The sequence below is a fragment of the Canis lupus genome, chromosome 34 (assembly GCF_011100685.1).
Source record: "Canis lupus familiaris isolate Mischka breed German Shepherd chromosome 34, alternate assembly UU_Cfam_GSD_1.0, whole genome shotgun sequence".
Taxonomy (NCBI): Eukaryota; Metazoa; Chordata; class Mammalia; order Carnivora; family Canidae; genus Canis; species Canis lupus.
In genome coordinates, this window is record NC_049255.1 from 19,837,730 (window position 1) to 19,978,802 (window position 141,073).

Genomic DNA, 141,073 nt, shown 5'->3' on the forward strand with positions numbered 1-141,073 from the left:
GAGAGGCTTTTCTTACCTGCAGCAGGGTGAGCTCTGACTTGAGATTTGTGTCACAATAGACTTGGAAGGGCTCAGAAGGCCTAAAAGAATGGTTTTTTAAAATATCTAGTGGGAAATATCATAGAGGGAGACAGAACATGAGAGACTCCTAACTCTTGGAAACGAACAAGGGGTAGTGGAAGGGGAGGTGGGCAGGGGGTTGGGGTGACTGGGTGACGGGCACTGAGGGGGCACTTGACAGGATGAGCACTGGGTGTTATACTATATGTTGGCAAATCGAACTCCAATAAAAAAATACAAAAAAATAAAAAAGAATAAAAGAATATCTTTTACAATATTATTATTCAGACATCAAGTCCTACTGTGAAAACAGGCTGGGGACATTCATTTCAATGGGTGTTTCATTTACCTGATGTTTGCTGAGCCCCAGATTGTTCTAGGCACTAGATCACAAAACTAAATAAATCCAATAAACAAATAATGAAATAACTATTGTATACACTGGCAGTTAGAGATAAACACTAAAAAGAAGATAAATGAAAGGTAAAGAAATAGAGGGAAATGGGGATGGCCCATGGAAAGCCACTGAGAGCCGGTGACAGGCAAAGAAAGACATGTATGAAGTAACAGAGCAAGCTATGTGAAGGTCCAGAGGAAGAGCATGGGGAAAGAAAGGAGCAGGGGCAGAAATGTTGAGGTGGATAAGAGTTTGGTGTGTTTGAAGCAGTGAGGAGGTGGGTGTGACAGGGGCGCAGAGGAGAAAGACGAGAGCAGCAGGAGGCGAGATGGAGACATTGGTAGGGCATTGTAGGTGTGGTAAGAAAACTGGACTTCCCTCTGAGAGGGGTGGGAATCCATTGGAGAGTTTGAGTGCTATCTATGATGTAATTTATATTTTGAAATTGTCTGTTTGCCTGCTGGGCAGAAAACTGATTCTAAGGGGATGAACATAGAAGCAAGGTGGTAAAACAGAAAACCACTACAAAAATCCCAGCCAGAAATGGTATAGCTTTGGACTGGGTGCAATGGTGGGGATTGTGAGAAGTGATCATATGCAAACTGTATTTTGATGACAGAGCCTCCAGGACATGTGGATGCAGAATGAGGGAGATAGGAGTTCAGGAAGACTCCTGGCTTGGGCTTAACTTGAAGTGGAGGAGTGGAGGTGAGAGTAGTGAGGGAAGGAACACCTCTCAAGTTCTACTGGGGTGCATTAACTTGGAGATGCTTATTGCACATCTAACTGATCAAGTCCATCTAACTGGATGTGATCATGCACATCTAACTGATCAGTGGACGGTATATAAGCCTTGGAGTGAGATTGAGGCTGGTGGTATCCATGTGGAATCATCATGGAAGAAATCGAACTGAGCAAGATTGCATAAGGAGTGAGAGTAGAAGAGAAGGCTGAGGCCTGGTCTCTGGGACACTCACCATTTAGACAGCTGGAAGAGGAGGGGGAGCCAGCAAAGGAAATAGCAGGAATGATCATTGTGGTGGAAGAGAAACCAAGAAAGTTTAGTTCTCAGAAGACTATTTTAAAAAATAATTAAAGGGGCGCCTGGGTGGCTCAGTCAGTTAAGCATCTGACTCTTGGTTTTGGCCAAGATCTTCATCTCAGGGTCATGAGATCCAGCCCTGCAGAGGGCTCCGTGCTCAGTGCAGAGTTGGCTTCAGATTTTTTCTCCTTCTCCCCCCTGCCCCTCCCTCTAGTGCTCACTCATATGCTCTCCCTCTCTCTCTCAAATAAATAAATCTTTAAAAAAAGTTAAAGAAGAAAAGTAATAAACTTCCCCCAAAAATGCTATTGAGAAGCCACATAAAATGAGAATTGAGAATTAACCACTGGCTTTTCCTGGTTGGAAGTTATTGAGGACCTTGGCAAGAATGATCTTAGTAGGGATGATGGGATGGAAGTTTGGTTGGGAAAGACTGCATTAAGAACAGGGAGGGGAGATGTAGAAATTGTGACTAAAGACGGTCAAGAAATTTTCAAGAAATGTAATCCATGCTCACAGGAAGCTGATCTTACTAAAGATTGATTAATATTTCAGGGGGCTTCTGTGCCTTTTGAGTTTATATCTGCCAACACTGAAGATAGACCTCCTCAAAAGATTTAAAAATGCCTCTGTGGTTTCCTGGGAGGAAATCACTGAAAAGTTTTAAAGGAATCTGTGTTGCATCAAAATGGCTTAAAGGTTAAATAAAAACACCAAACCCCCCAAGATTATGCACCGTTAGAAGATGGAGTACTAACCAGGTATACAGTATCATCCAGAGTGCTGGCTTGGCTCAAGGAGACTATACCAATGGCTGCGATTTTGTGCACAATCTCCTTTTTAAAACAAAAGTTACTAACCTTACAGATCCATTTTTCATTTTTTTATTTTTTTTATTTTTAAAATGATTTTATTTACTCATGAGAGACAGAAAGAGAGAGGCAGAGACACAGGCAGAGGGAGAAGCAGGCTCCATGCAAGGAGCCCGACGTGGGACTTGATCCCAGGATTCCAGGACCATGCCCTGAGCCAAAGGCAGACGCCACCCAGGTGTCCCATCTTTTCATTCTTAATTATTTTTTGACCACATTGTCTCACCTATTTGATGTAACTTTTTTCCTGTTTAATTATTGAATTATTTATTCTTAGAAACTGCTTTACTATGTTTTGGAATGAGGCTTAGCTGACCAGTGTAGTTATCGAAATGTTTGTAGATTTTCATCCAAATTGAATTCAGAGGGATGCCTGAGTGGCTCAGTCAGTTATGTGCTGGCTCTTGATCTTGGCTCAAGTTTGATCTCATTGTTGTGGGGTTGAGCCCTGTGTTAGGCTCTGTACTGGGAGTGGAGCCTACTTAAAAAAAAAAAAAAGAAAAAACAAAAAAACAAATGGCATTTCAGAAATAACTGACGTATAGAAAACATTATCCCACATCCTATGGATTCCAACATTATAAATAAGCTTCATATGAATGTTTATAGCTTCATGTTATAAAGCAATGAATAGACACTCCTTAATTACAGACTTTATTAGTCAGGTACTCCAGAGGAATAGAATATATGCACATTTATATATATATAAGATTTATTATAAGGAGTTGGATCGTACAGTTATGGAGGCCAGCAAGTCCCCCATCAGGGTGAGTTAGAAAGCTGGAGACCCAGGAGAGCCACTGGTGTTGTTCTGGACTGAAGACTAGTAGGTCCAAAATCCATGAAGGGTTAATGGATTTGAAGGTGGGAAAAAGCCTGTCCTAGTTTGAATGCTGTTTGGCAGGAAGAAGTTTCTCATTCAGGGGAGGGTCTGCCTTTTTTTCTTTCAGACCTTCAACTAATTGGATGAGGCCCACCGACATGAGGGAGAGCAGTCTGCTTTACTGAGTCTACTGATTTAAATGTTGGTGTCATCCAAAAGCACCTTCACAGAAATCTCCAGAATAATATTTGACCAAATATTTAGATATTCGGTTAATCATTGCAGTGAATTAACTGTTACTTAAATAATTAACAAAAAATTAACTGTCACATAAATAATGCCATTTTATCTTAGGGTGTTGAGGTTGAGGATGATGAAACTATTTAGTTGATGCAGGCTGTAATATATAAGTGGCCCTGGAAATGATGAAGGCTTTTGAATATTTGTGCCCAATTCCCTAAATAAATACAATAGGCTAAGGATTTCTTTCTTTTTTTAAAAAAATATTTTATTTATTTATTCAGCAGAGAGATATTATAAGCAGGGGGAACAGCACAGGGAGAGGGAGAAGCAGGCTCCCTGCTGAGCAGAGAGCCAGACATGGGGCTTGATCCCAGACCCAGGATCATGACCTGAGTCGAAGGCAGATGCTTAGCCAACTGAACCACCCAGGTGCCCCAGGCTAGGGATTTCTAAGTGCGTTGTTCAGTCATATGTGTAACTGCATCTAAAATCTGATCAGAGTGAGGATGACCTGGGATCTCACTCAAGGGCTGTGGCAGAGACTGCTGATTATCCCCTGCTGGTCTGTCTCCTGGTATACACTGTCCAGAGCCCTCAGTCAACTCTAGAGAATGAGAATGCTCTGGATGGATTCTGTGGTGGCGGATATACAAAAGTGCCAAGCCCTCAGCTGCCTCAGCCCATCCATCCCGCAGAATGCCAATGACAGGTGGATTCAGGACTGATATGGGAAAAAGTAGGCAAGGCAGGTGGCATCATTGGGTCCAAATTAGGGAGTTGGAGTAGCCTTACCTTATGCTACTCTTCTTTCTGGCCCTTTCCCTACCCCCTCTGGAGCATCCCTGATCCCAATCCATGGGGAATGTTGCTGAGGCTTTTTCACAGCTTGGCACTTGGCAAAGTATAGGATGTCCCCAGCCTCTTCTTCTACCTTGTACAGCCTTTTCCCCTCTCCTGACTTTTATTGTTTTGCATGCCCTCTCTTCCCAGCACTGTCTTGGTTTCATGCAGGGTATGAAACCCTGTTTAAAGTCCAAGAAACAGGGTCTGCATCCTGCATCCCAGTTCTGCCCAGTAGTGGCTGTGACATTGTCTGGTCACTCTACCTGTCAGGATGCCAGGTACGTCTAAGAAAACAATGAAGGAGTCAAAGGCATGGTGTGGGCATGGAGGTCAGATTCAGGAAGTGGATCCAGCTGCCTTCTCCAGCGTTGTCCTGAAGCAGACATAGCCTTGCTCCCACGTTGCTCTTGTAGTTTTGAGTGAAGCCTCTGCTTTCTCTGTTGGAGTCTTTGCATGTATGACATGTCTCTCCAGATTAATATTCATCGTGGCCTTTCAATGTCACCGTACTCCTGCTTCAGCCACCTTGAAGGATGATTATTCCTTCCCTCTATCACTCAGGGCCCTTTGTAACTTTTATACAGCTTCTGACTCAGATCAGACTGTTCCAAACATACCATCCAAGTTGGGTGAAAATGTATCCATTTTGATTTGAATTCCTTAGTGACAAATAAAAATCTTAATTTTATTTTCAAAGATAGAAAAATCTGGCTGGTCAAGTTACTGGAGGTCAGGAGCCTGTTCAACTGATTTCAAACAGAGCTCAGTGTGGAAATCATAGCAAATCAATAGCACGGAGCAGCGAAGCCCCTCTTGGGGTGCCATAGTAATGCGGTCCTCCTGTATTCTTTCAGAGGATGTGCAGAGGACTAGCTATGAGCTCTGCAAGGACCTCCCAGTGGAGAAGAACAAACAGAGTAATCCTCAGTCCAGAGCATTTCAGAGCACAGGGAGGGTAATGAGTAGGAGATAAGTCTACACTGCTTCCCTGGCCTGAGCTGGACGCTGTCCTGAGGGGCAGAGTCTCAGAGAACAGAGAGCTAGATGGTGAAGTGCAGGCCCGGGAGGTCAGTCACGGCCCCAGGGAAGCCTTCCTGGGTTTGTTTTGAACGTGTTGTTGAGGACGGTGCTTTTCAGGGCACCTCTCAGTGGCTCTCTAATGAAGACCCATAGGAGAGGCTTTGCTTAGGACTCGGCCTCGGCAGTGGTGCTGCACCTGAAAGTCTTGTTTGTTTTTGCTGTATAGACACTGAGAACCGTCTCCCTACTCTTTCCTTTTTCACATTGGGGGCTACCACTTTTGTGGCCACTCCCGTAACACGTGTAATAGGAGCACATGGGATTCATTTGTGCATGAACTCCAGCTTCGGATCCACCTTATTTATTTATTCACTTTTTAAAATATTTTATTTATTTATTCATGAGAGACACAGAGAGAGGGAGGCAGAGACATAGGCAGAGGGAGAAGCAGGCTCCCTGTGGGGAGCCCGGTGTGGGACTCGATTCCAGGACCCCGGGATCATGCCCTGAGCCAAAGGCAGATGCCACCTAGATACCCTCATGTGAAGAATTTTAATCAAGAAAGGATGCTGTACTTTATAAAATGCTTTTTCTGCATCTATTGAGAGGATCACATGGTTCTTGTCCTTTCTTTTATTAATGTCTTGTATCACGTTGACTGATTTGCAGATGTTGAACCACCCTTGCAGCCCAGGAATAAATCCCACTTGGTCATAGTGAATAGTCTTTTTATTTTTTTATTTTATTTATTTATTTATTTATTTATGATAGTCACAGAGAGAGAAAGAGAGAGAGGCAGAGACATAGGCAGAGGGAGAAGCAGGCTCCATGCACCGGGAGCCTGATGTGGGATTCGATCCCGGGTCTCCAGGATCGCGCCCTGGGCCAAAGGCAGGCGCCAAACCGCTGTGCCACCCAGGGATCCCGTGAATAGTCTTTTTAATGTACTGTTGGATCTATTGGCTAGTTTTTGGTGAGAATTTTGACATTCATGTTCATCACGGATCTTGGTCTGTAATTCTCCTTTTTGGTGGTGTTTTTGTCTGGTTTTGGGATCAAGGTAATACTGGCCTCCGAGAAAGAGTTTGGAAGTTTTCCTTCCATTTCTATTTTTTGAAATAGTTTCAGAAGAATAGGTATTACTTCTTCTTTAAACATTTGGCGAATTCCCCTGGGAAGCCATCTGGCCCTGGACTCTTGTTTGTTGGGAGATTTTTGATGACTGCTTCAATTCTCCTGCTGGTTATGGGTCTGTTCAGATTTTCTATTTTTTCCTGTTTCAGTTTTGGTAGTTTATACATTTCTAGGAATGCATCCATTTCTTTCAGATTGCCTAATTTGTTGGCATATAGTTGCTCATAATGTTCTTATATTTGCTTGTATTTCTTTGGTGTTGGTTGTGATCTCCTCTTTCATTCATGATTTTATTTATTTGGATCCTTTCTCTTTTCTTTTTGATAATCTGGCCAGCAGTTTATCAATCTTATTAATTCTTCCAAAGAACCAGCTCTTAGTTTTGTTGATCTGTTGTACTGTTCTTTTGGTTTCTATTTGTTGATTTCTGCACTAATCTTTATTATTTCTCTTCTCCTGCTGGGTTTAGGATTTATTTGCTGTTCTTTCTCCATCTCCTTTAGTTTATATATTTGAAACCTTTCTTGTTTCTTGAGAAAGGCTTGTATTGCTATATACTTCCCTCTCAGGGCTGCCTTTGCAGCATCCCAAAGGTTTTGAACAGTTGTGTTGTGACATTCATCTGTTTCCATGAATTTTTAACATTCTTCTTTAATTTCCTGGTTGATCCATTCATTCTTTAGTAGGATGTTCTCTAGTCTCCATGTATTTGAGTTTTATCCAAATTTCCTCTTTTGATTGAGTTCAAGTTTTAAAGCATTGTGATCTGAAAATATACAGGGAATGATCCCAGTCTTTTGGTACTGGTTGAGACCTGATTTGTGACCCAGTATGTGATCTGTTCTGGAGAACATTCCATGTACACTAGAGAAGAATGTACATTTTGTTGCTTTAGGATGGAATGCTCTGAATATATCTGTGAAGTCCATCTGGTCCAGTGTGTCATTCAAAGTCTTTGTTTCCTTGTTGATCTGCTTAGGTGATCTGTCCAGTGCAGTGAGTGGGGTGTTAAAGTCCCCTACTATTATTATATTATTATTGATGTGTTTCTTTAATTTCATTATTAATTGGTTTATATATTTGGCTGCTCCCATGTTAGGGGCATAACTATTTATAATTGTTAGATCTTGTTGGATAGACTCTTTAAATTTTTTTTTAATTTTTATTTATTTATGATAGTCACAGAGAGAGAGAGAGAGGCAGAGACACAGGCAGAGGGAGAAGCAGGCTCCATGCAGGGAGCCCGACGTGGGACTCGATCCCGGGTCTCCAGGATCGCGCCCTGGGCCAAAGGCAGGCGCCAAACCGCTGCGCCACCCAGGGATCCCGGATAGACTCTTTAATTATGATATAGTGTCCTTCCTCATCTCTTACTACAGTCTTTGGTTTAAAATCTAATTGGTCTGATACAAGGATTGCCACCCAGCTTTCTTTCGATGTCCATTAACGTGATAAATGGTTTTCCACTTTCTCACTTTAAATCTGGAGGCATCTTTGGGTCTAAAATGAGTCTCTTGCAGACAGCATATCGATGGGTCTTGCTTTTTTTAATCTATCCTGATACCCTGTTTCTTTTGATTGGGGCATTTAGCCTTTTTACGTTCAGAGTGACTATTGAAAGATATGAATTTATGGTGCCGGGGTGGTTTAGTTGGTTAAGTGGCCACCCTTGGCTCAGGTCATTATCCTTTGGTCCTAGATCAAGCCTCTTTCAGGCTCTCTGCTCAGAGGGGAGCCTGTTTCTCCCATTCCCTCTGCTGCTCCCCTTGCTTGTGCTCTCTCTTTCAAATAACTAAATAAAATCTTAAAAAAAGAGAAAGATATGAATTTAGTGCCATTGTGGTACCTATAAAGTCCCTGTTTCTATATATTGTCTCTGTTCCTTTCTGGTCTGTGTTACCTTTGGACTCTCTCTTTGCTTAAAGGATTCCCTTTAATATTTTTGGAAGGGCTAGTTTAGTGATCACAAATTCTTTTAGTTTCTGTTTGTCCTGGAAGCTTTTTATTCTTCCTTCTATTTTGAAAAACAGCCTTGCTGGATAAAGTATTCTTGGCTGCATATTTTTCTCATTTAGTACCCTGAATATATCATGTCAGTCCTTTATGGCCTGCTAGGTCTCTGTGGCTAGGTTTGCTGCCAGTTTAATATTTCTACTCTTTTTTTTTAGATTTTATTTATTTATTCATGAGAGACACAGAGACAGAGGCAGAGGAGCCTGATGCAAGACTCAATCTCAGGACCCTGGGATTATGACCTGAGTCAAAGGCAGATTCTCAACCACTGAATCACCCAGGTGTCTCTAATATTTCTATTAGAGGTTATGGACTTTGTACATTATGAACCTCCTTTCTCGAGCTGCTTTCAGGATTTTCTCTTTGTCCCTGAAATTTGCAAGTTTCACTATTATATGTTGAGGTGTTGACCTATTTTTATTGATTTTGAGGAGGGGTTCTCTGTACCTCCTGGATTGAATACCTTTTCCTTCCCCAGATTAAGGAAATTCTCCAGTATAATTTGCTCCAATATACCTTCTGCCCACCCCACCTTTCCTCTTCTTCTGGGAACCCAATTATTCTTTTTTTTTTTTTTTAAGATTTATTTATTTATTCATAGAGAGCGAGAGAGAGGCAGAGACACAGGCAGAGGGAGAAGCAGGCTCCATGCAGGAAGCCCGATGTGGGACTCGATCCCGGGTCTCCAGGATCACACCCCGGGCTGCAGACGGCGCTAAACCGCTGGCCACCAGGGCTGCCCCGAACCCAATTATTCTAATATTGTTTCATTTTATGGTATCACTTAACTCTTGAATTCTCCCCTCATGATCCGGTAGTTGTTCATCTCTCTTTTTCTCACTTCTTTATTCTCCATAATTTTTCCTGTATCACTAATTCTTTCTTCTGCTTCATTTATCCTTGCAATTAGAACCTCCATTTTCTATTGAATCTCATTAATAGCCTTTTTTTTTATTTTGACTTGATTAGATTTTAGTTTTTTTTATTTCTCCTAAAAGGGATTCTCTAGTGTCTTCTGTTCTTTTTTCAAGCCCAGCTAGTGTCTTCATAATTGTTAATCTGAGCTCTAGTTCTGACATTTTATTTATATCCATACTGATTAGGTTCGTGGCAGTCAGTACTGCCTCTTTTTCTCTTTTTTCGAGATGAGTTTTTCTGTATTGTTGTTTTGCAGAAAGTGGTCACTTTTCTATTTGTAGAATTGCGACTATTTTCTTAGAGCTTCTGTTGAGTTCGCAAGTATTCAGAATGATTTGATAGCTATCTAGCTGAATTCCTAGGACCAGACAAAACTAAGATCTCCTACTTCTCTGCCATCTTGGACTCCTCTGTCAGCTCAAGGTTTTAAAAGTAAATGTAGAACTTCCATATACAGTGGACCCTTAAGTGACATGGGTTTGAACTGTGTGGGTCCACTTACAGGCAGAATTTTTGTTTTTGATAAATAGAGCACAGTATTGTAAATATATTTTCTCTTCCTTATGATTTTCTTAATATATTCTTTTCTCTACCTTACTTTATTGTCAGGACACAGTGTATAGTACATGTAACATACCAAATATGTGTTAATTGACATGTTTAAGTTATTGGCAAGACTTCCAATCAACAGTAGGCTATTAGTAGTTAAGTTTTAGGGGAGTCAAAATTATATGCAAATTTTTGACCATGCAGACATTAGTGCCTCTATCCCTTGCATCATTCAAGTGCCTACTGTATTAATGTCATTCATCCTTACCAGTACCTTGTGAAGCAGGAACACTTATTCCTCTTGTCCCCACCCCAAATCAGCCAAATGAGGAAACAAGGCTTTGGAGGATACAAACCTCTCCAAAGTTATACTCCTAATAAGCAGTAGAACCTTGATTTCAGCCTTGTCTCTGATTCTAAGGTGCATGCTCTTAACCATTGTGTTTTGGCCACCCTGGTCTTAACCATTGGCCACTCTGTTGTTTCTCATTTCAAACTACACCTCCTAAAATATTGCTATCTAAGATAGCATCAGTCTACCCATCCCTGATATGACATCCCCCTACTACCTACCAAAATGTGCCAATAACACACAAAGGACACAACTGCCATAGCACTGGGAATTAAGGATGGTGATTCACCATTTGCCAGTGTCTGGGAAATATCCAATGGAGAGAGATGTGAAGGACTTAAAATGACAAACTTTTCACTTTGACCTCTGAAACGACAGTGAAGTGAGTCATAATGATGCCAGAGAGCAGGTTTGACACTCCTATATCCAATTCCTCTCTCCAGGCCACACAAACTTGCCATCTCTAAGTTACCACATCCATGACCACAGCAATTCTCTGAGGGAATCGGGAGGAGGTGGGGAGGAGGAAAATAGTGGAAGAGTTTGTGCTGTTTTTTCCTGGTACAAGATATAAAATCAGCCAGACAGAAAATCAAAGCCTAGAGGCAGTGCACTCCTGGGCTTGGTTTCCTGAGACAGCTCTGTCCTACTCCTCCCTCCTACACCTTGCTTGAGTAAAGGATAAGGAGAATTAGCAAGTCAACAGGTTTTGGGGGGAGGTACTTAGGAAAGCCAGCAAGGGATGGGTTTCCGTGTGGTTTGTGAGAAAAAAAAAGAAAAAGGTTTTAGAGAAATAGCTGTTATGATAGTGGGAAGTGAATGGTGGTGAGTTTGTTTTGTGTCACAAAATAATTCCCCATTTAGCACCTCTCAGAAAGATGTCAATGAAAATAGACATTAACTTTCAATGCCTTTCTTAACGGTGCATCTTTTTACTGTGGCTCTGTTTAATGAATGATTATAAGGTGATCCAAATTCGTCTCCTCTTCCCAAGCAGGCAGTGGAAGAAATGAAAGAGTCCTTCTTAGTCTGGGTGAGTCACCCCCTGATGCATGTCTATAGGGTAATCACCTCCATCCATGGTATGATCTGAATGGTGGGAATCCATGCCACCTGCCTGATGGAAGACATTGAACCTTCATGGATTTCTTTCAAATTTAAGCAATGAGGAAAACAAACCAAATTAAGCCAAAGGAAAATATAAGCCCAATCCTGATGGAATCTATAAAAAAAGCCACAGAAAAATCACAGTAATATTCTAAAGATGTAAAAAGAACATAAATTTATTTTTTAAAAAGATTTTATTTACTTATTTATTCATGAGAGACACAGAAAGAGGCAGAGACAGGCAGAGGGAGAAGCAGTCTCCCTGTGGTGGGAGCCCGATGTGGGACTCGAACCCAGGACCCCAGGATCACAACCCGAGCCAAAGGCAAATGCTCAACCACTGAGCCACCCAGGCATCCCAAGAGCATACATTTAAAAGAAGTTACTATAGGAATCAGAATCATGCTTTAGAAGAATGTGCTTTCCTTCTTTTCTCTCCAACTCTTGCTTTCTTCTTGTGGCTCCCTTGTCTCTCTCTTCAGTCCTTCACTGATCCATACTCTCTCCTCTTTCTTCCCCTCTGCTTTCCCTTCCTCCCTCTGCATCTTACTCTCCCTCTTTCCCCTTACCCTTCTCTGTTTATGTAGCCCCTGCTGAGGATGACATGGTGGACATCTTTAAATCTCTTCCCCTTGTTCTCTATCTCCTGTTATGGAGGGTCTGTTGGGTTCTGAAATTCTAGGTCCTCTTTGTCCTAGAGCCTTTTGGGGGAAAGCTCTTCCTGCAGCTCCTTTCTTGGCAGCATTTACTTGATGTTTTACATCAGATTCCCTTGGATTCATGCTCACCTGTTGAGGCTTGTTAAAGAAGGCAGGATGCACCAGGTGTGGGGCAGCAGTGACTCTGTGTTGAGTCTAAGGGTGCCTCAGATTGAGTTTCCTGGAAACAGGCTCAGAGATGGGAGAGCTGCAGGCAGAGTTTACTGGGAAGTGCTCTTGGAAGTTAACCCTGTTGGGAGGTGAGGAAGGCGAGATTGGATAGACAAGATACTGTTATACCATGTGGTTGCAAATGAGACTCAGCTGGTCCTAAGGGGAGCTCGGGAACTGAGATAGCCTTTCAGAGTTGTCACAAATCAAGCAAGGAGGGCAAGACTTTGGATCCTTGAATCAGGCAGTCATTGGCACTGGGGAGTCTACTGTGAAGGACAATTCCCAGTGAGCCATCAACATTTTTAATATCTTCAGCTGAGAGATGGGAGCATCCACAGAAAGCGGGAGAATCTGGGGTGGGAGGTCTAGAGTCATATCTGGGGATGTACCTATTATGGTTGTTTTAGGAGCACCTGGTGGCTCAGTTGATTAAGTGTCTGACTCTTGATCTCAGCTCAGGTCTTGGTCTCTTGAGTTCAAGCCCCACATTGGGTATGGGGCCTACTTAAAAAAAAAGGGGAGACATTTTAGAACCATCCCCTCAATACACTCCATTCTCTAGCCATAGTGACGAATAAGACAGAGGGTCAAACATGGATTTGTTTTTCATACAAGGTACAAAGTAATAATGACCAAAATAAAGAGGGATCAAGAAAAAGATTAAGAAGGGAGACATTATCCTCAGAGGAGGATCTGGGAAGTCTCTCCAGGGGTGCAGGTAGCTTTGAACTGGGCCTGGGAGAGACCAGATTTGATAGGTAGATGTGAGGTATAGGGCAGCAAGAATGTAGACAAAGAGAGTCATTAGGAAGTACAGTTCACCCTTGGACAGTAGGGGGGCTCAGGGTGCTGATCCCCTGCCCAGTCAAAAATTCATATATAACTTTTGACTCCTTCAGAACTTAGCTACTGATAGACTACCATTGGCCAGAAGCATTACTGATAACATAGTCAGTTAACACATATTTTGTATGTTATGTGTTTTATATACTGTATTCTTATGAGAAAGTAAACTAGAGAAGAGAAAATGTTATAAGAAAATCACAAGGAAGAGAAAATGCATTCTTATATTTATCAAAAAAATTTGTGGGGCGCCTGGATGGCCCAGTCAGTTAATCTCTTGATTTCAGCTCAGGTCACAGGGTCCTGAGATCAAGACCTGCATCAGGCTCCCTGCTTACTGGGATGTCTGCTCCAGATTCTCTCTCCTTCTCCCTCTGCCTTTCCCCTCCCACCCTATGTGTGCACACTTTCTCTCTCTCTCAAATAAATAAATCTTTAATTTTTAAAAAGATTTTATTTATTCATTGTGAGAGACACAGAGGGAGGCAGAGACATAGGGAGAGGGAGAAGCAGGCTCTCTGTGGGGAGCCCGATGAGGGACTCCATCCTGGGACCCCGGGATCACTCCCTGAGCTGAAGGCAGACGTTCAACCACTGAGCCACCCAGGCATCCCTCAAACAAATCTTTAAAAAATTTGGACGTAAGTGGACCTACACAGTTTGAACCTGTGTTGTTCAGGGGTCAGCTGTACTTTAAAGTCTGTGCAGGTCTTCAAGCCCCGGAGTATTGTGAATAAAGAAGTGCCAATTTCTCAAAGTAAAGGTCTTTTAAGGACTTGGGATAAAGCATAGAAGGGATAGAATGGAGTGGAAGGGAAGCCCAAGAGGCCTTTCCCCAGAGATGTTTTCATGAATTAATACCTCGAAGATGGCAGGAAGCTACAGATATGGAGGTGTTCCCTGGAGACCCTATAACTTTAGCATCCTGTGTTTAATGGAAGTTAGTCATAAAGCCATTTCTGAGGCTTGTGCCTTGAGATGAGGTTGGGAAAGCTCCGAGGATTGTAATAGCTGCTGCCTTTAAGTATCCAAAGAGTGTCATGAAGTGTGGGGTGGGGTGTAGCATTTATTTAATATGGACCCAGAAGGCAAACCTAAGGTCACTGTATGGATGAAACAGGAAACAAATGGCTCTCACCTCACTGAAACAAAGAGTTTTTTTTTTAGATATTTTATTTATTTATTAATGAGAGACACCAAGAGAGTGGGGGGGGGGCAGAGACACAGGCAGAGGGAGAAGCAGGCTCCATGCAGGGAGCCCGACGTGGGACTCGATCCTGGATCTCCAGGATCAGGCCCTGGGCTGAAGGCAGCGCTAAACAGCTGAGCCACCTGGGCTGCCCCTGAAACAAAGAGTTTAATGAAAGACATTGCTTTGTCAAAATCAAGCAGGTTAGGAAGTAGTCAGTTGACTGCAGGAGGAGGAATTCAAGCAGAAGCTGTAAATGCAGACAAGGTTGGAGAGAAGATTCTTTCTTTAGGACTCACAGTTGATCTAGATGATATAGATCATTTCAACTCAGAGGTGGTATCAGAAGGACTAACAGTTATTCAACATTTACTATTATATAACATAGTGGTTGAAAGAGCAGGCAAGGCCATCAGACTGCTCAGGTTCAAATCCCTCCTTTACTACCTGCTGGCTAAGTGACCCCCGGCAAGTTGTTAAATCATTTCAAAGGAATATTTGACTCACCCACCAAAGGCAGTGAAACAAAAGCCTACCTTATAGGGCTGATGTGAGGATAAAATGGAAGCCTTTAACAGGGTGCCTGCTTGGCCTATGGTAAGTGCCCAGCAAATGCTAGCAGTCCTTATAAATGCTGTGGTATGGAAATGTGGGTGGCTATAGAGAACCTAGAGACTCCGTGCCTGGGCCCCAGCATAGGTGAGTAAGCACACCAGGCTGAGTGAAATGGTGCCCTGTGAAGACAGGAGTAAGGCATTTTAGGTGGAAGAGGCATCAAGAACAAAGGAAGAGGTGGGGTTCCAGAGCCTGTTCTGAGTGAAGAGAGGCATCAGTCAGGTGGTTTGAGAAAGGGTAAGGTAGTGGGAACCAGGCTTGGTGAGTAAGATTGAGACCAGATCACGGGGGACCTTGAGTGCCACACTAAGCCATTAACCCAGTGGGGTGGCCTTAAAGTGTGAACACAGGGGTGGATTTCCACATTTATGCATCTTTCTTTTGTAGGCCCTGCTGGGTTTACTTGGAGTCAGAAAAAACTTGGAAGACACATTGCCTGGCAGAGATATAACCTAGAGCTGTCTGGACCAGGAGGTGGTTATTTTAGAGCTCTGGTCATTTAAAAATTTGAGAAGGATTCTAGATAATAATCAGTCTTAATTTATTTCAAAAATCTTTAGTAAGGAAAAATTATGGGCTCCTTGCATATGTTTCTGAGGCTCTAGGGGGGTTTTGGAGAGGGAAATCTTTACCAGAGATACGGTGTGTCATTAATTGGGGGCTCGTAAATTGTTGGGGCAGAGAAGAAGCCCAGACATGTGGTACAATTCTATCAATTTTAGGGACATAGAAATCTAAGACCAGAGAGGCCAAGTCACGTAGCAAGTCAGTGACAGAATGAAGATCTAACATTTCTTTTTTTTTTCTCTCACATTTCTCTTTTTTGTTCCCATTCTTTCTACACAGTTCTTGCTAACACTATTTCTCTCCTGTAGTTTTGGAGAGTTTCTGTATGTAGATATGTACTGAATATCATATTTACAACTAAGATGTGGATATATGTGTGGCACCGCATCATACCAGATGCCGATTGCTTTCATAAGCACGGGTCCCAGCTGTCTGAAATGCAGTTCAGTCAAAGAATGGCAAAGAATCTGCAGAAAATAGTAAAGGTTTCCCCTAAACTGAAAAGTCTATGGATGCCAAAGCCCTAAGACTAGCCAGGCATGGGTGGCTGCCATGTAAGAGGAAGTGTGGGTCACTATGACCCATGAGCTCACTCTGGTGCAGACTTGGCCAGTTCTGGGCTGCAGTGTTCATGCTCTTGGGCCTTCTGCATCTGTCCCCCAAGGGCATGCAGATAAGGCCCCTTGGCCTTCTACCTGGTGTGAAAGCCATCTCGCTTCTGGTGGGGCTTCTCTGGCTCCTGGAGCAGGGGCATTGCTCCTGGAAACTAAAAAATGTAGCTTCTGGTGGCAGTGCCCAGGAAGACCTCCCAGTGAGGTCATTTGGTAAAGACCATAGGGTTATTGGTCTCAACAGAAACATTATTTTATTAGAGAAAGCATTCTGCGATACAGAAGGATATATTATACTGGCCTCTTCATAGCAAGCTCAAGTTCTAAATTAAACTTAATTTGTGCCAATGGGGATTGCATCAGCTGGTTACATACACACATGGGCACATGCACACACACACACACAACTCGGGTGATTCTTACCTTCTGTGTTCTTGTTTTTCATCATGATGTTTATTGTAGCAACACCTGCAAAATACTTCTGGAGAATTCATTCCTGGTATTGGGTATATGCTTTGGTTCCGGGGCAAGGTTTATAAGCTTTTCTCAGCTTCACATACCTTCTGAGATAGCTCCCAATATGCCTCCAAGACTGGTTAAATCCGTTTACTTCTCTGAGTATTGATGCCTTAAATCAGAGGCAAGAATACAGACTTGAAGGATAAAAAGTTTAATGAATTTAAAAATCATTTCCTGTGTTAACATTCAGTGGCTCTGATTTAATTTCTGCCCTTCTTACTGTGTCCAGTACAAAACTAGTGCAGTGACAGCTCTCCAGCATTCTTCAGCTATGTAGTGGCCCCTAAGGAAACAGACCCTGACTCCAGACACTACCCAAAATGCCTCATTAAGAGCTTCCCTCCTCCAGCCAATGACCTCTATCTTACCTCTTCTCCTTCCAAGGATTCAGATTTCTTCTTCTTCTTTTTTTTTTTAAGATTTTATTATTTATTTGAGAGAGAGAGCGAGCACACAAGCAAGGGGAGTGGCGGCGGGGAAGGGGGAGCCTGATGGGGGCTTGATCCCTGGACTGGAGATAATTACCTGAGTGGAAGGCAGATAGATAACTGACTGAGCCCCCAAGTGCCCCAGGATTCAGATTTCTAGCTATAAATGTCTTTGGAACCACAAATGGCTATAGTCGCAGGGGACCTTAGTGTTGCCATCTACTCTAATGCTCCACTGAATAAAAGCACAAACTGAGGCCAAGAGATGTGACTTGTCCAAGGAAACAAAGCCATCCAGTAGCAAAACTTGGATATATATTTCTATATCTTGACTTTCAGTTCTGCGCTCTTTCCACCAAACCTGGGTACCTGTCATCAAATGATCATAGCTTCACAGGAGTGGCATGCGCAGAGATAGCTTTATGCACTATATCTTCTTTGGTACGATTTCAAGATGAATATCTTTTTTTGATGGAAGATTTTATTTATTTATTCATTAGAGACACAGAGAGAGAAGTAGAGACACCAGCAGACAGAGAAGCAGGCTCCCTTTGGGGAGCCCCGATGTGGGACTCCATCCCTGGACCCGGGATCATGACCTGAGCTGAAGGCAGATGCTCAAGCACTGAGCCACCCAGGTGCCCCTCAAGATGAATTTCTCTTCCAGCTTTAAAATATTGACACTGAGCATCAGGGATCTGTGGGCACTGCTGCTCCATTAAGTTCAGCAGCAGAGTGGCACCTGCAATAGTAACGGAGCCTGGCAGGTCAGTACTACTCACTTCTCTTCCTGGGGTTGGGGCCTCAGTAGGGCCACAGAAGCTTTGGTGGAAGGATGTGAATGTCATTTCTCAGAGTCTGGAATGGCCATATCGAGAGATGAGAAGGTAGAAAGACATTTATTTGGCAAATATTTTGTTCTAGATTCCATGCTAGGCAAAGCTGATCAAAGTTGGGGCTTTGGAGACTGTCATATGGACTCAAATCCCAGTTCTACTAATTATTAGCTGTTGAATTTTGGGCAAGTTATCTAACCTCTCTGCTTTAGCTTACATATTTGCAAAATGGAGCTGCTGCTGCTGTTAGGTACCTACAGAGGTTGTTATTAGGATGAAATAAATTAATATGTATAAAGCACTTAGGATAATGCCTGATACTTAGAGTAAGTGGTATATAATGATTGCTGTTTCTACGCAAATTAAAAATATATTTACATAAAATATCAACACTTATTTTGCCAGAATGAAATGATACACATTAAATATATTAGAATAGCTACTTATGAGAATATAAGAGAATTACAAAAGCGCATAAGAACAAAACCCAAGCAAGTGATTTCAGAGCCCTTGCTTTTATCACTACAGATATTGCTGCTTCCTCATTATCCCATTGTCAAGATAAATAAACTGAGGCTAAAATGAAGTACTTCAAGGCATCAAGCATTCATGCAGAATCAGGAGGAGCACTTGGAAGATGGTCTCCAGCACCAGATGGGAGATTTAGGCTTGCTTTTTCATCTGTACATTTCAGGATCTGCAGGCTTATCTGATTCATAAGTCACACTGAAGAGCCTGCTCAGATTCTTCTAGCCGCCCTAAGCTCCTGTGGAGAGCGTAGTCAGGAGATGTGTTTACCAAATGCAGGAGGCATCATCTCTGATACCTAGAATGCAGGACCATGAGCTTCATCAGTAAGTTTTATACAAATAGGTGGCAAGAGTGAAATTATAAAAGACTGAAAAAAACCTATAGTACCCCAAAGTAGAGGATTAGTTAAATAAATTATGCCCAACCAGATCAAAGAATATAGGCAGCCTATAAGATGGAATAATATTATTTTCCTAAAAAATATTAATTATATATTTTAACAATTTAAAAGCAGATTACAGTGGGGTATGTATGTGTGTATGTATATTATATATGTATATGTGTGTATACACAATACGCATGTACAGATTAGTGGCAGTCAGGGTGCATATATCATAGTACTGGTAATTACTTTGAGCATGGGTATTAGGAAGAGTATTACTTTTGCTCTATTTTATTTCTATTTTCCAATTTTTCTAAATAAACACGTATAGCTTTCTTTCTTTCTTTTTTTTTTTTTGGAAGATCTTATTTGTTTATTTGAGGAAGATAGCGAGAGAGAACATGAGTGAGGAGGAGGAGCAGAGGGAGAGGGAGAAGCAAACTTCCCGTGGAGCAGGGTCCTTCATCCCCGACCCTGTGATCATGGCCTGAGCTGAAGGCAGATGCTTAACCCACTGAGCCACCCAGGAACCCCAAACCTGTATGACTTTCATAAAGGAAAAATAATTTATTAAAAAGTAGCAGAAGAGGCATCTAGAATAAAGTCTGTTTTCCCCATGGATATTGCCCTCCTCTTCTGTAATCAAGTTGAAAATCCTCTTTTCTGCTCCTGCCAGGCTGATGCAACGGCTCCCACCTTGTGCACAGGTGGCTGTTCCGACAAGGTTGTCAAAGCACAGATCCCGTTGCATTCTGGTTATTGGGTACATATCCAGTTACAACCACCTGGCATAGAGCCTGGCACATGGGTATATTTGATATGAATGACTTAATGAATTAGTATGGACTCAATAGCTTGGATTTAGATACGAGCTCTGCCATTTATAAGCTAGATGAGTACCAGTCTCCCGATCTGTACGGAGACAATAACAATCATGGGTCAAAAGACTTCCAATAGTTTTTGTGAATGGCACAGTGCCAGTCACAAATCAGTGGGAGTGCAGAGAGTTTATTATTATTGCTGCATCTATTAACAGGTCCACATCTTCCCATCCCTTATGCCTCTTTGGCTCCCTAAGGCATCATGGTTACCATAGCAGCCAGATGCTGAAGATGCCTCCAGGGGCAGCAAGGTGAAGCTGAGCCAGCTCCTGGGTCCTCCTTCTGTGCGCCCTTCGCAGGCCAGAGTGAGATGGTCTGAAGCTCAGGCTTTTTTCAAGCCCCCCACCTGTCTCAGGTCATTTAGCCACAAACCCTGCCTCCACAGCCTCGGTTCAGGGCCCCGAAACACCCCTTTGGAGACTCCCTCCTCCCCGCACTCTGTCTCTTGGCGCCCTGCCTGGTTGCTGTGGAAACAGGTTCCACTGCGGACAAAGGAGGGAGCTGGGTCCTGCTTCCTCCTTGTCCTGTCGATGAGGATTTTTAGACCGTGGAGACTGCGCTGCCCTACCCTGCACCTGCCCTCTCTCCCTGTATTCTCGCTCAGGTGGAGCTTGCCCTCCCTCGCCACTGACGAGACCATGTGTAAAAGCGTGACAACAGGTGAATGGAAGAAAGTCTTCTATGAGAAGATGGAGGAGGCCAAGCCGGCCGACAGCTGGGACCTCATCATAGATCCCAACCTCAAACACAATGTCCTGGCCCCTGGCTGGAAGCAGTACCTGGAATTGCATGCCTCTGGCAGGTGAGTAGCCCAGTAAGAAGGGGCCCTGCAGGCAGCTCTGGGGCACCTTCCAAGAAAAGAAGTATGGAGAACCCAGGTGCTTAGGGTCAGTCTCATTGCTGGGCTGGCGTAGCCTGGGAGGCAGAGAAAGAGTCCTTACCTGGGAGATGGGACACCTGAGTTTGATTCCAGTTCTTCCGCTGAACTCCTGGGTAACTTTCCCTCTCTGAATCTTAGTTTCTGCTTCTGACAAAGAGGTGGGATATATTTATTAGTTGTAAACTCTGACATTTTACATCTTTTCAGATTTTAACAACTTAAAATGGTTGAAAACCAAGAGAAGGTGGGGCACTTAAGATCAATGGGGGTTGAATTCTGTGATCTGGTCCTGGGATAGTTCAATGTCAATCTATTTAATTCAGCCTGACTTAACATAAAGTACTAAACACATGAGGTGTGCTAGAAACTGGCTCTACTATTAGTGCCATAGAGCTTGAGCAATTCAGTTTCCTTCTTGAACCTCACTTATCCCATTTGCAAAAGGAGGGGTTGGTCTAGGTCCTTGCCTTGTGGGTCATGGACCAGCAGCATCGGCATCACCTAGAACTTGTGAAAGATGCAGAACCTCCAGCCCCATTCTAGACCTACAGAATCAGAACCTGCATTTCAGCCTGTCTCTCAGTGATTCGGATGTACAATATCTGAGATGATTTTCCAGCATTCTTGTCCGTGGGCCTGTTATGTAAAGACTTCCCTTTGGGACAGGAGATGGGGAGGCTCTGTGGTGCAGTGTGGGGGTCAGAAGCAAGGCCTTCCTTCCCGCCCTGGCTTGATCCATTCCATTCAGGAAACATCTGTTGGGCACCTGGTATGTGCTGGGTACTGGCTCTGACTCTAGCTGTGTGTACATGGATCATTTTCTCATTCTCTGTGTCTGAGAGTAAAAGAAAACATTCATTAGGTGACTTCCAAGGTCTCTCCAGTTCTGACATTCCCCAATGCAAGTTTTATAATCCAATCTCAGAGAGGGAAAATAGTCCTCAAAGGATGTAAGTAGAAGAGAAGAGAATGAGGACATGAAGCCCCTAACCTGGTTGATGGGAGGGGTACCAAGAGCTGGACATTTGCTGGCAGGGCCCACGAGCTTCTTGGAGACCTGGAAGGCTTGTGGCATCTCCAGTCACGTAGGTGACACGTGGTCCCCCGCTGACCTTAGTAACCCACTCTGGCCAGAGACTGCCTCCAATTCTAGGCCTTGGGAAGCATCAAGTCGGGCAGTGATTTGGAGGCTGAGAAGTACTAACAGTGTCATTTTTTTCTCCTGATTTGGGTCTATCCTGCTCACAGTCAGCGTTAGCAGGAAAGATGTGTGGATGGATGGCGCATTTCCCAAATGTTCGGGCCAACTGCGCTGTGAGACCTCAAGGAGGTCTGAGCAGGAAGGACTCATTTAGTGCCCCGCGAACATTTTGCAGATGGGGAAATATGCCCAGAGCCAAAGCCCTGAAGGCGAGGCCTGAGGGCACTGGGATGGAGGAAGCTGAGGCCTCTGCAGAGCCCAGGTGAGGTGGGTGCCAGGTGCACCTTGACGCGCCGGCTTGGTGCTAAGGCGCACGGCGGCCAGGCGCCCCGGGAGCGCTCAGGACGCCCGTAAGCACCCCGCCTTTCCGAGGCTGTTTGCACCATCTCCACCCGGTCCCTTCCTCTTGCCTCCGCCCCTCCCGCAGGTTCCACTGCTCCTGGTGCTGGCACACCTGGCAGTCGCCGCACGTGGTCATCCTCTTCCACATGTACCTGGACCGCGCGCAGCGGGCGGGCTCGGTGCGCATGCGCGTGTTCAAGCAGCTGTGCTACGAGTGCGGCACGGCGCGGCTGGACGAGTCGAGCATGCTGGAGGAGAACATCGAGGGCCTGGTGGACAACCTCATCACCAGCCTGCGCGAGCAGTGCTACGGGGAGCGCGGCGGCCAGTACCGCATCCACGTGGCCGGCCGCCAGGACACGCGGCGCCACCGCGGCGAGTTCTGCGAGGCCTGCCAGGAGGGCATCGTGCACTGGAAGCCCAGCGAGAAGCTGCTGGAAGAGGAGGCCTCCACCTACACCTTCTCCCGGGCGCCCAGCCCCGCCAAGCCGCAGGCCGAGGCCGGCTCTGGCTGCAACTTCTGCTCCATCCCCTGGTGCTTGTTCTGGGCCACGGTCTTGCTGCTGATCATCTACCTGCAGTTCTCCTTCCGCAGCGCCGTCTGAGAGCCCCGCGGGAACTCTTGGGGCCCACGGCCTGCGGGGGGGGGGGGGGCGGCCAGCTGGGAGGAGGGGGGCATGAGGGACCTGGGTTGGGAGTGGGGTTAAATTCTAGTGCGGTGCCGCCACTGACAACGTGGGGATCCTGGACAAAACACCCATCTTTACCGTCTGTAAAATTAAGGGTTTGGCTTGGATCGTTGGTCTTGCCAGTGAAAGCCAGGGCCCCGAAGGTCTGCATAGGTGCCTCAGCACTTTTGGATTTGGAAGGTAGGCTGAGTGAGCAGGTTTCCCATCCCGGCCGAAGGGCCCATTCCCAGCTCCTACTTCCTCCTCTTGCCTTAATCAGAACAGTTCCATCTTGGGGTTTCATTTAAGAGTTGTGGATGCAAATAGGTTCAACTGCTTTAAAAAAAAAAAATTGAAAACTACAGGGCTTGGTGATCGCAAAAAGCCTTTCCACAGGAATGAGCTCATTCTTGCTTTCTTGTTAACTCCCTACCCCTGCCCCTCATTAGCTCCCACATCTGAGGCTGCTGCGTTAAATTAGCCCGTGCCTAGTGTAGACGCCTCATCCACAGCTGGGCCTTCATGCACATAGCAGAGTTCCTTTTGGAGAGAGAGGTGGAGGCCCGAGGCTCTCCTTTTGCTGCTGGGTACACAGGGTCCCTTGCTTTTTTTTCCCAGATCCCCAGCTTCGAGCCGCCCTCTACTCAGGATGGATTCTGAGACCTGCCTTCACTCGGGGAGAAGTCCCATAGAGCTAGGCTTCCCATCCATTGCATATGAACTGACAGATAACTTAGGGGAAGTTTAGAAGGTAGAGTGTTAGATACAAAGCACAAAATCCTTATGAAACGAACAAATATATGATTCTCCATTATTATAATGAAGGGTCTGCAGAGTTCAGGGACCCAGCCTGCTTGATTCTTAGCTGTTCTGATGGCCACGATGTAGGGGCAGGAGCCTGGGCTCCTGGGCTCCTTGCTGAAACTCTACTTGAGACGTTTTCCCACACTGGCCATGCATAGGCTCTCTCTCATCAGCCATCTCCTGTCCACCTAGAACCACAGGGATGGGGTGTTGTTAGCAAGAGAGACAGCATTAAAGGCATGAAGTGCTTTGCCTCTAGGGAAGTGCATAGATATGTGGGAGAACCTTACATCAGTTTAGAATGGGATGCAGTCTGGTTTGGGATAGGAAGAGAGACTTTGATAGTAGGAGTATGGTTGGGGTATGGAGGGAGCCAGAAGGCAGGAGGTGGGATGCCATCCTGCACTTTCAAGGGTCCTCATTCACCTCACATCTGTTAATAATGACTCCTCCCACTCCCCCCACCACTCCCCTTTTTCATGGAACGTCACCACCATCTGTAGTGGTGGAGGGAGGAGGGTCACTTATATAAAGGTGGGATGCTTTAATAAAGACGAGATATCTTCAATCAGGCTTAGTGGTCATTAATGTGTGCTTGAGATTCACCACAGTGTCCCTGATGTGTTGGGCTGTTACACCCCCTGTATGTCCACTCCCTCTCTCCCCTTCCTGGGGCTCCCACATAAGGCTTTATCTAGCTTCACTTTTAAGGTCTGGGCCAATCACATCCACGGTCAGGAAGGATGCAGGCAGCCCTTGGTCAGTCATCTAGGGGACTCAGCCTAAGGCCAATCTTATCCCTGCCCTTGCTGCAATTCTAGCACTTGGCTGGTGACTTCCTTTACTTTATGCATGCAGTGCTCCTCCCTTTATCCAGGCCACATGTCCTGAACACCTTCTGTCTGGCAAATCCAGATTTGGGTGCTGGGATCCAGTGGGTTCTAAGGAGCAGACCCTGCCTCTCAGAGATATCTGCTTATTGCAGAACTTTTTGGCCTTGGCTGAGATTTAGAAATCCTGGGGAGCTTTTAGAGAAATACCAGTGCCCAGCCTCCACCTCAGACCAAGAGAATCAGAATTTCTGGGCGCGAGAAATTTGATGAATTTTGAATTTGAATAAGACTCTTGCGTGATCCAAGAAATTTGAGAATTTAAATTCGAATAAGACTCTTGCGTGATCCACCTGTGCTGTCTAGTATAATCCTTCTAGCTGAGGAACAGGTTTGCTTTCGCACTTAGTCTTGTTGTAATGAGCCCTGAGGTCTTCCTTGATGACCTGCCTTGGATTTTCTAGGGCTAGGATTCAGCTTCCCTCTTACTCCCTCTCCCTGTCCTGGGGACTTGACTGTCCTTCAAAACTCCCTATTCCTGCTTGTCCCCTGCTACAATGGCTTTGTTGTGCTCTGAGAATCTCCATTATTGAGCTCTGCCACCCTTGCCAGATGCTTATCAACTTTTGTTATAATTACTTGCCTTTGACTATATGCCCCCTCCACCACCACCTCTGCCCCAGCGTGTGGCCACAGTGTGTAAGCAAATTACCTTGGGTCCCATTGCCATCTAGTAACAGAGCAAGGAGTCAGACCCTCACCTAGTTTTAGGCCAGATCTCTTCCTCTGCTGTAGGAATATGTCTACAACCTACGGAGGCCTCCACTGTCTCCCATATTGTTCTTATACTTGCTACAGATAGGGGGATTCTAGGTTTGCTCACTAGCTTAACCCTCTCTTGGCAAAGACTTCTCTGGGACAGTCCTTCCTTTGCACATCTTGCCCCATGCCACATGATGAACTTGTTCAATGTGCCCTAGGTATTATAAGTAAACTTCTTGGAGACATTTCAGGATCCCAGAACTCTCCCACTGGAAGTTCTGGGGGCTGGTCTTGATGTTCAAGCCAAGAACAAAACTACAGGCCTTGACTTGTGGTTCCAGGGGCTGAAATCTTCCATGTGGGGTCAGCAGACAGTGCAGTCTTGATCATTTCCCTCAGACTCATTGGGAAAGGGCCAGCCCTGTGGAGGAATGCTTCTTGAAGGTCAGCAGCCCTGAGAACCAAGAAAATCATCAATTCAGGACAATTTCCTAACATACTGAGCCCATAGACTCAGAGCTGTAAGACAGATTTGATATAGGGCCTTTATGTCATAGGTAAGGAACTGAAGCCTAGAGAAAGAAGGAAACTTGACCAGCATTATATGACATGGAGTAGGGGAAGATGATGTAATTTGGGTTTAAGAAACATTTGAATCCTGATTCTTATACTTGGCAGCTCCCACATTCAGGGCATAAATATTCATGATTGTTAGGCCCTCTTGTTAGATATATCCTTTAAGTATGATATAGTGTCCCTCTTCATCTCTTACTACAGTCTTTGGGATAAACTTTAATTTATCTGATATAAGGATGGCTACTCCTGCTTTCTTTCAAGGACATTTGAATGGTAAATGGCTCTCCAACCTTTTATTTTCAGGGTGTAGGTGTCCTTACGTCTAAATGAGTCTCTTGTAGACAGCAAATAGATGGGTCTTGCTTTTTTATCCAGTCTGAAACCCTGCGCCTTTTGATGGGGTCATTAAGCCCATTCACATTCAGAGTTACTATTGAAAGATATGAATTTAGTGTCATGATACCTATTTAGTCCCTGTTTTTGTGGAATGTTTTCTTAGACTTCCTCTTTCTTTTACAGAGTCCCCCTTAATATTTCTTGCAGAGCTGGTTTGGTGGTCACATATTCTTTCAGTTTCTGCCTATATTTATCTCTCCTTCTATTCTGAATGAGATAAAGTATTCTTAGTTGCAGGTTCTTCTCATTTAGGACCCTGAATATATCCTGCCAGCCCTTTGAATCCTGATTCTTATGAGCACTATGGCCTTAGGAATATAACTTAAACTCCTTGAGTCCCATTTTCCTTCTCATCAAAATGGTAATAATACCTGTGCTTTGTTGGGCTATCATAAGAAATGAATGATGCACTGTTGATAACACTGCCTGATACAGAGCATATGCCCTTCCCTTTCCTCTTTCAGCTGGCAGCCTCTCCTTCGAGTCCTAGGGGGCTCTTTGTCTTTGGATTGCAGCTCTGTTGATAAATGCATTAGGTGGGAAAGAAAGAAAGAAAAAAAAAAAAAAAGGAAGGCAAGGGTTAAGTTTCTAGCCAAAGGCTAAGAACTATTTATGTTTATTTTAATATATGTGGAGTCATTTCTTTCCTTCCTCTAAAATTTATTTCAGCAGTGACTTCATTTTTCCAGTGGCATGGTAGCCAGCCACTCTTCATTCTTCAAAGATAGCTATTTAAAAATCACCCCAAACAGAAAACACCAGTGATTTCTGGGCTCCATTCCCGTTAGCTGAAATACCCAAGAAGGAATTTAGTTGGATTCCAAGTCCCATTCTGGGTTCTCTGTAGGACTCCCTGAGGAAATTCCTCTGGAATCATTTTTGGGCCTCTGTGGGTACTGTCACATGCACTAGGGAAATGAAACCCACCTGTTGTGTGGCTATTTTGTGATGAAGCTTGTGAGGGTAGGTGAGGGTGGGGGTTGTACTATCGAGAGCTCATTGGCCTGGGGTTTGGGCAATGTAGGTCCCAGCTCTGGGTTAGATGTTATCCAGGCATCTCGGCTGCTGACCTTGGATGACTTAGTCTTTCTCCTCTCCTGGGTCTTGTTTTTCTTATTTGTAAAGCAAAGAGTGGAGGTGATCTGACAGGTTCCGGCTGGCCCTGACCTCGCTCATAAACTGCTGCTTAGTCTTATGTGTCCTCATGCACTTGGGGTGGCCCCTAATGCTGAACCGCCCAGCAGATTATCTAGGTTCAATACTTCAGTCTGCCTATGTGGGTGTGGCATTTCATCTTTTTTCTTTTTCCTTTCTGGAGGCAAACTTGTAGATATCTTGCTGTAACTAGACCTCTCTGTAGCGATATTCACATTTTGAAAGGCAGTTACCTTGAGAGGTGCTGTCTTATACAGAGACTTGTGTGGTAGCAATGGAATTTCTGTCTGTGTCTTGTTCCCTCACTTCTAAAATAGGCTCAATAAGTCTTCACTCTGGTCTATTCTCAACATGTAGTCAGTCATATTTTGAGGACATAATAAGATTTTCCCTATTTCCAAGATTCATTCATTCAACAAATGTTTATTGGATACATATTATATATCAATCATAGTTCTAGGCATTGCAGATAGAGGGGAGAACAAAGTGACTCAATAGTTTACCTTATGAATAATAGAGGAACCAGACACTAAACAGTCTAAGTAAGATGTGTGATATATTAGGGGATGTTCAGTATAAGGAGAAGAATGAAGTAGTCAAAGGAGATAGAAGAGTAAGGGCTAGCGGTACAATTATAGATTGGGTGACCAGGGAGGGTCTCCCTAAGAAAGTGACATCTAAAAAGTGAAAGACCCGAGGAAGGGGAATGGCAAGTGCCGAGGGCATCTGAATATTCAGGTGTGAGGAGCCCAAAGTGGCTGGGATGTAGTTCAGGCTTAGTAGTCCACAGGGGTCAGAGTAGTAAAGGGAATCAGAGCATATAAGTCATCAGTCCTGGCTGCGACATTGGTTTTTCACCTGAATGAGAGAAGAAGTCACTGGAGGGTTGAGCTGTGGAGTGATGCCATCCAATTTACAGTTACCACGTTGAGAATAGACTAGAGAGGGGCGAGAATGAAAGAGGAAGGTTTATCTGGGATGCTTCTGCAGAAGTCCAGGAAAGAGGGGATAGTGGCCTGGTCCAGCGTGGTGGCAACTGGCATTGAGTCTGGATATATTTTGAAGGTAGCATGAGAGGACTTGCTGATGTCTCAAACATGGGGTCTGAGAGAAAGAGGAGTCAAAGAGGCCCCAAGGTTTTCGGCCTGGACAACCAGAAGAATCTCTACCCCTTTCTGAGATGAGGAAGGCTGTGTGAGGAATAGATTTGGAGGCACTGTCAGGAGCTGGGTTTTGGACATGTGAAATTTGAGATGCATCGTAGGCATTCTGTTAGACTATTTAATGTGAGGCATTAAATTTGAGAAATGCAAGGTGGCTGTGAAATGTTCATGATTGCAGTTCAGAGGAAAGGCCCAAGCTAGAGATAAAATTGGAATCATCAGTATTTAGATGATATTAAATGTCATAAGATTAGCTGAGATGCCTCGGGGAGTGAGGGTAGAGAGAAAAGAGGCTGAGGACTGAGCCTGGGGCTGTTCATGTAGAGACGTAAAAGAAGAAGCAGCCTACCAGGGGCTGTGGAAGCTGAGGCACAAAGAACATGATTTGCTTGAACTTCTAGAACCATCGAGCAGCAGAGCTTGGACTGGAAGCTAGGCCTTTGGGGTCCGGATTCAGAGGGCTCTTTCCACTGTCCCAAAGCACCTTCCCTGTCATGGTGCCAGCTCGCTCCCTGCCTGGGAGTCCTGCCCCTCTCCCTAGCCCGGGAAGTGTCATTTCATCAAGTCTGAGCAGGATATGGATTTTTGTTTCTGTTTTTCTCAGGGTATTTGAAGTATTTCACAATTTTAAAATGCACTAAAAAAAAAAAAAAAAAAAAAAAAAAAAAAAAAAATAAAATGCACTAAAATTAAAAGGCTTTGTGGGAGGCCTAGACTGCCACGATGGATTTGAGCAATGGACACACAAACTCGGACCAAAGGGAAATGTTGTCGGAGTTGTTTAAAGGAAGAATTCTGTTGTCTTGGATCCTGTTGGCAGGCCTGGGCCACGTGTGAGCATTTCGATGGTTGTGGATTAAATAAGCCAGATAGTGTCAGGAAATGGGCAAGATGGGATAGTGTCGCAGGATAAACAGCTCAAGGGGAGATGAAGGTCTCCTTTTTCAAAATAGGTCAGCATCTCAGGCCCAGACCATATCTACACTGTGCCCTTCAGATTCCCAGGGCTTGCTCTGCTTGCTTCTGGCCTATGGTGTGAATTGGGGTCATAACTTGTAAATTTGCAGAGGCCTCCACTGGGACTGGCAGACGTTGGTAGGAGAGATGTGTTCCCACCCACGCTGATCTGTTCATTCAGCACACTTGCCCTGGGCGCCATCCGGGCTTGACACACCTTCCCCTTGTCATAATACTGTCTTGTCCTAACACTCCATTCCTCAGAGGGGACTCTCTTGGAGCCTTTGTGATCTGCCTAGGTGTCGAAAGGGTCTTGGCTCTTGCTCCTGTCATCAGAAGCTCATTGCTGGGAATTGAGCCTAGGTTTCTGCATCCAAATGATTTTTCTTAACTTCTTCAAAAAAAGACCAACACATACCAGATGCCGGAGATGGTTGCAAAAACCCTGTGTGTCCTTCCCTCAAATTCAGGGACCCCCATGGATTCCTTTCTGGAGATAAGCACTGATGCCTGCAGCTCAGAGAAAGATCAGGGGCCTGGAAAGCCATTACCGCCCTTGGATTTGGGTCCGTGCCCTGTTTCCTCTCTGCTTCTCAGCTAATTCACCTTGAAGTGTTAACAGAAGCTGGGAATCTCTTAACAACGTCTCTGTTAGGCTCCACCCTAGATTCCCAGAGCTCTGAAAAGCAGATTCTGTTCCTCCCCACAGGCCTGTCCTCGTTCAGGACCAGCAAGTCCCTTGTCTGATGTCTGGAAGTCATCCTGAGTTCCCTACCTTCTGCGTTTTCTTCCTCAGTTTCTTCTCTGCATTAAGGCCTCTTTTGAAAAGTCAAGTGATCATGTATCTTTCCTCAGTTCAAAAAACTCAAATGTCTCCCTGTTCCCAAAACCAAGCTGAGCATCTAAGGCCTACACTTCAGATCTTCCTGATGGTGTTCTCTTTTCTCCCAATTTTTCTGGCTCTCCAGGGATACCAGCTTAGTTTCCCCCAAACACCCACTGCCCTTTCATATCCTTGTTTTTGCATATGCTGTTCCCCCATGCCTGGAGTGCTTTTCCCTTCCTCAGTTTACCATAGCAAAGTAAAAAAAGACTATTCTTTCCAAGAAAACACTCATGCAGACACATCTTAATGATAGTTTTGTGGCTAAGTCACAGTTCTGGATTGTGTGCTAGAGCAGCAGGGCTCCTACCTCACTTCTACTTCCCACCAGCTGTGTGACCTAAGTCAAAGACCCAACCTGGGGAAATAGAGGCTCTCAACATTCTCCAGGTCACACATGGGCAGGATAGCCTAGTAATATAGTTCTCAAACTGGATACACATTACCGTTACCTGGGGAACTTTTAATCCCCACTCACCAATGCTCAGGACTTACTGCACACTGGTTATATCTGAATCTCTTGGTGGGGGGTGCCACCCAGACACTGGTATTTCTGGTGCCACCCGTGTGCAGTCTACTTTGAACCACCAGCATCAAACTGGTGGAGTAAGACCTCGGGCCCTAGGATCCATAAGAACTGGTTTCAAAATGCAGTGTCCTGATCTCCTGACTGAGAGACCTTGGGTCATGTTTTTAAAGTAGAAACCTTTAATTTTAAAATGGTTTTATATTCATAGAAAAGTTGTAAAGATGGTACAGAAAGTTCCCATAAACCCTTCCCCAGTTTCTCCTATTATTAACCTCTCATGTTAGTATGATTCAATGGTCACAAAGAATAAATCAGTGTTGATACATTATTCTTAACAAAAGTCCATCTTTTATTCAGATTGCCTTAGTTTTCACCTACTGTCCCTTCTCTGTTCCAGTGTGCCATCTAGTATCCCATGTCAAGTCATGGCACGTCATTTAGTTGTCAAGTCTCCTTAGACTCCATGTTAGTTTCCTAGAGCTGCCATGACAAAGCACCCCAAGCTGGATGGCTTAAAACAACAGAAATCTATTGTTTCATGGTTCTGGGGCTAGAGATCTGAACTCAAAGCATTAGTGGGGCCATGCTCCCTTTGAAACCTGGTGGGGAGTATCCTTCCTGGCATACTTCCAGTGTGTGTAGTTGCTGGCAACCCTTGGCCTTTCTTGGCTTAGTTGCGTGGCTTCCTTCCGCCTCCAACATCACATGGTGTTCTCCTTCTTGAGTCTGTGTCTCTGTGTCTCAGCTTTTCTTCCTATAAGGTCACTAGTCATATTGGGTGAGGGGCTCACTCTACTCCAGTATGACCTTATGTTAACTAGTTATATCTAGTTATAACTATTGGACCCTAGTTATAACTATTGAACCCTATTTCCAAATAAGGTCATGTTTGGAGATCCTGAGGATGAGAACTTCACGTATCATTTTTAGGGATACAGTTCAGCCCATTACGGGCTTTTCTTGGCTGGGACAATTTCTCAGACTTTCCTTAGCTTTGACGACCTTAATTCTGAGAAGTATTGGTCAAGTATTTTGTAGGCTATCTTTCAAATGGGATTTTTCTGATATGTTTCGCCTGATTAGGCTGAGGTTACAAGTTGAAGGGAGGAAGAATGCAGCGGTACAGTGCTATTTTCCATATGGCGTGTCAAGGTCACACACTATCATTGAACTGTCATTGAACAATGACTTCTCATTGTTCATATTGACTGTGATCCCCTGGCTGGGGAGGTGTTTTTGTTAGGTTTCTCCACTCTAAAGTTATTCTACTAACCACCCAATTTCCATACCATGCATTTTGGAAGAAAGTCACTGCTTGCAGCCCACACTTAAGGTGGGGGGAGAGTCATGTTCCATAATTAGAGCAAATTACTTACATAAATTATTTGGCATTCTCCATGGAGGATTTATCAGTTCTTCTCCATTTACTTATCTTCTCAATAACTTACTTATATAAGTATACACTCATGGAAATTTAGTTTATACTTTGGGTTATAATCCAATCCTGTTTTCTTTTGTTGCTCAAAGTGTTCTTGCTGTGGCTTTTGGAGCTCTTCCAGTTGGCTCCTCTGTCCCTTTGACATACCCCCATCACTGTGCGTGATCGTCTTACTTTCTGGACCAAGATATTCCAAGATCATCTTATATGTTTTCTGCCCTAGTCCTGAAATCAGCCATTTCTTTAAGGAGCCCTGTTCCTTTTCTTGGAGACTAGTGTTAGAAACAAAAATCTGAACACTAGTGTGCTTGTTGTTACTAGGGTGTTGCTGTTTGTAGGTTAGGCCACATTTTTAACCTCAGTTTCAGTTTTCTCACCTGCAAAATGGGAGAATAATAGTTTTTTTGTGAGGCTAGATTTTAGAATTATGAGAATTATGTCAGGGCTTAGTGTGGTCTCAGTCAGATAGTAAATGCTCAGAAAAGTTAGTGATTATTTCCCATAGAACTTTTTATGTTTGAGCTACATTTAGTTTCCAAAGTTCTTTTTTATCTGCTAATTCATCTGATTCTACAACCCTCAGACAGAGGTGGGGCAAAGATTTTTCTGCCAGTTACTAGGTGGAGAAATTACGTGGATGAGAGTCAAGTCAACCTATGCTGTACTAGAACCTAAGTCTCTTGTTTTAGCACCTCTTCTAGACCCAGATTGGCCACCATTTCTGTCACATGATTGCTATAGGTTTCCCCTCCCTGATCCTAGTTACCTTTGCTTGAAGGGCCTCTTGTTGGTGGTGATTCTTTGATTTCTTGCCATCAGGGAACAAGATTAACTCATAGCAAAGAAAAGTACATACTACAATCTAGAACAGGACATTCATAGACACGGTGCCATATTTTCTGAACCAAACAATTGAACACATGATCCAAAAATATGTTTTTTTTTCTATTCTGAGTATAGATGACAATCAAGGAATGTGACTTGGGGAGCACCTGGGTGGCTCAGTGGTTGAACCCCTGCCTTTGGCTCAGGTCATGATCCCAGCGTCCTAGGATCAAGTTCCACATTAGGCTCCCCATGGGGAACCTGCTTTTCCCTCTGCGTTTGTCTCTGCCTCTTTCTTTGTGTCTCTCATGAATAAATAAATAAATTCTTAAAAAAAGAAATGTAACTTGGGTGCTGAAAGATTGGCATCCTGGGGTATTTAGGTAATTGATAGGAACAATAGGACAAGGTGTTTAATTGGAACTGATCTGAAAACCCTAAGACATGCTATTGTATTGACAATCCAATCTTCCTCCCATCTCTTTTCATGGTACAGTGATACTAATCAGATTCAGAGAAATGTTGATAAATGAAAACACAACTTACCAGAATCATCAGTGCATGAAAAACATACAAGCCAAACAGAATGCTTTGACTCAATGCAGATGTTTATTGGAACAAATGTGTAGTTACTCACAAGAACAATAGCTTCTGTTGCCAATGAAATTGGCATGATCATTATTGCTAATAACAACATTCATGTTATGGAATCACAGCTTTAGATATACAAACTATATTCCAGGCAGGTGGATTTTTATTGCATAGAATAGGCGATCTAAGAGGCAGCACATTTTGAAGTTGGGATGAGCTGCATTTGGAGGTAATGAGTTTCCTGCCTCTAGATAAGATGGTCCTAATAGACACTCCAAGCCTCTGTGATTCTATGACTCTGAGAAATCTGGGTTTCTTGAACCTTTGCAGAACTGCAAGGGCTGATATATCTAATAAATGCTTGCTGACAAGGGTGAGCTGAAGTTCCACAATGCATTTAGCCATTTCCTCAGAATAAGGATAAAATTGTAGATGAGCACTGGGTGTTATGCTATATGTTGGCAAATTGAACTCCAATAAAAAAAATAAAAAAAAAACTGTAGTTGGGAAAATAAACAAGATGAATTGGGTGCAACCAGAAGTCAGGATTTTTACACAAATTGAAGTCCTGTAGTTGTCTGATTTTCAGATGTTGGGTCTGATCCCAGAATCAGAATAGTGGTCTAGTAAACATGTCATTTTTGTGAGAGAAACTAGTGTAATCTGAGGAAAACCTGAGTGGACATTTACTCTTGTTCTCCTTTCACCTGTTTTACCTGTGGAAATGCCCACCCTTCTCAATGGTTAGCACCAACACCATCTCCCCTGGGATATCTTCCCGATGACCCCTATTCCAATGTTTCCACACCAGAGTGGCCATTCTTTTGGCTCCATGTTGCTCCCAAGGATAGCACTTAGCAGAGTTCATTCTGTTCATGGTAGTCACTTGCATATGTGTCAGTTCTTTCTATAGGAGACCCTGGAGGGCATGACCATGCTTTCCTCATCTTGGTATTCTCCATAGTAGTCAGCCCAGCCTATCACACGGGAGCACCTAGGCAGTGCTGTGAAATGGGGTTTTGGAATGTCTTAGAGCAACCCCAAAATTTTGCATTGCAATTCTTTGGTGTCTGAGATAGAGCTCCAGCTTGCTTGACATATATCTGGTGAAGCTGGGCACCTACTATCATCTTTCCTCTACACCACAGACTGTAGGGCACCAAGAGGTTCGATGTCTTACTCATGGAACCAGAAGCAGGATGTCAATAGCTATCCCTGAGCATTTAGACTATGCCTTAGTCCATGAGTTCTCACCCCTCACCCCTCTTCCAGCAAGAGATCCTGAATGATTCCCCTAGCTGTAGTGAAGGTAAAGGACTGAACTGTCCCATGAAGACTGATTTTGACAGAACAGAGGACAGGAACTTGGGGCTTCTGATCTCTTGAAGGGTCTAAATCTTAGAGCTCTGGAAGGGATAAGGTCTCTGGAAGCTTCCTGAGAGAGGAGGTGGCTTTAGGAGGGAAGAGGCACTCTGCTTGGGAAATGCTTATGACCCTGCAGGGCTGTGGCATTAAGGGTGAGGGACAGAAGTGAAGAATCAGTGGAGTCAGCTGAGGACATAAGGAGGAGAGTGCAGGGCCCTGGTTCCCAGGTTCCCAGAAAGGGAAGGAGCAGATGCTCTGCCTAGGAATGAGGGAAGTTGCCTTGACTAACACTTTGCTGGGCTAAACTCTTGGGAACCAGGGCCTGGTGGACAGAGTGGGGGTGGGGTGAGCATTGCAGCAGATGCAGTATTGGGTCTGCAGCAAAGCCCTATCGAACCTTAAGGTAATTTTTGTCCTTTGGTTACTTATACTTTACTCATCTCATCAGGACAAAATGTCTTTGTTGGATTCTAGACTGTCTTGCATAGAGTCACAGGGGAGCTGAGAGCAGAGCTAGTTCTAGAACCTGGCATCTGACTTCCTAGCCACTGTTCCTGGTCCCTCCCTCATTCTCATCCTGCTTCTCTCAGACACTCTCACAGTTTGGTGTCCAGCTCACATTCATAAGCATGTTGCTATGGCACATGCTCTAGGACAAAGAATTTTGTCTCTGCTTTTTTATGAGAACGGGGATTGGGACAGGAAAAAAAAAGTGCATGATGGCAAAGAAGCATAGGATATTTGCAGGCAGATGAAGGAGATGGTCAAGGTTGAGGGGAAGGGTGCATACTGATCAGCCCTAAGACCCAGTGGAATTTGTAAGAACTTCGTCTGCCTTGTAAACACAATGACTTTTTGCTAAGTCATGTTTATTGAGCATTAGGTTATGTCTGTACTGTGGTAAGTACCATGTATATATTAATTAATTTGATCCTCATCAGACGTTTACGAGGTAGGTAAGATATGCCATTTCCATAATATGGAGGAAGAAGGGGGTTCAGAGGTAAAGTCACTTGCCCAGTGATGCAAAGCTAGTAAGTCACTGGGCCTGGATTCAGCCTTACGTGCTGATCACTCAGCTACTGGGTGGGCTGAGATGCCCCCCTTATTGGCCAGTGAAGATGGGCTAAATGAAGTGGGTCAGGGTGAGGGACGGCCTGCATCAGAGAATTATCCTGTGCTGCTGATTGACCATGGATGATGGTGTGAGGGGTGGGGAATTGAATTCAGTTCCTCATCCTGGTGACCCTCTGGATCCAGTCCTTATTGTGGTAGATGTAGGAATATACCCCATAGCGGTCCTTCTTTCCACAGTCCTCGCCCCAGGACACTGTGCCCACCAGGTACCATTGGCCTCTCTCCCTGTCCAGGGTCACCATGGGGCCTCCAGAGTCACCGGCACAGGCATCCTTCCCCCCTAGACGAAAAGGAGATGCGGGTTAAATTTTCCCTTTCTTAGCCCCAAATCCAAAGGAACCTCCTTTTCCCTACACCTGACTTGTAGTTTAGAGAATCGGACGCGAGGGGGAGCAATAGACCATGTGTCCCAAACCTGGGCTGAGAGTGGTTCGGTCCAGCCTCCTCAGAGCTCAGCAATTTCATAAAGTGCGGGCAGGTTCGGGACTTTTCTTTCAGAGGGAAAAACTCGGATTTGGAGAAGGGAATGATGGGAATTCCTTAGCGCTCCTTTCTCTGATGCAGGGGAATTCCCGGTGGAATCCTTCCTCTCTGACCTTCCTCCTTCCTCTCCTCTGACTCCTCCTTCATTCAGCCCTCCAGACTGGAGGGTCTCCAGCCTTTCCATTGCTTGCCAGTGGTGCCCTGTTGTACGCCTTTCTCTCTCTTTTTAAAAAAATTTTATTTACTTATTTATTCATGAGAGACAGAGGGTGGGGTGGTGGGGGGTGGGGGGGTGGTGGGAAGACACAGGCAAAGTGAGAAGCAAGCTCCCTGCATGGAGCGTGATGTGGGACTCCATCCTAGGACCCCGGGATCATGCCCTGAGCCAAAGGCAGATGCTCAGCCATTGAGCCACCCAGGTACCTTCTTTCTTGACTTACCTTCCTTCTCTCCAGCACAGATCATGTCCCTGGTCACTTTCTTCCTCAGAGGGGCATAGGCCTCTTGGCAGGTGTGGTGGTCCACAATTGGGATTTCGATCTGGAACATAAGGTTACCATTTATCTCCACCCCTGGCTGAGGAGTCCCTCTGCTCTGACACCCCTAGAACTGGCTCCTTAGACCTGGTCTCAGAAAGTACCCTATGGTACAGGTGAAGAAACACTAAAGAGTCAGGAGATCCATAGTGGGCTACAGTCTCAGTTATGAACTTGCGGTGTGACCTTGAGTAGGTTTTTTGCCTTCTCTGGGCCTCTGTTCTCATTTGTAGAATGGAGGTAGTATTTGCCAAGCACATTCATGATTTCAAATGTGGAAATGTATACAAAACCTATGGTCAGTCTTCTTTCCCCACATTCCTACAAATGCTGGTTGCAGGACCTGTGGCACTTAGTGTAATTACTGCCTTTTAGACCTCTGAGACTGCTTCCTCATCTGAAGAATGGAAGTCACAATATTTGACATACTAAACACATGCAATGGTACAGAGGAGATGACTGAGAGATGCTTTGTGAACTACCAGCGCTGTAGAAATGTTAAGTGCCGTAGGGGTTACTCTGCTCACCTTACAGCAGGCATTTACTTACTTTCTCCCTCACTATAGTATGAGCTTTTAGACACTTCTACTTACATAGCTTGGGATATAGTCAATACTCAGGGAAAAAATATATATATTTTTTATATATAAAGACATTGTGATTATTATTGCTCTTGGGGCCTGGGGGTAAATGTCAGAGTAGAAGTCTGGAACAAAATGGGGAAACACATGAGTCTCATTTACCCAAACCAAGAACTGAATGAATCACATGCCCCAAAAGTTTAGCTTCTGTTGAATCTCACCCTTTAGGTCCCTCCTGGACCACGGCCTTCCCAGATAGGTGGGAGGAGAGAGTCAGGGCAGGGTGGTCATGAGCACATATCCTCAGCAAACCACCAAGTGCCGGCTTCACCTCTGTTTATCGTTCAGGAACTGATCAAGTGTCATTTCCTTTGGGGAGTCCTTCTGGACCCGAAGACGAGGTTGGATTTCCTGCTATATATTTTGGAGCTTCCCGCACTTCTTCCTCATCACATTTATCATGTTGCTGACTCCTTTTGTCCTTCTCACTTGACTAGCAGCACAAGGAGGCCGGGGACCCAGTGTGTCACCCCCTCTCCCAGCATACCTAGATACCTAGTGGCTAGCACAAGGTCTGGTACATGGAAGGCACCAAGTAAATACCTGGGAGCTAATGAAGGGAGGGGTGAATGGTTGTCACAAATCCCAAATTTTAAAGTATGTGAAAATAACATGTTGAAGGATGCAGAAATTAGCTGTGACAGTTACCAACCCCAGTCATGTCAGAGCCAGGCAGCTCTTGGGGGACACCTAGCTAGCATCACCCCTAACTTTGCAGCTTGAGATACTATACAAGGCTCTAGAGAGACAAAGGACTTAAGATCACCCAGCAAGTTTGTAGGAGCCAGTACTTGGAGCCACGGCTCCTTACTTCTAGTGCAGTATTCCTTTATGAAATGATGTAAATGTGAACTTGTAAGTGCAACCATCAAGTTCGTTACTGCGAGAACTGTAGCTCTCAGGAGGCCATTCTTTAGCTCATTCTTGGTTACTCCAGTATGTGAATCCTTCTGGTATACAGATGGATCACCTTCTGGGGCAGCCAAGCCTGCTGTTTTTTGGAAGAATTTCCATCACCTGAGCCTTTAATATACTATAGAAACATTGGAAAATGTTTAGAGATAGAGACCCATGTTGAGCAGACCAAGCTTGTTGGGATTCAAAGTCCCAGTGATCTTTGGAGGTGAGATGGGGCCCCTGGTGTCTCTCTTTCACCCACCCCCCATGCCCAAGACTCTGAATCCCTGAGAAGCAACATGGAGCAAGAGGGTGGATGCAGGGCAGACACATCACTCTCTATAGGACATAAATTGAACTTCACCTCCATCAGGGTCTCTGGGAACCTTTGCAAGAACTGCTTCCCCCAGCCACTGACGATGACAATGGCCCCTGGAGGAAAGAAGACACAGTGAGAGAAGAGTGGCCATCTGTGGGGTTTTCAGAGGGTTGCATCTTGCTCCATCACTCTCTGCCTGTGAAGGAAGGACGAAATCTCACCCCTCCACTGAGAGAAAGGCAGCATGGTGGGAGGAGGACCGCTGGGCTGGACCTTACCTGCAACAGAGGTTTGGACTTTTGTTTCTAGGTTGATTTGTTGTCCGTTACCTCGCACTCCCCTCCAGCACAGAACCTAGGCTCCACGAAGGGAGGAGTCTCAGCTATCCCACCACTGCTGTATCCCCGCGCCTACTGGTAGTGCTGGCACATAGGAGGTGCCCAGTCAGTAATTGTGAAAAATGTAAAGGTTCAGCTTAGTTCACAATGTGCTGTGCTGCTTTGGTGAGGCCCCACTCCTGCCTCCTTTGCTGAGCCTTTGCTTCCCTGTCCATGAAACAGAAAAGAAGAGGCTGGATTTGATATTCTCTAAAACCTTCTTCCAGCTAAAGAAGATATCCTTTTAGATATCCTAGAAGTCTGTGAAGTTGGCAACTGTTGGGACAATGTGGAATTGGGTTGAGCACTGATAGAGCAATCATTTCTTCATGGGAAAAAGAGTCTGGCTATTGAAAACAGCATTGAATGTTAAAGTAGGTAAACCTGGCTTCTAGCCCCAGCTATGCTTCTTCCAAGTTGTATCTTGGGTAAGTCGCTTCATGTTGCTAGGCCTCAGTTTTCTGATCTGGAAAATGGGACTACAGTATCGTTTTTCACAAGGCTTTTATACATAGTAAATAAATTAATGAAAGTAGAGCAACAACTGGCATATGGTGGGCACATAGCACCTGATAAATTAGAACCATACCTTTGCCTTTCTTATTGGCTTGGTTCTATTGAGCCATTTTTTGTAACTTGTTTGAACACAAGAAGGTTAGCTCCAACACAGCACCGCTGAATTTAGAACAAGATGAAAAGGAAGCTGATATATTTGAGTATATTATTTTACTTAAATATCACAGCCACCCTATGGGGTGTTATCCTCAGTGTACAGGTAAAGGACTTGAGGTTTGAACACTGCCTCCACATCACCCAATTGGGAAGTGGCAGTTCATGGGGTTTTGAACCTGTGCTGGTGATTTAGCTATTGTCCCTCATCTCCAAACGTACTCTTTTGCTCTGCTTTGTGATGCTGCAGACGAGACTCTGCAGTAGCAGTTCTGCTTCATCAGGGAGGGGGGGTCCCCAAAATAGGAGGCGTTTCCAGGAAGGTTTGCTGTTCCTTTTGGCATTGCCGTAGCCCTGGGGCCGAGTCCCAGCTATTCCCCCAGCATATTAGCATGGGGCCCCTCTGCAGGCTTCTGAGTCCCTTTTCTAATTTCTAGATTCTGTGACTCCATCCTCTTCCCCTGTGTCCCCCTAGCTCCAGGAGAGGTGGTTCTTTCCTGCGGGTGCTATGCATTATGTTAGCATCCCCTTTATCGCCCTAGTCCTCCAATGCCCTGTATTAAATTCTCTCTCTTGCAATAACTAGTCTAGTCTCTGTTTTCTCATCTGGACCCTGACTCATTCAGTATTGACAGCACTGACCAAGCCTCATCTCTACTGTGCACTGCCTTTAACTAGTTCTGACCTAGCTCTTTGAGGGGAGGCAGCTGCGGGATCACGCAGACACTGTCAGCTGGCTCAGTTGGCACCAGAGCCTCACCAGTGCTGGAGAAGTCCCTGTGGAGGCACCTGCTGCTCTGCAGACGTGGGATGAGGGCGGGTGGGGCAGAGTACCTTCCTCTGGGGGCTCCTCAGGCAGACAGATGGGCATCACAAAGTCATTCAGCACCGGGCTCTCCAACAGCTCCACCAGAGCCACGTCATTCTCAAATGTGTTGGGGTCATACAGAGGATGGAGGAAGATGCGTTTGACCCTGAGATGCTGTTCATTCCCATCTGACCGGCGCCTCCAATGCTTGCCTGGGTAAGAGAAGGCATATGAGGCATGGGGATAATGCAGGCACGGAAGGTGAGATCACCCCTTGTTCCCTATTGCCCCTTGTCCCATCCAGGCTGTTTTCAGCCTTGTCCCTTTGCTTCCCCTCGCTCCCCTTTTCCTAACCATCCCACCCTACGTGCCCTTCCCCAAGTATTCCCATGGGTTCCCACCTCTGTCTTTCTTCTTGAGCTGATCCCATTGCCTTATAATACTCATTCTGATGCTCATTGCCATGTGTTCAAACCATATCATTACATTTCAGTGCCTGGGTCATGTGTTCCCTCCTCCACGAAACCTTTCTGATTCCTGAGTCAGATTCTTCAGTTAGAAGTCTCTTTCTTGTGAATTCCCAATGGCACCTTATCTGTTCCTCTCCTATAGAACTTACTGCTTCCTATCTGATAATCCTAGAGGTCTCTGTGATCATATTTTATTCCTTTATTAAGCTGTAAGTTCCTTGGGGGCAGGGACTAGGTCTTAATTATAGTATGTTCTTAGATCCTGGCCTAGTGTCAGTAGGCCGAACCAAAGGTACATGCTGAATCAAACTGAATCAGCTGATGGTCTAGATTTCATAAAAGAGAAGGTAAGCTTGGATTGTCTGGGGATGACTTACTTGAAACCATGGATTCATAGAGGTCTGATGTGTCTTTAGAATTATCTAGACTGGGCTTTTATTTTACTATTATAGAAACGGAAGCCTAGACTTCAGTGACTTGCTCGTGGTCTTGCCGCCTGAAAATCATAGCCTTGGGCTTGGACTCAGGCCCCTCAACTCCGGTTCATTCTTCATCCCAAGGGTCCTGCCCTGATAAACGAGTGAGTGGACACACCTCATGCCCAGAATCACTACTGACTTCAGGCTGCCCCTCTCTCACCCATGATGACTTTGAAGTCAGAAGGTCTGAGCAGGTCTGAGTCATGTAGGGCTGGGTATTCTGAATCGAGTGACTGGTGGAGGCAGTGAGCTGCAGTCACGATCCAGCTAGAGCCTGAGAACAGAATTAAACATATGAACTGCTGTGCATTGCCCTGTCCCGCCTCCCATTGCTTCAGACTACTGCACAGTATTCCTTTCCATTGCATTTCAGAGCCCCACATCAGACACTCATATGACCCTAATCTGAAGGTGAGGAGTTAAATCTGTGATTTCATCTGCCTATTCTAACCAAGAGGCCAAGACTGAACATCTTAAACAGGGTTTTAGGGCTCCCTTAAACCTGTGGGCTTGGGGAGCTCCAGACAGCCCAACGTGGGTCCACAGAAAACCTTGGGCTTACTGGCCACCCTTCAGGACTTGTAGTCCCTGGGCCAGCAGGAGCAGCCTCACTTGGGAACTTTTTAGAAATGCAGAGTCTCAGGCTCTACCTCAGATCTACCGAAATAGAATCTGTATTCAGTAGTAAAATCTGACGATTTTAACAAGACCCTCAAGTAATCCCTATTCACATTGAAGTTTGAAAAGCACTGATCTAGCTTGGGGCTGTCCTCACCTGACTCCACTGCTGGGGAGGGCAGTCAGTGAGAGGTGAGGCTGGCAGTCTGGGGGCTGCCCAGACAGATGTGGATGCATGTGGCCTTCTTCCTCTGTGATGAAATGAGACCAAGAACTGTCCAGGGGCTCTAGGTTGCTATTAATTTTTCCTATGATGTCAGAACTTGGATGGCCCTTTGATCATCAGGGCCAAACTGTGGCAGGAAGAGCCATCAGCCATTTCTTTCCCACCCTCGCTCCCACTCCCACCCACACTCTCTCCATTGCAAAATGCTGACAATCTTATTTCCTAATGCTTTTGAATCTACCTTACTGCCATCCCTTGTCCCCTGTCCTTATTCTGAGGTTAATGACTTCCCTCTCCACAATTGCAATAGCCACCTCACTGAAATCCTGGCTTTAGGATTTACTCTCTTTGGAACCTGTTGTTGCCCCTGGGGAGAACATCCTTATAGATCTGCAGCAGCCTTCAGGATAGATTTAAATTCCTTAGATGGTTATTCAGGGCTTTTATAAGTGTCTCTTCCCTGACTTCTCCAGGGTGAGTTTTCTGGTTCTCTCTGGTCCTACAGCCTTGGTACACCTTGACTTTGAGCCTCATGTAAGTGCCTTGTAATCAATGTTTCAGGGTCTAATTCCTCAACTTAGTCCTTCCCAGTGCCCGAGACTGACCAGGATTTCATACATGTTTGTTGATGAAGGAGCAACTAGAGCAGAAACACATGTCTTCTAGCTCCACGTAAGGGCTCTTCCTACCACACTGTCCTTCTGGATCTCACTACTAGTGTGGAGAGTGATTCTGGATGAAGAAATCTTGGTCAGTCTCAAAGAAGATGGTTGTATTCTTTGGCTTTCTCCCTGCCCGCTAATCCTGGGTTCCCCATCCTTTCCATATCTCCTTACCTAGAAGGGACCCCCCACAGAAGGGCTGCTCATTTGGGTATGACAGCATGGCAATCCAGGGGGTGGTTCCTTTCTGGACTGGGCGTCCATTGAAGATCCTGGCCATCAGCTTCCGGGAGAACTTGGGGACCCCACACACTGCAGTCAAAGGACGGAGGGACAGATCACACTCTGGTTTGTCTTGCTCTTTGCCAGAGCTACCAGCTCAGTACCCTCTCTTAGAAACATCTATTATTTTTGATTTCTTCTCAGCATTCATTGCTCTTTTAAGTAACAGCACCCCAATTTTTTTCTGGGATCCACTCTTCCTCCATTCTTAGTCCTTATGTCCTGAGGTGGAATGATCTTACCTCTGATTCTAGAGGTAGGAAAGTGACTGAGACCTGATAAATTAAATCCTCATCCTTGGGGACAACAATTGCTCAGAGATGGGAATGTAACCCCAGGCAGCCCACTGAAGGTCTGCCTTGGGAGCTTTGCTAAACATATTAGAAAAGAGAAGGTGTTTCTCTGTTTGGGTTGCTAAACTGGTGACGATAAGCCAAGATCTGTCAATGATCACTTCATGGGGAGTCTTCTGAGAATGATGCTACTAGTTGAAAAAAGTGGGTCTCGGTGATGAAGAGTGAAGCAAGAGGGAGATTGTATCCTGATATTTGAACTCCTTGATCTAACCATCCTGAAGCCTTGTGATATGGGCTTTTCAGCTATGTGAGCCTATAATCCTCTCTCTCTCTCTCCCTTCCGTAAGCTGTTTGTATTGGGTTTCTTTCATATGAATGAAAAAGTCCTGACTAGTAAAGAATTTTCATGCTCTACCCACAGAGAAGTCCTTCTTCAGGGTCTTGGGGGGTTGAAGACCCCTACAAGTGTCTTCCTGCTCCATCTTGTTTCCACTGACACACAGCACCTTATAGCTGAACAGCCTTTGGAGACCATCTAGTTCATCCCTCTCATTGTACAGCTAAGGAAACTGAGGCCCTACGAAAGGATTAACTTGCCAAAAGTTACCGTATGAGTTAGTGGTGAGGCTTTAATTCTAGGCCTCCTGACTTCTGAGCTTTTCTTACCCTGGCCAGGACCACTAACTCTTACCTATGTGACTTCCCAGAGCACTCATAACCTAAGCTGGATCCAGGTAGCCATCTGCTTTCTTTGTAGCTATCACCAAGCTGCTGAGTGGGGCAAGGATGCATCTTTAGCATCTCCTAGTAGCTTCATTCTACATGCCCTTGGCCACTGCCTGCTAGTGTCCTGTACCCATTCTCAGTAGAATCTCAGAGCCCACTGGATTGGAACTCCCTCAAGCATCCTCTCTCCATCTGCCCCCTCTGTAAACTTTTTTCTCTTCAGAAGTAATTCTGGACTCTGGATCTCCTCAGTTTCACATTCCTGGGGACCTGGCTTGGGGGATTCTCACCCCTCTGCAGTATCTTGAATCTCTCCTTTGCCTACACCTTTAAAACATAGCCAAGTCTTCTTACCCTAAATGCCATGCTTTCACTTTTCTGGCTTCTCATCCATTCTGTAGTCTCTCCCTCTCCTCCCTTCCATAGCCAAGCTTCTGGAAAGAGGAGTTGACACTCAATCTCCACATCCTTCCCTCTCCTTTGGAAGTGGATTTGGAAGAAGGAAGTGCCGGCTCTGCACACACTTGGAAATAAAGTAGCTATTTGGGTATTTAATAGATCCACAATCATAGATGGAGGTAGAATGGCTCTGGGCCCATACGTGGGACATCAACAGTGATATTTACATGTGTAGGAAGATACTATTTGAAATTTTCTCTCATGTATTCTTCATCTCCAGGAATTCCCCCTTGCCCTCTGGCTCCCTATTATTAAAGCTGGAGTATCCATTGTTTTAGGTGAGGCTGGATGCAAATTTAAGTTTTGAAAGAGCAAAGCAGAAACCAAAGTTGGAAGTGCACATTTTTTTTTTGAAGAGTCAGGGATTGTGGTAAAAGATTTGTATGTTTCAAGGAGCCAAAACCCAGAGAACTAAGCATATAATCACATGATTTTTATATTAAGTCATAGAGAAAGGAGGATGTAAGGATAGTTTCCTGCTTCAAGAGAGAGACAAAACCTAGGAGAAGTCTGGAGACAAAGTGGGGAAAGGAGAGAGGGAGGGAGAGAGGGAAGAGAGAGAAGAAAGTGGGAGAAAGAGTGAGAGGAGGAGAGGGAGGAGGGGAGAAGAAAGAAGAAGGGGGAAGAGGAGGGGGAAGAAAGGGAAGAGGAGGGGAAGGGGGGAAGAAGAGGAGGGAAGAAGAAAGGAGGAGGAGGAGGGAGAGGAGGAGGAGGAGAAGAGAGGGAGGGAGAGCTGGAGACTTTAAACACAGCAGGCGGCCTGCTTCCTGGATCCTCTCAGAGTTGACAGTAGAGGCTGGATTCTTGTCCCTGGGGAATGTCCTGACAGAGGACTATTCTTCAGAGTGTCCAGGCATTGGCACTCTTGACTACTTAAGCCCTCCTGATGCTCCCTCCTTGGCTTCTGAGCACTTCTCTTCCTGTGTTTCTGACCTTTCTTTTTGGTCTCCTTCCTGGGGTTTCTCTTCTCTCCATGCCTTCCATGCTGAAATACCCTTGAACAGTACTTGGCCTTCTCTTCTGCACACTTTTGGTAGATACTACCAGTCTTCTCCTGTGCCACCCTACCACCTCTAGCATACCCTGATTTCAAATCCATGTCTCTGAACTTCCCTGTCCTCTGAGCGATTCCCTTCTTGCTTATTCCTTCCTTACATCTCCCCCTGGATTGCTCATGACCTTCTCCCCTCTGACATTCCAGATGTCTGAGAATGCCCACATAGATTGCATCCCTGTTGCCTCTGTTTCCTTCAACCTCCATATTCAATCAGCCTCTAAGCTGGTAAAAAAATCACCAGAGAAGCAGAGAGTAATATATTTCCTCCATCCCATGTCATAGGGTGCTTTCCATGTAGCCATGTAGCCTCATGGTACCTCAGTGTCTCCATACATCTTTACACAAAATCCTAATATCTAGAAAGGAAAAATCTGAAACATAGTAAAACTCAAGACATAAGACAGGCTAATCCTCAAGACCAGCTGACGTTTTATGTCAAGCATAATTTGGGATTCTTTTAGTTTTCAATAGTGTAAAAAACATGATGTTTCAATGATAATACAAACCCCAAACAAAGGTAAACCACGAGTACATCCATGGAGAGGCCTCACTAACAGGTTAGCTGTGCACCACCAGCTCCCCTCGCCTCCCCACACCTGCACCCTTTCATATGATGTCTATACACCAAGCTCTGCTGAATGCACTACTTGGATGTTTTAAACTCCCCCTGTGCCCACTCCCCCTTAGCCCTAAGTCTGGTGGGTTCTCATCATCTCTCCAGAGTGCCTGCAGCAGCTTTCCCCCACTTCTCACATCCTGCTGCCCATCTTCAGGTCTGCCCATTCAGAATTCCCTGTGGATGAGACCCAGGAATCTGCATTTCTAATGAACATTCCAGGGGATTGTGATATACTCCCAATTAGAGAATCACTGGTTACAGGACAGAGCGTGAACATAGTATGGCCTTCAAGACTCTTTCCATTCGCCCCGATTCTCCACTGCTCCTGCTCCACTTATGCACGCTTCCCTGCTTGATTCATCCACCCTGGCTTCTCTCCTGTCTCCTGGTACATTCTCTGCAGCCTCTCTGCAAAGCTCTTGAGATCCCCTTCAGTCCTGTGCCTCTCTCTCACCTTTAAGCCCCTGCGCTGCCACAACCTCTACTCCTCTTATGACACTTCACTGCTTTCACCTGTGTGAGACCTAAATGCATGGGACACTGCCTTGCATGCTTGTTTGGGCTCTTTGAAGTCAAGGACTTGGCTGAAATGGCAGGCACTTCAGTAAGGTGCATGTAGCTTAGGGGGACACATGTCCATAATAGACTCCATTCCTCATTACCCTTTCTTGGATGATGCCCAGATGACAACATTTGTGACTTTTCTGTAATGGGAGAGATAGTAGCTTAACAAGGGGCCAGTTTCTCTTCAAAAAGTCAAAATAGTGATCCCTGGGTGGCTCAGCGGTTTGGCACCTGCCTTCGGCCCAGGGCATGGTCCTGGAGTCCCGGGATCGAGTCCTACACTGGGCTCCCTGCGTGGAACCTGCTTCTTCTCTGTCTGTGTCTCTGCCTCTTTATCTGTGTCTCTCATGAATGAATAAATAAAATCTTTTTTTTTTCAAAAGTCAAAATAAACAAGCACCAACAACAATCAAACCCCAGAATGAAGTCTATTGGCTATCCACAGAGAGTTTATTTCCACTTTAGATCCCTGACAAGAGAAACAGAGCATAGACGCGCCTTGCAGAGTAGTGAAGCTTATGATATAAAGTATGCAAAATACAGTATCCTCTACATGCACTGTTCATAGACAAAGGAGTGTGCTTTCATGAACCGAAAAGTGGACACTTTCCAATCATTCTCTTGGAATCCCTCTCAGGGGCTGCCTTTCTCTGATGGAGAGTCCCCAGAAGAGCAAGCTCTGGGGAGGAGGAACACAATCAGCCTGTGAGGGCTAGAGAGAGGCTGCTGGCAATCAGAAGACTGAATGCTAGAGATAGAAGGACCCTGAAGGAGATCTAATGTCTTCTTTTTAGAGATGGGGAAACAGGCCTACACAAAGGGAGTGTGATTTGTGAGAGGTTATAAAGCCAGCTCGGGGCAGAGCTGAGGCTGGAACCCAGCACTCTGGGCTGTGTCTCTTTTCATTGCCTTTCATGGGCAAGTCTCTGTTTCCCTTTTCTCACTTCTGGAATCATGAGGAGTGGGTCACTCTGAACATCCATGCCGGGTGGGTTCTCTGAAGAGCTCAGACTACAAGTATGCTGGGTCAGGTTACTTCCAATGTCTTGAACCCACTCCTTCTTCCATTTTCCTGCCTAGAAACACAGTGGGGCATGGTGTGGGCCTTCTCTTTTTTCAAGGATCCAGTTGAGTCTCTGTGTCTGAGGCTGGGGTTCAGGTTGTCTTTTCAGATGATACACTTCAAAGTTGGAAGCTTGCTTCCTACTTGTCTGGAGTGGCAGGTGTAGACACCCATGTTGTCAGCTGGTATTGGAGAGTGATATATGAGTCTAAATGATGTGTTCAAAATTGACAATAGGAATTTATCAGGGATGAGGAACCTCCCACTGATAGTCTCTTCCCCCTAGTCACCATAAACCTTCCCAGCTTTCTCTTTTTCCTTTAATAGAGAGATTTCCTTTACTAGAGAACACAGGGATGAGGCTTGGACTACAAGAAGCTTTTGGGAGAGAAATCCAAGGTATTTTGGTAGAAATCCAAAAGTATCCCAAGACATTCCACTAGGAGACTAGATCCCAGGTTTTGGGGGTCTGATCCCTGTCTCCTAAAGCCTAAGCACTTTCCCCCAAGAAGGGACTAGACTTGTCTGTGCCAAGGGCCAATCTGGGAAAATATATGGACTCAGTGTTCAGCTCAACATAAGGAAAGATTGTCTAACAATCAGGTCCATGTACGGCACACTAACAGTGGGACGGAAAGGTTTGATAAGTGAGTAGGAGTGCATAAGGCCACCAAGGTCAAGCACTCCTGGAGAGGAGTGCTGGGATTGGCCAGAGGTCTAGCCCCCTCATTGTACTGCTGGGGAGAGTGAGGTCTATAGAGGGGAAGGGGCTTGCTCAGGGCCATGGACTTAGGCCTCTTGCGTGCAGCCTTTCCCCGTACCACACTGCTGCCTCTCAGAGCCCTAGGGGCTGTCTAGTGAGGATGGGAACAGTGTGTTCCATTCCATTTGGTCTGGTAAGTAACATGGAGTGTGCCATTGGAAGTGTGTGTATAGCCTCACTCAGGCTAGGGGAGGGCAGGTAGGCCCTGAAGAAGTTAGTTGGCTCACCGTTCCACTTGGAGGTCCCCCAGACCTTGTGGGGAGCCCATCTGTTCCCACAGCCAGTCCACATAGTTGGAGACCTTTGTGTAGACCCCATAGACCTGCTTGCTGCCACATTCTTCAGGCCCCCCCCAGGACACCAGGCCTTGGGCCACCCAGCGCTGGCTCAAGTCATCCAGAATGACAAAGGCCCCACCGCTATCTCCGAGGCACGTGTCCTTGCCGCCCTCGTAGTAGCCAGCACAGAACATGTTCTCTGTGACGCTGTAGTTCCCTGACCGGGACTCGTAGCTGGTTTTACATTCAGCATATGGTACCACAGGTAACTTGACATACTGCAGGACATCTGACAAGGTCCGTGTGCCACTGCTGATGATTTCGTCCACTGTCACATTGGGATTGGAGATACCCCAGCCAGCTACCAAGCCCAGCATATGGGGCTCTGGGCCTTCAGGCTCAGGACTTGGCAGGCAAATGGGCATGACGTGGGGTCCAAGGGGCACAGGCTCCCGTAGCTGCACCAGAGCTATGTCATGGTTGTAGTTCTGGATATTGAAGTCAGGGTGGAGCACCACTTGTGCAGCTGAGCTGTTGACAGCCCCCGATTTGTCCCGCACATCATGCAGGCCCAGGTAGACGGTGACATGCTCCTTGGAAACCGGTGTCACTGTGTTGTCTCTTCGCTGGGAGCGCAGCACGTGGGCTGCTGTGAGGATCCAGGACTCAGAGAGCAGGGCCCCACTCCCAAACCACTTGTCATTTGGCACTCTCGAGGTGTCCTCCACCACTATCAGGGCCTGCCATGGAAAGAGGCCGGGCTCAGCATTCCGGCCCCCGATGATTCTCTTGACCAGGTTTGGCAGAGAGCGGGAGGGCTGACCGCACACTAAGGAGGAGGGAATGGGAAGAAGAGACAGAGACTGGTCAGATCAGCCACGTGAAAAGAGCCACTGAAAGAAATTCACATATCATCCACTGTAGATTATGCCACCATGAGAGCCTACCCTACATCACAATGCCATGGAAGCCCGGGAGAGTTCCACACAGGTGTTACCTTTGACCTAAGTCTTTCTGGTTGGCTTATGTGTGGTCTGGCCCTTCTGTAGCCAGTGCCATCTATGGACCAGACCATTTCATGTATGGGCCGTCACCATCCTGATTCATTTCCAGTCAAGGTCACTTTGGCCTGGATGATCTCATATTCCAGAATTGGCTCATGCAGGGGATACTTAGAAAAACCATAGATCATGGGGTTTGGGAGATGGAAAGAAACTAAAAGACTAACAGGTCACAGCAAACACTGGACTGGGTGGGGAGATACCTGGGACCTTGACCTGGCTTTTCTCTCCTAGGTCCCATATGACTCTGGGTAAGTAAATTTGGACTTAAATTTTTGATCTGCTAAATGAGACAGTTGGTCAATATGATCTCTGTGGATCTTTCAAATTCCAAATTCCCTCAATTTTTATTTCATTTCCCCTGGCCACCTCCATTTTATGGTGAGTAAAACTTTCCATAGGTTAAATAATTAGCCCAAGGTCACGTGGCTATGAAGTTAACAGGGGCATTAGAAGAGGGCTTAACTAGATTCTAAGATCAATGTCTTATCCTCTATCTCACAGTTCCTCATTACATATACAAATCATGGTCATGGACTCTGTAACTTTTTCTTCTTTGGCCAAAGGACTCATGCTGTGAGTGCATGCCCAGGCCATCCAGGGTCAGGAAAAGGTGGCATAATCTACAAGCAATGATGCAAAGGCCCAGCTCTGAGGCACCCATCATTGCACCCAGGAACCCTGTAGTACCTTCAGGGGAAGAAGAAAGGTCTGATCAAGCTTCATTCCACTGAGTTGCACCCCGAGCATGCACATGCATCACCAGCCTCCTGCAGCCAAATGCCTTTGGCCCATGAGCAGGGGGTCTTCAGTACCACTCCTCTGCTGGCTAAGAACAAGCTTACATGAGCCTTCCCAGCAAGGTTCTTAGGCCTAGGAGGTAAGCGTGGTGTGAGTGTGGGCTTCCTTTTGGTTGCAAGTGGCCAGGCTATAATCTTTGGTCCCGGACACTTTCAGTGATCCTTTAAAGACTAAGGAACATTTGACTTTTCTTGGCAACTTTGAGAGGTCAGGCTTTCAGCAACCTAATGCTTTTTAGATGCTCTTCTTCCTGATGCCAAAGGCTTCTTACATGATTCTTAAGCACTCTGTCATTCACACCAGGCCAGATGTGAGCTGGCCTTTGCTAACTTTTTTGGGGCCTGGTCTTTCAGAGTTGAAGGCCAGACTCTCAGCTACAAGCCACAGACTATGGAGTGACATCTCAAAGTGATCTGTGACTGGCCCTGCACAATAGTTCATTTAGTGCTGAAATGCCCTCATCTGGTTAAAGCTGGGCCTGTGGCTGAGTCCATGCTTACAACAAAGCTAGTGCTGAGAGGTGTTTTTCTCCACTGTCAGAGCTGGGGAAGCTTGGAGAACCACTAATTTACAGATACAGAAATCGAGGTTCAGAGAAGGCAAGTGACATACTCAAAGACATTAGTGACAGAGCCAGAAGTAGAGCCCATTTCTTCTAGCTCTTGCTCCATTTTCTCCACTAAAGTCTGTTTTTCTTCTTGATATGCTTTTGTCCTTTCAAGAGGTTGAATGATGCAACAGGCCTTGAGAGAGCTCATCGAAATGAGGCCATTCTTTTTGGCTGCTACCATTCTCCATCCAGTCTTTCCTGGAACAAAGGAATCTTCTTGAAAGAAGCCAGATTTGGCCTCTTGAGCACTGGAGGTACTAAGAAGGGCCCTTAAAACAAAATGTGATATTCTAGAATTCTGGGTCCATGAGGATGGCATGAAACATAATCAGAGTCAGGAATGGCTTAGCATTGCTTGTGTTAATTAAAAAAAAAAAAAAAAAAAGTCTTGGCTTCAGCTTCCAGCTCTGCCCCTAACTCTGTGGATAATCTTTGACAAATCATTACACCTCACTGAGCCTCTGTTTATCTCACATGAAAATGAAGGGCAGATATGGTTAATAAGGTTCTTTGGAAGGTGTATATTATGATGCTAGATAAAATGGCTTTCTCCATTCCAGCTTGCTTCTGTGTTCAATTTTGGTGTTTTAGGAGGAAAGAATTTAGAAATCTCTGGCATGGTCCAATGGTAAACCACAGTTCTTTCCAATACCAGGTATTAAAAGAATTTCATGACTCCCTGTATCTAAGATGCTTTGTATAAATATAGAGGGTAATGACCACTATGGGTCATAGAACGTTATGGATCACCTGGTCCTGCTCTGTCACTTCTGAGGTATGGGATCCTAGCCTCAGAGAGGTGAGATTACTCGCTAAAGATCACAGTAAGAAAATGGACTAGGACCGAAGTCTCTGACTCCCAGCTCAATACCTCTTCCCCTTCCAGAGGTTGTAGCATGGCTGCCTAGGATGGAATCCACCTGAAATGCTGTTTTCTTTGGCCCACATGGTACCTAACTCTTCTTATCTTAACTCCCTAAGTGGGAGTTAGGTTTTTCAGTTCACCGCATTCCATCTTCTATGAGGGTTCACCAACTATGCCCTAGGGTATGCTCTGGGCTAAGCCTAAATGAGATGATGGGGATCAGCAGAGTTTGAGTGGGCTGACCTTTCTTCTGCTCCACCTCCTTCAAGTTCTTTATTAGGCTTCATAAAGCCCTCCCAAGTGAAGTCTTCCTAACCAGTCCTCACCCCTCCATTCCCAGATTATCACACACAGTAAATGTCTCCTTCTCTAGGATCTCATAGCAACTGTGATGGCCAACATGGAATGCTAACATTTTCTTTGGTTCTTAAGGATAATGGTAAACAATGCCATAGTCTTTCCATTTTGACATCTAAATCTAACATCTAGAAGCTTACTGAGGGGATATTGAGGGTTACTAAAATGTGCCATTCAGATAATACACTAGCTTAGTTTACCCAACACTCTAATTCAGTAAAATACAAATGCCACCCGACATAGAACTACACTGCAAAGCTCCTGCTGTTCTGCTGAATGTGCAGACAGGACCTACATCGCTCCTCAGTGCTGTCCTAAATGGTTATATCTTTCAATGAATTCTGTTTGATTAATTAAATCAATTCCAGTATTCTTGCTTTTATTAAAAGTGTAAATTACTATGCCATGACTCTTAAATTTTTTGGTGTGGATTATTTGTTTCATCCTACAGTGTGCATTTGAGGCTATAATTTTCTAGTTAAGTTGATTTGAATATAAGTGTGTACTATGATTGCAATACAAATCACCCATGCTTTTAATGCTAAAGCAAATATCCACAAAATGTCCCCCAAATCTCTATTCACAGTGACACTTTCTATTACCACAGAATTCTTTTTTCATTTTAAAGTAGGGTCAGTAGGTGAACCATGGGGTTGTAGCAGTCAGTAAGACTTGAACACGTTGCTCTTTGGAAGAACTTCTTACTCTGTCCTATAGTTATTTGTTGTCTTAAGTTGCTCATCTCCCCTACAACACAGTGAGTGTTTGAGGACGAGGTGCCCACTTTCCTGATTTCCCTGGTGCACAGCAGGTGTACACACAAACTGTTGGAGGGAAAGCCTGGTGGGAAGGGAGCAGAACGGCAAAGACAGGAGACAGGAAGGCTCTTGATGTGATAGCACAGGCTGAGTGTAGAGGCTGGTTGGTTTGCAAAGGCTAGAGGCTGGGCTTCTCTATTTTTGGCTCTCTGAGGTATCTCTTAATAAAGAACCAAAGCATCATGCTCCCCATCCCCACCCCATCAACAGCCAGAGAACCTTGGGTGGGAGACCAGGAGGCAGAGGACTGGAGGGTCAGGTACCTGGCAGGCAGGTGGGCTGGCTTCTCCCCAGTACTTCATTCATCCAGACTCCTTGGGCAGAACAGGTATATACACCTGGGAGAGTGAAAAAAGGTGGGAGAAGAGGGAGAAAAGTGTTGGTTTGTAGCACATGGAATATAGATCTGGGTTCTTAATTCTTCTATGGACTGCTGCAAGCCTTCCACATGGTCTCTCTGATGCCATTCTCTAAGCCAGTTCTCCCTGCAATCTGAAGGATCTTTCCAAAATGGGAATCTATGCTTCCTTTCTGCTCAGAATCATCAGTGGCTCCCATTGCCCTCAAAAACAAACAGCATGCTCTTCAGCACGGTGCCCGCGGGTCTGCATAATTGGACTCCTGCCTGCCTGGGGGCTGCTTCCTCCCCTGGGCCAGCCCAGCCCCTGGCAGGCACTTCCTCCCTCTCAGGCACCAGGCTCCCACAGTTCTCTGTGGCACACTTACCTTTCTTCCTTTCCCCACTTCATAAACTCTTTAATAAACCATGCTTATGCCCACCATTTCATCTGAGTCTTATATTAGCCCTGTGAATTATATTGCTGTTGCCCTTGTGAAAAGCAAGGACTTAGAAACTTAGAGAAATTGGAAGAATTTTTCTTAGGAGCAGTCTGTGGCAGACGCAGAACTGATGGGCTTTACCATCTCCCTGAGGGCTCCTTCTCTGCAAGGGGCTCTGGGTGTACATGTGAAGGTGCTGGGATGCCATGTGGCTTAATCCCTGGGATGGCAGCCTGAGGCAGGGAGAGGTGAGGTATGGCCCCAAATGTTTCTCCTCCCAGTTTCTCTCAAACTTCAGCCAGTGGCCTGACTGCTGCAGCCCCCAGTCCAACCCTGAGACCCAAATGGTGTGAGGTGGGAGAGGGCTGGTTTAGCATGGAGGGCTCACCTGTGATATTGTGGAGCATCTTATAGTAGGGCTGCTGGCAGGAGTATTGGATCTCAGATTTATATGTGGTAAGGTTGTTCCTGGTGGAGAAGGTGATCAGCCCATGTTTCAGCTCTGCTGGGGCTCCACAGTCCGCAACTGAGAGAAGAGAGTTAACACCTCTCAATTAACCTTTGCTCTTCTTCTTGGAGCCATATGGTAGGTCTGTCTCATACAGATGTGCAGGTTGTGCACTGTGCACAACTGCAGAGAGCAATGCTATAGTTCATGAGAGTAGTACCCTAGAGATTGTGTAGGGCCTGTGTAGCCATGGGTGGCACTGCTTTGGGGGTCTCTTCCATCTACCGTGGCACTACCGTGTGGCCAACTCACTGGACCTGGTGTTGATTCCAGGGCAGGGGCAGGGCTACCGAGATTGAAGCAGACCCTGGTCTTTTCCCCACGTAGCCCTCTTCTTGACTTCCAGTTCTATTGTGCAACCCTCTTAGTCTCTCCTGCCTAAGCATGAAGTCTCTAGCTCAGCAAAAAAACTCTGGCTGACACAAACTGAAGAATCTTCAGTCCTCCCTGACTCGATCACATGCTGAGTAAGAGCAGTTAATGTGCTCACATTAGTGCTTCACATAAAAAAACCCAAAAGCAAACAAATAGAAAACAGCTCCTGCATGAGTACACGACCCCATCCTGCTGTCTCTCTCTGTAAGCATCTTGCTTGATCACAGAAGGTGGGAGGTGGGGTCTGGGGTAGACCAAGTTTTAATCATTCATCTGCTTATGTTCTCCAATTGTTGGGGCCTGGATGTTGGGCTTGGCTATAGGATGGCTGCTCCTCAGAGGTGATCTCAGGGCCGTTGCCAGCACAGAGTCCAGCATGAGTCTGTCAGAAGCCAAGTCACAGGCTGAGGACCCAATTTGTCAGGGTTTCTTCAGGGGCTTCCTTTGGGGGGTGGTGCTCATTTCTAAGGAAATCTTCATCTTAGGTCTAACAGCCTATGCCAGAGCTGAAGAATCATACAAAAATCATAGAACTTTGTGGCTGACAAGGGACCCGAAGGCAGACAATTCAGAGTATCTACTTTACAAACTGAGCTCATAGAGGAGACCTGACTGGCCTAAGGTCACGTAGCGAGTTATAATCAGAAAAGTAGACCCGACTTTAAACTCAGTGTTCTTTTAAGAAAACCATCTGACAGTTCTTATGGATATGCTTTCTAATTAAAATGGCTTAAAAAATCAATATTAACCAGGTAATGATGGACATTAGCTATTAATCTTCTGATAATTTCAGAGGACAACATTCCAAAACCAAGAATTTCCAATTTCCCCTCACCTTGGGAAACAGAGAGAGGGCAATTTACCCCTGAGATGCTACCCTGAACTTGTAGCTTTTGAGTTTAGAACTCTAAATTCATCATTTTGATTGAATAAAGAGTTATCTAATATAAAGCATGGATGACACCAAGGCCCTCCATTGTGGAGGAGAGAAATGAAGGCTGAGAGTAAAAGCAGGTGCCTTCTAGCCACAAGGAAGGCAAAAACCAAGAGGACTGGATAATGTTTTGTCTTGTCCTCTAATCCCCTTAAAGAAATTGTTCCCATTCGTTTTGATGACCCAAAAGTAGAAACATGCTTCCACTCTGTGAGTGAGGGTCAGCACTAGGATCACAAGAGGCAATAATATCTATTATTTAAAGTTACAAAATAGTTTTAAATGTATTTTCCTGCTGAGTCTCAAAGCAGAATTTTCTTCCTTTTCCCAGAAATGCCATTGACTGATGCCTGAATCTTGACTTTGGTCTAGCAGTTCATTTCGCCTAAAGTAGTCTCTGGACCTAATACCTAGTTCTAAGGGGAGGAATTGCAGGGTTGACCTTGGACATGGCTAGATGGTCAGGCTTTTGAAAGCCTGTTACTTGGCCAGCAATAGTAGGGAGCTATTTCCTGAGTAGAGGGCCTGCTTTCATATCACTCCAGAGAAGTAGCTTTGCTGGCCCTACAGCCAAATAGAGGTGATAAGTAGTATAAAATAGAGGGTTGCTTCAGCTTGGGTATGGTAAGTGGGGTGGTATGCTTCTACTCCCAAGTCTACAGTGGCGGATGAAGGGCCATGTGTCTCTGGGACCTGGAGATGACTTCCTTTTCTGAGGAGCCTGGAGCCCTGTTAGTCACAGTCAAAGATCTACACACCCAGAACCCACTTCCTCAGCTGGTCTAGCTTCTTCGCTTTAGGAAGGGTCTCATCCCTTCTCTAATGCTCTCTCTGGCTACTTCCACACCCTGGAATCAAAATGCCCTTCCTTTTTCCATTCCATTGGCCTCACTTTCTCATCATCCTCTGGGATGGGACGCACCACCCCACCCTCTGTCTCTGGTGTCACCTCTGGCTGCCATTTATTTTCCTTCAGATATGTCTTTCTTGACCTGCTGACCTGAGTGTGCTTTGCCACAATCTGGGGCTTCCTGGAGAACTATGCACCACGGACTCCCCCTGGCACTCAGGCTTCAGGGGTGGCTCCTACCCCAGCATCCCTTCATCTCTGCCCTCCATGCACCCATGCTCCAGCATCACAGACGCTGCTCCCTTGCCAGCTTTCCCCGCACAGGAACCACTGTGGTCCATACTCTGGCCACCCTCGAGGCCTTGATCAAATACTGCTTCTTCCTGAAAGTCTTTTCTCAGTATTCTAATTGGACAGGGCACCTCTTCCTTTCTCCTTACAGAGGCCTCTATTCATCTCTCTGATGCATTTGTCTTCTGTTGCCCCGTATTGCCATTATTGGGGTCCATATCGAATCTTCTGCCTAAATTAGGATTCCTTTCATCTCACTGAGTACAATATCTGTTACACTTTGTGGGCTCAGGCATATTGATTGAACCGGTGCTCATCTTTACTGCCCACCTCATCTATGCTCTCGGAGGCACCCCTGCCCTAGGCTGGCACCACAATCTATGCACCTGCCACTGTCCACCCTTGCAGGAATCTACCTCATTAAAGCCCATTTAATCACCACATGGACTGAGTAGTCACAGTGTAATGCAGGGATTCTCTTGATACATCGATTCTGGTTTTGTTCAAGCTGAAGCAGAGGTTCCTGTTGCCACTACAGAGCCCTTTATCGCGTTACCCACTGATGTCCCATGGCACCAAAGCAGAGGACTGCTGCTTTCAAGTGTGATATCTATCTCTCGAAATCTTTAATCAGGGAATTTTCAGAAATGCAAAATTTATAAGTCCAGCCCAGAGGAAAGAACCTCTGATAGTGGATTTTCAGCCCCGAGTTAGGTATAGGTGGAATAGAAACTTTTGTGGTTGAGGATATGCCTATATTTCCTAAAAACCCATGCTCTCGGAGTTATTGTTAGTTTCACCTACTCATGGTTGTTAGAAAGTAACAACAGATAAAAATATTACAGTCCTAAAGTCACAGGCCTTCTGGCCCATTTTATCTTGAAGTGTGGAGTGGATTAGGAACCAGAGGCCACTTTGACCTTGTCAGCCTGGGGCCATGTGGTTTTATATGACATCTTGGGTCTCTAGGACCAAAGTGATTTTTTTCTTCGAGAAGAGTACCAGTCTACTTGGAGTTGCTAAAAAAAAAAAAAAAAAAAGAATGCCTCTTGTCTTTACATTATTTTCCAGAGTACTGTTTGAATGATGGATGAGCCCTCCAGTGGAGAAATGTTCTCCTTTACGCAGCAGTTTCAACTGCTCGACACTGTGTTGCTTTGTTCAGCATCCACACTAATCCACAAAGAAATTGGAAATGGAGCGTTGGCGGGGTGGGGAGGGGTGCAGTAGCTCTGGGGCCCCAGGGTCTTGTGAGTGGTCCATTCCTGGACGTCTGCACTTTTGTGGGGTCCCGTCATTCATTCTGTCTGTTGCTCTGACCCGGGTTCGTTCTCCTCATCCATTTCAGTTTCTGCCACCAGGGTGAAGATCAAAGAAGGGTCAGGAGGTGCAGAGAAAGGAAGCAGAGAGAGGAAGGGAGAGAGAAAAAGAAGAGAAAGAGAAAAATTAGCAAGCAAAGCAGAAACAGTTTATGCAGGAAATACAGAAATCGCTCCACCAGATTGATTAAGAATGCAGTTTAGGTACAGCTGGTGTGGATGACAGTTGGGGATGGTGGAATTTGTACCATTCTGAGAATCTGCACAGTCATAAATCCTGGCTCGTGAGGATTACAGCACTCTGCCCCTGGAGCAAGCTTTGTATTCATCTGGTCCAAACCTTCTTTTGACATACAGCATTCAGGGTGGAGCAGTACTTGTCTCGGGTCACCATGGCAAGGTGGAGACGGTATAACAATGCATGATTTCCGCTTCCTATTCCAATACAAGTTTCTTCACTACACATGTACACTTCCTGTCTGTTCCTAACCTCTTTTCTCACAATCCCTAGGGACTTGAATTTCTCAGTCTTGCTCATCTTTGCACATCCTTAGGACCCAGCACATGCCTGGGCAGAGAGATGCTTAGTTAAAAACCTGCTCAGTGAATGAGCAGAGACACCAGGAATGCCTGAATGAGGATCCTAATAATTCAAATCTGGGCTATCCTGGGAGAACCAGGTCATATTCAGGAGGGAAACAAAACAAAACAGAACAAAAAAATTCCTCTTCTCTTTAGTACAAAATGGCAGGCGTTCTTTTGTATACTAACAGAAGTCACATAAAATGCTACCATCAAATACAGCTGTGCGTGACACTTATCAGCGCTTCTGTTACAATAAAAAGTGTGCATGCTTTATTAGGGAAAATATTACTATTAAAATTTTCTACCTCCAAAAGCATGAATGAGAGAAACAAAACCTCTGCCTAATGAGGCGATTTGGTGTAGGTGGGGGGGAGGGAAGAAATAAGCTTTTATTAGACTCTCACTTATTCCTGGTAGCCCACAGGTATAATTCAGTTAATTGATCCTTAGAAGAATCAGGAATGCAGGAAGCTGAGGCCAAAAATCTGAGTAAATTGCTTACGGACATTTGACTGGATGAGTCTGGATTTGATCTAGAACTTCCTGCTATTAAATATCCTGTCCTCTCTACACCAAATTCTCTTTTCCTTCCTCCTTCAGAATGTCCCTTTGCTTTGTCCCGCACAGTGCTTCCCACAGAACTCAGTCACAGCACTACTGAGTCGGAGAAGGTGGTGGCTGTGTTTACTGACACTTGAATTCCTCAATTTCTCAACCTGTGTTTTCTATCTAAACTCCCTATAGGCATCCAGTCAATGTTTGTTGAAACCAGTACTTGCCCCCTCTCTTCCCACAATGGGTTCTGACTCCAGCCACATCATTATATTAAAAAAGAAAAATTAAAAAGCAAGAATATCCTCCAAGATTCTGTCTGGGATTTGCCATAAGAGAGTTCACCCTGACGGTGTTCTCCTGGGACTGAGGGAGTGGATCTGCCTGCCTAAAGAATCTGAACCATTTAGAAGAAGGAATGAGGACACCACTTCACAGTTTATACGAGTCATGAAATGAGGATGGACGGGATCAACCCTAGTGCTTGACTTCTTACCTCTCCATCCTAAAGCCAATCCTCCCCTTGCTCCTTCTCTTCCTTCTCTTCTCATCATCATCACACTTTCCTTCCTCACTGCTACCATAATGAGTTTCCTAAAAATGTGGTCTTTACAAGTCTTGACCTAGAACTACCTGGATAGGGGGACAGGGTGGTGACTGGTAATCTATATTTTTACAATGTTCACTAAGTGATTTATATGGATTACATTATTTGGAAAACACCCCAATATATTCTAGAGTATTAAAGCTAGTTCAACTTTTTATTTTAAATTTAAGGTGAAGGATCTTATCCATGGTTGCAGGGTGGATTAGGAGCAGAGCCAATGTAAGAACTCTGCGCTGACCTCACAGCCTTTCCTGACAGGTCCTAAATCATGAGCTGTTCCAGAAACCTTAGTGGGTATGGCTGATGGCCACATAGAGACTGGCAAGGTCATTGAGCTCTGGGCGCTGGTGCTGAAATAGTTTCCTGAATTAGCAGTTGCCAGAGCTAGTTTCAAACCTGGGGACAAACTACTCCTTTAGCAAATTTGGCAACCTGTCTATAGGCAGAGGTAAAATTAGTATTTAGGAAGTAAACTGGAACCGACAAGAAGTTTCTCTTGGAATTCTAATGTCTTAATGCCAAAAGAAAAATTAATAGCCTTTTGGTCCAGCCCTCCTGTGCTTGCTGCATTCCTGCCCCCACCCCTCTTTGAGCCCATCTGTCGGGTTTTCACCCTTGTGTGGTCTCTGGTTGGAACCAACCAGTGCTGGGGAGCTCACTATCCTTGTCACAGACCAATATGGCTTTCTTACTTTTACAAGTGGGAATCCTGTTACTCCATGTCCCATCCTTCAGACACTCGATCTGGAATGTATCCATCTCCACATTATCCTAGGAAGAAACATGAAGAAGATGCAGCAAGAAGGAGGAGTAGGGTTGGTGGTTGTTTCCCAGTACAATCAGCTCAAATTCCAAACCCGGTTGTCCTTGACTGAGATTTTCCAACTATGGGCCTCCAAGGGCAAGCTTGATGATAAGGAAAAGAGAGATGCTGAATTCATAGTCCCTATTCCTACTCTGGAGAGGGGCAAGGACTATGTGGAAGAGAGGGCTTGGACAACGTCTGGGAGGGGAAACCTGTACCCCTGACTCCCTTTCCAGAGCAGTGGCTCTCAAACACAAGTAAGCACTAGTATCCTTGAGGATTTGCACAGACTGCTGGGCCTCACCCCCAGAGCTTCTGATTCAGTGGGTCTGGCCTGGAGAGCAGTTTGAATTTCTAATAAGTGATGTGATGCTCTGGAGACCCCATGTGAAAACCCATTCCTTAAGAGTGTTCCTCCAGCTTGGCTCACATCAGACTCAACTGGGTAACCTAACAGAAAAACCAATCACCCATCCTGCCCCGGAGATTCTGTTTTAATTCATCTTAGGTGAGGCCTGGGAAGTAATTTTGTATCTTTAAAAAACTATCCAGGTGATTCCTAGGAGAGTGAGCAGCGTCTGTCTGCCACCTCTAAAATCTCTGCTTCCTGTCCCAGTTTCCCCCAGTAAGCCTGATCGATGAACTTTATTAAGGTTATGTGTCCTGATAGTAGGGTTGAATGAATCTTAATTTGTGTTTGAAATTCAAATCAGCCCAAGCTCTGAAAGAAGACTTCTGTGCCATTTCCAGAAGTGAAAATCTGGGATGCATGCTTTGGATTTTCAGAGGACTGGAATTTCTGAAGCATGTTGGAGATTTATGGGAAAGTTAGCAAATACTGTGGTGGGATCATGCAAGCTCTGGAAGCCCATCTGCCTTGGGGGGGCACTGGACCATTTCTCTGACCTGATGGCTCTTCTTCCCCCCGCAGGACCCTGTACCTTCAGAACTTTGTAGCCTGTGTCACAGCTGATGAGCACCTGGTCTTTGAAGGAATACGTGGCTTGCAGGGGCTCGATTTTCCCGTGGACAGGAAGCTCTGGATCTGGACACTCATTCCCTGGTGGGAGCAATGAAAGATTGGTGGGTGAGAAAACAAAGAAAAATCTGCAGCAGGCAGCCAGCCCCCATGGTGCAAGCAATGGTGCAGGAGAAACCCACAAAATGAGTTGTTGGGGGCCTCGTACCTACTAGGCCCTGATAACTTATTCTGGAACCTTGAGCAGGTCACTTTTCAACTTAGACCTCTAGTTCCTCAACTGTAAAATGAGGTGGTTGGCCAAATGATTTCATCATGAGTCAGGGTTTAATATCCACGGCAGGATATTAAATGCCATTGAGTGTAACCCTTATCTGAGGCTGCGTTTACAACATGTTCAATAGTAGTGATCAGACATCTATTTGCATTCCTACAGTGACAGAGAGCTTAATACCTCTCAAACCTATACCTTTCTTACTGGACTTCTTTGATCAAAGGAACAGTGTTTTCCTATTCAACCATAATCTATATCCTTGTAATTTGCTCTCACAGGGCAGAGGTTGTCCTCTTGGGCAGCTCAGGATGACTTTAATCGCTCTTTCTCCCCAGGACCATTCTTCAAAGTGTTAGAGAGAGAGAGAGACTGTGACCATATGCCTCTGAGCTCTCCCTTCCAAAGGCCACATTGGACAGGATTCCTAGGTCTGAGTCTATCCCTGACATTTTTTCCTGGACAAACTCTCTTTTAATACCCTCTTTACATCCTTCTCCAGAACTGGACACCAATGTGATAATGCAGGCAAGGCCAGGATATCAGATCTATAAACTGGATTACCCACACCCAGCACCCTCTTCTTTCTTGGCTAACTATAAATCCCTGAGGCAATGGCTCTATCAGGGTTTGGGCCAGGACTGGCTGCCTTGGAGTACTGGGAAATGAGACCTGTGGGCACTGCCAGTCTGGTGCTACAGGAGGCAAACTGCCACGACAAAACATTTTAAGCTATGGGCCCAAACTCAAATTCCTGCCCAAAACCTGGAAAGGGCTGAGTGGGAGGGTTCTCTCCAGGCCCAATGAATCAGTGTAAAAGAGTTGAGTTTAGGAAATAAGCAGTTTTCTTTCTTTATTTGTTTTTGTTTTTTAAATCTCCTTATGTGATTCTGAAGTGCAGCAAGTTTGAAAACTATTTCTAGTCTAAATCCACCATTTTTGCTGCCCTTGCTCCCATTTTATGGATGGGAAACTCAGGGTAAGAGAAGGTACTTGGTCCCACACTCTTCTGTAGCAGAGCTAGGTGTCCTGCCAAATCCCCAGAGGAGTCTCAGGCCTGCACTGCTCATCCCTGAGCCACCCCTCATCCCTCAGCTCATGAGGGCTGAGCATGGTGACCAAGCATGATCCATGGAGGGAGAGGCTGTGTTACCTGTCGCCCTGTATGAGAGCCTCCAGCCCTGGTTCTCCCCTGAGTTGTCGCTGCGGAATAGAATCTGGACGCTGTGGCTCTCAGTGTTGATGGGTTCTGGGGCTTTCTCTCCACAGAAGGGCCCCAAAACTTTTGGGCCAGCTTTAATCTGTGATTGGCAAGATAGAGAAAAAAGGTCACATCTGAGTAGTGGTGGCAGCCGCTGGGACCACCTCTATGGTGCATCCTGGTTTTCTGGAGGCCTCCATGTGAACCCGTAGTATTCACTCATGTTTTAGTGGGCATTGCCATTCACCAAACAGTTCCATTTCCACTCTCTCATTTACAGATTACGACGGCCTTGGAAATGGATGAAGCTGGCTAATAACCCTCTGCTCAAAATGAACATATGGCTCAGAAAGGGACAGAGCTCTGTCCAGGTGCATGGGATAGAGAAGGCCTCTGCTCTCAAAGAACCTACAGCCTAGTCGAGGATGGCTGGGATGGGGTAGCAGATGGGACTAATAATAAAGATTAAGCAAAAATAAATAAATAAATAAATAAATATTAAGCAAAAAATTACATGCTGTGTCAAGAATTATAAAAAATAATCAGGGTGATATACACACATCAGATAAATATATGTTATATATTTTTAATTATGTAGTAAAAGCTATGTAACCTAACTCATTACTCATATAATAAATAAAACTTTATTTTTTATTTTTATTTATTTATATATTTTTAATTTTTGTTGTTTATTTAAATTCCATTTAGTTAACATATAGTATAATATTCTTTATATCTTAGTAATTCATCACTTACATATAACACCCAGTGCTCGTCATAGCAAGTGCCCTCCTTAATACCTATCACCCATTTAGCACATTCCACCGCCCACCGCCCCTCCAGCAGCCCTCAGTTTGTTTTCTCTGGTTAAGAGTCTCTTATGGTTTGTCTCCCTATTTTTTTCTCCTCTATGTTTGCCAGTTTTATTTCCTAAATTCCACATGAGTGAAATCATATGGTTAAAATGCTATTTTTAAAAAATTTAAAGTTCTCTTTTCAAAGAAATGAAAAATTTTTTTAAGATCCATTTTTTCTATTTACCTACATAGTTAGCATTTTTGGTGCTCATCCTTTTTTCCTACAGATCACAGTTTCTATCCGGTGTCAACTCTTTAATAGTGCAATCAAAAAACTTTATTTTTTAATAGATAAAACTTTAAATAGGTGGTCAGGGAGGGCTTCTTTGAGGAGGTGACATTGGATTTGAAACATGTAGGATGAGTAGAAACTTGTTATTTAAGGAAGAGGGGAAAATATTTCCCAAGCGGAGAAAGTAGCATATGTAAAGGTCAAGGTCAAAGGTGGCAAAGGGCTCAGCAAGTATTAAGAACAGGAAGGAAGCCAGAGTGGCTGAAACAGAGGGAATACCATAGCTTGAGGTAGGAAAGGCAGGCAAGTGCCATATTGTGTTGAGGAATTTATGTTGATTTCCAAGAACAATCCTGATTTAATCTGGCTTTTATAAAGATTAGCCTTGATGCCATGGTGAGCAGACTATGTAGGGCAAGGATGGAAGCAAGAAAACCAGCTAGAAGCTTTGCATCGGACCAGGAGATAATGGGCATTGGCCTGGGATGGAGTCAGTGGGATGGAGAGAAGGAAGTAGGTACTATTAGCTGATCTAGATTTCCTGACTCCCAGACTCAGTTCCTTTCTGTGCCTCTAACTCTTTTTCTTCCATCTCCAAGGACCAGGACTCCTGAACCCTCATGTGGTGACTTCTACAATCCTGGATGATATCTCCGTCTTGTCCCCCTTATTGTGGATGGGGGGGAAGTGAAGCCTCATGAGATTAAGTGTCTGGAGAAGGCTCACAGCGTAGCTCCGGGGATACTTTGTGTGATAAGCAGAATTTTAAGATGGTCCCTATGACCTTCACCTCTGGTGTTACTTCATGATGATATCATGTAACATGGCAAAAGAGATTTTACAGGTGGCTGAGGAGCTAGTGTTCAATCAGGGAAGGTCCCTAGGCTGGATCTGATTAAGCTGGTAGATGCTATTTTAACTAATTACCTTTTGGGAAGCAAGAGGCTTGGTCCCCTATCCCGGGAGAAGGCAAAGGGCCAAGAATATCAATTTTCCCAATTCAGCCAAGATTTCCCAGTATCCCCAAGGCCAACATCCACTGTAGGCTTACCTTGATGTAGTCATAGGGGCAGGGCACCTCAGGATGATCCTCAATGTCGAAAATGTCCTCGAACTGCAGGCTGACCATGAAACCCTCCTCTAGCTCTATCGTGTAGAAGCATTCTGAGCTCTTAGGGTAAGGGTTGGGGAAGTCAGGGCTGGTGATCACGCCTGTCCTCTGGGTATAGACGTTGTCACTGCACTCCACTGTGGAACACATACCAGAGCAAAGTGACACACCACAACCATGGCTAGGGCAACCCGTTTCTTATCTGTTACTGTACAATTTTCTCACTAGTCCTGAGCAGCAAGCAGGGAAGACATCACTATCCCCATTTTATTGATGGGTAGAAGCCCTCATGGAAAATGGCCAAAGCCTTCCATTTCTCCATCCCTGCTCTACCTGGAGAGGACATCAGGGTGGGCATATGGATGAGACATGAAACAAAGATAGAAGGAATAGGGCATTTTCTTGCTGTCTCTCTTTGCCTCTCTCCTCCCTCATCTTTCCTTTGGACTGAGGTTCTCTTGATCACAGAGGAACTTGGGAGGCCATAGGAGTGAAAAGAAAAAGAAACTGCTGGGTGAGGCCAAGCTTATGGCTCAGAGTGATGGGACTGGTAAACCCGTGTTTTCCCATAACTTGGCCAGCCCGGGTACCTACAGTAACCAGGAGAGCCGAAGTTGCTGCTATCCAGGGAGAAAGATGGCCTAGAGCCTAGGGATTCTGAAATGTGGTCCTTTGAAAACCTGAACCCGGACTTCCTGGCTGCTAGGCATTTCAGCATCTTCATCCATGTGGTATCTGAGGCAGAGCTCTCTGGCTTCATTTTTAGTTATTCCTATTCCATATGTACCCCTCTTCTGAGCCTCCCCTAATCTTATTGGGAAACTCAGCACAAAATGGTGATATATATACAGTGTCATCTCTGGGGCCCACCTCGGCAAGTCCTGTTGTCTGTGTGGAGGAGGTAGCCAAAGCGGCAGGAGCAGTAGTAGCCGCCAATGTAGTTATGGCAGTAGTGGTCACAGGACAGCTCCTCATCCTCTCGTTCAGTGCACTCGTCCACATCTGCAGGGCAATCAATCCACGGGTGAAGATGAAGACAACAGCCAACATTTACAGAGCATGTAGTATGGGCCTCTCCCTGTGTTAGCCTCACACAAAGCCCAGAAGTAGCCATTACTTCCATTTACAAATGAGGAGACTGGAAATCAGAGCAGCGAGGCAACTTCCCAAGATGACAGAAAGCCAGGTTCAAGGCCAGGCAAGCTGACCCCTGGTGGTGCTAGTGCCCTCTAACAGTTGTGACAATAGCAAGCAGGACTTACCATCCCCATTCCACAGATGATGAAACAGAGACTTGGGGCCTTTAAAGAACTTACTCCAACTCACAGAGATGGTATGTGGTGGAGTCAGCATTCACACCCAGGTAGGCTGGCTCCAGAACCCACTCTTTACTTCTAGTCCATGCTGCCCCTTTCTTTCTATGTCCCACTTCCCTGGGCAGTGGCAATGTAAACGTTAAAAAAAACTATGCTCTCAACCCAATTTAAAGATTTCATGGTACGTTTTTCCCCAGCAAATATAGGAATGGCCAAAAAGCACATGAAAAAGATGCATGACATCACTAGTCACCAGGGAAATATAAATTAAAACCATATGAGGTACCACTACATACCCCACCAGAATTCTAAATTTAAAAAAACTTAAAAATTGACATCAAACTGTCATTTGTTGGTGAAGGAATATAAAATGGTGCAAAAAAACTTTGTAAAAGGTCTAGCAATTTCTTATAAAACCAAATATACACCTGTCCTATGATCCAAGGATTCTGTTCTTAGATATTTACCCAATAGAAGTGAAAATATATTTTCACAAAAAGTCTTCTACAAGAAAGTTCATAGAAACTTTATTAATGGGAGCCAAAAAAAAAAAAAAATGGATAGAGTGCAGGTGTCCATCAATGGAAGAATGGATAAACAGACTGTAGTATAGTCATTCAATGGAAAATTACTCTGCCAGGAAAGGAGCAAATTTCCAATGCATTGCAACATGACTGAACCTCAAAAACTTTACACTAAGTAAAAGAATCCTAACTTCCAAAATATATTCTGTGTATGTTCATCTACATGAAATTTAAGAAGACGCAAAATTAATCTATGGTGGAAAAAAATTGGAACAATTGTTGCCTCTAAGGGAGATAAGAGCAGAGTGTGATTGGGAAGGAGCATAAGGGAACTTTCTGGGTTTAACAGTAAAGTTCAATATCTTGTTAGGGGTTTGGGTCACATGCAAATATAAATTTTTCAAAACTCAACAAGTGTGCCTAAGGTTTGTACCTTTCATTGAATGTAAATTTTACATTAAAATAAAAAAATTGTGGGTAGATATTGAACTTTAGCAAAATGATATGCATGCTGAAATATTTAGGAAAAAGTTTACTGTTGTCTGCAATGCACCTTGAAATGCATCAAAAAAGGATGGACTGATGGATAGATGGAGGATAGACAGATGGGTAGATATGTGATAGAGCAAATGCAGTAAGGCAGTAAGAGAGCATAAGGTACTTTTAGTCTTTAGAGAGAAAAGGAGATCTCGGGATGAGCCACCCTCTTCTCCAACATACCCACAGCCATGTAGTGGGCATCAAAGCCCGTGAATCGCTCCTCATTGGAGAAATCTGACCGGAAAGTGATGGACATGAAAGAGCCGGGGGAGAACACGACTTCCTGGCCGGGGGTCTGCTCTGTGTCTGTAGTCTCCCTGCCACAGAAGGTTGCCAGCACCTGCTCTTCAGTTTCTACCTTTGGGATCAAAGAGAGAGGGAACAAGATGAGTTGCTTCCCAAATTAGCTTCCCTGATGGTCTCCAGGAGAAAAGAGGGAGAGTCTGTTTATGAGTAGATCAGGGATAGAGATAAGGAATTCGGGATTCTGGGCCTTGAGGAAAGATACCATACAGGTTAAGTCTCTGGGGCTGTTCAGTCACCGTTTCATTCATTTGTTTAGGCCCATCAGGAGTAGCTTGGCATTTATCATTCCTATTACTGGCTTATTTGTTGAAAATAACTCAATATTAGAATTCAGAAAGAGATCACCTCACTGATAGATTCCACATGCAACAGAAACTGACCACATTTCCAAAGAAGAGAGATAAACTTCAGGTCATTCATTGAGCATTCAGTGTGTGCTGCCCGTGAGCAGAGCATGGGAGCTGTGCATGGGGAGGCAGTGTTCAGAGGGACGCAAACACAGACAGGGCTATTATACAGTGTGACAAGTGCTTTAATGGGAACACAAGTGCTGGGACTGCACTCCGAAGGAGATGAAAGATCCCATCAGAATGGAAACTGCAGGAGAGCGAGACTTTGTTTTCTTTACAGATGTGTTTTCAGTGAGCGGAGCAGGATCTGGCGCATAGCACTTACCCAACAAATGTTTGTTGTCAAGAACTAAAATGCAAGGCTTGTTCTGAGAACAATGAGAAGCCAGGGAGTCTGTGGGGATTATAGCAGGAGAGGTTGAAGAATAGGTTGAAATGACATTATACTGTCTTTGAATGCTATCATAACACTACGCGACTCTTAATTCTGTGAGTAAAGATACTGAAAACTTTTGAGCAGGGAAATTGTGTATTTAGAACTATATTTAATAAATAGTTTTAATAATTCAGAAATGACTGGGTTCATCCCTGAAACAATTGTGTTTGTGTTAAGACTCAGAGGCAAAAATGACCTATTTGCTAAAAGAATTCCCTACTTTGGAAAAGCTAGAGACCCTGTGTAAATTCAGAGACCCAAGTAGAGATCCTAAACTGGCTGCCTAAAGCTGATTTTGTGTGAATTTGGTTTGGGAAACAGTGTGATAGCTGGCTGATCTATTTATTTGACTATGAACGCTTGGCCTACCTACCGCTCTTACCATTTACACTAACTGGGTTCTTTTAAGGTTGTATTTGTGTTTGCAAGCTCTAGATTGACATTTTAGCCAAGATGCATGAGAAAATCTTTTAGCAAGAATGATTCTGCTGCCTTTCAAAGTCATTAAAGGAAAAGTTCTCAAAGCCTCTGCCTATCTCTAGTAGCTTCTAATGCATTCATTGTTTTGTTCATTAGCTTAGTATGTCAGAAGTATCTTGACATTTGACACTTCTGTTTTGAAACTAATGATTTATTTATTTAAGATAAGTGGGAGTTTTAAAGAAAAACAATTTGCCCTGGCAACAAAACACAAGGACAATTAATCACTAACTTTGGGAATTGAAGTGTAAACAGAAGATGAGATCATGGCTTTGCTGTTTATTCCTCTTCTCTGCAGATACTAGCCAAACTCACACCAGCCTTTTTAAAGTAGAATGTACCTATCTGCACACAGTCACTTCCTTGACCACCACGGCTGATTTGTTCTTTCGCTTACCTGAGTTTCCTAGATAGCTGAAGTTTTACCTGACTATAATTAATTTATCATCATCATCATCATCATCATCATCATCATCATCATATTTGGCGTAATGCTTTATAAGGTGCTTTATACAAATCCCTGCTTTCTTAGGTGAAACATGCTAACCCTCTTTGGTGATCCGGGGACCTTTTTATGAATGTCAACCATCTTGGGGATATTGTGTTGTGTGATGTTACTTGCTCTGCATTGAACATCCCCAGACTATAACGCCTTTGCAATTCTTATGTCTCCTTTATGTAATGTTTTATTTTGTGTCTTTTTAAAATCAGTTAGCTGATATATGTTATAAAATAGAATCTCATTGAGCTGCTCTTATTAGAACTTAATAAAGATAAGACTAAATAGTTTTAGTGTGAAGGCCTAGGAAAGGCATGAAATTGGGTACAGGTCTTGGTGACTTCTGCTTTGGAGTAATATAAGGTAGATGGACCTGGCAGTTAGAGGTCATGAGCTTATTCTTGACTACCATAAACAGTTATATGGCCACCTCCTCTCTAGCTCTCAGTTATCCACCTGATAGAACAGAGTTTTGAACTAGCTGAGCTATATGTTCTCTTCCAATTCCGACATACTAGTATTCTAACAAGTCACCATACCCACACATTCGATAGGCCAACTAGAAGATGATGAGCAGGAGTTTCAACACAGTGATTGCTTTCTGTTGAAGAACTTGATGAACTCGAACTTCTTCGTGACCTATAACCATGTAATACCAGGTCAGTTATTTAATGAATAGTGACGCCTTGAGCATTAACACCTCCAGACTCACAATTCCCTTCCTGTACTTTGATATCCCCAAAGTCTTTGTAGCATGGACACGTTCCATGTAGCTACTCTCTGTAGCTTGGACACTTTCATGTGAAAGCAACCAGGGGAGGGGTGCCTGGGTGGCTCAGTGGTTGAACGTCTGTCTGTGGCTCAGGGTGTGATCCCAGGATCCTGGGATCGAGTCCTGCATCGGGCTTCCCTGCAGGAAGCCTGCTTCTCCCTCTGTCTAGGTCTCTGCTTCTCTCTGTGTGTCTCTCATAAATTAATAAGTAAAAGCTTAAAAAAAAAAAAAAAGAAACCAACCAGGGATAACTTAGATCGGGGGAGACCTAATGAAAGTCTGTGATAATAAACTCTCTTATAAATTCCTGGATAAAGGACATTTTCATGATGGCAGATAAAACAGTCATCCCATACAGAGCCACACTATTGCAGAGAACAGGTAAGCATGTTTTGGCTGAAGCCCATGGGAACATCTGAGACATCTACACCTTTAGGAGCAGGGAAGAGAAGGCCCTGGAATCCTGGGAATTCAGCCTACAGCTCAGAATAGAGTCTTGGAATATCAGAACTGAGGAAACTGAGGTCCAAAGAAGGCCAGTGACTTGCTCAGGAGTAGAGAGATAACCACAAGCATTTCCTGATACAGTTTTACTTTTGGAACTATTCTGACCCTGAAGAAAGGAACCCACCAACCCAGAGAATACATGACCAAACACATAGGCACTTTGCCAAACAAATTTTCTGGCTCAAGGGCCTCTTCAAACTTTATCTTGGGTTCATGGACTGTCTCCCAGAGAGGATGTGGCTCAGTGACAGCTCCAGCCATAACCCAAACAGAGGGGTCACTGACCTTGGTTAATATTTGCAGCCCCTGCTATGAATTAAAACATTCTACAAAAATCATTTACCTCTGAGTATAGGCAGAAGATTGAGTCCTGGCTTCTGTTTGGACTGTCCCATTTCTAGGGTCATCATATTAACATGATGGGGGGAAGTACCTTATCAAATGAAGACACAAAATTCATAATAGAGAACTATCTGGCCAGGGATCACAGACTCCTCATTTTTCTATTTTTTATTATGGCAACCATATCCTTTCAGGCTATTGTTATTTAGGGCAGCAACACATGGATGCATGTCCTCAATTTGTTTTCTTTCAACTCAATTCAAAAAATATTTATATACCAAATTCTGTCTGGACTACAATGTGGAGGATGCCAAAAATTACTTATTTGTTGCATGAGCTTAAAGAGCAAGTCCCCTGCCTCTGGGAATGTGAAATTTAATAGGAGAGTAAGATAAGTACTCAAATGGGTATGTGTCAGGGCATAGTTATTGCAGTGAAAGATAGGAATCTCCAGGGGTTAAAGGAGGAAAAAAAATTACATCCAGCTGAGGGAAATCATAAAACATTTAGGAAGAAGAACATTCTTTGAGCTGAGGCCTGAAAGATGAGTAGGACTTAGGGAGATGGAAATAGTAGGTGGAGGGTAGGGGGTAGCAGGAAGAGCTTCCAGGCCGAAGGAATAGCGATGTCTCAGAGATATTCAGAGTCTCAACTGTCCCTTCCTTCCCACTACCACCTGTCATAGGAAGGGGGTTCTATTGAGGACAGGGAGATGGGGAGAGAGATCTAAGGAGGAGAAGCCAGAGTCTGTTTTCTATGAATTTTCACCTTAGTAGAAACAACAAATTTGGCAAAGAACAAACTTTGGCAAAACTAAGGCAGGGCTGAGACACTTTGGCCCAGTTTCTGTGGGAGGACCATGGTGGCTGCTCTCCATGTGTCTATAAAGTCATCTCATCAGAGATTAATACTGACAGCTCTCCACCAGTCCCTGGAGCAATGTATGGAGGAGGTAGCTCAGGAATGAGTGTTCTCATTTTATTGAGGAAAATCTTGAAGCCCAGCTAATTTAAATGAATTAGGCCAGGTTATTATCTATCAAGTGGTGGTTTCAGGCCCGGGATTGTAGCCTAATTTCCTGGCCAATAGCCTCCTGCTCCTTTAAGGCTTGAGGCAAACAAACAAAGACTGTCATACAGATCTAAATACCTCAAGGCTTTGCTTGTCAGTGTTCCCAAGCTAAATCTTGGAGCTTCTCCGATCTTCTTTGGGCCTTTGAAGTGCTTTTCAGAATTAATTTAGTCAGATATTCAGGGAGTGTGCTGGATTGTCCTGCTGTTGATTTAGTTAATCTGGGAACTACATTCCCCAGAATCTCCCTTCTTGTATACTTCCAGGCCAGAAGAGAAACTTGTGTGAGTTTAGAACACAACAATCCTTACTCTCTGCAGGGTGTTTTGTGATCAGATACCAAGATGGACAGGTGTAGATGTGCCCATTAGGTTCTAACCTGTCTCACTTTCCTCCACTCTACATCCAGTGCCTCTTTCCAACAACTGGCTCTAATGACCAACAGTGGCCTAAACATACCACCGCTTGTAGATGGACCCACAGATGTGGGAGTTGCTCAATGCCAACAGCTTCTCACAGAACTCCTCATGGGCCCCCTTCACAGGCCCACTTTGGCTCCTTAGATGCTCTTGAATTCTCACATTCCCCTGCAGATGTCAACATCTGCACCCATGCCAGGGCTTCAGGAACACTGATTAGTGACTGATCCTCTTAATTCCAAGCCCTGCCCTTCACAGCCCCAGCTCCTCCTCTAGTCATGTGATTTCTGATACCCAAAATAGCCATTACCTCCCAATCCTCACAGAGGATCTGCCTTCCTCACTGAACTCTGGCTGATACAGTTACTAGAGCCAGAAGTCCAGTGTTGTAGTAACAATTAAGACCTGTGGCTTGGGTTTTGGGATTGTCAGCAAGTAGAGGGTAAAAAAGCAGTGAGCTATAGAAAGCTTGCAAAGGCACTGGAGTCACTTAGTGGTGAAACGTTTGGCACAACTCCCCATGGCCACATAGAAGATAGAAAAACGTACACAATAAACTTGTGGATCTGCTAAGGAGATCTCTAGGCAATGTTGAAAGTGTCAGTATGTATTTCTAGCTGTATATGGCAAGGTACTTCAGGAAGAAGTAGGTCTTCAGTGTGTAAGCCTGTGACTTGCTTTGACAAAAGGCATGTGATATGCAGAGATATGCCACTTCCAAGGGGCCCTGTAGCTCTTTCAGGCATCAAGGGGTCTTGTAGCTCTTTCCCATGTGAAATAGTGCCCTGAAGCCTCCATGTGAGGAAGCCCTGCCAGGCCTACTGGAGATGAATCACCCCAGTTCAGGTCTCTAGGCCAACCAGCTGACAGCTACCACCAACTGCCAGACAAGTGAGTGAGGCCATCTTGGACTTTCTAGATTCTCAAGCCTCTACTGGAATGGCCTTGGGCATATCCAGCAAAAGCACCATCCTGCTGAGCCTATCCCAAACTTCTGATCACAAGATCTAGGCAAACGTAATGGATGTTGTTTTAGCTACTAAGTTTTAAAGTGGTTTGTTGCACAGCAAGAGATATGCTATGGGGTATAGGAAGCAACTTCCGACAAAGGGAAAGATGGACATTTATGAACTGACACTTGGAGAATTTCAATCTCATGGGTTCTCGAGGCCTTGAAAGTTACTTAATCTAATTTCTTATCTTTGTACCACACCTTATAGCAGTCATGTATAATGGTAGAAAACCAGAAACAATGTAAATATTCAATTTTAAGAGAGCAGTTAAATTAGCCTTAACTTAGTAACCATTAGGCACCCATTACTTATCACATTAATGGAGAATTTGCAATGATCTGAAAACTTTCCTAGTAGGTTATATTAAGCAAAAAAAAAAGGGGGGGGGGTGGAAAACCCATGTACATGGTGAAATTACAATTATGTTAAAGGAATACAAAAATAAAAAGGAGAAGGAATTAGAGCTAACTGTTAACAGTGGCTAGTTGAACTACAGGTAATATTTTTTCTCTGTTTTTATATTTTAAAAGTATTTTGAAAAGAAACCTGAACCCCCCCCCCCCCCAAAAAAAAAGAAACCTAGACCCACAACTACTTCCCTCTATAGCATAAACTCAGTTAGTTGGGGTGTAAATGGATGGATGAGAGGAGACAGAAGAGTCCCTGTTGTGGAGTTCATGAAGACTTTGTGAGAAAGAAGAGGGGGGGGGAAGAGAGAGAGAGAAAGAGAGAGAGAATGTGTGTATATGAGAGGTGGGAGGGATTGGGCATTTAAGACTGTTTGCGGTAAGAACATCACTGCTCTGTTTTGGTTTCTCAAGAGGGAGTTGAATTGTGAATTGCTTTGAATTTTAAAGTTTTCTTTTTTTAATGTAACCCCTTGCTGAGACTGGATCATGAGGGACATCATCTTTATATGAGTCATACATGAGTCTTCACCAATTATTACATGCTGGGAAAATCACTTAAATTCTCTGTGTTGTAGGTTGAATTGTGTCCCTGCTGAAGTATATACAGTTAAATCTTAACCCTTGGATTTGACTTGACCTTATCTGGAAACAGGTCCTTGCAGACGTAATCAAGATAAGATGACATCATGCTGGCTTGGGGGTGGGGGGACCCTAATCCAGTGATTGATGTCCTTATAAGAGGGACATTTGTTCACAGAGACACACACAGAGCAAAGTGTGAAGGCAGAGGGAGAGATTGAAGACACTGCTGCCACATAACAGGGGATGCCAAGGATTGGAAACAAGCACCAGAAAGCTAGAAGGGGCAAGGAAGGATTCTTCCCTAGAGCCTTCAGAGGAAGCATGGCCCTGCTGACACTTTGATATGAGACTTCGGGCCTCCAGAACCGTGACATAATATATTCTTGTTATAGGCCATCTAGTTTGTGGTACTTTGTGATGGCAGCCCTAGGATATGCAAATACTCTGGATGTAGGTTTTGTCATCCGTGACACAGTGACAGCAATAGTGGTAATATCACAGGACTCTTGTGAACATGACATGAACTAATACTCATAAAATACTTAGAAGGGCCCCTGGGATCTAGTCAGCACTCAGTACCTCGGTGAGAAGAACAGGACTGCTGAGGTTCCATCATCCGAACAGAGCTGCTTCTGGACTCCTTGCTAGGTGGGCATGGGTAATTTCACAATTTGAAGAAGAATGAGAGTCTGGAACTGTCCCTGGATCCCCTCTGGTTTCTAATTCCTAATCTCACTGAAGCCATCAGCATAGACTCCTTTCCTGCGAGGACTCCAGAACCCTCTTAGTCCTGCCACTTCATTTGGCAGGTGGTGTCTGTCTTAGGTTCCTTTAGCCCTCAGGGGAGCCTCCTGGCAATGCTGGGAGGTGGGTGACAGGCAGAGGACAGGCAAATGATACTGATCTCCCAGAGGAATGTGAGGGATCTCTAAAAGCTTTCATCCCACAAGAGAATGTAAGTCCAGGAATCTCCTCACTTCCCTATGTTTCAAAGGATTGCTCTAGATGTGTGAATTTAGGTCAGTGATTCACTCACAGCCCCAGCCCAGGACTTCTGACTCAAAAAGGAGTGCTCTGCCCTTCTGGGGTTGCGCTCTCAGTAAGTCTGTCACCTCCAGGGACTGGGCCAGGGCTCCACAGCCCAGTCTTGCTATTTTACCCACTTGCCTACATTTCAGTTAAAGATCATGAGAAAGAGCAAATTAAAGTTACCGGATTCCAGACAAGAGCCTGGGACCAGGGGAAAAAGGAGATGTATGTGTGCACGCATGTTGTGTATTGCACTCGGGAAGCTCTTGAAAGCAAAGCCATGGAAGTAAAAATAGCACAGCTGGTGGGTTTAAGACTCATGATGGCCCCATCTGAGAGGAGCTGGAGGTTGATGCTTTGATTTTGGCTGAGTCATTTGGCCATAAAGCTAATAATAATAATAATAGTAATACTAGTAGTAGCCATCTCCCTCCTCTGTGTGGAACTTTCCAGCAGACAGGTACATTCACCTTCTTTATTGAATATATTTGCTTCTTTTTAAATTTTTTTTTATTTTTTAAAGATTTTATTTATTTATTCATGAGAGACAGAGAGAAAGAGAGAGGCAGAGACACAGGCAGAGGGAGAAGCAGGCTCCATGCAGGGAGCCCGACGCGGGACTTGATTCCGGGACTCCGAGATCATGCCCCTGGACAAAGGCAGGTGCTAAACCACTGAGCCACCCAGGGATCCCCAATATATTTGCTTCTGATGGAGGCTTGCAATGAATGCACTTCAGGCTGATATTATGCTTCTGGGCCTGAAGAGGTGACATGAGTTCCCAAGGGAACACAGCTTAGGAGTGACAGACCTGAGACAAAACCCTGATGTCCTGACTTCCAGCCCTGGTCCAGTAATTGGAATCAGAGAACCATAGAAGGTCAGAGATAGAAAGGATATGAAAGGCTATCAAGTTTATCTCTTTTCTTTCTTAGATGGGCACAATGAGACTCAGAGAAAGGAAGTAATCGGCTCAGAGTTGCATGGCCAGATAATGGCAGATCCAGTCTCAGAGCCCAAGCGTATGATGGTCCCAGGACAATGTTCTTACTGACATGTGAACCAGAGTAAAAAGCTCCTAACAGAGCTGGGTGAGCCCCTAACAAGGTATTGTGTCCATGCAAATGCTAGACACCGTTAGCAGCAGGGCCTGAGCTGTGCCTGGCAGGTCTTTGGAGTCCAAGATTCCATTGCTCCAGGGAAGGATTGCCGTTTTGCAAGGAGGGCTCTGGACAGAAAAGGGGATGGTGTCTAGGCAGCATGAACACGGGGAGAAAAGGAGGGCTGGCAGGGAGGGGTCTCTGAGAGCCTGGGAAGCGGGCGTCCCGCAGGTGGGAAGCTGGCAGCGCCCACCGTCCCAGCAGGAGCAGGGTTGAGAGGGGGTAGGCCAGACAGTCTGGGAACTGGGGCCAGTTGGAGAGCCAGGAAGGATTCACTCTTTGGCCCTGAAAGACTCCCCACCCCGTGCCTTCTGGGACTCCAGAGCCAAGCTCATTCACATGCAAATCTCCCCAGGGACTGGGAGGCTGGGCCTCAGACCGTTGAGAGCTGGAAAACAGTCCCAGGACAAGAAAACACAGCAGTGTTGTGTTCTTCTGTGGCAGAGGCAGCCTGGTTCAAGGTATGTCATGGGACAGGGGTGAAAGCAGTGATTGAGTAAGAGCTGGGTACAGCGAGGGGACCCGCCGCAGGCCAGTGTCTCCAGGCAGAGTTCCCAGGAATGTGTGAGCTGGCCTGGTCCCCCGCCACTGCCCTGGACCCTGTCTCGCCCCAGCCTCCCATCTTCATGTGGAAGCCCCTGTAGAGCCCTGGAATAAGGACTGGACGACCTGGGTTCTGGTTTGCGCTCTGCTACTCATATGTCATGTGTCACCCTAACCCCCGCAGGCAGAAGTATGCCCACGCTGGCTGGTACCAGTGTATAAGGCCAAATTGTGAACTTTTCAGAGATTCTGCGAACCCTGTTGTTAAATGCAGTCATCATTCGGAATTAGGTTTCATAAAGTTACAATTCATCAAATTATATTAAAGACAAATTACACAAAACCGCGCCCTCTCCTATTTTTAGCATCTGACGACTTGCTCTGCTCTCAAGGTCATTAAGGTCTAGCATATCTGAATGGTGAATGGTGTGCTACTGTGCCTCCCTTCTCCCTGCCAGTCCAGATCCACCTGTTAATCATTCACAAGCACACCACTGTCTTCCGGTCTTGGTGTTCACAGACATCAAGGTGGGGACAGTGCATTAATACTGTCCTCTAAGAGTCAAGAGGTCATGAAACACTGCCATGGGAACAATGTGTAAAGTCTATCATTCATGGCCTGTTGGTACCCAGCAGGGGCCTTATCTCCCAGCCCCCTGGTGACCTGGCCCTCCTTCTTTGCTCCCTACCTGCACCTCTATCTCCACTTCTCATCCCTGTCCTTCCTACTCCAGTCACACTGCTGTCCTTGCTGCTCAGCAGAAGCACCAGCTACTTGCCTACCTCAGGGACTTTGTGCTGACTATTCCCTCCAGTTGGAAGGGTTTTCCCCAGAAAGCCACATGGCTAACTTCCTCAACTTCTTCAAGTCTCTGCTCAAGTGTCACTCTGTCAATGAGGCCTATGCTGACCAACATATTTAAGTCACAGCCCTCACCCCTCCTCATGTAGACCCTCTTTGTCTTGCTCTATTGCATTTCTCTGCCTATCACCTTGCAACTCACTGTATAAGTTAGTCGTGGATTATGCTTAGTGTTTATCTCCTGTTTCCCCCAATGCAACATAAGCGTCTTGCTGGCAGGGATTTCTGTATGTTTTAATTACTGCTACACCCCAAGCTCTAGTAAATAATAGGCCTTCAATAAATATCTCCTGAATTAATGAATAACTCTCATTCCCTACCTTTTACCTTTATGAACACACCAAAGGAAATTCAAGCTCTGCTTTTTAGCAAGGTATATCAGAGAGCGGCCTGTGTCCACACAAGCATGTAGATTTGCACACCAGGTGCAATGCCTCCCCAGAGCACTGCACTTCACACTCCTCTGAGCTCTCCTGTGTGCTCTGCCCCACCACTGGAACCTTCCTTCTGTTTTCCATCACCCAGAGCCTGTGCTGTTTGCACTTCCTGCATAAAATGAGCCTTTGTCACACTTTTCTGGAGCTCATTCCCCCTTCCTGATTTCCGTGTGCCTAGAATTGAAAACCGCTATCTCGGGAGTAGAAGAATCCCCCTGCGGACTACAACCAAACTTCATGAGAAACGTCTCTCCTTTTCTTCTTTCCTTTGGGGACCAAGGCTGCCTGCCTGTCTACTCGCAGAGAATTAGCAGAGCTCCTGCAGTAGCTGGGGTCAGCCACAGCATGAAGGTCGAGGGCATGTTCTGAGTAAACACAGAGCATTGCACAGAAATTAGGAGCCTGGGGGTCAGGGGAGTCAGTCTTGGAGCAGGGCCATGGGAGGGACTTATCTCTCAATAACATAGCAGGATACAGACTGACCCAATGAGGCCTGGGGAAGGGAGCACTGGACTGGGCGTTGTAGGCCATCAGAACCGGAAGGGCTTGGAGAGGCTGGCAGGTCCACTTTCCCCATTGGGCAGATGGGGAAACTGAGGCCTGAGCAGGTTGCTCACGTGTCCAGCATCTCAGCAGGAGTCAGTGGCTGACTTCTAGACCAGAGCCCCTTCCTTATGCTCTCTGCTGAGAGATGTATGCCTTTTCCTGCTTTGCCCCAAGACTGTGCTTGCTGCTGGAAACAAACCTTGACGTGGACCTTGAGGGGCTGATGGTCTAGTAGAATGACCTGGAGTTCACCGTTGGGGCTTGTTTGCCACAAACAGATAAATCAAGCATACTCATGCCTCATAGCTCACTCTCCATTTCTTGTTGTGTTTGTAAAATATATTTCTTCTCAATGTGAGGATAAAAGAGAAAGTTCTTTAACAAAATCTAGACAACACAAGGACCCTCAAGGGGTTTTTGTGTTATTAATTTTACTAAATTACCCCGACAGCAGAGTTGCCTTAGGAATAACACATAGGCAGGGAGCATATCCAGGTCTCTTCCAGGACAAGACCCATTCTAACAGAGAAGGACTAAGGAGACAAAATTATGACGGGGGTAAGCTGATCAGGGGCTGAGAACTGGCTTTCTATAGAGACCAGACAAATTCCCTCAGGTTCTTTGTGCTGTTTCTTTTTCCTCTTTATCTCTTTTTTTTTTAAAATAGGCTCCATGCCCCACACAGGACTTGAACTCACCATCCTGAGATCAAGACCTGAGTTGAGATGGAGAGTTAGCTACTTAACCTACTGAGCCACCCAGGTGCCCCTGTGCTGTTCCTTTGACTGTAAATGAGATGTAATCATCCCTGCTCTTCCTATTCCATGAGAATCAAGCATGGCGATAAATTAGGAACTACCATAAATGTGTGTTACTACAAGGGAAATACACAGGAAAATAAGCTTTTGCATCTGATCAGTCCTTTTAAAGTACTTTTCCATAAATTGCCTGAAAATACTGAGTGACGTGAGCAGGGTCATAGACAGTCAGTTAGTAGTACAGTCAGAGCAGATGAGAAAAATGACGTTCATTAAGCACCTAGTGACCCCAGCAGGCACTTTATTACTCACACTGCTGCCATCGTTGCCGCTCTAACAGTATTGTCGAGTGAGTTACACATGTCCTGGACATACGTCATGAAAACATTTGCCTCGTTTGGCAATATGCCCACAAGATAGGCATTATTATTATTATTATCATCCCCATTTTATAGTAAGAGATGGAGGCAGAACCTACGCCAGGTCTGACTGTCCCTAAAGCCTGATCCTGGAACCATTGGGCATGCTTGCCTCTTGTAGTAGGAATTCCACTTACAGTCAGCATTTCATTTGAATCCTCCCACAACCTGTGAGGAAGGTACTATGTCATTATGAACTTCTTCTTCTTCTTCTTCTTCTTCTTTTTTTTTTTTTTTTTTTTTTTTTGTACTAATGACAAAACCAATGCTTAGGGAGATAGAGAGGCTTAGGGAATTGCACTGTGATCTCCTATTTACCCTTCAAGACCTGTCTAAACATCCAAAGCCTTTCTTAAAACCCAGAAATGACTACTCCCCGTCTTATGTAGTGCCTCACATCCTTTGTGATACTTTATACAGCTTTAATTTATTAATAAGATATTTGTCTCATGATGCACAGTGAAATCACAAATTCTTTGAGGGCAGGTGCTGTCTCACTCATGTTTGTAGGCCCTGTCTTTGGTGTAGTGTCCAGTTTCCAGTGGGTTTTTACTGGGATTCTTGGACGTCATTCCACAGACAGTGGGGAACCATTGAAGGATTTAAGAGTGTTGCAATCAAAGACATGTTTTAAGATCTCTCTGGACACATGCCTCTAGAGGGTGGACTGGTTGAGGAAGGACTATGGCTCATAGAAACTTAGGAGATGATTGCAGTAGATTAAGTGAGAGGAATAGGAATTGGAATGAAGGCAAGAACAGTGGAAAGAATGGAGGAAATGTTGAGTAGGTCAAGGGTAGACGGTTGATAGGAGAAGTTGTGTGACATTACAAGAGCATCCAACAGACGCCAGTGGAGCTGTGTGCACTCAGTGAGAAAAAGAGAAAGAATAAAAGTGAAATGCAGCTTCTTATTATCTCTTTTTCCAGTGAACAGGTGCTATGATGTGAACTTGAAGATGGGGTATGTGTGGCTCTGGTGTTCCCTCAGTGATTCTGGTTTCTCAGTACATCTTTTCAGTGACTATGGCTCTGGGGCCCCTTTCTAGGCACGAGTCCCCACTTCATCTGATACCCAACCAAAGGAACTAATTTGTTATATTCCTGGGGAAAAAGGCCCTTCTGGACATACAGAAAGACAGTGGTCTATTATACTGAAGAGATTCAGTAAGTTTGACTATTGGCAATTTTTGCCTTATGTTACACTGATTTACATGTACATTATAAGATGCAGCTTCACTGTCATTTAGTTATTTTTTTTTTTTTTAAAGAAAAGGGGAACTCACAAGATGGGATTTCACTGTCATTTAGTCGTTGTTGTTGTTGTTGTTGTTGTTTTTAAAGAAAATGGGGCACTTGGATGGCTCAGTGGTTGAGTGTCTGCCTTTGGCCCAGGTTGTGATCCTGGGGTCCTGGGATGGAGTTCCACATGAAGGTCTCCACAGGGAGCCTGCTTCTCCCTCTGTCTCTGTCTCTGCCTCTGCCTCTCTCTCTGTGTCTCTCATGAATAAATAAATAAAACCTTAAAATAATTTAAAAAAACATTTAGAAAGAAGAAGAAAAGACTGAGAGTCTTGAGATATAAATTCTGGTCCCAGTGTGGCCCTGGACAATGAATTGTCTTCCCCTAGGTTTTGGTCATGATGGCCATAGAGTTGAACAGTGATTTCTGAGGTCTTAGACACACAGACTATTGGGGCTGGGGCAACTTCGGAGACCGTCTGCTTCGACTTCCTGTATTTAAGAGAGGAGGAAGTAGAGTTCCATCTAGAAATATTCACTCGCCCAAGGTTCACTAATAGAGAATGACCCCAGGGAACCAGCTTTTCCTACTGCACAGCCAGCATCCGTGCTCTGCCCCTGCAGTGTCAACCGGCTGTGACTCATATGCTGCATCTGTGCACTGCAGGAATCCACACATTGCAGCCACATTCCAAGGAAGCAGATGCTGTCGTGCAGATGTGCACATGCCTCGAAGACCAAGGACTGCGGGGAGTCAGGCTGGAGAGGAATTTTCATAAAATGAGAGCATCCGGACCACAGCCTTGAGGTCCTGCTCTTCTTCAAGCTACTGACGTACAGAGTCAGCAGTTCCATCATGGTCACCCCGAAGAGCCGGGGTAGGGAGGGCAGTTGTGAGCGTAGGCGGGGCCAGAAGGGGATCCCTGGGAACTGGAGGGGGCTTTAAATCTCTTCCTTGGCCTGTCAGGGGAATTCAGCCACAGAGTGTAAAAGCTTCAAAATAGGTGATAGGATCCCATCAAATGGAAATCAGTGGTATTTAAAGTTGCTTGGAAAAGGACAGTGGTGGCATAGTGTGGTTCCAAGTTTTCTTGAGATGACATGTTGCCAAGGCATCCCCAGTGGACGGTAGGCTCTTATTGGAATGCTTATGGCCACAGAACTTAGAGGAGTGCATGTTCTAACATATTATTACCATTTCTGGCATTATCCTAGCAAGAATAATGAGGGTTTATTGGGGTCATCTGGACTGTTCTGGCAGGAGGATTAGGATTAGAGTCCAGGAATCTGAGGGACTGCAGGGATCATCTCATGTCACCCCCTCATGGAACAGATGAGAAAACAGAATTTTGGAGAGGGATGTTGACTTATCCGGGAATGACATGGCGTGCTCCTGCTTTATTGCTGCTCTCATTCACAGGCAGGAAAGGCACATATTTTGGTGGCAGAGGGAGTGAGTCAGTTAGAAAAAAGTGAATGGGTTTCAACTGTATGTGGAAGGCTTCTGGATTCAGGAGTTCAGAGGCCAGAGGACTAGTCTTGTGCTTGAATTCTGAGTTTCAGGCCCCTCTTCTGTCCTTTGGTGACAAAAGCAATATTCGTTGTAAATCCCCTAAAGTAGGACCTTTTTGGGGGATTGAGGAGGATGAGTGAGCTGAATAAGCTTCAGAGCCACCTTTAACCTGCCAGCTGCTCTTCTGTCTTCTATATTGGGCCTACCAGAAGATTTGTTAGCAGAAAGCCAGGAGAAAATGTTTGAAAAACAATACTAACAACAATGTGGGATTAGATGACTCTCTAGAGGGCTGCTGCAACTTGACCTTCTGTGAGAGTTCATGACTCCAGGACAGGAACCCTACCAGGTGCTTGTGGACAGAGGCATGGGGCCTGTCTCCACATTAGCACCAGTTGCCAGCCAACCAAGGTGCGGCGTCCTGCAAAGAGGGGCCTGCTCAGGCCCCATGGCCAGTGGAACCTTTTCAGGGAGGCTGATGCCGATGCTGGGACGGCATCCTGGAAGGGAGTCAGCACGTGCAGAGAGATACATCTTGCCTGCCCTGCCTAATACATTAATCCCTTTTCCCAAAGGACTTAGGAAAAGGTGCCTGAATCAGAGAGGCTAGACTATTAGGCACTTCAGGTAGCAGACGGCTTCTTTGCTATGCCAAGGGTCACAATCTTATTGGGAGTGGAGAGGCTACTCCAAGATTTTATTCATTCATGAGTTAGTGGCAGATCGGAGACTAGCCCAGGCATTTCCTGAATGTCTGGCAAGAATCCAGGACCATGCTACCCTTCCAGGAGACCTACCTCCATCTGCCTGAGCTTTCATGAAGGTGTCTCACTGTTCCTGATAGAAACCATCAATCAGTTTCTAAAAAATTCTCCAGCCAGAAAGGCCAAGTTTTGGGTAGAATGTATGCCAGGGTCCTTAATTCAGTTTCAGAAGAGGTCTTCAGTTTCTTTCATTGCCCTTGAAAAGTACCTGTTTGTTTTTATTTTTGTTTTTTGGGTTTTTTTTTTTATTCTTTTTTTCTGTTACAAAATGCAGCTGATATCAGCTTCTTAATCTGCTTTGCCAGGAGGTTCAGTTTATTTGGGACAAAGGAATGAGTTAAACCCTCTGTTGTGTGTTGTCTCTAGAAGGGAGTCCTAACAAGGTCAAGCTTGGCATCTGTCTGAACAAGAGGAAAACTTGTGAGAAATGATTGCTTAGTGTATTATGAATTGAGAGTTAATTCCTCGGGTAGAGGAAGGATGGGGTGGATAATGAAAGTAAGTTGTTACAGCTAAAGAAAAAAAAATTTCTGTAATGTCCATAGTCTTAAGACCTCAACTACTAGTAAAAGCAAGTGTTTTCTTTCTTTTTTTTTTTTTTTTTAAAGATTTTATTTATTTATTCATGAGAGACACAGAGAGAGAGAGAGGGAGGCAGAGACACAGGCAGAGGGAGAAGCAGGCTCCATGCAGGGAGCCTGACGTGGGACTCGATCCCCAGTCTCCAGGATCACACCCTGGGCTGAAGGTGGCGCTAAACCGCTGAGCCACCTGGGCTGCCCAGCAAGTGTTTTCACTAAAAAAAAATCTAGGTGGTTTGACATGTTTGAAAATAGAGAAGAAAGCAGTTAGGAAGTTCACATCTAGCTTTGTCTAAACCTATGGAACTTTCTGTGGTATTGAGCCAATGTTTGATCATTTTCCTTCTGGTTAAGTCCACTCTCTAATCCAAATATTTGAGAATGCCACAGTTTTATGACCAGCATTAGTTAGGGGAATGGGCTGGAGGAGTCAGCTAACCTAATGCTCCCTACCCACAACGCATCTGCTCCTGGAGTCTGGCTCTAATAGAGGCTAGATTATATCCTGGAAGATATAACTAACATGTTTGTCAGGAATTTCACTTTATGATGATGAACGCATAGGGTCTTAGTGAATACTCCTTGCTGGATCCTTGTGACTCAGAGAAGTTGGCTCCATTTTTAATGAATTCACAGAAACTCTATGTCAATCTAGACTGCCAACTTCCATTATCTCCTAGAGCAACTGGCTCTCCCTCTTCTCATTCTTTATCATCAGTCTTTAATTGTCGTTACTTTTCCATCTTATGCAGTGGCTACTTTTCTAGGCTCACTTCTCTTTGTAAGGGATCAGATCTTTTGTATCTTTAAATTCTCATAGTCCCCAGCACAGTACATTCACAGGGGTGCAGCATCCCACTGAACGGTGGTTCTCAAATTAAGAGATTCTGTCCCTCTGGGGATAGGGCCAGCTTCTAGGGATATTTTTGTTGTCACAACTGGAGGTAGAGTGATATTGGTGTCTAGTGAGTAGAAGCCAGGCATGCTCCTAAAAATCCTATAATTCTCAAAACAGCTTTCCTCAGCAAAGAATTATCTGTAGGTTAAAATATCAATGGTGCTGAAGCTAAGAAACTGTCAGAGAGCACCAATTTGAGGGAGTTTTTCATCACAGAAACCTTGTTGTAAATGAGATATTTGATGCATGCCCAACATATAAAATAAGCAATACCCAACATTTAAAATGTGTTTAAGCAGGATGGGGGTTCATATTCCCACTTAGCCCCTCCTTCCTCCCAACAGTAGTCTTACAAGTTCCTGCAGTATCCTGCGGCTCAGTGGAGACAAACTTGAGAGCAGTTCAGTGTAGACAAAAGAGTATGGGATTGAAAGTCAGAAGACATGGGTTTGGAAATTGACCCACCACTTACTAGCTGTAGCTTCACCTTCTTAGGTTTGTTCCTTTGCCTGTGAAGCAGGACAGTAGTACCTGTCTTATAGAATTATTTTAAAGATTGAATGGGATTACAAGTATAAAAGTACATTGTAAACTCACTACTTTGCTGTTGATCCAATATTCTGGTTAATACAAGGTCAACTCCTGTTGAATTACTGGCTGTGGAGAACAGAGATCACATTAATACTAACAATATATGAAGTCTACTCTAGAGTAATTTGATGAGATCTTTTCCAGAAAGCCAGAGAGAGCTTAGAAAGTAGGTTCTTGGACCTCCAGATCTTTTTGAGCCAGATACAGCCTTAGTAAACTTGATCTCTCAGAAGTACTCCAAACTTTCTCAGTCCCACTTTCAAAGAACAGCTTTCCCATCCATGGCATTGTTTGTGGGTTCTCTCTAAATTCCAGAGAATAGGGCATTGATGTTGTAATCATTTCCTGTTTCTCTTCCACATGGTTTTTACATCCAGCTCTGATGGCCCCTCAATCCTGCCAATACCCTTTGCAGAGAAAATCCAAACTTCTTAGCATCGCATTCAAGACCCTTCAGAATCTCACCTCAATCCAACCTTCTGACTTCATCTCCTACTGTCTACTACTGCATACCCAACCTTTCCCAAATACTTGGGAACTACATACTCAACCTTTCCCAAATACTTCCCCTTTACTTAGGGAAGTGGGCAATGCTTTTTAATGCCTCAGCTTTGGACATAATTATGGCTGTGTTTCAGTCTGGTTATCCTTTTCTGGGGTCTCTGCCCTTTTCTTTCTGCTGGTAAAGGATTAGTGGAAACATTAAGGACTTTGAGAACAGAAAGAAAAAGTAGAAGTTATGTTTGGCTGAGTTATACTTCACCAGCCCCAGTTTCCCTTGTGGTCCTTTCTAGATCTACCATTCAGTCTGCACCTAGCATACCACCCCCAAACTTCATCATGTAACTTTGTGCATATTCCTCACTGGACTGCTACCCTGGGGTGGGGGGTGGCGGGTAAGCACAGTATCTAGTTCATCTGTGCTTCTCTAACTCTCAGCAGATTCTCTAGTAGAGAAACTGCCTCAGTTAGGGAACATCAGAGGTCTCACCTTCACATAGTCATATTCACAAAGGTAGGAGGACTCCAAGTTGAAGTGCATGAAATAAAGCTTGATCCGAAATCCCTCTGGGACAGTGATATTCCAAGTCACCTCTGAATCACTCGGATAGGAGTCTGGATAGCCAGGTGACTGAATCTGGCCAAACATATTGTTAAGCTCCACGGTATGGGCCGAAGCTTTCAACAAGGAGAGGCACAGAACATGATAGAGAAGGAGCCACCTGAAAGACATGAATGGATTCTCTTACATTCATGGACACAGGTCCCCACCCTTTCACTAAGTCAGCAGCCAGGAGACCATGCTATCAGCATATCTCTGCCACTGACCTGCTGCATTTACTTTTCCCCACTCAGGGCCTTGCTTACCCTGTCCTTTCTACAGGGAGATGGTGACTCCATGATTTCTAAGCTTTCTTCCCGCTGTGCTCTTCTTTTTATTATTATTTTTTCAAGATTTTGTTTATTTATTTGAGAGAGAGAAAGCATGTGTGCGCATGTGCATGAGTGGGAGAAGGGGTGGTATGAGGCAGAGGGAGAGGGAGAAGCTGATTCCCCACTGAGTGGGGAACCTGAATTGGGCCTCGATCCCAGGAGCCTGGGATCATGACTTGAGCTAAGAGTAGATGCTTAACTGATTGAGCCACCCAGATGCCCCCAGCTGTGCTCTTCTGAAGATTTGATAATAAAGATTCAATTCTCCTAGACAGTGCCCTATTTGGGACTCTGACATACATTATTTTATTGTTGAGAATGTCAGTTTCATAATTAGGTAAAAGTTGTGTCCTTTCTTCAACTCAGCTTCATTTAAGAATCATAAACTCTTGGTTCAGTTTTGTAAGAAGTAACTAATAGTAACATGGTAATGGCGAGATAAGACTTCTACTCAGAGACGGGATCTTGCATTACTTAAAACAGATTTAACAAAACTATTCAAAGTATTATGCAAAGTTTTGAATTAAGAAAGAATAAGCAAAACAAGTTTTTTCCCCTCTTGGTAAATATTCTTACGAAAGGATCAGAAACCTACAATTTATTTCCAGCTGTAGGCATCAGAGATAATGGAGGGTTAAGAGAATTGCCTAAGGAAGGGGCAAGGAAAACCCAATAAAACTTAGGGAACACACCCAAAGTGGCACAATAATGAGGCAGGATATCCAAGGCTAATCAGAACCCTAATGGTCAATATGTATAACATCAGGCATCTAATAGACTGCTCCCCTGCAAGACCCAATGATCTTGAACTCGAACCCCCCAAACCTGGCTCATCGACTTCTTCCCTCATTCCTGTTTATTCTGCTTCCTATCTTTTGGAAATCCATCTGCTTCTCTCCAAGTCATTTAATTTAAATGTTCTTATCTGGCCTATCGCTACTGCATCCTAAGTAATCTCCCCTTACTCCATTTCATACCATTCAGCACTTTTCTGCCAAAGTTGATTTTTTAAAACACACGTGTGACCATACTGCTTCACTGTGCCTGCAGCATAAAGCATCTGCTCCCAGGATGGCAGATGAACCCTTTTTGATCTAGGGCTGATCTGCCTGTCTGGCCTCATCTCAGTGCCAGCTATGCCCCGGCATGCCATTCTGAAAGTCTGTCATGCCTGTCCATGCTTGGGCCCCCTTGCACAGACCCTACTCATTCTTCATCTGCTTGCCTTATTTATCCTCCGTTATCCAGCTCAAAGCTTCCGAGGCTATGGAGTACCCTTCACACCTCCAGATTCCATTCTGTGTATCTCATATTGCACTGCTTTTAGACACAGTTCCTGAAGTTAGATATATTGGGTTCAAATCCCCATTCTTCTATTCACTGGAGGTGAAATCTTGGATAATAGTCTCTCTGAGCCCTAGTATCCTCGCATGTTAAATGGGGATTATAATTTCTAATTATTGGACTCCCATGAGCATTAGAGATGATGTATATAAAGGACCTAGTATACAGCCTGGTTTATAGTAGATGATGAATGAATAAAATGAATGGATGAATGAATGAATGAGTGAATGAATGAATGAATGAATGAATGAAAGAAAGTGGTGCCAGTGCCTTCTATAACCTAAATTCATGCTGGGAAATTATACCAGCATCCTCAGATTACAGTATTTCTCCTTATCCACTATTTCCTTTTCTGTGGTTTCAGTTACCCATGGCCAGTCCTGGTCCACAAGCAAGATGATCCTCCTTCTGACATATGGTCCAAAGGTCAGTAATAGCCTAATGCTACATCATAGTGCTTATGGCACTCACCTTGCTTCATCTCATCACATAGACATTTTATCATCTCAGTACCATCAGAAGAAGGGTGAGTACAGTATAATTAAGATTTTTTTCAAAATTTTACATATTTATTCATGAGAGACACAGAGAGAGAGGCAGAGACACAGGCAGATGGAGAAGCAGGCTCCATGTGTGGAGCCCGATGTGGGATTCGATCCCCAGGCCAGGATCATGCCCTGAGCCAAACAAAGGCAGATGCTTAACCACTGAACCACCCAGGTGCCTCACAATTAAGATATTTTGAAAGAGATCCCATTCACATCATTTTGTTGCAGTATATTGCTACAATTGTTCTATTTTATTATTAGTTACTATGATTAATCTCTTATGCCTAATTAATAAATTAAATTCGAGCATAGGTAGGTATACATAGGAAATACATTGTGTCTAAAGGGCTCCCTGTTCTCTGTGGTTTCAGGAATTCTCTGAGGATCTTGGAACCTGTCCACTGGGGATAAGCAGGCATTACTGTAATGCTCATACTTTACTAATCGGCAAGTTGTTTCTCCCTACCCAGACGCATGTATGTGTATATATGGATACGCATGAAGTTTTGAATATGTAACACAACAAGATAACTGTAAACGTAGATTATCTAGCTGTCTCATATGATATTTACATGAAACGTAAATAGTAAATGCAAAAAGGCCTAGAAGGATATCACCAGTGTATTAACAGTGGTTATCTCTGAAATGGGAATATGAAAGTTTTAAGTTTAATTTTTGTGTATATGCGATGTTCATATTTGCCAAGAAGGACCTTCTACTGTTTTTTCAATAAAAACAAAATAATAAAGTCATTTAAATTTTTTCCAGTGTCCCTACAATAGTAACTTGTGAGATTTCAACTGAGGAAACAAAATGTTTTAATCCAATTGCCAGGGTCAATATTTTTTTTAAAACCAATCTTGTGGGGGTAGGGCCTCCAAGGGAGAGAGAAGGGAAGGCATAGGTCCAAGCTCTCCAGTGAACTCACAGGAAAGCAGAGTCTAGAAACCCCGTCTCTCAGGGCCCACGCAGCCCCAATTTCAAGCGAGGAAAGGTGTGGATGTTACCGGGAGCTGGGAATTCCGGTTCAGTTCTGCCTGGGGGAGGGGAGAGCCCTGGACTTGGATCAGAAGATCCATCCTTTGACTTTATTTATCTGACCCATCTCGGGGAAGGCATATAAGCTCTCAGTGTCCTCGTCCAGTAAGCGGTGATAATAATAAGTTGCCATCGGACTGCTATCAGAGTAAAGGAGGATTGGAAAGTCCTTTGTTAACTGTCCAGCCCTCAGCAAACATTGGTTATAATTACTCCATCTTGCTGCTTCCCGAAAAGCAGAGGTTAGGAAAGAACTTTGGCTCCCAGGCTGGACTTCACTGCAATAGCGACACCCAGATTATGCAAGGCTGAAAGGTCAACTTTCTCCATGCCTGCTTTTTCCAGACCACATGGAGGAGACTCTGAGCCTCCTAATGCTGGGCCTGTCAAGGGCTGGCTGCCGACAGCCCCATTCAGCTCCAAAGGCCCACATGTGGTAGGTAACTGGCCAGTGTGGGAAGAAGCTTTCTGTTCTATTTTGTTTGCATCTCAAAACAGTTTCAAACATATGAAACAAATATCTCCTTGCACATAATGGGCTTGAGCATATGCTTGCTTGCTTCAGGGGCTGCCAATCGAAGAACGAAGAACGTAAGTGGTAGCTTTTGTTTCTCATCACACTCTCTGAATGCTTTTTGCTTCCCATACACCAGGCACCGGCTGTACAATTCCTGACACCTGCTACCTATTCTTGAGCTCATCAAAAAGTTTCACTACATTTGCTTGAAATGTCAAATAATATAGAAAGCTGGGATTTGATAGGTCCTCCTGCTGGAGCAGGCTATGGGGAGTAGACAAAAAGCCTCCGTGTGTCAAAGATTGTGGAAGAAGTAGCACTTTGTATCCTCTTCATTCCCTCCCTTCACTTGAACCTACACTACACCAAGACTGTTTTTTAGTAGAAGAGTTGAAAGCGACTGTGTAGATCCCTCGGACAATGCGCTTATTTGACAGATGATGAAAAGGATACCCCAAGTAGTGACATGTCATGCCCAACACCATATGGTGAATTAGTTCAACAGAAGAAGGGAATAACAAAAGCTAACAGAGGAAGCCGCTGGGTCCATGCCCATATCATGCCTAGGCATTTGGCCAAAGCAATTAATCCTGTGAAAAATAATTAAAAAACTCACGGCTTTATGTAGAAATATAAAAAAAAAAGATACTAATAACAAAGCCCCTCCCCAACAAATTCTAGTTTAATTGGTTTGGAGTAAGGTCTGGTCATTGGCATCTTTGAAAGCATCACAGATGATCTTAATGTACGACTAGAATCGAGAGCTGTTGGTATAGGAAAATACACTTAGATGAGAGTCTGGCGGAATGTAGCAGAAAAAATATTGGACTTGGAGTCCAGAGACCCAAGTTTGAGTCAGAACCTTTTCAAGATCATCTGTATGGCTTTGGGCAAGTTACTTAATGGCTTTTATCCTCACTTCTCCATAAATCCTCACCTTATCTAAAATCTAAAGACCAGATGAGAGAGGACTATAAAAAGTGCTTTGCAAACTCTGAAGTGCTGTGTCCCTGCAAGGCAAGACCCCTTGGAGACTTCTAGTGGAGCACTTCTCTACTGGTTGGTTTGCTAGTCAACTGAATTCCATTCAGCTAGCATTTATTGAATGCTTCTTAGGAAACATACATTATGCTAAGTGCTGGGGATACTAAGAAGAACAAGACACAGATCCTATACCTTTTAAGGAGCATTCAATCTTGGAAAATCAGATAGACATTTGAACAGTGAAATATTAAGAAGATGAAGAGAGATGTAGCTCCCAAGAACAGAGATAGCACGAAGGAGAAGATGCTCATTCTGGGGATGCTGGCCAGAGAAGAGGAGATGATGTTTGAGCTGTGGTTTGAACAATCTGGTCCTTTAGGTGGAAAAAAAGGAGGGGGGGGGGGCGGGGAGAGCTGTTCTGCGCTAAGGGGGGATTGAACACAAAGATACAGGACTGGTAATCAGCCTGTATGTTGTTATGGATGGGGCCTGGGGTGGTAGGTAGGATTCTGATCTCAACAGACCAGCCAAATTATCCCTCCACATAGATGGACATAAATCCTATCTCTTTCAGGAGAAAGGAAAATGAAGTTAGATGGCAGGCTTAATGTTACAATGGATTTTAAAAGAACAGATCAAATTAACCTTAGAGGCCTGATTATTTCTCTGAACCACAGGTAATCTGAGCTCAAAGAGTTAACCCAGTGTGAAGCCCCCCATTGGCCCCAGACCCAGAAAAGTTGCTAGGTGACTTTGCAGAAGAGAAACAAATAGAAATCCTTTTCCAATTGAGAAGAAAATCAATGAGAAAAGAGGTGCTTAGGGACTTAACACATCTGCAGAGTGTTTTTCTTCTCCTTTCTCTTTTTTGGTATTTTTAACGGCATTAACACTTATAAATAGCAAAAATAATTACAGTGGTTAGGTTTTGAGACTTGCAGAGGAAAACTTAGAAGGAATGCCTGGTAAGAAGGATCAAGTAACTCTAAGTATAGGCTGAGGAATAGGAAATGTTGAAGAGTTTAAAAACAATTAGAATTTAAAGTCCTGGATTTAGAACGCCAGAGACTCCTTTTTAATTTTTTTTTTTTTAATTTGTGGTATCCCTTTAAGAGCCATTCAGTGCAAATCATACCCTGATTCATGCCACCAGCTGCCTCTGATTTCAGGGAAAAATGCAGAAATTTATAGGGAACTGTAAAATGGGAACAGGTTTTTACTTTTCTAAATTGAGGTTTTAACGGGCAAACTTCTGAAGGTTTAAGAAACGGCAGAGCCGAGCTGTGGGAAGCTGGTTTCTTTTCCGGTCAGGACAAATAAACACACAAACACATACCTAACTCACAAAGTGTTGGAAGAGATAAACCCATGCTCTTTGCAGAGAGGGAAAACCTAAAGTTGGCCTTGTGGGCAACAGGAGGAAAGTCACATTCGCCAGCAGACAGCACCCTACGCTGGCAGAGGGAGAAACTGAGCTTCAGCAGGAAGCTGGGGCAGGATTTGCACAAAGTCTCCCGTCTCAAGCTGTGGGTCTCCGCAGTCCCAGGGCAGCGCCCAGCCCACATCTCCTTTCTCAAAGCCCCAAGGATTGATGAGAAGCCCCTGCAACACCCGCAGGACGCGCAGGTGAGTCTGCCCAGAGGCAAGGTCAAATGCTCCAGGGCTACTTGACACCTGGTTCCCGAAAGGGCACCCGTGCCCCCTCCTGCCCTAGCACTCACCTCATTTTCCTGCCTGGGGTGCTCCTGGCTGCCTGGCTTTGGTCCCCTCGGCCTGACTTTCCTGTGAGCTTGTCCCCGGTGTGGTGTCAGCGATGCCTTATCTTTGTTCTGAGGTCCCTGTGTGTCTCTGGAATTGGCTGGCATTCTTCATTCAGGTCACGCCTTCCCCTGCCTGCAACAGATCCCCTCTCCCCCTCTCTCTCTGCCTCTTCCTCTCTCTCTCTCTCTCTCTCTCCCTCCCTCCCTCCCTCCCTCCCTCGTCTCTCGTCTCTCTCCTCTCTCCCTCTCTCTCCCTCCTCTTTCTTCCCCCCTCTCTCTCTCCTCTGACTCGCTCTTACACACACTCATAGGAACCTGACAGAACAGAATCTGTCTTCTTGCTTAAAAGATCTGCTCCTCTAGTTCCTTCCTTTATCCTGTGTGGCTAGCTCCAGCTCTTGAGAGGAAACTGAGAGGCTCAAAAAGGTATTTGTATCTGTGTGTCTGTGTGTGTCTGTGTGTGTGAGTGTGTAAGTGTATGTGTATGTGTGTGTGGATGTGTATGAGTGATTTGTATGAGTGAGTGTGTGTGTATGAATGTGTTGAGTGAGTGTGTGAGTGTGTGTGTGTGTGTGTGTGTGGAGGGTGGAGAGAGACAAAGTCTAATTTCTCTTTAGTCTCCCTTGCCAGATGGCCGTAGTTTTCTGCTCTTCTTCAGGACACCAGCAAAAAGACACCAGTGAAGCAGAAACAACCAACTAAGAAGGCAATTCTGACATCTACACTAGGAAAGGAAAAAGGTCCAAATCCCAAAGCCTCAGTCAGCCTGCAAACAGCGAGACAGATTTTCCTGTGCACAGAGCCGTTGGCCAGGAATGTGAGGGAGCCCCAAGTCCTGCAGTTGGCTAGTGGCTCTTCTCCACTTAAAAAGCAATACTCATGCTGTTTTACCAACTCAGGGTGTTGGTAATCCAGCCAATCCAGCCCGGTGAGGATCCCTCACCGCAGGAAAGCCCGCACCCCATGGGTGTAGAAAGCCCTAGGTCTGTACACATGTCTACACTCTGAGATCGTGGAGAAATGCAGCACCAGATCTAAGCCGAGCTGAATAATAGAGGTAGTTACTTCCCCCACAACAATGACAACCAATACTGAATAGGGAGAGAGATGTCTGGGTGCAAAAAATGGATTTTACAGAGAAAAATCTGTGTTAGGCACAATGCTAAGCCTAAGCATCATCTCAAGCACTCCCACAAACTTGTAAGAGGCACACAATTGTACTCATTTTACAAATGAGAAAACTGAGGCTCAGAGAGTTTCGGCACCTCGCCAGGATCATCCAGCTCTCTCCTCTTTTTACTCCTTACTGCTACTACCGCTAATAGTCAACATTTATTGAGCACGGTGGGTCAGGGACTGTTGTAGAGATGTGTTAATTCCTTTCAATCTTCTTTATACCTTGGATAGTTGAGTAGTTGACAGATGAGGAAACTGCCCAGAGAGATTAAGTAACATGCCCAAGGTCACACAGTTGGAAAGTGCTAGGGGAAGAATCTGAGATCCTACCCACTCTGTTGCACTGCATCTCCCTCATATAGTCTAATGCATTTGGTATTTCAAATACAACACTCATGGAGAAACTCAAGTTGAGGCATCCTGAAAAGAGCAGTAGACGTAGAGTCAGACTTTAATCTTTCCTTTCTGTCCAAGCCAACTCTGCACTCCGGGTCCAATCCTTAACACCTCTGCTCCTGCTTTGCCTCTGGGGAATGAGGGTTGCTATGAGGCTGCAAGGAGATTATGGCTGTGGAAGTGCCGTGTTAGCTGTCTGGCGGTGCACCTGACGTTAGGCCCTGCGTCCAGTCTGACCAACGTAGCAAAAGCATGTGCTACCCATGCTCTAACACTGCTGCTTTGGCACATTTGGGGGAACACTGGTTTGAATCTTGCTAGTATTCCCTCTGCTCCCTTTTCTCTCCAGTTTCTCTATTTTAACACTTTCAAATGTCAGTCTTGCCAGGCCTGGCATTAGTAAGAGGCTGTGGTCGATAATGTGGGTGCAAATATATGAGATGAGAGAATATGTTTGAACTCAGGCACTGTTTTAGCAAAATGTTGCTTTCTGTTTCAGGCAGAGTGAAAAAAAAAAAAACATTTAAAAGTCCCATTAAGAAGCCTCACAGGCTCCTCAGACATCAAATAACTCTCACAAAACAACATTTTAATGATTTAAGTGTAAATGAATCTGAAACACATGGACTACATTTCTCTTGGAGTACCCAAGGGTTTCAAAACTGAAGGAGAAAGAACTTGGCTCGAAGCACAGTGCGCTGTGCAGAGGGCTTTGCCCGTCACAGACATTCCCTCTATTCATGCGGCAGCAGAGCTGGCCCTCTCCTCATTTAGGGCACATACAGGAATATGCAGTCATTTGTTCTGGGCACAGAGGGAAGAGCTTGGGAGGGAAAGCCATCAGCTTCTCCTTGTAAAGTGTCATAGAGCAATCGAGCTTCCCAGAATAATTTCCTGGCCATATTTTTTCAAGGCTGCCAATGTTCAATGGGAGGGATTTGAAATAACGTTCTAAGCCAAAGTTCTGCCAATATACAGCAGATCTGATATGTGCTTCCCTGGGAGTTAGCCAAGGCTCAGATGGAATCTGCACGAAAACAGGAACTACATGGCTCAGTGAATGATCTGGGTGAGATTCAGGGCAGTTTCCCACTAGCCTAGAAGACATTGGTGATATTGTCCGGACCTTTTGATAAAGACTCTGAAGGATCATGAATAGATTATGCGAAGTAGGACGAATGTGAGAGACACTGATCTTGGAGTAGGCTCAGTGTCAGTAGGCTGACATGTATGTGACCTTGGGCAAGTCATCTACTTTCTTGGTTGGAGGGAGGGAGAGGAGGGGCCTCCATCTGCTACTGTACAGTCAGGGGATTGGACCCTGTTGAGATGATGGAGCACATATAAATGTGGGTATGAAAACTGGGGAATGGTATTGCAGTGAAGGTAGTCATGTGGGTTACTCTCATGACCTGTGAAGAGAGTGGAGTCCAGAGTGGCACTTTCATCTTGACACTTATTTTATCTGTGGTCATAGCAGCATGCTCAGGATTCAATCATAGGCATTCATAAAAATAATTTTTAATAAGATTCAATTAGTTTTTAAAAAGTTTGACAGAAAGGTTAAGATATGCCCACAATGAACTAACAGTATGTCACATAGAATCATAAAATGTAGAATGACAGATGTGGGCATCATACCCCTAGGTTATTGTTAGGGACAAGGATCAGAAATGTAGTTCTAAGAGAGTACATGTTATAGCATTCCTACCACTAGAACCGGGTTTGGTTTACATGCTCTACCGAAGTATTTATTATATGCAACTCCTGAACTGAGACTTTCTGGAATCCCATGAATGTGTTAGAAAATGTGAAGTATTTGGGCAATGGGATTTTGTTGGCAAAGTCTGAAATCCAGGCTTCCTATAGAATATCTAAGAAACTGATAAATAGCCCCAAAGATGGCACATTAGAATTAAATTTTGGGTTCTACAACACATGACTATGCTAAAAGCCATTGCTTTGGATCCTGGATATCATATTATCAGAATAATACAGGGAATTAGAAAAAATACCAATCCCTAAGCTTCATCCCAAGAGATTCAGATTCAGTGAATTTGGGGTGGTGCTCCTGAATCTCTAATTTTAAAAGCTCTCATGGCATGATTTTGCCAACTTGGGTACAGAGATCATAATGGTGCATCTTGTAATTGATGTCATTTTAGATTTGATGAAATATCCTTAGCATGTGCCAGATACTTCCATATACATTATTACATGTAATATTCATATATTTTTACAGAGGAAGACAGAAAGTTTCAGAGAGACTATGTCAACAAGAAGATGGTTGATGTGTAGAGCTCAGGCCTTCTGACCCCGGATCCAGGACTCTTTCCCCTCATCTACAGGCTCGGGATCCTGCCTATGGATTTTGAACATCCATGAGCCATGCTATCTTGTGTCTGCAAGATTGCAGGGAAGGAAAAATAATTTCTATTAGAAAATAAACTACTAGGCTCTGTTATAGGCTGTACTGTATCTTTTCAGAATTCATATGTTGAAGCCCTAACCTTACCCAGGACCTCAGAATGTGACAATTTGGAAATAGAGTCTTTGAGAGGTGATTAAGTTAAAATGGGGCCCTGATCTGATGTCATTTGTGTCCTTATAGTAAGAGGAGATTAGGACACAGACAACACAGAAAAAAAGACCACGTGAGAAAACAGTGAGAAAATGGCTATCTGCAAGCCAAGGAGAGATACCTCAAAAGAGCATTTTGACCTTGAACTTTAAAACACATGCCAACATCTTGATTTTGAAGTGCTAATCTCCAAAACTATAAGAAAATAAATTTCTGCTGTTTTACTCCCCAGTCTGTGGTACTTTGCCATAGCCTAGCAAAGCCCTAGCAAACTGACACAAGCTCTCTTACGCAAAGTTCCTGAAAAGCATGAAACACATGTCCCCCAGGGGTGTCAGGCTGATGTCAAGTGCCACACACATGGAATTAAAAAATACTGAGTTAATTAATATTCTGGTAAATAATATTTGGTAAATAATAAAAGAGACCTTCACTAATGCTCGAATAGAATTTATTTTCCTCACATAGCAGGAAGTGAGGAGGAACATAGGTCTGGGGTAGCTGCTTGACATTGTTTTCTTGTTTTCTGCTCCGCCAGCCATAGTATATGGGTTTCATCCTCATGCTTGCCACTTCATGGTCACCAAAAGGCTGCTGTAACTCCAGATGTCAAGTCCACATTCAAAACATAAAAAAATGAGGAAGAAAAAAAGGGGACTGGGGGACTTCTCCTAATGTCTCACAGACCAGAGCTGGGTCACATGGCCACCACTAACTGGAAAGGAGACTGTGAAGTCTGTTTCTTACTTTTACAGCTTTATAGAGCAGAGCCAGGTGGCAAGGAAGACAGGGATTAGAAATGGAAATTGCATGAGTCAACCTTCAATATCTGTCACCACCATATGCCAAGAAAGTCCTGCCTTTTTCATTTCTCTTTCACTCCTGATATTGTTGAGAAGAAAATCTCAAGGTGATGCCATTATGCCACTGATGCTCATTCTCATTTAATAAGGAAAGACTGGTCTCAAATTCAGAGTCTTGAAGAGGCAATATTATTCTGCTAGCATTTAACAATTTTTACTCATTATTTTTATTTTTATATTTAGAGTAGCAACATACTTTCAAATATATGGATTTCAGTTAAAAAAACAAATCCAGAGTAAAATAAAAATATGAAATAAATAATAATAACACAGATGATATTCATGGATACAAAAAATTTATAAATGTAAGTGACTAAATATTGGAAACATTGTTCTAGAGGGTGGACACGGTAAAAGCAGCTCAGCACTTTGGAATAGGACTGGCCTATGAGTCAGTATGCTGGGGATGGGGGTCACATTCCGCCCCAATCTCCTGTGAAGCTTTGTTTCCAGGAAGAATGTTTTCATCCTGAAAACAACTGACGAAGGCCATGCATTATTATCTGTATTTTACATAAATGATTAATAATATTGAAATGAGGTCGTTGAGTCCTAGTGGAGAGAAATGTGTTGCCCAGGGTCTCATTGAAATTAGATGGTGGGCTGAGACCATGAATCAGAGTTCCCTACTCCCATGTTATTTCCTGTTAGGTTGTTGGTCACTCTATTTGAGAATGAGTACTTTGAAAAGAAAACTTACTTGTTTTTCTGAAGGCACCAAATGATCCTTGCCTGGCCAACACAGCTGGCTCTCCATGACACATTTTTATCGAACAAGGAGGTTGATGAGGTGTTTTGACCTCTCTTGAAGAGCAAAATCTTCATGCTTCCTCAGCTGCCAGTAGGCTTATAGCTTCTAGAATCTACTTTGGTAGCTGTGTAAGAGAGGACACCTCTCTCCTTTTCCCACTTTTCAGCCTATCCTGATTCCCACCTCTTTCCTTATGCTTCAGGCCATAATCTAAGCTTATTAGTGGGCAGTGGAAGTAAATCAACTGGCCATACACATCAGCTTCTCTTGCTTTTTTGCTTTATTTCATTCAATGAAAAAAATATCTGGGAACTAGCCTTCTTTGGGTCTTCTGGCTCTCTCTTTGCTCTACTTTCTCCATGCACCTGGCCAAAGAGTGATAGGGGAGGATATTAGGATTTAAGCTCTGGCAGGCAGTGGGCATGCTCTTTTTAAGCTTCTGATCAAAGGAGGTCTTGTCATGGAGCCATTGAGCTCCAGCTTTACTGGACACCCCAAGTCTGTGGAGCCAGGTACTAGCCTAGCTGGTAACACAGGGTACCTGGTTTTCTGTTTGGTAATTGGTCCTCATGGTGATCTTGCAGAAGGAGGGGTGATGTGTAAGGAATGATCCTGGGATTCTTAAATATTTGAGACATATACCATCTGTTTAGGTTGAACTGTGTCCTTCCCAAACTCATATGTTGATGTTCTAGAATATGATTCAAGGAGAGGGATCTCAAGAGAACCCAAATCTCAGAATATGATTATAAGGAGAGAGGTCTCAAAAGAACCCGAACCTGCCAACACCTTGATCTTAGACTTCTAGCCTCCAGAACTGTGAGAAAATAGATTTCTGCTGTGCAAGTAACCCAGTCTGGTATTTTGTTATGGCAGTCCTCGGAAACTAATACACCTTCCATATTTCCCATACCTTTGCTCACCTAAATCCATTTTATAGCAACTATAGTTGCTATTTACTCACATTATGTCTCCTCTCTCCCAGAGGTTCCCAGGTACTAAGGCCACATGGACCAAGCAGATCCAACCATAGGACAGTATTGATTATGCCATAAGAAGCAAATGGACATTTGGGGTAAGACCATGGGGCGGGTTCAGATCTTGGAGGAGTCACTGTCCTTACTTCCTTAACTACCTACTGCTATTTCATGACTACTATTTTTCACATCTATTTCCAAATTCCCTTGCTCTTCTATCACTCTGGCAAACTCTACTTATCCCTGCTACTTCTACCTTCTGACTTCTTGGTCCTATTTTTTGTTCTTTTTTAAAAGAATTTAGGCATGTGGCACCAATGCTTACCTTTCCTTCAGTTCCTCTTGATGTCCTGAGTGACACTAGGCTCTTGTCCTTTGACCTCCTCATCTTAAGTGATGACTTCTTCCACTTTACCTTAGCTTTACCCATACTGCATCCACCTCTGAAAGCTTCAGCTCCTAACACCCCATTATCTCCTATCTTTCTAGGTCTTTTACTCCTTCAAAAACCATATAGACTCCAATAACCCTAGACTTCAATCTCATCAAGACATCCAGTCCTTTGACACCATTCCATTTTAAGATTAACCGATTCTCTTACCTTCACATCTTTTCTGAATCGCACAATCAATCACCAGCACTCCTTTGTGGACTATTTTTTCCCCACTTGCTTTCTCAGCTTGGTTCTTGCTTCAGAGGAATTATTCTTTATCTTTCTAGTGAATCACTGAGAATCTAATGGAAGGTAGATTCCCTGTCTGGAATACATCCAATAAAGCCACATAGCGCACTCCCTCAATTCCTTTGACTCTTTCTAAAAGTGTTACCTTAAAAAAAACCAAAAAACCAAAAATAAAAAATAAAAGTGTTACCTTCTCTGTGAGGTCCTTCCTGACCATTCTATTCCACTACTACTTCTATTCCTACCCACACTCACAATCCCCATATTGGTTTCAGTCTTTTTCATGGCACTAACCACCAGCTAATATACTACTTATTTTAATTATTTATTTGTTTGTTGCTGACTTTCTGTCCCATTAGAATAACAAAATCTTGAAGTGGACAAACAGTTTTGTATTTTTTTTAAATTTTTTTTTCAGTTTTGTATTTTTTATTTACTGTTTTATTTCTAGTACCAGGCCAGTGCCTTTGACTTGTACATAGTAGGACCTTCATAAACATAAACTCAACAACAAAGAAACAAACAATCCAATCATGAAATGGGCAAAAGACATGAAGAGAAATCTCACAGAGGAAGACATAGACATGGCCAACACGCACATGAGAAAATGCTCCGCATCACTTGCCATCAGGAAAATACAAATCAAAACCACAATGAGATACCACCTAACACCAGTGAGAATGGGGAGAATTAACAAGGCAGGAAACAACAAATGTTGGAGAGGATGTGGAGAAAAGGGAACCCTCCTGCACTGTTGGTGGGAATGTGAACTGGTGCAGCCACTCTGGAAAACTGTGTGGAGGTTCCTCAAAGAGTTAAAAATAGATCTGCCCTACAACCCACCAATTGCACTGCTGGGGATTTACCCCAAAGACACAGATACAGTGAAACGCCTGGACACCTACACCCCGATGTTTCTAGCAGCAATGTCCACAATAGCCAAACTCTGGAAGGAGCCTCGGTATCCATCGAAAGATGAGTGGATAAAGAAGCTGTGGTCTATGTATACAATGGAATATTCCTCAGCCATTAGAAACGACAAATACCCACCATTTGCTTCGACATGGATGGAACTGGAGGGTATTATGCTGAGTGAAATAAGTCAATTGGAGAAGGACAAACATTATATGGTCTCATTCATTTGGGGAATATAAAAAATAGTGAAAGGGAATAAAGAGGAAAGGAGAAAAAATGAGTGGGAAATATCAGAAAGGGAGACAGAACATGAGAGACTCCTAACTCTGGGAAACAAACAAGGGGTGGTGGAAAGGGAGGTGGGCGGGGGATGGGGGTGACAGGGTGATGGGCACTGAGGGGGGCACTTGATGGGATGAGCACTGGGTGTTATGCTATATGTTGGCAAATTGAACTCCAATAAAATGAAATTAAAAAAAAATAAAAAAAAATAAAAAAAATTTTGTGGAATGGGCTTTCTTTGGAGAAAAATTTAAATATGCACATATTCTTAAAACTTGCTGGTATTTAGTGCCATGAAAAAGACTGTTGTATACTGATTACTTACAAATCTATTTCTTGAGCATGTCTTTTTTTTTAAGATTTTATTTATTTTTTTATGTGAGACACAGAAAGAGAGAGAGGCAGAGACACAGGCAGAGGGAGAAGCAGGCTCCATGCAGGGAGCCTGATGGGGACTCAATCCAGGGTCTTCAGGGTCACACCCTGGGCTGAAGGGGGCACTAAACCGCTGGGCCACCCGGGCTGCCCTAGCCTACATGTCTTGCCACAGTTCCTCACTCACCAATCAAATGTCTGTCCCCACCTCCACCTGAAGTGTCCATTGGGTAGAGATTATCTTTCCATTCCAACCTGCTCATCCTCCTGAACCAATTATGTCCATGAACCACCATCAGCTCAGAAACTCAAGCCAGATATTTGAGTGTCATCCCTGATTTATTTTTTCCTCCCTTCTCATATGCCATCAGTCAATCAGTTCCATTGTTTACATGTAAGTATCTTTCAAATCCAACATCAAGCATAGCTTCCATTCCCTCCTGCCCTTGCATTACTGGAAGATTATCTTAACAGCTTCTTAATTGGTTTCTCTGTCTATAGTACCATTCTTATAAAAATATAAGTCTCATTGGGATCCCTGGGTGGTGCAGCGGTTTAGCGCCTGCCTTTGGCCCAGGGCACGATCCTGGAGACCCGGGATTGAATCCCACATTGGGCTCCCGGTGCATAGAGCCTGCTTCTCCCTCTGCCTATGTCTCTGCCTCTCTCTCTCTCTCTCTCTCTGTGACTATCATAAATAAATAAAAATTTAAAAAAAGTCTCATTAATTCTGTCCTTTTGTCAAACCTTCTTCTAAAGGCCCTCTTTGCTTAAAGAGTAAAATAAAAATGTCTTAAAATAATATTTGAACTCTGAAGCCTCATGTTGACGTGAGGTGCCATGAGATCGAAGTAGCCTGCAGTATTGAGCCAACATGTGGAGGGCAGCTGCCTTGGAAAGTCAACTGGGCCCACAGCACACTTTTCATGAGTGAGAAAAAACCCTGCTGTATGAAGCCACTGAGCTTTTGTTATTGTTTGTTTCTGTGGATGATCTGGCCTATCCTGACTCACATAGTACTTTTACGAGAGATTGTTCTTTCACTTCTTTATTTTTCACCACATTTAGGCACACACACTTTAATGTCTAGAACTGGTTCCAAACTAGTTGCTTAATCCAGATTCCATCATGCTCTTTCACACTTACATGCACTACATACTTGGTTCTCTTGGTCTTTAGTGTTATTCCCTTCCTCATTTGCTTATGGAATTTCTTCTAATTTGTCCTTTGAAATCTTGCTTAAATGTCAGTTTTCTTTGAAATCTTGCTTAAATGTCAGTTTTCCTGGAAAATCTTCTCTGATCATCCAAAAGGGAATTACATACTACCTTGTTCCTTACACATGCTTTAAATTATTGCATGTGTCAAATTACAAAACCAATATTTGTCTACTCATACCCTTCTTTCATTATAGTAATTCAAGAGCCTGAACAATATTCTTGGTACCTTGGGATCAGTAGTGCTTTTTGAATAGATAGATGTTCAAATAATCTTTAAAAAGGCATCAAGATAGGTAAGCACACAAATTAATGTATAATTACAAATTGTGATGATCACTATGTAGGAAGAGGACAGAATTCTATGGGAGAGACCAATAGAAGGACCTAATTTATAGTAAGTGGTCAGCAAAGTCACAGTGACACGGTGGCTAAATAGAATGGGCGTAAGTTAGCTAGTGAAGGTTTGGTGGGTTCAAATGATGGATTATATTACCTGGACTTCAAGACACACATAAATTCCCTATTTCTGTATCTAATCCATAGAAATAAAAAGAAAGATAAATGAGATAAATAAATGAATAGCTGCACTCAGAATCAAGATAAGGAATTATCTGTGGATGAGAAAATAGAAAGGTCTGTACAAGGAGGTCTGTAGATGAGAAATTGTAGCAGTGAGCTGAGGGAACCCATCCTGATTGGGAAACTCATCCTGTGGGAACCCATCCTGACCATATGGGAAACTGTCAAGGTCCCATAGGGAAGCTGGAAGCTGACAAGGCTGTAGCATGAGGTTACTTGGGAAGAAATAGAAACCACCACTACTGAAACATTGACAAGAATCAATAAATTCTTTTTTTTAATTTTAATTTTATTTTTTAAGATTTCATCTGTTTATTTATGAGAGACACAGCAAGAGAGAGGCAGAGACATAGGCACAAAGAGAAGCAGGCTCCATGCAGAGAGCCTGATGTGGGACTCGATCCCTGGACTCTAGGATCACACCCTAGGCTGAAGGCAGGGACTCAGCTGCTGAGCCACCCAGGTGTCCCAACAGATTCTTTTTAAAGATTGTATCTGGAAAAGGGATAATAAATTCAATAGGAGAATCTCATGTAAGGAAATAAAGTTAACAGAAACATAGGAACACAATTTTAAAATAAGCTATCTCCAGAGAACTAAAGGAGGGTGTATCATCTATGAAACAAGAAGAAGAGAAAAATTTGAAATAAGAACAGATTAAAATACAAAAAGAAGCAATTGTATGATTAGTGAAATTAAAACAATAATTTTGAATTTATTAAATATAATTATGTTAAGTATAATTATTGAAATTAAAAATCAAATGCAATCATAAGTATGATAGGTGAATGGTCACAAGTGAAGAATTATTTTTTTTAAGATTTTATTTCTTTATTTGAGAGAGAGATTGAGCACCAACAGGAGTGGGGCAGAGGGAGAAGAAGGGAGTTGGATGCAGGACTCAATCTCAGGACCCTGGGATCATGACCTGAGCCAAAGGCAGATGCTTAACCGACCAAATCATCCAGGTGCCCCTCACAAGTAAAGAATTAATTAATGACCTGAAAAATCAAGCTAAGGAATTTCCCCAGATAAAGAGATCAAAAGTATGAAAGAGTAAATAGAGTATAGATTCAGAAGATCCTACATGGGTCTAATAGAATTTTCATTAAAAAAGGAATAAAGAGAAATCTTTGAAGAAATATTAGCCTCAGTTTTCCCAGAATTGAGAAAACCCATGAATTCTCAGACTGAAAGGATCTTCCTCGCCTCACATAAGATACACGTGTAAAATTATACATAGATTCCTTGTAGTGAAATTTCGGCGTATCAAGGATAAAGTCAAAATTTTAAAAAATTACCAAGGAGAAGGAATGAAAACTATATTAATATCTAGATTTCCTGCCATCTACCTGGAAACAAGAGGGAAATAAAAAATGTCTTAATGTGCAAAATACCTTTAAGCCTATCATTCTACACTAACCAGAGGATTATGTCAGCATAGTTGAAATAAAGACATAATCAGGTTCTAAAAGCTTAGGATGTGCAGGCCCTTTCAGAAAGAATGATTGGATGATGTTGGAGATGGCTAGTGTTGGTGAAAGTGGGAAAGAGTAAACTGATACAATGCTTGTAGGAATGTATATTGGCATGGTCACTGGGAGGGTGAGCCAGAGCTATTAGTAAAATAAAAACATGCATATCTTATAAATCAGGAATCTTTTTTTTCCCCTTTTTTTCCCCTGTCTTCCTACCTTGATAGAAGCACAGACTCTTCTCACTGTAGCATTCCAGCTGTTTTCTCTTTAAATCTCAGACCAAATTTGTAGGTTTTCAGGATGTTTTGAAAGTTATCTAGGTAAGTTGGGGGGGACAGGTGACTTGGGGACCCTACTCTTCCGTCATCTTTCCTAGCCTCCTCATAAATCAGGAATCTTACTTCAAGATCTGCCTTAGAGAAATGCTTACATGGGTGAGCATGTTCCTTTTAGCATTGTTTGTCAAGGTGAAAAGTGGGCCTCAGTAAATGTAGTATAGTCATACTATGGAATATGGAGCACCAGTAAGAGAAAAATGGGAAAGATCTATGTACAGCAATAGGAACTTATTTCTAAGACTTATCACTGAGTGAAAAGGGAAGGTCGAAGAATGATATGTATGTTAGGATACCACTTATTGAGTGAAAAAACAATAGGCTCACCAAACAACACATATGTATTTTGTACATATCATAGACATTTTGTATGTATTTTCCCTGTTATAAAAGTAAGTGTGGAAGGAGGTATATCAAACATAACCAGTTACTCATGTGGAGGATGTAGTCAAAAGGCTTCATTCCTATTTATAATAATGCAAAGCCTTTAGAGACACCTGGATGGCTCAACTGGTTAAGCATCTGCCTTTGGCTCAGATCATGATCCCAGGGTCCTGAGATGGAGCCTGGCATTGGGCTCACTGCTCAGCACGGACTCTGCTTCTCTCTTTGTCCCTCCTCCACTGCTTGTGCTCTCTCTCTCTCAAATAAATAAATAGAAATCTTTTTAAAAAAATGCAAAGCCTTTAGTGCCTGGTAGGGGTGCTTAGGCAGGGGAGTGGCACGATCCAATTTACAGTGATAAAAAGTCCCTCTGGGTATTGTCAGGATAATGGATTTGGAAGAGGGGAGGCAAGGAGGCCAGGTAGAAAGCTGCCCTAGTAGTTAGGACTAGGACTCATTCATCCATTTGACATAGTGGGTTCAGAGCCTGGGGCCCATGAAAATGTTTTAATTAAAAAAAAAAAAAAACCCAAAACAAATATATAACAATAAACTCAGCCTGGATTATGTTTGCCTTTATACCAATGTAGTGTTAAAATATAATTTTTTATTTATATTCTAGATGGATGAAGGAGCTCATAAAGGCAAAAGTGCCTAGAACCCATGAAAGTCATAAAGCAGCCCTGATTAGGAGAGACAATGGTTGCATGGATCAGTGTGGAGTCAAGTGGACAAAGGCAAAATGTGTTTTGTAATAAGAAGAGCCTGAACCTGGCCCTAAATTGAGTGAGAAATCTGGGAAGGGAGAAAGCAAAGATAGGTCCCAGAATGCTGATTTTAGGGGGTGCTGGGGCCATTTACTGGGACGGGGACGAGAGGAGGAAGGTCCCAGGGCCCATAGGATCACAAGCCCTGCATGCCAGGCCAGCTGTGGACAAGTCACCACTGATCCAGGATCTTGAAAGGGCTGAGGACTGCCACTGAATCTTTACACAACAGGAAGACAGAAAAGATTTCTTAGCGAAGACTGACATGATCATACGGTTTTAGAAAATGCGTGTTTGATGAGCCCATGGGACATTGAAATGCATTGATGAGAGATTGGAGGATAAACCAGGAGCTAACAATACCTAAGTAGCCAGGCACCCAGATTCTCCTGCCACTCCCAGGCTCAGGAAAATGTAATGAAACTAAAGCAGTTTGGAAAAGAGCTGGAAAGACCTCCCAGCTAGACCCAGCCCAGAGCGCAGCTTGGCTGGAGCTCAGGCTCATGGGGAGCACATGGCCCTTGTGGCTGGCTGCATTCACCGGCCAAACCACAGGGCAAATTTAAACACTTCAGTTGTCACAACACAGCAAACCTGAATGACAACAGCTTTTTTTAAAGCAGGACTTAAAAAACAAAAATACTTCTTCACAAAAAAAAAAAAAAACCAAAACAAACCAGAACAAAAAAACCATCTCAGGAAAGCTGGCTATCTCTCAGGCAATTGTTTTAAAAGGTGGGGCCTCTAAATATTTTCAACCCTGGCCCACATGGAAGGGGCACAAAGCCCTGTGGACCTTCTGTTTTCACCATATCTGACCAAGAAAAAGAATGACTCTTCAGAAGACAAGGCAGTAGACCCTGATAGTTAAGTGTCTACACATGATGCTCACCGCTGGATTATTAGGATGGTGGGGCTATGTGGTGGGTAAGTCAGGATGACTCTTTGGGCCTGAGCTGTTTTGAGTTTTCTCTCCATAAATGGGTGGAATGATAACATTTTCTTACATATTCTTTCAAGGACGTAGTTCTTCTTTCTTTAAGATGTATTTATTTATTTTTTGAGAGAGAGAGAGAAAGAAAGAAAGAGAGGAGCGAGACAGAGAATGGCACGGGGCAAAGGGAGAGGGAGAGAGAGAATCTCCAACAGACTCTCCACTGAGCTCAGAACCCAATGCAGGGCTCATTTCATGACCCTGAGATCATGACCTGAGCCGAAATCAAGAGTTGACACTTAACCCACTGAGCCACCCAGATACTTCTCAAGGACATCATTATTCTTAAAGTCCTTTCAATAACAAATACCTTTGAGAATCTAATAAATGCTGTTTATCCCAGAGAAAATTGTGTATTCAAATAAAAATTTTCCTATACCTGGGTATTTATAAGAACAGTGATTAAAACTTGGTAATATCTTTAAACCACCTGCAAAACGCTGTCCCTTTACAGGACTCAACCTATAGTAACAATTATTAGTATCCACGGGAAGTAAGAGTAGAAGGATCATGAGCAGGATATCAACAGGCTGAAGGAAAGAGCAAGGGCTATAGAAACGGCAAACTGTGAAGTGGGAAAACCAGTGATGGAGGGATTGTGCACAACCAGTAAGGATACTGACCATTTGTTGAGCATGCGCTATGTGCCAGGCATCGTATGCATTCTCATAATCAATCTTCACAAGTTTGTTAATGCTAGCTCCATTTTAGACATGAGGAAACAGAAAATTAGGGTGTAAATAGTGAGGCAATAGTAGAGATAGGGGCTTACCTTTTAGTCTCTATTTCAATTCTTCATGTAGTTCTCTTTAATTTTGGGTATGCATGGAAATTTTCCTAATAAAACATTTTTGAAGTCTGCTCCTTGCAATTTCTCTACCACAAGATGGCTTAATGGGAAGAGCACTATCACCAAATACCTGTTATCTGTGCAGCTTTGGACATGTTGCTCTCTTCTGAGTTTCATATTTGTTCTTATCTGCAAAAGCAGAGGATTCATCTAGAATGAACTCAAAGTACTCTTCCAACCTTAGAGTCTGATTTTTTTAAAGGAAAAATTATTCATCGTTCAATAAAAAATTGTCTGACATGTTCATGCTCCTACTTTCTCAGTAGCTTTATTTTATTTTTTAAGAGAGAGAGAGGGAGAGAGAGAGAGAAAGAGAGAGAGAGAGAGAGAGGTGGGGAAGGGGTAGAGGGAGAGGGATAGAATCCCAAGCAGACTCCATGCTAAGTGTGAAGCCCAATGTGGGCCTCAGTCTCAAAACCCTGAGATCGTGACCTGAGCTGAAATCTTAAGTCAGACACTTAACTGACTGAGCCACCCAGGCACCCCATGTTATTTTATTTTTAAGACAGTTTTATTGAGGTATGAATGACATCCAGTAAACTATACAAATTGAATGTGTGCAATCTGATAAGCTTTGACATATGTAACTCTGAAATCATCACTATAATCAAGATAATGAACATTTTCATCATCCTCAAAAGTTCCTTGTGTCCCTTTGCAATCACTCCTTCCCCTCTATCTTGTCCCTGCCTCCCTAGGGAAAAACTGAGCTACACTCTGTCAGTACATCTGAGCTTGCATTTTCTACAATTTTATGCAAATTAAATTGTACATTATGTACTCATAGTTGTCTGGCTTCTTTCACTCAGTGTAATTATTTTGTCATTCACCCAGGTTGCATGTATCATTAATTCATAAGCCATAGTTTGTTTATCCATTCACTCATTATGGATATATGTATTGTTTCCAGGTTTTAGCTATTAAAAATAAAGCTGCTATGAGCATTCACATTCTTGTATTTGTTTGGAAACATGCTTTCATTTCTCTGGGTACATTTCTAAGAGTGGAATGGCTGGGTCTTATGGAAGGTATAAGTCTACCGTTTTAAGACCCTGATGGTTTTCCAAAGTGAACATTCTAGTTGTGCCACGTGCTTGCTAAAACTTGGTAAGGTCAGTCTTTTTAACTTTACCTATTCTCATGTATTTTTAGAGACATCTCACTGGATTTTAATTTGCATTTCCCTAATAGTGATTTTGAGGATCTTTATTTGTTTGTTATATATATATCTATCTACTTTGGTAAAGTGTCTGTTCAAAAGTTTTATCTGTTTTTTCAATCATATACTTTGTTTTTTGATTATTGAGTTCTTTATATGTACCAAGCCCATTATATAGACAAATCCATTATCAGATGCAGGATCTGCAAAAATTTTCCCTAGTTTATGACTTGTCTTTTCAATATCTTAGTGTCTTACAGAAAAAAGCTCTTAATTTTGATAAGTACAATTTATAAATCGTTTTCCCTCTGAATCATGCTCTTGGTGTCATGTCAAGGAAGTCTTTGCTTAACCCAAGTGTTGGCATACTGAAGTACCATATGCTGGGTTGTAAATAATACACATTTATTTTTCATAATTCTAGAAGCTGTAAAGTCCAAAATCAAGGTGGCAGCAGATTTGGTTCCTGGTGAGGGCCCTCTTCCTGGCTTGCAGACTAGGTTTGTTTTTTTTTTTTGTTTTTGTTTTTTGTTTTTTTGTTTTTTTTTTGCTATGCCCTCATGGGGGAAAGAGAAGGGATGCAAGTTTTATGGTGTTTTTTCTTAGAAGAGCACTGATCCCATCATGAGGGTCCTACCCTCATGATTTCATCTGATCCTAATTATCTACCAAAGGCCCTTTCTCCAAGCACCATCACACTAGAGGTAGTACTTTAACATGGATTTGGGAATGGGACACAATCATTCAGTCCATCAGTCACAATGGTTTTTTCCCTGTTTTCTTCTAGAGTTTTTACAGGTTTAGGTTTATAGTTAGGTCTATGACTCATATTGAATGGATTGTTGTTATATATGGCATGAGAGATAGGTTGAAGTTAATTTTTAAAAATATTCAGATATCCAATTTTTTTTTTTTTTTAGGATTTTATCTATTTATTCACGAGAGACACAGAGAGGGAGGCAGAGACATAGACAGGAAAAGCAGGCTCCTCACAGGGAACCCTATGTGGGACTTGATCCCAGGACCCAGAGATCATGCCTTGAGCTGAAGGCTCTGAATATTGCTCTGAAGATTTCTTATAACCACTGAGCCACCCAGGTGTCCCTAGATATCCAATGTTCTAGCATGTTTTGTTAAAAGGAATTCTTTCTCTGCTGATTTGTCTTTGCATCTTTGTCAGTTGTCCTGTATGTATGGATCTATTTCTGCCCTCTCAATTCTGTTTCATTTCTCTATTTGTTGGTCTTCATGCCAATACCACAGTATCTTGATTACTGTAGCTGTAGAAAAAGACTGGACATCATGTAGTATTAGTTCTCAAACCTTGTTCTTTTTCAAAATTGTTTTAGAAAAAGCTTGTCAATTTCTACCAACAAACTTGCTGGGATTTTGACTGGGATTGTGTTGTATCTGTAAATGAATTTGAGGAGAATTGACATCTTAAGTATATTGAGTGTTCTGACCCACAAATATATCTTTTCATTTATATAGTTCTTTAATTTCTCACAATGATGTTTTATTGTTTTCAATAAATAGTTCCTTTCCATGTATTGTCATATTTATCTCTAAGTATTTCATAAATTTTGATTTTATTGTAAGTGATTTTTATTATAATTTCTGATTGCTTATTGTTAATATTCTAAAAATATGATTCATTTTGTATATATTGATCTTATATCCTGCAACCTTGCTGAATTCACATGTTAATTCTAGTAGCTTTTTAAAATTTAAGATTCCTCAGGTTTTCTACATAGATGATCATATCATCAAGAGAATAAAGAGAGTTTTGCTTCTTTTCTAATCCGGATGCCTTCTATTTCTTTTCCTTGCTTTGTTACACTGTCTGGAACCAGAAGTATAATAACATATACATATAATAGAAGTGTGAACATAAATGTCTCACTCTTGATCTTAGGGAGAAGACACCCGACCTTTCACCATAGAATAAGATATTTACTGTAAGTTTTTTATAATCGTCCCCTTATCGGGCTGAGGAAGTTTTCTTCTATTCCTACTGTGCTAAGAGTTTCTATCAGAAAATGGCAGTTGGACTTCATCAATTGTTTTTATTTTCCATTTATTGAGATGATCATATGATGTTTCATTTGTAATTTCTTAACTTGGTAAATTCCATTGGTTTATTTTCTTGATTTTTCCAGAAAATTAGTTTTGCATTCCTGAGAGAAATTCTACGTCATGATATATTATTTTTTTCCATATTTTTTCATATTTTTTCTAAAAGTCTATTGAAAATTTTTGTGTCCATGGTTATGAAGGATATTGCTCTGAAGATTTCTTATAACATTTTTGTCTGGTTTTCTTGTAACATCAGCAAAACATGGCCTCACAGTGACTTGAAAAGTATTCCCTCTTCTTCAATTTTCTGGAAGAGTTTATGTAGAATTGATATTATTTCTTCCTTAAGTCTTTAGTAGAATTGACCAGTGAGTTGATCAAAGCCTGCCACCCCCCCCCTTCTCCTTTGTGAGAAGATTTTTAACCACAAATTCAATTTTTAAAAATAGATATAGGGTTATTTAGATTGCCTATTTCATCTTGAGTAAACTTTGGTAGTTTGTGTTTTTCAAGGGTCTATTTTGTCTATATTGACAAACTCATTGACATAGCATTGTTCACAATATTCTGCTATTATGCTCTTAATATTTTTAAAATCTTAAGTAATATCATCTCTTTCATTCCTGAATTTGGTATTTTATAATTTTGCTCTTTTTGTCCTGATCAGTCTATATTAAAATTTGTCAATTTTATTACCTCCTCAAAGAAACTATTTTTGGTTTCATTGATATTTTTCCATTATATTTCTGTTTTAGATTTCACTGATTTCTTCTCTGATCTTTACTATTTCCTTTGTTCTGTCTAACTTTGAGTTTGATTTTGGTTTGATCTTTAGTGCTATAAATTTCCCCCTAAGTACTGCTTTAGTACCATACCACAAATTTCTATGTGTTATGTTTTCATTTCATTCAGTATTTTATTTTTTGAATCCTGGTTATAGAGAAATGTATTATTTAGATTCAAAATATTTGATGACTTTCTAGAAATCATTCTGTTATTAATTTTAAATTTAATTCCATTTTGATCAAATAATCTAGTTTGTATGACTTGAACCATTTTTAAATATATTGAGATTATTATAGGCCTGAAAAATAGTTTATCTTGGAAAATGTTCCATGTATACTTGAAAGGAATGTATATTCTGCTGTGCTTGAGTGAAGTTGTCTTTAAATGTCAAATTGCCTAATTATCTTATTTGAGTGTTCCATATCCTTACTGATTTCCTGTGTGCCTGTTCTCATCAACTATTTAGGGAGGAGTATTGATATCACTAACTATAGTTGCCATTTTTTGTATTTCTCCTTGTAGTTCCATTAATTTTTGCTTCATGTATTTTAAAGCTCCTTTATTAGGTATATAACACTAGGATTGCCACAGCCTCTTTATCAATTAATACTTTCATTTACCATTACGACTTTCTTTATTCCTGGTTATATTCTTGGCTCTGAAATCTACTTTGTCTCATATTAATATAGCCATTCCAGCTTTCTTTTATTTATTGATTGATTTTTATTTTTTTAAGCTCTACACCCAACATGAAACTTGAACTCATGACCCTGAGATCAAGAGTCACACATTCCACCCACAGAGCCAGCCCAAAATTGAAAGACTGAAATGTCAGTTAAATAAAAAACAAGAACCAAAGTTATACTGCTTATAAGAAACACATTTTAAATACAAAGATAGAAGTAGGTTAAAAATAAAAAGTAAAAAGATATACCACAGGAAAAGATATATATATACACACATGTATATATATATATCTTTTATATATATATATATATCTTTTATATTTAGATAATTTACATTTTCTAAAATCTTTTTTAAAAAGATAGCATTTATTTATTTGAGAGAGAGAGTGAGAGAGAACATGAGTCGGGGGAAGGAGAGGGAGAAGCAGATTCCTCTGGTGAAGAGGGAGCCTGACACAGGGCTCCATCCCAGGACTCTGGGATCATAACTTGAGCCAAATGCAGATGCTTAACCCACTGAGCCACCCAGGTGCCCTAGATCATTTATGTTTAATGTGATTATCAACATGGGTGAGTTTGAGTGTATCATATCACTCTGTATTCTGTTTATCCCACCTGTTCTTTGTTTTTCTTGCTTTTAGATTAATTTATATTAGAATTAGTGTATGTGCTATAACTTAATTTTATCTCTTTTGTTATTAGCTTATAAGATATAATTTTTTGTTTGCTATTTACTGGTTGGTTTAAGGTTTCACTTATCACAGTTTACCTTCCAGTGATATCATACAAATTCAAGTATTAGAACCTTATGGTAATACACTTTCATTTTCCTCTTTTTGTCACTAGCCTGCTATTGTCAATAATGTTCCTTATACATATGTTATAAATATACATTGGTATTACCTTATTATTTTATTTTTAAAAGATGATTACATTTTAAATAGATTTAAATAATAAAAGAACTCACTCCCTCTTTTTTAACCGTTTCCAATACTCTTCATTCCTTTGTGTAGATCCCTATTTCCATTTGGTATAACTTTCATTCTGTATGATGGAGTTCCTGTAACATTTCATTTAGTGTGGATCTGCTGGTAATCAAGTCTTTCAAATTTTGTTATCTATTAAGTCTTTATTTTGTCTTTATTTTCATTTATTTATTTATTTAGAGCAGCAGGGGAGGGCCAGAAGGAGAGAGAGAATCCCAAGTAGACTCCCCAGTCAGTGCAGAGCCAAACCTCAGGCTTGATCCCATGACCTCAGGATCATGACCTGAGCCAAAATCAAGAGTTGGACACCTGACCAACTGAACCACCCTGCCACCTCTATTTTGCCCTTGTTTTTAAAATAGACTTTCACTGGAAGTAGAAAGTATTATTTTGAAGGTGAAGAGAGGCACAATTAAAATGACAAGTCACATATATTAGGCACTTACTATATGTCATCCTCTGAATTAAGTATTATTATTATTTGCATTGTACACATTTGGAGACTGAAGCTCAGAGACATTAGGTAAGTTATCCAATATCATATGCCTGTCAAGTGGAAGAGTGACGTTATTCATGTGACTTTAGAATTTCTAATATTAACCTTAATATTCTACTATCTATCAAGAAAAATAGAAGACATGTGGGTATACACTCCTGGAAATGCCTCATGCTTATATTTCTGAGAAAAGATCAAGTCATTTAAGAGTCATTCCAGATTCTTTCCAGGACAATAGTCTCAACAGGAAACTCCCGGAGCCCTGTGAATCCGAACAACTCCCCAGAGACAAACTTATAGAGAGTATGATCAACAAAGCTCCACAACACAGCTGGTTGGTTAAGTCCAGCCCAAAGTAATTCCTAGAGCCTGGGAAATGGTCTATAAAACCAGCTATTCAGGGATTTGGGATGGGGACTTACAATGTATAAAGGAGCCTTTCCCACATATCCTCAGGGACATGGCCAAACCAGTTATTGGGATGGGGAGCAGATCAAGGTTTTAGTCCTGTCTTTATTACTTTTTCTGGTGGTGTGAACTTGAGAAATAAGCTTACTGCAACTCAGTCCCCTCTCTATAATATGACAATAGTAGTAAGATGGTAATAATAATAATAATAATTTTAGTCTAGTCTTTTGGGTTTTCCTGGAGAATCTGGGAGTATCTGAACATACTTGAGAATCCTCTAAATCATTCTCTTATTAGTCATCTGTCCAAGAAGCCTTTCTGACTGCCCCTTTACTCATACCTCTTCAGCTAGAAGTGTCTTTCTTTCAACTTTCAGAGCCATTCTGCATACCCTCTGAAGTCATGTAGCTCTATCTTGTGTTTCAATCATTTATATCTAAAAAGTATATTTTATACTTTCTTTTTTTTAGATTTATTTATTCATTTTAGAGAGAGAGATATTGAGAGAGAGAGAGAGAGAGAGAGAGCACAAGTGGGAGGGGCAAGGAAATGGAGAGAGAGTCCCAAGAAGACTCTGAGCTAAGGATGTAACTGGACTTGGCTTTATCTCAGGACCCTGGGATCATGACGTGAGCTGAAATCAAGAGTCAGATGCTTAACGAACTGCACCACCCGGTCACCCCTGAATTTATACTTTTTACTATACATATAGCTTCTTGAGTAAAATACTTATAACTGTATTATTGCTGTATCCCCTGGTGACTTGTACAGCGATTCACATATTTAGGAGTGCTTCACACTCCTAAATAGATTTAAATAATCTATGTAAATCTAAACACATGGTAAACATGTGTTTAATCAATAAAAGACTGTCAGAATGAATATTAGAAATAGTACTGGAATGGACATTTCAGAAAGACCCCATTGGATCCAGGTTAAGATGTCCACAAGAATGTCCCTGATGGGTTTATACTATTTTCATCCTCCTTGGTTTGAGGAATTTAAAAAATCGATTCATCTATATTAGTGCGTTTCACTAAGCCCTGGCTCAAAGCTGTATCTGAAATGTACTCCAGGTCCATGCTATGATGTTTAGAGAAAGGTCATGAATACCCTTAACCAACCTGGTCACAGCTCATATCTCTTTCCAAGAACAAAGACTGTGGGCTATAGGGATTTCTCTGTGGATAGTAGCATTTATCTTCATGTTAACATTCATGCCAGGTCTCACCAGAGAATAGGGCAGATGCCCCAATTCATCATTCCTTTTCTGCTGTCTGGTTCAAGCCCTCACTATGTCACTGGGAAATTTGTGAGCATCTTTGAACTGGATTTCATTTTTCCAGACTTGCAATTTCCAATTTATACTCCACAATGCCCACCAGTGATTCTTATTGAACACAGATTGAGAAGTAATTTGGGTTCCTATACCCAATTCTGAAGTGTGGAGGAGAAGGGGCTTCCCCTTATGCCACCAAGCAACTCAATTCAACTCAATTGTTTTTTTTTTAAAGAATTTTATTCATTTATTTGAGAGAGAAAGAAGAGGAAAGAGAGAGCATGAGCAGGAGGGGGGCAGGGGTGAAGCAGACTCCTTGCTGAGCAGGGAGCCCAAAATGAGGCTCAATCTCAGGACCCTGGGATCATGACCTGAGCCAAAGTCCACTTAATGGACTGAACCACCCTGGCACCCAATTCAACTCAATTTGACAGAATATACCTATAAGACTGCACCTCTATCCTCACACTTCAGATGCCAATCACAAATCCAGGTTGTCGCCTGTGCTTCTGTTCAACCAGCTATAGATTGGAGGTTCTAACAATCTCCTTCAACCAAGGGTGCCAATTACTAGTCTAGGTTTTTACTTATACTTCTGACCAATTGGCTATAAATCAAAAGTCCCCATGACTCCCTCCTCTGGTTTGATTAATTTGCTATAGGAGCTCAGAAGTCAGAGAAACAGTTTATTTACTAGGGTATCAGCTTATTATAAAAGGTTGTAACTCAGAAACAACTGGATAGAAGAGATACATAGAACAAGATAGGGGGAAAGGGCATGAAATTCTCATGCCGTCTCTGAGCACACTGTTTTCTCCAAATCTCATCAACCTGGAAGTTTTCTAAACCCTATCCTTTTGGGATCTTTATGAAGGCCTCATTACATAGACCTGGTTGATTGAATTATTGGCCATTGACAATTGATTCAACATTAAGCCCCTATCTCCTCCCTGAGGTCAGGAGATGGGACTAAGTTCCAACCCTCTGGGGCAACTGGGTGGCTCAGTTGGTTGAATGAATGACTCTTGGCTTTGGCTCAGGTTGTGATCTCATGGGTCAGGGGATTAAGCCTCATATGGGACTCCATGCTCAGCAGAGAGTCTGCTTGAGGATCCTCTCCCTCTGCCCCTTCCCCCTCATTCTCTCTCTCTCCAACAAATTTTAGTAAATAAATAAGTAAATAGATAAAATCTTTTTAAAAAGATTTATTTATCTATTAGAGAGAGAGAGAGAGAGAGAGAGAGCATGACCACAGGATGGGGGAGTCAGAGGGAAAAGCAGATTCCCCACAGAGCAAGAACTCTGATCCGGAGCTTGATTCCAGGTCCCTGGAATCATGACCAAGGCTAAAGACAGATGCTTAACCAACTGAGTCACCCAAGTGTTCCTAAATAAATAAATATTAAAAAAAGTTTCAACCCTCTAATCACCCAGTTTGTTTCCCTGAAAACCAGCCCCCATCCTTATGTGGGGTTCAAAAGTCATCTCAGTAGCATAACAAAAGACATCTGTATAATTTATCACCTGGAAGATTACAAAGATCTTGGGAGCTCTGTGCCAGAAATGTGTATGAATATGCAAGAATATGTATTTCTTATTATAAATCAGAATATCATGAGAGGCAGTAGTGCATGGAGTTGGAGACACGAGCTTGTAGCCTGACAGACCTGGCTGTGAATCCAGACTAAGCCACTTCCTAGGTGTTTGACCATGGGGAAGAACCATCCTCTCTCTTCATTCTTCATTTCTTGTAAGCATTATACGGTATGCTGCATGGGCATCTCTTAGCCCCGTGCCTGGTGCATAGTTTTAAATTTGAGTAGTTGTTACTAATTCCTATCTTTGTCACAGTGAAATATACGTGGCTTTGAACAAGTCACATTTGGTCTTTGAACTTTAGTACTCCCATTTGAAAAATAGATTATTTGGGATCTCATTCAGCTGCACCAATTGATAATTCTATAAATGGACTATTAATTCAATGACATGTTTGAAAATTTAGAGCTCTCCAGAATAACTGTATAGGTTTTACATTCTGATGTTCTAGAAGCCCCCTTCAGTGCTTGACAGCCGCAAACCGAGAATTCATGGTTTGATGGGCAGGAATGAGTGTGTCCTGACTCAGCACCCCTTCCTAGCAGGGTTCTGGGATTGGTGGGGTAAACACCTCTTCAGATCTCTGTGGCCTGAGGATGGTGGAGGAGGCTTCTAACCCCTTCTGGCAGTGTGAACTTAACTGTTCTGACTTCTCAGAAATTTATACTTTATGTTAATCCTTACAACAATCTTCAAGCCCCTTCCAACTCTGACATTGTCTTGGTTCTGATGGCTAATCCACATGTATGAAAAGAGAGCTTGTTGTGTGGAAGGATGGGTTATTGGTATAGGGTGGCGTGGCATGTTCTTTTCTCAAGTATTTTATGAAAGTAGCATGGTGTGAAACGAGGATTCTGTGTCTGTACCCACAGCACCTGGAGAGGTAGACACAGCTCTAAGAACTTGAGCATCCCATGGATCTTGCCTGAACCTATGTCCTTGTGGGATAGGAGTCATCATTCAGCCTCCCATTAAGCACTATTAAAAATGAGAAAAACTATTCTGGCTGTTGTTATTTTCTGAGTACTTAAGATTTTGCACAGAAATATGATGAAAACATTGTATACCACACACTAAAAAAAATCGAAATATACACAAAAAACTTTTATACGAAGTTAGAATTTGGAGCAGAAATTATTTATAAAACAGGCACTGCTACCGGGCATGTTTTGGTCTTCAATTAAATTCTTTTTAAACTCTGGCTCCGTGGCGTAATGGTTTTGGAATTAGTAATAATGAAACATTAGTTACACTGGTTAGTAATAGTTTTGCTTACAACAGGATGAAAACGTTAACCCAGTGGTGTCCAGAACCAAACATAAGACCTCTAAGTGGTTACCGTCCTGCATATCAGAGGTCATGGTCATTACTATTGGCCTTTAGTTGGGTGGTGGAGACACACAACAACCTGCATTTCACTTTGCAGTTTTACTTGACTGTTTTCTCTGTCCTTCAAAGCCTTTTAGACAGTACTTGATGTCATTTTTTTTTTTTTTTATCTAGCAAAGAAACTGGTTCTCAGAAATATTGATTTGGCCAAATTCACACAGGTTGTAGGGGCTGATAAAGCCCAGGATGTCATGAGGCAGTAAACCAGTGGAGAGAGCAGTCTAAAGTCAGGCATCAGCTGGTGTGGGTACCTGCGTAACCTGGGAATAGTTACCCTGTGTGAAGGGGAGTAATGGCTACTTCATGGAGTCAAAATGTGTACAGTGCTCAGCCCAGGGCTGGGCACTTACTTAAGTACTTAAAAACAGTTACATGCTTTTTTTTTTTTCCTTTTTCTTTTTCTTCTTCCTCCTCTTCTTCTTCTCCTTCATCTTCTACCTCACTTGCCACTAGAGCACATGAGTGTTGACAAACACAGCCACAGGCAACCTTCTACTTACGCAGTTCCCTTGAAACCACCCTGGAATGTTCCCCTATAAACCAGTCTGGAATTGACTACATTTCCACTTTCCTTTCAGCTTGTGTGTCCCCGGCTTTGGAGATTTTCGTCCCCTCAGTCTCTTCCTCTCTCTGCTTTCGCAGTCAGCCCTTCAGCCTGAGTCCTGACCTTACTTGGCTCTGGAGTGTGGGGTGTTGGGGACAGTGCTTTATTTTGGGTGGAAAGAGGGGGGAAGGAAAAATTGGAGCAATTTTTCTCCCTAGCCTTCCTCAGGAAAAGCCCCTGCTCTGATGTCCCAGAGCCCATCCCAGCTGTCACCTTCCCTAAACCTACATTTCTTTCTCCTTGGCTTAACTTCCTTGTTCCATCCCTTAGGGCCAAGATCCCTCTGATTTCCTCTGCACCATGGGGTGTGGAGCCATCCTCTGTGTTTGCAAAGAAACTCATGTCAGCAGCAGCATCACCTGAGAACTTTCTGGAGTCCCACATTCTCTGAAGTCCTGCACCAGACCTACTGAAAGAGAACTCCCGAGAGAGAGAGAGAGAGAGAGAGAGAGAGAGAGAGGCCAGCCATTTGCATTTTAACAACCTCCCCCAGGTAATTTGGATGCACTCAAAGTGTGAAAACAACTGTTCTAAGGAAGCTAAGAACCTGTGTGTTCAACCTTGCTTCTTGCTTTGCACAGTGAGACTATCACAGGGGCGGGGCATGGGGATGAGGACAGAGGGTGAGTTCTGCTCTATGGGAAGGGAAGGGGCAAAGGGGCAGGAATTAAATATTTTCTGAGTATTTACTATGAGTCAGGCACTTGGCATGTACTGCTTCCTTTTATCTTTAATTTAACAATTAAAAAGAATAAGTGCTATTTATTCCTACATCGAAGGTGGGAAATCTGAGCAGCCGGGGCAGGAAAAGGATGAAGAGAGGGGCAAGACTGACATAGACCTGAGGCCACAAACTGGACCACAGATGGGGAGGGCGTTATATAAGAAGAGCATAGTAGCACAGTATGGGATACCTTCATATTACTGGTGTAGAAACTGAGGACCAGAGAGAAGAGAGGACCTACCCAAGGTCACATAGAAAGACAATGTCTACTTTTTTTCTAAAAAGATTTTATTTATTTATTCATGAGAGACACATAGAGAGGCAAAGACATAGGCAGAGGCAGAAGCAGGCTCCCTGTGGGGAACCTGATGCGAGATTTGTTCCCAGGACCTTGGGATCACGACCTGAGCCAAAGGCAGACGCTCAACCGCTGAGCCACCCAGGTGCCCCGGCAATGTCTAATTCCTCATCTGGTGCTCTGTTCTCCTCCCTATCAATAAGCAGTTTCTTGCATTTTTATAAACTGTTTCTAAACTTTTTATTTTGAAGTAATTTCAGATTGTCAGAAAAGTTGGAGAAACAGTATAGATTTCCATTACATCCCTCACTCTGCTTCTAAAGGTAACATCTTACATATTCATTAAGTGTAGTTATCAAGAACTCTCAGTTTTACTTAAACCTTTTATTGTGAGGTCATTACATTCAGTTCAAAGAAATAATACAGAGTTCCTGTGTAACCTTCATGCAGTTTTCCCCAATGGGGAATGATTTACACAGAACTTTAATGTTTGTTGATATGTTTTTGTTTTATTTTTCAAGTTCATCCTCACTCGGGAGAAAGTGTTCAGATTTCTTTTGAGGGGCCAGAGAAGACAGAAAAAATAAATAAGAATGGTAGCGGTTTTCTCAGCAGGAAAGACGAGCGGTCTGCTTTTTCTGGACCCACTGTTGTTCCTCCAGGGACCTCTGGTGCCTTCCAGCACAACCCCCTGGGGCTACGGTCCTGCAGGTGCCTTTGGTACCTTCCAGTGCAACCCTCTGGGGCCACGGTCCTGCAGGTGCCTTTGATGCCTTCCAGTGCAACCCTCTGGGGCTACAGCCCTGCAGGTGCCTTTGGTACCTTCTAGTGCAACCCTCTGGGGCTACGGTCCTGCAGGTGCCTTCGGAAGAGAGCCCCGCGGGCAGGAGGCAGGAGGCAGGAGGCAGGAAGGCAGCAGGGCAGTGCTCCAAGAACTCAAACCTCAGGAAGCTCGCTCGCCCTCGAGAGGGACCTCGGAGGTCAGCCACCGGATCCTGCATCTGCCACTTGCGTCTCTATCCACCTCTGCTCCAACACTTGCCAGTGCTGGGAACTCGCCCTTATTCCAAAGCTTTGCTAACTCGGGCTACTAGGAAGTTCCTTCACTCGACGTGACAGCAGGACCGCGTTTTCTCCTTCCTTGCCATATTCTTATCCCCCAGGCCCAGTGCCCAGGAAATGCCAGGTGCACGAGTGGCTGGATGAATGAAGCAGCGACAGACATCCTGCCCAGTTTGCGAGACTGGAGGCAGGACGGTGGTGAGGAGCTGCCGGGGACGCCGGACCAGGCGCCTGTGTCTTGTCCCGGGAAGGACCCCTGGGCCTTGCGAGGGATGGCGAGCCCCGGGCTCCGGGCAAGGCGTCTCCGGGTGGGGAGAGCATCTTGCAAGTTTTCCGAGCGCCCGGCCGAGTGGCTGCCTCCCTCCACGGCCCTGACTTCTTACATTCCTGGGTAAGTTGAGGGAAATTCAATCCATATGTTCCCGGGGCTATTTACACGATTCTCAGCAAGATGCTGTCATTGTGTAAGAGCCCTTTGACGTCGATGGTGCTGCTGTCTTTTCCATTCTGGAAGGAAAGTCAACTCCGCAGTCCCTGGGGAGGGCGGGGCAGGAGGCCAGGGAGCCCTCATCTGGGGCTGGACCCACTGGGCCATGCAGTGTCGAGGAGGCTGCTTTCAGTGAGCCTCAGGCGGAGGCTGAAGAGAGAAGGGGGGATGGGCATTGGCAGGTTGCTGCCCCAGGACCCCTGCCCAGCACGCACCCATGCGGGCTGTGCCAGCTGCTGCCAGCAGGGTCTCAGCCCAGGGAATGGAGGTGGGAGCTCCTCGAGGACTTACAGAAGAGCGGGAGGGCCAGCAGGGAGATGGGGGCTTCCAGGAAAGGCACTTGGCTTCGCGCTCTGGCATAACTGTGGCTAAGTTACTTCTTCCCCTTGGGCCTCAGTTTCCCCTTCTGCAAAGCGTGCAGCCATAGTCCATCCCACAATCATTGTAGGTACCAATAGTGTATTCTAGAACCCTCCCCCCTTTTTTTGTCCAACTGTGAGCATTATCTGGCACCACTTGGATAAATGATTTTCAAGAAGATATTTTTACCACAGTCCTCAGTAAGAAATACATTTTACACATGAACGTGGTGTATATAATCAAAACGTTTTCACAAATCAATGCTTATCCTTCCTACAAGCATGGACATGTAGATCAATGGAACAGAAGAGTCCAGAAATCAACCTACATATTTATGATCAATGGATTTCCAATAAAGATGCCAAGGCAATTCAATGGGGAAAGATCGCCACTTTAAATGGTGGTGGCATTGGGACACCTGGTGGCTCAGTGGTTGGGCATCTGCCTTCCACCCAGGATGCAATCCTGGGATCCGGGATTGAGTCCAGCTTTGGGTTCCCTGCATGGAGCCTGCTTCTCTGCCTGTGTCTCTGCCTCTCTCTCTCTCTCTTTCTCTCTTTCATGAATAAATAAACAGAATCATAAATAAATAAATAAATAAATAAATAGTGGTGGCACAATTGGATATCCATGTGCAAAAATACATGCATGTATACATACATACACTTAGGCCCTTACTTCTCATGATACAAAGTATGAATTAAAAATGGATTGTAGGGACGCCTGGGTGGCTCAGCAGTTGAACGTCTGCCTTTGGCCCTAGGGCATGATCCCGGGAGCCCCAGGATCCGGTCCCACCTCGGGCTCCCTGCATGGAGCCTGCCTGTGTCTCTCTCTCTCTCTCTCTCTGTGTCTCTCATGAATAAATAAATAAATAAATAAATTTTAAAAATGGATTGTAAACTGAAATGTAAAAGCTGAAAGTATGGTGCAAACTGTGTGTTCACGGAACAAGAATGATCCTCACAAATGTTATGCTAAGTGAGAGAAGCCAAACCTGAAACACTAAACATTATGCGTTTCCCTTTATATGAAGTTTCTAGAAAAGGCAAAAAATCAGAGACAGAAAGGAGATCCGAGGAATACATAGGCTGTCGGTCGGGCTGCTAACAGGTGTGAGGGAACCTTCTGGAGGTGGCGGTATTCAAAACCATGGTGATGGTTGCACAGCTGTTTAAATTTACTGGAAATTGGACACTTACTGGGGATGAATTTTATGGTATATAAATTATAACTCAATGACACAAGTCAGCTAATAGAAATAAACTTAAATGATAAAAATGATAAGGGATTTGTTCGCTTGTGTGCTTTGGGCGTGATGAGGTCATTCCAAACTACCTCTTGATCAGTCTCTATCTCTCTTACACCCATGGCAGCATTACACATGGATATGTTACTTATAAATGATTAACCATTTGAAAAGATTATAATATATATATGGTGATTTATATTGAAAACTAAACCCATATAAGAAAAGGAGTTTAGGGGTGTCTGGGTGGCTTGGTCTGTTAAACATCTGACTTGATTTAGGTTTAGGTCATGATCTCATGGGTTGTGGGATCGAGCCCCATGTTGCGCTCTGTGCTTAGCAGGGTTTCTGTTTGAAGATTCTCTTCTTCCGCCCCACCCCTCCTCTCAAATAAGTAAATAAATCTCAAAAAAAAAAAAAAAAAAGAAGGGGAAAAGAAAAGGAATTTATAAATCTAAGCAAGTCTTCCAAAACTTGTATAGGCGATACCAACCCCTGGCATTGGTATACCACAATAAGCCATAGTTTCAAGCATGTAAGTGTCAAACTCACTAAAGGCACAGTCTGTTGGTTCTGAATAGTTGTGAAGCACAAGGGAGAATGTTCTGTGACTCCTTAGTGGCTTAGGATGGGAACCAGATACATCCAAAGATTTCCTTGCCACTTCAGTGGCTTCCAAACCTCTCACTGTGGTTCATTGACAGTTCCCTACCCTCAAGAGCTACACAATCAGAATCTCCTGGAGGCCAGAAGGTCTTGGGGATCTTGCAAAACTCCCTGGGTGGTCAGGGAGATTTGTGAGGTTTGTTTGATGGAATCAGCACAATCAGTTTTGAGATCGATCACAAAAAACTGGCTTCCTATTATGGTTAAAATATCAAGGTTTGCAAATGAGTTACTTTATTTTTTATTTTTATTTTTAAAGATTTTATTTATTTATTTGAGACAGAGAGAGCAGGGGGAGGGGGAGAGGCAGAGAGAGAGGGAGAAGCAGGCTTGAACCCAGGACCCTGGGATCATGACCTAAGCTGAAGGCAGATGCTTAACCGACTGAGCCATACAGGTGCCCCTAATAAGTTATTAAAAGACATTTATAAACCAGAGTATAGGCTGGGGTGTCTCAACATTCACACCACCCACTCTTTCTCACCCTCACATCTTTAGAAAAAGGTGGAGTAACAGTTGGTGGGCTAGAATTTTGCAAGTCCTGGGATCTCACATTGGTAACCTCAGATCCTTAGCTTTTAAAGCCTCATAATCCTTTTCAGTAAAATAGAGACTATCTTCAATTAATTTTTTAAACTGTTGACTGCTATGGGGTCAAGTGCTTGCAGAAGCTAATTTTTAACCAGGTGCAGAGTTTATGTTTGCCTGATTAAAACTGGGTTTTGGTTCTTTACTCTAGACTCTTAACATCTTTTTGAATCTTCATTCAGTTACTTAATGAACTTAGCTATTTCTCCCAGATTTATATCAACTCAGATTTTGGCCAAGTGAGTTGATGTGTTTATGGTATTTCTCTTCTTTGCACCTAATTTGAATCAACCTGTGAACCAGTTTTGGAGCACACCTTTCCCCTCCCCCTCCCCACTGGCCTCAGGGGAGGAGAGGCTCGACCTCTCCCCTGCTCCAGCTCCTCCCCAGGACAATCCCTTCTTGGGTCATCCCTCCCTCCCAGATCCTCTGCTGGGATCTCCACCCACTCTGCCTCCACAGGAGAGAGATAGTCAAGTGTCTCCTCCTGAACACCCAAATCCTTCTCTGGCACCTATTTCCTTCCTCATCCAGCGCCATGTCTTTCCTCATTTCCTTTCCAGGCCCAGCTACTGGAGGGAGGAAGAGCCCCTGACTGTCAGTACTCCTCCAGTTACTTCTGAGCCTCTGTTGTCTGGCGCTGTCCCCACTATTCCAGCAAAACCTCCTGCTGGATAGTCATTAAGGATTTCCTCATCGCCCAAAGCCAATCAACCCATTTTTCTGTTCATACCTAATTTAACTTTCTTGGGGAGTTTGCTTTGGGGGACCATTCTCCTTAAAACAGCTTTCCTGTGGTCTTACAGGCGCTGCTTATTCTCTTGTCCTTTGCCACCCCTCCATTGTTCCTCCTCGGCTGCCACCACAAGGCATCTTTTTCACAGCCCATCCCTTACGGTGTGGCCTTCTGTCCTTAGCCCTTGTTTCCTCTCATTCTTTTCCAGAGCTCCTTCAAGGGTGGCCCTTGACCATTTGTACCAGAAACACCCAAAATGCTTAATTCTTGCTGAAAGTGCCAAATCCTGGGACTGCAAGCCCAGACTTACTGAATCAGAATCTGTGGAGGGGCCCTGGGACTCTGCATTGTAAGACCTCCATTTCACTGTTGTCCTTAAAATCCTTTGCAGGCACCTCACCTCTGGAAACCGAGGCAAAGCTCCCACATGCTGGCGTTAGAAGTCCTTGTGACCTGGCCTCTCTGGGGCTCCTGGGTTTGCCTTTGCGACCCACAACTATAGGGTGCATTCTGTACTCCAGATGTGCTCTTAACACACTTACTTGTTCACACCTCTGGGCCTGGTTGTTTCTACTGCCAGATGTCTTCCACCAAGAGTCACCCGAGTTCACCTTGAACATCACAGCATCACCCCAATGTCTCTTTGCCCTTAGGGCACCTGTGTGTAGGACTCTCTGCACAGTATTGTGATCCGTGATTGACCTTGCTGGACCTCCTCTCTGATTCTTCAGTCCCACCACGTGATAGGGACCATGTCTTTTCTCTCCAGGACCCTGAAGTATAGGAGGTGCACAGCACAGAACAGGAAGACAGTGGTCCTGACGACAGGTGCAGTGACGGTGCTCCTTGCCCACATGCATGCTGCACTGCTCACCTGTGTGATGGGGGACTTCACGCACCTGTTCATGCATCCCAGGCTCCAGGCTGGGTCTTGGGTCACAAGAGTCCAAACAGTTTCTGCTCTCAAAGATCTCTTGTTGAGTGAGAAAAGTCAGCAGGACAGCCTGGGTAGCAAAGGCTGTTGCAGAGGGAAACTTCAGGAACTGTAGGAGCACAGAGGAGGACAGTTAGCACAGACATTGGCTCCAGATGGAAAATTCCTGTCCCAGATAAAGAGTGAAGTGGTGGGAAAAGTTAACGTTGCTCAGGGTGGGAAAGTGCTCTGGAAGGAGAGTGTGGAGGCCTAAGCTTCAAGGTCGGCTCTGCCACTGATCCGCCACCAATCACATCCCTGAGCCTCAACCTCCATGCAGGTGAAGGGAGGAGTTTAAACTGAATTCAGTTTTGAATTAGGTAAAAAAGAAAAGAAATACAAACAATGCCATTATGTGTTGTAAAAGGTGGGTTCATGAGTGGTGACCACCAGATGGCACCAGAGGATCACTTTTAGCACAAACTGGCTTTTGCCTGGTAACTGAACCCTCAAGGGGGTGGGCTGGGTCCTGCAGGATTTGAGGTAATAGATGCCACAGGCTCGAGGTCTGGCCTCTATGTAAAGCTCTTTTGAGACATATGAGCGGAAATTCTCACTTAAAACACCTCACTTTGGGGGAACTAGGCATTAGTTGTCTGTAAATAAAGTTTAAATGCAGCTCCTTCGATGCCCGCGGACGTCCTTTGGAGCCGGTTCCGGCATCCGCAGGCCGCAGCTCTGGTTCTGAGCCCACGGGCTGGATACATGCTGGACACACGGAGGGAGAGGTGTGGCTCGGCTCCCAGTGGGACGACCTGCCCACCCCTCGCTCTGTGGGGGGCAGGCACTGACCACAGGAAACAGCATTTGCAAAGGACAATGTCCTATCCCTGGGGCTTCGAGCAAAGCTTAGCAGCTGGGAAGCTGACACGTCTATTCTAGATGCTGATGTGGCTGGATTTGGATCAGAGATCCCTGTCAGGATCTGATGAAAACCACGGACCCTCTCCTGGAGAACATTCACGAAGTGCATGTTATTTCAATTGCTTCCAGCCCTTGGCTTAGGGACTCGGGCCATGGCCCATTCAGGGTTCCCCATGACCTTAAGGACCCAATGTTGCGTGGTCGTTCTCGACCATCAGCTGTGCACATTAGCTTCCTAATTTCCAGGAAGACTCTCTCCTCCTGAGATGGTTATTTCCTCCAGAGAACAAGCAGTGGCAACGACAGGGCCTGAGTCTTAGGGAGGCGAATATCTAACCCGCGGACCGGGCGCAGGTCAGTTAGAACTCTGATGTGTCTGGATCTGGGTTTTCGTGGGAGCACTTCAGCTGCCCAGAGGGCTGCCAATATTCCCAGCTGAGCCCTGCCTGCTGGGAACCGACCTCTGCTGCAGAAGGAGGACTCAGGGCTTCTTGCCAGTTGCTCGTCCACATCTCCGTCTTGAGCTTTCTTTGTAAAGCTTTCTCTGTGCTAGAAAGCTCTACAGGTTCCATATGCTTTTCTGCGCACAGTTCAGCCGCTCACACATTAACGTCTTTGGGATTCTTTGCTTCCTGAAGCTAATGACCTAGAAGCATCGTAGGACAAAGTAACTAGCAATGACCTTGGGACGAGAGTCTCCGTCTGGTCCTGGCTCTGCCATTCATTAACTGTGAGACTCTAGACCTCAACTATAAAATGAGGATAATGGCTTATTTTTCTTGCTTCATAGGGTTCATTTATTCCACAAATACGCATTGAATGTCTAGAGCTATGTGCCTCTCACTGCTCCAAGCACTGCGGATACAATGGGTGAGACAGACAGGATTTCTCTGTCTCAATGAAGCTGACAGGGCAGGACAGTTTGAGAATCAAATCTGAAAACATATCTGAATACCGTTTGACTCTGTAGTGCTTTGCTGCCAGATACTCTTCCTACTCCTTTTATTTGAGTGGTTTTGTGGCCCATTGTGGCAGGAGACACACACAGACTCAGAGTCACAAGCATGGGGAAGTTACTTCCAAGCAAAGTTGATGGCTCTCAACCCGGGTCAGTGGGAAATTGTAAAAGGGGCTGGCCTCTCCGGTCCTCCTTCCTCCCTCATACTCTCTCTCCTGGAAGATACATTGGTGGGACTGAGACCTCATTATTTAAACAGGCCACAAAGTCCTCCACTGAGGCCAGGGCAGGCAAAGGAAATCTTGTGGAGAATATATGCAGGACATTGCCACTACCCCAGCACCCTAAGGCATCCTGAGTTACAAGTCTCTTGAGGGTTTCTCTCTCTGATCCCACTACCCACTGTAGTTGATGCTGGGTGCCCAGCTTCATACCCTCCCCCACTCTGTGTCCTCATCTTTCTTTCTTTTTTCTTTCTTCTTTCTTTCTTTCTTTCTTTCTTTCTTTCTTTCTTTCTTTCTTTCTTTCTTTCTTTCTTCTTTCTTTCTTTCTTTCTTTCTTTCTTTCTTTTTTTCTTTCTTTCTTTTTTCTTTCTTTCTTTCTTTCTTTCTTTCTTTCTTTCTTTCTTTCTTTCTTTCTTTCTTTCTTTCTTTCTTTTTCTTTCTTCTTTCTTCCTACCACAAATTGATTTAGTACGGTGTGGGGAAGGAATACTGTTAAGAACTAAAAGGAAATAAAAAAGAAAATGCTGAGCTGTACCAAATGAGACATATTTATAGAGAACAGGGTTTCGAGCAGAAGAATCTGTAGCAGAGAGCTTCGAATTCCTTCTTCGGGAATATCTGCTCCCCAGCATCCACCCTCACCTATGGACCCCCAGCTGGCCTAGCATCTTCCACGTCAATGTCCTTATAGACTCAGACCCATCTTGTTTCCTGGTCATTCAGGCCTCTTCAATGACGGACTCCAAATAACATGAAACTAAGCCTTTCTTTCACTCCCAACTCCCTCACTAGTCCAAGTTTTTTAAGTGTTGAGGTCACAACTGAGTTGAAGCCATCTTCTGCTTTTCTCCCCAGTTTTTCTTGTACCCATCCTCTCTCCTTAGCCCACATCTGCAGAGCATTGATTTTCATGTTTCCTTGGGTCCCTCACATGGAATTTTGGTTCAGGACACTTACTTTGGAAAATGGAACAGTAGCAAACTCGATGCACACAGAGGCTTCAAAAACATGCCTGATTTCTCACTTGGACCTCTGACATGGCCATGAGAGCACGCTTGGGCTGAACTGCTGGACAGATGTGACAGACATGTGATACAGAGCTGACCAGAGAATCCCCAGCCAACCTGCCAGCTGAGCAACCACAGACATGTGCATTAGCCCAGTTGAGACTGGCCAGTTAGGCCAGGTCAGTGAGACCTATAAATTTCCTGTAGATTTTGAAAAATAATAGACCGGAAGTTTTAGGGTGACTTGTTACTCAGGAGTTCCTAGCTGATACAACTGTTTCTCAGACCATTATTATACCTTTCCTAACAGAGCATGAGAAAGGTATTAGCAATTTAATGGTAGCTCATATCCTGGCCTCCAGGCAATTTTCTTGCAATCCAGCCTCCACTCTGATGTCAGAGTGATTCACTTGTGGTATATAGGACTGAACTGAATTGCTACCTGAAGAGGCCGTGAGGATCATTTTATCCATTTCACAGATGAGAAAACGGAGGCCTAGAGATGGAAAATGACTTTATCATGTCAAAGCCCCAGTCAGCCCCAAAACTGAATCTCTGAATCTGAATCTGAATCTCTGGGCTCCTGTTTGAGGCTGTGTCCCTGCCTTGGAAATCTGCTACTTGCTCAGAGTAGCCCATTGCCATCTCCTACTCTAATGTGTCCATTCCTGGTAGCAGAGGTCTTTCTCTTTTCACTAAGGGAGAAGCCCAAATGTCTCTCCTCCAATGTCAATGGTGACAGATGTGTGATGGCCCAGTTCCAGTGACACCTCCAGAGGACCATCAGTTCCCTCATCACATCCCACCTATCCTCTGCTCAGAGGTAGGCCCTGGCCCTGCTCAGACTGGGAGGTGGGACCTCTGTTCTGGGACAGTTGTCCCTAACCTTTTTAATGATTCCATACACATGATCTGTGAGGTCTCTTTGCCAGATATGCATGGTTCTGCCCAAGTTTACAAACATGGCCAGCTCGAAACTTTAATTCTATTTCATTTGCTCCTTTAAGAAAGCAAATGGGATGGGATGAGGATGACATTATTCAAGGAACAACTTTGATGACACTTGGGTTTAGAGAGCAGGGAATCACTGGAAAACTGTAACACAGCACCTCTGAGCCAGGCGATGGCAGGGCCCTTGACCCTGGGGCTGTTTGCAGGCTCTCACCTGCTGGTAACTGAACCCACTTTTGGGCATCCTGGGCACTGCAGGAGCCATGGCCATGCTTTTACATCATGTGTGTCCTTCCCTGCAGTGCCCAAGCCTCCCAGGCAAAATGATTCCAAAAACAATCAGTCCAAGGCTTCCACTTGATCTTACTGCTTCATGTGGTTCTAAACTACAGGTAACATATATAAAATATATATGTATATTATATTAGTATATTAGTGGTGGGGAGCTGGGAGACCCTGGATCCCCACTTCCCACTCTTATTCCCTTTTCACTTCCAGCAAGGCTTTCCTCTGGGCCAGGCTCATCTTGGGCGAGATGCTGTCAGTGGACAGGCTAACACTGAGTGGCAGCAGAAAGCCAACAGCTCAGGGGACTCAGGACCAGAAAGCCTGGCACCTCACCCCAAGTGTTTAGAAATGTAAAATATAATCCCTTCCCCTTCTCCAGGACCCTTTCAATCATTTGAATACCCACCCCTCTTACTTGGCGGGGGATGGGGAGTGGGGGGTGCTTGGGGAAGGGACCTTTATGTAGAGTGTGAGTTCACTGGGGAAGGGGGTGCAGGGAGATGTCCATCAGGAAAATCACATTTTTATTGAAGAATAAGAGACTGGGGCTATTCTATTTTGTGGAAATTATTCAGGAAGCTCATTCTCCTGGGCAGAGCAAAAAAAAAAAAAGCAGGAAATACAGCAAAAAAATGATTAGGGGTTCTGAGGATGAACCCTTCTCTCTTGTTTCTGAGGAAGTTGAGGAACTTTTGCCTGTCCTGCTTTGAGGAAGATGTATGTGCTGTATGTGTGTACAAAGCAGTTGACTTAACGCAACCTTGCCTTTGCCCCCGTCCCCATGCACACACATATTCTCAGTGCACCAAGAGTGTCCCGTGTGTCCTGTGAGCTGCTGTGAGGCCCCATCCTTCCAGGCACTCAGCCCCACACTGTGGTACTTCTCTACCCTGGCTCCTTACACTCTCTTTTCAAAATTACAGCCAGGGTGGTCCTGCAAAAACATAAGCCACATTAAATCAATTCCCTTGCAAGCCCTTTCATCAAAACAAAAACAAATTAAAACCCATTTGTATTCTCTACTGATGGCTGAAATGTCTTGACAGGCTTTGCAGAATCTATCCATGCTTTGTTCACAGCATTAAATACTATATCAGCTCTTGGGTTTGGGCCTAATTCTCCGATTTCCTCTAAAAGACCAAAAAAATCCTGAAAATGAGGGAACAGCAGAAATAGGCTAAGAATTCTTTGAGGTTATTAATTTTTATCTCCCACTAGCTAAATTGGGCCTGAGGTTCTCCTGAGAAGTACAGAGCAGTGATTTCAGCAGAGCCCTGCCAGGGTTAAGTCCAAGAGATCCATCTAAGGTTGGCACAAGAGAGCGATTGGAAGAAAACCAAAAAAGCCCATGCAAGTCAACTGGAAGTAAATGAGGCTTGGATAAGCTTCATTACCCAGCAAGCTTTTCCCCCCACCCAATGTCTTCCCTTTAGGGGGCACTCTGCCAGCCACGTTCCTGGAGCTGCATGCTGTGAAATCTGAGCTGAATAATGGGAGGTAATATTGATGATGGTTAATAATTCTGAAGCACTTACTTTGTGCCATACACTATTCTTCTAAACCCTTTCTACTCATCCATTCATTTACTCATTCATTCAACAAATACTTATTGGGCATTTAATACATATATAAATAAACAAAAGAGAAGAATAAATCCCTGCCCTCCAGAGCTTACATTCTGGAACAAGGAGAGAAAGCATATATCATGACTATAAGGAACAGGTGAATTGCATTGTATAGTAGAAGGTGATAGACTAAGGAGAGGAAAGGGAGTATTTGAAAGTGGGGATGACTTGTATATAGTTGGGCCAGGTAGGGTCTTACTGAGGAAGTGACATCTGACTGGGGAAGGATGTGGTAAGGAAGGTATCTATGTGGTTATCCAGGGCACCAATGTTTCAGGTAGAGGGGACAGCCAGTGCAAAGAGTCTGCAGTGAGAATAACCTGGATCCTCTAGGACCAAGAAGGAGCCCTGTGGCTGGAATTGGAGGCCACAGAGGAGGGAGCTGATAAGGTCAGAGATGTAAGGGTTGGCATATGCCATGGAAGTCTTAGGGGGCTGTAAGGGCCTGGCTTTCTCTCTAACCAGCTGGGAGGCACTTGAGGATTTGACCAACCATGACTGATGTTCTACAGAATTTCTCGGACTGCTGTGTTGAGAATCGAGTGTAGGTGCAAGGAAGACACAGGGAGACTGGTCAGGTGTCTACTGCAATAATCTTGGTGAGAGATGATGATAGATCAGGAGAAGGGGTGAGAAAGGCTTAAATTCCAGATATATTTTAAATGTAGAGTCAATAGGGTTTCTTGGACCGTGGAATTAAAAATGAATACCAAGGTTTGGGCCTGAGCACCTGGAAGAATGGAGGTTCCCTTAGCTGAGATGGAGAATGCTGGTGAGCAAGCTTTTGGAGGAAGAACTGGAGTTCAGTTTGGGACATGTGGTATTTACTGGATTAGGCAGTTGGATATGTGAGCCTGGACTTCAGGGGAGAAGGCCAGCTGGAGGTATAAATGTAGGGATTGTTGGCACATAGGTGGTAATTAAAACCTTGAGCTTGGATAAGCTTACCCAGGGAATGTGCATAGACAGAGGGTGGACTGAGGACAGGGCCCTGCGGTCTCTCACATCCCGGGTCTGAGAGAAGATGAGGACCTCCCCAAGAAGAATGAGAAGGAACAGTCAGACAGGAAGGACAAAGCCAGGAGCGTGTCGTCTCAGAAGCCAAGGGAAGGGACTGTGTCAAGGAGGCAGCAAGGATCCGCCGTGTCAAATGTCACTGGTGGCTCGGATAGGAACAAGGTCGAGAATTGGCATGTGGATTTAGCAACGTGGAAGTCATTTATGGCCTTGACAACAACCTCTTTAGGTGAAGGAAAGGGGATGCAAGACTAGTTCCAGGGTGTTTAAGAGAAAGTAGGAGAGGAGTTGGACATAATAAGCACATCAACATGGGAATAAGCGAGGTGGGAGGGGTAGTGGAATGAAGGCTATTGGAGAAAAGAGGAGTACTGTTGGAACAATGCCTTTGGGTAGCCTAAATGGGGTAAGAATCCAGTCACTTTAGGTCACTGGAGGGCTGGCTTTTGTCTTAATTTTCTAGGGCTGCCATAACAAAGCACCACAAACTGGATGACTTAAACAATGGAAATTTACTGCCTCACAGTCCCGGAGGCTAGAAATCCAAGGTCAAGGTGTTGGCAGGGTTGGTTGTCTCTGAGGTCTGTGAAGGAGAATCTGTTCCCAACCTAGTGGTTTGCTGGAAATCTTTGTCATTTCTTGGCTTCCAGGCACATCACCTTGTGCTTGCCTTCTTGTTCATATGGTGCTCTTCCTGTGTGCATGGCCGTGAACAAATTTTTCCTTTGTATAGGGACACTAGTTGTATTGAATTGGGGGCTCACTCTACTTCAGTATGACCTCATCTCAACTAATTACATTCACAACGGCCCTATTTCTAAATCAGGGCACATCCTGAGGTGCAAATCTTTAGATTTGAAGCCCAGGTTGCTCTTAACTGGCTGTTGGGTTTATCTCTTTACTATTCTAAGCCTCATTTCCTTAAGACTTCAACATATACATTTTTAGAGGGTGTAATTCAACACATAATCCCTTTAGACAGGGGATGGACAATGTATCTTTAGTAAGAGGAGAGAAAGTAGAGTACTTGTTTGAAAATGCTGGCAGGTTTATAGATACATCTGTGAAAGTCTGTGAACACGCTTTTCTGACTGCTTCAATTTTTTCAGAGATGGGGAAAGCACAGTCATTAGCTGAGAGTGCTGGCAAAGGCAGATTGAGGAGAGGGGGTGTTGTGACATTGTTTCCAGCAGGATGAGAGTGAGTGGTCTAAGGAAATACAGCCTGACAGTTGGGCAGATTTACCGGCACACCTGTGGTCCTCAGTTCTGTATCTGAAGCAGGGAAGTCGGTATGGTGTTGAATTTTCTCCACTCAGCTGCATGGGGGCAGCAGGGTTTGTGGGGGAGGGCTGTGATTTACTAGGGCTGGGGTTTTCCACTGGGAGGAGGAAGGGGAGAAGGGACTTGAGAGTAAACTCAAGGAAGTTGTACTGATAGACTATGGAAGTAAAAGTGGGTAAGAGGGAAGAGAGAACCCTATGTGGAAAGACTCTGATTAATCCAATTTTATAGATGAGGGGATGATGGCTAGAGAAGTGAAGTGCTTTTTTGGGGTTCAATTAGTGGCAGAATCAGGATCCAAATCCAGCTAAGCGACTCAGAGCCCATGTTCCTAGAGGCAAGACCAGAAAGGTGGGAGGAAGGAGGCAGGACAGAGGAGGCATCAGATTAGTTTGGGGACTGTTCTTTCCACTGACTCAGCTCATAACCATTCATAACCATAATAAGCAAGGCATTCCTGATTCTTGTAACTCGACATCTATGATTCCTGTGATTTCCTTCTTTTGGAGAAGGATCTTTTCTCCTTTATCTTGACAGATACTCTCTTTTATTGAAAATAGATAACTGCTTCCCTACTAACCTCCCATCCTTACTTCCTTTCTTACCTTAAATATATATAGTGACTTATTTCACTCAGCATAATACCCTCCAGTTCCATCCACGTCGAAGCAAATGGTGGGTATTTGTCGTTTCTAATGGCTGAGTAATATTCCATTGTAAGTCAATTGGAGAAGGACAAACATTATATGGTCTCATTCATTTGGGGAATATAAAAAATAGTGACAGGGAAAAAAGGGGAAAGGAGAAAAATGAGTGGGAAATATCAGAAAGGGAGACAGAACATGAGAGACTCCTAACTCTGGGAAATGAATAAGGGGTAGTGGAAGGGGAGGTGGGCAGGGGGTGAGGGTGACTGGGTGACGGGCACTGAGGGCGGCACTTGATGGGATGAGCACTGGGTGTTATTCTGTATGTTGGCAAATTGAACACCAATAAAAAAGAAATTTATTAAAAAAATATAGTGTTTTAATTGTTCCCCAGATATTTTATATTCATTTTCACAGTTTGTCCATGGCCATCCTACTATGGCAGTTATTGTTATTCCTATTTTCAAGATAAGGAAATGAGGCTTAGAATAGTAAAGAGATAAACCCAATAGTCATTTAAGAGCAATGTGGGCTTCAAATCTAAACCTTTAATTTTAAAAAGTATTTATTTATTTACTTTATTAAAGCAGGCCCCATGCACAGTGTGGGGCCCAATACAGGGCTTGAATTCAGAGCCTGGAGAGCCAGACTCTTGAGCTGAGATCAAGAGTCAGATACTTAACAGACTGAGGCACCCAGGTTCTCCTCTGAATCTTTAATTTTATATTCAATTCTCTTTCTATCTCCTAAGATACTTTCTCTAGAAATTGCTTTTTGCTGATTTTGAAGTAGGGTGAATTAGAGAACAGGTGTGTTGCTGACAATGGAGAAGTTCAGGAGCCAAGATTAGCACTCTTCTGGGATTCTGTAGAGTACATTCAAGCAATAATCATGGTTAGACTAAATGACCACTGGCTCGCCTTCCATCCTTGACTCTGGGGTAAATCAGAGAATAAATATCTATGTTACTTATTAAACTCAACACCAAAGAAACAAACAATCCAATCATGAAATGGGCAAAAGACATGAACAGAAATCTCACAGAGGAAGACATAGACATGGCCAACATGCATATGAGAAAATGCTCTGCATCACTTGCCATCAGGGAAATACAAATCAAAACTACAATGAGATACCACCTCACACCAGTGAGAATGGGGAAAATTAACAAGGCAGGAAACCACAAATGTTGGAGAGGATGCGGAGAAAAGGGAACCCTCTTACACTGTTGGTGGGAATGTGAACTGGTGCAGCCACTCTGGAAAACTGTGTGGAGGTTCCTCAAACAGTTAAAAATATACCTGCCCTACGACCCAGCAATTGCACTGTTGGGGATTTACCCCAAAGATACAAATGCAATGAAACGCCGGGACACCTGCACCCCGATGTTTCTAGCAGCAATGGCCACGATAGCCAAACTGTGGAAGGAGCCTCGGTGTCCAACGAAAGATGAATGGATAAAGAAGATGTGGTTTATGTATACAATGGAATATTACTCAGCTATTAGAAATGACAAATACCCACCATTTGCTTCAACGTGGATGGAACTGGAGGGTATTATGCTGAGTGAAGTAAGTCAGTCGGAGAAGGACAAACATTATATGTTCTCATTCATTTGGGGAATATAAATAATAGTGAAAGGGAAAATAAGGGAAGGGAGAAGAAATGTGTGGGAAATATCAGAAACGGAGACAGAACGTAAAGACTGCTAACTCTGGGAAACGAACTAGGGGTGGTAGAAGGGGAGGAGGGCGGGGGGTGGGAGTGAATGGGTGACGGGCACTGGGTGTTATTCTGTATGTTAGTAAATTGAACACCAATAAAAAAAAAAAAAAAAAAAAAAAAAAAAAAAAAGAAGACAGGCTGTTTGGGCAGCCTGGGTGGTTCAGCGGTTTAGCGCCGCCTGCAGCTCAGGGCGTGATCCTGGAGTCCTGGGATCGAGTCCCAAGTCAGGCTCCCTGCATGAAGCCTGCTTCTCCCTCTGCCTCTCTCTCTCTGTGTCTCTCATTAATAAATAAAATCTTTTTTTTTTTTAAAGAAGACAGGCTGTTTAAATGGTTTAATTATGAAGTACAACTATTGTTTACATCATTTGTAGTATGGTAGGTGAAGCTGTCTTATTTGTTCTTGGGGCATTCTTTCTGTATCAACAAAAATGTTTATGAAATATTTGGTAAAGATCCTCAGTAAAGTTTATTCATTCAAATATTCAGTCATCTGTTCATCAAATGTTTATAGAGCCCTTGCTATGCACCTGGAATTATGCTAGGTTTTGGATCCTTGCCTTAGGAGGTTTGTAATCCAGCAGGTAATACAGACTTGTAAACAAACAAATACTCTATCAGTGCAGTGGGGTGAAAGGTACTAACTGCTAAGGAGCATGAGCTGGGCTTCACTGTCTGAGGAAGGGAAGGAGGGCTTCAAGTTGGAGGTGACTGCAGCTTCTAGAGGAGTTCTCTAGACCATGCAGGGGAATGATTGCACAACTCCCACAGCTCCCTCCATTGCCCTCCGTGAGACTGGTCCTAGCATGGAGTCCACACCTGTAATGACAGGACACCTGCCACACTAATACTTTCAGACCAGCAAAGAGCAGAATGATTTCTTCAGCTCTGAACAGCCATGGAATTCAAGAGATAGACATTGCTGTGACCAACATGATTATGGGCAGAAATGTGGACATAAGCAGGCAGCACTGAGGGCTCAGCTGAGCTTCCTGAAAAACACAGTAACTCCACCTAGGCTTGTGGCCAATCTTGTGTTCCTCTAACCAAAGAGACAAAAACCAAAGTCTTCCTGTTTCAAAGGGAAGTGCAGAAGACTGGTGTGGAAGAGACCGGGCCTGTGACCTGCTGACCTACCACTTCTCTCTGGACCACGCTTCATAAATTACAGAGCTGGTATTGCTAATTGTAATTGGTTTATGAGTCAATTCTTTTCTTTATATCATTTTACATTTTCTGTATTTTCCTTATTTTCTACAATGAGAATGTCTTAACCAACTTTAAAATGTTAATATATTCATTAACCTTAAAAAAAGTGAAAATGAAGGAATTGAAGTAAATGGCTTCTGAGACTCATTCAAATTCAAAATATGATTTTCAAGAAAGAGTAGAGACAGAGAAAATAAGCAGAAAGTTATGGTTTTTGCTGACAGTAATATTCTGTTAACAATACTTTTTCATAGTAGCACTCATTTGAGTGCCAAGTCTTGTGTAAAACACTTTAAATACATCTTTACTATGTCCTAGA

The 141,073-nt window shown here is 43.8% G+C and overlaps 2 protein-coding genes and 2 long non-coding RNA genes across 12 annotated transcripts; 3 read left to right on the plus strand and 1 right to left on the minus strand.

Moving 5' to 3' along the window:
- The first annotated feature begins 17,555 nt into the window (after positions 1 to 17,555).
- On the plus strand, positions 17,556 to 22,691 carry RTP1 (receptor transporter protein 1). Of its 2 annotated transcripts, XM_038583268.1 has the most exons (4): positions 17,556 to 17,784; positions 18,382 to 18,707; positions 20,252 to 20,449; positions 22,156 to 22,691. In XM_038583268.1, the coding sequence occupies exons 2-4, from the start codon at positions 18,655 to 18,657 to the stop codon at positions 22,673 to 22,675; spliced, it is 771 nt and encodes a 256-aa protein (XP_038439196.1). In that variant the 5' UTR covers positions 17,556 to 17,784; positions 18,382 to 18,654; the 3' UTR covers positions 22,676 to 22,691. The 2 variants fall into 2 exon arrangements, with proteins under 2 accessions (XP_038439196.1, XP_038439195.1); XM_038583267.1 differs by lacking the exons at positions 17,556 to 17,784; positions 18,382 to 18,707 and having other exon boundaries at positions 20,136 to 20,449.
- Positions 22,692 to 33,646: 10,955 nt separating this feature from the next.
- Positions 33,647 to 94,922, minus strand: MASP1 (mannan binding lectin serine peptidase 1). Of its 7 annotated transcripts, XM_038583661.1 has the most exons (16): positions 94,706 to 94,839; positions 88,111 to 88,342; positions 68,771 to 68,948; positions 67,081 to 67,212; positions 66,151 to 66,347; positions 63,963 to 64,110; positions 62,501 to 62,619; positions 61,447 to 61,525; positions 55,122 to 55,259; positions 54,217 to 54,291; positions 43,509 to 43,646; positions 41,989 to 42,102; positions 40,906 to 41,091; positions 39,071 to 39,138; positions 37,073 to 37,172; positions 33,647 to 36,429 (listed from the first exon to the last, which is right to left on the minus strand). In XM_038583661.1, the coding sequence occupies exons 1-16, from the start codon at positions 94,708 to 94,710 to the stop codon at positions 36,239 to 36,241; spliced, it is 2,100 nt and encodes a 699-aa protein (XP_038439589.1). In that variant the 5' UTR covers positions 94,711 to 94,839; the 3' UTR covers positions 33,647 to 36,238. The 7 variants fall into 7 exon arrangements, with proteins under 7 accessions (XP_038439589.1, XP_038439584.1, XP_038439586.1 ...); XM_038583656.1 differs by lacking the exons at positions 33,647 to 36,429; positions 37,073 to 37,172; positions 39,071 to 39,138; positions 40,906 to 41,091 and adding an exon at positions 49,391 to 50,270; XM_038583658.1 differs by lacking the exons at positions 33,647 to 36,429; positions 37,073 to 37,172; positions 39,071 to 39,138; positions 40,906 to 41,091; positions 88,111 to 88,342 and adding an exon at positions 49,391 to 50,270 and having other exon boundaries at positions 94,706 to 94,922.
- LOC111093841 lies at positions 50,437 to 64,524 on the plus strand. Its single transcript, XR_005383858.1, has 3 exons — positions 50,437 to 50,753; positions 62,491 to 62,642; positions 64,291 to 64,524. It is a non-coding gene; the product is annotated as an uncharacterized LOC111093841 (long non-coding RNA).
- LOC111093842 lies at positions 78,295 to 101,484 on the plus strand. 2 transcript variants are annotated; one of them, XR_005383860.1, is made up of 4 exons: positions 78,295 to 78,427; positions 90,262 to 90,423; positions 90,817 to 90,921; positions 98,559 to 101,484. It is a non-coding gene; the product is annotated as an uncharacterized LOC111093842 (long non-coding RNA). The 2 variants fall into 2 exon arrangements; XR_005383859.1 differs by lacking the exon at positions 98,559 to 101,484 and having other exon boundaries at positions 90,817 to 91,207.
- The last annotated feature ends 39,589 nt before the right edge of the window (positions 101,485 to 141,073 follow it).

Bases quoted from the DNA above. Each gene is read 5' to 3' on its own strand.
- MASP1 (XM_038583656.1), bottom strand. The intron at 62,620-63,962 runs GTAACACAGCCT...TGCTCCCACCAG, and splicing joins GCTCTCATACAGGGCGACAG to GGAATGAGTGTCCAGATCCA. The intron at 50,271-54,216 runs GTACCTGACCCT...CCTCCTCCTTAG, and splicing joins CCAGCCCACCTGCCTGCCAG to TGTGCGGTCAGCCCTCCCGC.
- RTP1 (XM_038583267.1), top strand. From the start codon at position 20,178: ATGAGGATTTTTAGACCGTGGAGACTGCGCTGCCCTACCCTGCACCTG. The intron at 20,450-22,155 runs GTGAGTAGCCCA...CCCCTCCCGCAG, and splicing joins GAATTGCATGCCTCTGGCAG to GTTCCACTGCTCCTGGTGCT.